We start from the raw sequence: 144179 nt of genomic DNA, 5'->3' as shown, positions 1-144179 counted from the left end.
TAATTAGCAATTACGTGGAATTTTAGCGTAAAAAATTAATTACAAAAATAAAAAAAGAAATTTAAAATTTAAAATAAAAAACTTCAGGTGCAAATCCGCAGAGCCCGAAGTAATGTTGTACAAAACTTGAAGACTGTAGGCAGAGCCCGATTAAGATATCAAATACTTTTTTGGGGCCCCCCTGTATTCAAACTTTATAACTTTAGCCGTTGGCTGAAACAATTTCAGCCATACACTAAAGTAATTTCAGCCATTTGGGGGCCCCTAGTATCGGAGGCCCTAGACCAGGGCCTATTTGGCCTATTCAGTAATCAGGCTCCAAAGGGTCTCTTGGACGCTAGTCCGCCACAAACAGAATTTCACTGTACCTGCTGGAAAATATTCCTTGCAGAGTCGGCAATCATGTGAAACAGGAACTGAAATTCTACTTGAATAATCACAAATACTTCTCAAAATAACTTTGATAAAAATTTATTCAACTATAATCATAAAACACTATTGCACCTTTATATAAACTTAAAAAACATGCCATCTCGGTACTTCCTTACAATTTTCTTTTATGTGCACCTACCCGCGAGTAGCATGAAAAGATCGAAGAGCAGAATAATCACTTCATCGAAGTTTTATACCTGAATCGCTACTGCGACTGCTCAATTACATGCAAATCAAAATGTTTTTCTTCTTCGATTCAGAAGTGAATAAAACAGTTAGCATTTTAACGTAGATGCCAAACCAAAATTAGTTTAGAAAAATATTTACATGGAGGATAGGAGGCACATGACCAGGAATGTTACTTTATTTCCAACAATGCCTTTGATTTCAGTAAGTTACCGCCCTAGAGCCAGGCCTAAGGCAGAAATTCTTATGCTGGGCTGATGAGTGCTAATAAGCACGAAACGCAGTCCTCAGCTGGAATGACTTAGCTGGTGGTGTATTTCATGTATTTCTGCTTTGCCCTGGCTATAGGGCGGTTACTTAACGAAATTACCTGCCTTGCATTCAATCTTTGAGTTGAACCGAACCATTGTTTCGGTCCCTCGTCTGGTCAGTGCTAATTCCATATTAGCTACCAGTTTGTTTGGCACTCTTGGCTTCCTTAAGAGATTTTCCGTCTCCAGCTCAGTCACTTTCCTATGCCGGGCTGATGAGTGCTAATAAGCACGAAACTGCAGTCCTCGGCTGGAATGACTGAGCTGGCTGTGTATTTCATGAATGCTTTTGATGTTACTTTTTTTAAAAATACATATATAGAGAGAGATATCGAGCTGCCTGTAAAAATATGAGAATCCCCCTCCACGAAAAATTTCTCGCCACCCTCCAGTAATTTCTAAACGTCCCCCCGGAACTGCTTACCAAATAAGACATTTAACAAAAGCCTAAACTGTCACACATTCATCAGCGCATCGTTACTAAAAAAAAGTAACAGCTTCGGTTTCGTCATTCCATCTTCGAGAGTTTTCTTCCGAGAAACAATAAATAAACAACAATAATGCCCACAATAAACTTCTCATGATAGATAAATGGAAGTGTTAAGTGGGGCGTCGCCTGCCGGGGAATTTTATCAAAGCGGGCGACGGACACAATCAAATGGAATGAGTGGGTTATGGGGAGGAAACGCCATTCACGTGCAAGAGAGAGAGAGAAGGAAAAAAACCAATGGGCATGTTTTTTCTCTTCCTCTTCGTGATGTCAGATAGTGTTGAGTCCGCTGCGATGACATGGGCAAAGCTATTATGTCATCTCACCGTTATATGGACTTTTATGGACGATGCATGTCATTTTCTACGGTATAAGTAGCGACAAGTAGTGCTTTTTTTAAATCTTGTGTATGTAAGAATTTTGTGTGAGGGATGGGAAAATTCGGAGAAAGTGTATGTTTGTAAACAATGCATTACATAAGAATACATAAGGAGAGGTATCAGGAAAACTGCTTATTCAAAAGAACAAGGAAGAAATTTGACGGCGGGAGAAAGAAAGAAAGAAAGAGACATAACTGAGGAAGAAAAAAGCAGAAGTCACATTTATCAGCTACCTAAACTATGAAACATTTTCTTTTTTTTTTTTTTTTTCAAAACAAAAGATCATTCATCGAAAAACACGTTTTATATCCAGAACATGATACCAAAACTTCATTGAAAAAGAAAGTAATTTAAATAAAAGAATAAACAAAAATTATACTTGATCAAATAAAAAAATTAATAAATAAATAAAATAATAATTACACTTAGTGCAACCACCTAACATTCAAACTATTACGAAAAATAAATGATAGTTCAATGTGATTAGTTTTACTTTGAATGTCATTATTTTTTTAAAATATTAAATAACTTTAAAAACGAAAATATTTTTCGGATTACCACCATACACCATTTGTTATCTTTGTTAATAAAACAAATATCACATGTGGTACACGTGGTTTTTCCTTTTTTTTTTTTATTTCATAGAGTGACTCAATAGAACAGAATGGCGTCATATTGACAGTTTACTTTTTTTTTTTTAGTATAATGTTAAACAGAATGGATCTGTAGAGTAATTGGAAACATTGGAAAATGAAAACTAATAAGGACAAAACCTTATTATTATTACTATGATTTTTAATAGACTGATTGAATTTCTTTTCATAAATGAACCATAATCAGAAGAATATTTTAACATATCACTAAAAAAGGGGTCTTCTGTGAAAGGTTTTAAAAATGCCATCCATTGTTGCAAACTACATGTATTTAATCCAATGGTTGATGTTGCTATAGAAACCTTTTAAAAAGTCCTAATATTCAAACTATTACGAAAAATAAATGATAGTTTAATTAATTAGTTTTAATTTGAATGTCCTTACTTTTTGAAAACAGAAAATCAGAATTTCCTTTTCAAAAACATTGCTTATAAAAATAACTTGTTTTTTAAAAAAAAATCTGAATGATCTTAAGCAAATATTGTAAAAGTTAAATTTCATCTAACTGAATTGCTAGTTTCGCCAGCAGAAAAATCTTAAAAACAGTCCTTTACAAACTTAGAAAATTTAAATTGCACAGTATTCAATAATGAAAAATTAAATAAAAACTAATGTATGAAATGTTATTTATAGCATTAAATTTTTTTGCTGTGAAGTTCCTCATTCATATGTTGATGAAGAAATATTGTGATTTTTATCGTAATTAAATTTTTGCGAATACTTTCGAATATTCTCCTTCGATGAGAATATTTTTGAAAATATTCTCCAGACGATTATAGCCAAGAACTTTACATCGCTAGATTGCGCTCCCCCCCCCCCCCCCACCTTTTTTAGAATATTAATTACAATTCAACGTAACAAAAAATTTAAGCTTAAAAAGAAGACGAAAAGTTTTTTTTACCTCTTTTAAAATTCTGACAGTAATTATCATCAACCGAATTACATTCACTTTTCGTAATTGTTACTGTCGCTTCTCTAACTTTTGCCATTAATATTCGTATATACATATCATGAAATTATGTAATGAATTTAAAACTTTGAATTCCAAACTGCATAAAAATTCACTATTTCTACAGAAGTCTATCAAACATTTTGAATATTGCTAATTGCTTTTAATCACTATCGTCTGTCGCTCACTTCATTTCAGATCATTTAAAATTTGTTTTCTTTGTTAAATGCTACGAAATAATATTTATTCAGCGCCTAAATTTCGTGGATAGCTGCGTTCCAAACTACTGATAACAGCGTTTTAAATTTCCTTCAATGAGTCATAACTTTATCTAAACAAACTCTTAACGAATTTATTTCTGCCATCTTATATGCATAATATTTACCAAAACTCTGTCAAGTTTCATCAAATATTAGTGATTCATTGAGTTCGGTAACTGGGGATCATTTAAACCAGGAACTTGCTGATTTTGCTGTTAAAGATAACTTTAAATATTTGAAAGTTATTTTAATGAACTTAAGGAAAGAGAACGTGTTTTCAATAAGAAAAATGAAAATTATTTCATAAAATTAACAACGTTGTTTTGCAAAGTGTTGTTTAGTAGAGCATGGAAAGAAAAAAGAGTTACTCAAATTATTTTTATTTATTTTTTTTTTAAACCAAAATATCCTCAACAACGAGCAGATGTAAATGTAAATATTTTAGTTTCCTAAAATAAATGAACTCATATAAATTCATTTGCTTTTTTTCTTTTTTTTATAAACGGACAATGATAATTTCTAAATTTATTTCAACATTACACAACTTTGGGTTTGTGTTTACAGTTTTAAGTCAAACATTATAATAATGAGGAGAAAAAAAAAGAGAAGAAAGGAAGAATTTACGAGTAATTGTATTTTCTCCAATCAACTTTTTGTAAATGCAAAAAAAAAAAAAAAATACTGCAACGAAATGCAACTTTTAAGTTATCCGTCTAGTTGAATAAAGCGTCAAAGTAGGGGAATATGGGGCGAAGTGAAATACTGCCATGCTAAGCACAAAACAAGCGAGTTCAAATTGAGATATCGCCGTTTAAAGTTTTGCGCCACCAATTTGATTGAGAAGCAACTTTTTCAGAACTTTTTAAAAAATATTTCCCATAAACAAATGATCATAAAACATTGTGTTTAGGTGAAATATGTGATAAAGAACCACCTGGTGACCGTAACTCAATTTTGATAAAAAGTACAGATACCGCTTTTGTGCTTAGCAAGGCAGAATAGCTAAAATAACTTACCTTTGTCAAAAAGATCAAATTCTAATTCTGTTTTCAAAATTTCAGTACATAAAGAAAGGACAATAAATTTTATTAAAAAAACTTGCATTGAAATATTTTTTTTTATTTTTGGCAGGCATTTTGTAACTTTAAAAAAAGGGTAGAAATTTTCACTCTTATTTTTATGAGTCAAAGTGAAAGTGAAATATATTTCTAATGCAGAATTGTTTTATTTATTTATTTTATTTTATTATTTTTTTTTCAAAAAAAAAAAAAAGATAGCATGCAGCCACTGCGATCAGTGCAAGTTTCTTCTCTGCAAAAACATTCTCGTGAATAATGATTCAAATGCAATTATTTCATTATGTGAATAATGCTTAACCCCTTAATAATCTCTATCTGTAAAAATAACATCTTCGAAGTGTAAAAATAAAAAAAAAACTTTTTGTGTGATTCCTGCCGTGGCGCGAAGAAAGGCAGAAAAGACAGTTTTACAGAGATTGTCAAGATGCAATACGCTAAAATCTTATAGATTAACCTTTCAAAATCAAAATTATTTTATAAATTATAAACTGCAAACAACTTATAATTTTTTTTTTTGTTACAGAAACACAAAAATCTTAATACGTGTAAGCAAAAAAATCTCAAAAAATATACTGTTTAATTATTTATTGAAAATATCTCAAATTTCTATTCTCTACCGCAAAGCTTATAGTAGTAAGTTTTAACATTAAATTCTGTGAGAACTCAGGATTTGAGATGTTGTACTTAACTAATTTTGGGAGTTCTCTACCAGACTTTTTCAGGGATTATTCCCGATTAGGGAAGAACGTTATAGAAATAATTTTCAATATTTGTTTTCATTAAGTATCCTTTTATTTAAAAACACTGAACTCTGAGTAATATTACAGCAAGAAAAACATCATAAATGCAAAATTTGCTGCGAAAATGAATTGTTTGTGATGCATTTTTGTGCGGTAGGACACTTTCAATGTTTCGCAAGGATTTTTTTTAAAGTTAAGTATTTTTTTAATGAAAATTAAAATGTTTTCGGATATTGACGTCTTTCTATCGTCATTTTAACGTTTTGAAAATTTTCAAAGTGCTTAGTTTTAAGAATGAAGAATTCAACCATATGAAATCAAAATTTTTGATGGTGAAATCAGTTTATGCGTTTACTATCTTTATTAACAAATTTTAACTATTCGCAAAATATTTAACTTCTGTTACTGTTTTAAAAACTCCGGTTAAAATCATAGCATCATTTGATACAATATTTTATTAGAGTTTGAGTTATATCTTCGTCGATAGATAAACTGGCTCAAGCAAATATTTCGAACTTCAGTACAGATGTTAAATTAAACTATTTTTTCAAGAATATTTGTGACATTTCGTGTTTAATGTTTGAATAAATCTTATCGTAAATAATTATAAAACGATGTAGCTCCTTTTCCTGACAAGGAGAAAAAGAAAAGTTTATTTTTATTTTTGTTTTTATTTTTATTTTATTTTATTTATTTATTTATATTTATTTTTATTTTTATTAATTTTTTTTTGTTCAGGTTCCAAGAATTGTTGAATTCTCCTGCTTAGAAGGCGAGTAAAGATTAGTTTGTATTACAAATGCCAGTAATTGGTAACATTTCACTCATAGACCCTTTCAATTTATATGTAGGGGAAAGAGGGGCAAAGTAAAGTGGTTGAGATGAATGAGTTTTTTCAAATTTAAAAAAACGGAAATTTATTTAGAAAATTACAGTACATAACGAAAGAACATTGTATTTTATAATAAAATTTGCGTTGAAACAGTATTTTCAATTTTGGGCAAAAAAGTGGAAATTTTTCACTTTTTTTCCTTCATGGGGCAAAATGAAAAATGAAATATTTTTCAAAGGAAATATTTTCTATTTGATTATAAAACATATTTTTATCAAAAGAATCAGTAAATAGAATGTTGAATGAATAAATGAAAAGATAATGACAATAAACGAATAATTAAATGAATAAATCAATTAATATATGAAGAAAAATAATTGAGCGAGTAAAAGAATGAATAAATAAATAAATTACTAAAAGAAGGAATGTAAATTAATTCATTAATAAATGAAAACGTAAGTGATTCATATTAAATGATTGAATGAGTAAATGAAACAAACTATTTCGCTTTGCCGCATCCACTTTGCCCCGTATGCACTCGCCTAATTGTACAATTTATTTAAAATTCAAAAAAGTTTAATATTAACTAAATTAAATGCTGCATTGAATATTTGGAGGTCTCACTTAATATTTAAAATGTTATTAACAATAACTTTATAATTTTATGGTTAGGAAAATAATTTTTGACTTACAACAAAATATTACAATATAAGTATCAATTTTTAAAAATTGCCTGTATTACCAAACGCTTTAATTTTCGGCGGTATTTATTTCCTGACTGGAATAGACTACATATGGTGCTATATAGTTAAGAGCCATTGTCTGTAAGGATCAGGCAGGTTGTGATTGTTGACATTTTTAATTTTTCTTATTTTCACATATGTTGTTCCTTTCATGAATGTAATGTTTGTGCAAAATATGAGCTTTGTCTACCTTACCGTTTTTGAGAAATTAATTTTTAAATTTAGGGGGCGTGGCACATTTTTGCGTGTTTTTCAAATTTTCAGACTTTTAAGTTCTTGTTGCTTTAAGCGCCCCTATAATGACATGGATTTTTAAATTCTATACTATTATATGATCTTCTTAGATACTATTACAGCTGTCAAATCGGTGTCACTACGAGGGCGACGGCCACAAACTCCGTTTAAAAATGACCGAAAATGATTTTTTTTACTACATTCAATGCCGATTTTCTCAAAGCGCCTTCATGATGACACCAACGTTTTTACATAAATTCCTAGCTACACTTACATACATCAAAAATATGTAACAAAATTGGTGTCATTATAAGGGCGCCAGAAGATATTGGAACTTTTATGTGATAAATTTCACAAAAATGCAAATGTTTAAAATTTAACTACCACTCTCGCCCTCATAGCAGAGATCTGAAACTAATAAAGTTTGGTAACCAACATGTTCGTCTAACATATGAACTAAAAAAAACGGTGTCACTCCTATTACTTTAGGAAATATAATCATTCGAAATTTGTATGTTATGGAGTTATTTAAAAAAACACTTTTCTAATTGGAATGGCTTTTTGCACGGTTTGTTTTAAACTTTAATATAAAGTTACAGCATTGACACCTAAAATAATATGTTTCTAATGCTTTTTATAAAAAAAGCTTTATAAAAAGCATTAGAAACACAGTAAATCGATATAGGTACAGATGGACGTATTGTGCAATGTGCATTGTAGGCTAAAACAGACGTACTAATATTCATATTTTTTCAACCATACTAATTTTTTATCTGTTATTTATATTAAAAATGCAACTATTTATAACATAATGTCTTAAATAGTTATGAACATAGTGTATTATATAGCGAGCATTCAGAATCTGAAACATGATTTGAGGATGACATAGGCTCAAACAAAGAAAACATAAAAAATCAATTCAACCCAGTTTAAGAAAGACGGTCATCTCTTGTTGATACCTGGTAATTTTGTAGCACTAAAGCTTGGGAAAACATGGTATCCCGGAGAAGTAGTAGAAGTTGACCATTTGCTAATCTGAATACAACTAGCCCCCTCTTAGCAGAGATCTGAAACTAATTAAGCTTGATGACCAACATGTTTGTCTAACATTTGCACTAATAAAATTAGTGTCAATCTTACTACTTTTGGAAATATAATTATTCGAAGTTAGTATGTTGTGATGTATTTTTTTCATTTATTATTATTTTTTTTAAATTTATTCTGTTTGTTTATTTATGTATTTTGTTAATTTAATCTTATCACATCCAGATAGTGTTTTTGACCATATTTATTTTTAATTTTTTACAAAGAAGTAACGTTTAACGCAAACAGCTTTGGGTAGTAAGAGCGTCTTTATCTTGAATAGAAAATGCTCGTTTTGATGTAGGTACAGGTGGATCTATTGTGCATAATATGTTTAGATAATACTCGCCTTTTTTTCCGTCCAATAAATTTATTTATTCTATTCCTTCTTGCCATGCATTTGACCTTTACTTACAAATGGTCAACTTCTACTATTTCTTCGGGATACCATGTTTTCCCGTGCTTTTATGCTACAAAATTACAAGATTTCAACAAGAGTTGACCGTCTTTCTGTAACTGGTTGATTTGATGTTTTCTGTTTTCTTTGTTTTATTCTACATCATCCTCAAATTATGTTTCAGATTCGGAATGCTCGCTATATAAGACACTATGTTCATAACTATTTAAGACATTGTTATAAATAGTTGCATTTTTAATATAAATAACAGATAAAAAATTAGTATGATTGAAAAAATATGAATATTAGTACGCCTACTTTATTTTATAATGCACAGTACACAATACGTCCATCTGAACCTATATCGATTTACTGTGTTTCTAATGCTTTTTATAAAGCTTTTTTTATATAAAAAGCATTAGAAACATATTATTTTAGGTGTCAACGCTGTAATTTTACATTAAAGTTTAAAACAAACCGTGCAAAAAGCCATTCCAATTAGAAAAGTGTTTTTTTAAATAACTCCATAACATACTAATTTCGAATGATTATATTTCCAAAAGTAATAGGAGTGACACCGATTTTTTTAGTTCATATGTTAGACGAACATGTTGGTTATCAAACTTCATTAGTTTCAGATCTCTGCTATGACGGCGAGAGTGGTAGTTAGATTTTAAACATTTGCATTTTCGTGAAATTTATCACATAAAAGTTCCAATATCTTCTGGCGCCCTTATAGTGGCACAAATTTTATTACATACTAGCCGCCTGCGGCGACCAGCTGCTCCGCCTTTTTACGCCAGGGGAGCCGCCTTCGGCGGCTGCTTAAACAATTTAGCGACGACATTAATCAATGTTTTTCTCTATAAATCAGTATTATCATTCGTTTTTTTACGCCAATGTTGCCGCCATCGGCGGCTGCTTAAATTAATTTCGTGGCGGTGTCAATCAATCTATATCTATCTATATCATTAATAATTTGAATAAAATATTTTCTAGATCTGTCTCCAGTTTCGTCGTTTGGAATATTTTTAAAGGAGGGGGAGGGGAGACACAAACGACGTACTCTTCATGCAAATTTTGTCGAATAATAACAAAAAAGCACTTCCACTTTTATGTGAAAGCATTGTTTTTTCAAAGTCATGGTGTATGTGGGGGAGGGAGGGGGGCATTGACACCCAATGTGCAAGCAGGCACCTACGGCGGCTGTTTGGCTAACTTGTCATTTACCTTTTTACTTCAAGTTTGCCGCCTTCGGCGGTTGTTTAAATAAATTTGGCAGCAGTATTAATCAATCCATCTCTATCTTTTTTTTTTTGTGCCATTCACATTTTTACGCCAAGATTGCCGCCTTCGGCGGCTATCTACCTTTACAATCTATCTCTACATTTTCTTATCCATCTCTATTTATTTTGACCTTCTCACCCATTTCCTAATAAAAACAAAGAACACTCAAAAAACCGCTTTTTTTCATTTAAGTAGAGCAAAAAAAAAAAAAAAAACTCAAATTCCCCGTAGTGTGCAAAAAGTAGCGTTTGACAAAGATAAAAAAAATCTCGCTGTTTTTATTGAATTAATGCGCACAACTATGAAATGTAACGTAATATAGATACAGCGAAAGGTCCAGCCTGGGGGGGGGGGGGGGTAGAAAAAGAAATAAATGCAATCCCTAAATAAAACAAAAAAAAAAAAGGAAAGAAAAAAAGCAAGCGCTGCCGAAAAAACACGTGGTCATCACGTCAGAAAATGAAGTAAGCTGTATAGTAAAAAAAAAGATTAACATTGCTTGCGATTAAGATTCCATCGTAAATATCGAATCGAAACCCAAGTAGTGACGTCACAAGCATAAAAGATTGAAGAACGCTTTTTTCGACTGATGCGTTAAAGGACATGATGTGTTCAGCATTAAAAATATTGTAAAAAAAAACTATTGCGTATTTTTAAGAACTTTTTTCTTCTGAAGAGGGTGAAATGGTTTTACTATTACCAACTTAAATTTCAGAAATGAGGCTTTGATACTTCTCGCAGGATGATATTAGAAAAAAATAAAACCCAGGAAAACATGCAAATTAAAGGTTTTTTCAAAAATTCATAAAAAATACAAAAATTGCTCTATCTTTAAAATTGTTTTGTTCATCATATTTGAAATTAAATTTCCGACACTATAGTATCAAAAATATTTGTCTGGCGCGATTGTTTCGGGGTCTGTGAGGTTAAAAGTACTAAAAAGTGCTGAAAATCACATAAAACATTAAATAACTTTTTTTCTAATTAAAATATCAAAAATCGAAGCCTGAGGTGCACAACTTCAGCAAAAACTACACCTGTATACCAAATTTCATCTTTATAGGCCTTACCGTTTTCCCGGGATGCGCGCCACACACACACACAAACATCTTATTTTATTATATGTATAGATTTTTGATGTATGCAAGTGTAGCTAGGAATTTATATAAGAACGTTGGTGTCATCATGAAGGCGCTTTGAGAAAATTGGCATTGAATGTAGTAAAAAATTCATTTTCGGTCACTTTTTAAACGGAGTTTGTGGCCGTCGCCCTCGTAGTGACACCGATTTGACAGCTGTAATAGTATCTAAGAAGGCCATATAATAGTATAGAATTTAAAAATTCATGTCATTATAGGGGTGCTTAAAGCAACAATAACTTTAAAATCTGCAAATTTGAAAAACACGCAAAAATGTGCTACGCCCTCTAAATTTAAAAATTTAATTTCCCAAAAATGGTAAGGCAGACAAAGCTCATATTTTGCACAAACATTACATTCATGATAAGGAACAACATATGTGAAAATAAGAAAAATTAAAAATGTCAACAATCACAAATGCCGTAAACTGCCTGATTCTTACAGACAATGGCTCTTAAAACAATACCAGATAGGTTGAGCTAAAAGCAGAGAAAATATTCCACCATTTCACTTTGCCCCGCTATTTCACTTTGCCCCATGTTCCCTTATTATTTTTCACTTTTTTACGAACCTAAGTATTCTAACTCATTGAAAATATTCTACTGCAAGAAATAAACATGCGCACAAAACTACATTTTTTAAACATTTTCTTTTCGGAGAAATTTTCTATTAATTGTTAAATTATACAGCATTTTTTTAAACAAATTTTTATTTATTTATTTTACTATTCATTTTTTTCCCCACTCTCGTTGACGCATCTTCAGATACAGCGTACCATTTGAACACACTGCGTATGAAATGACCCCTCAATAACCTTAGAATTAAAATCCAATATTTTGATGAATAACAGCGTGTTGATTGTTTCGATTAAATTAAAATTTTTTTGAAAGGAAAGTTATCGCATCTGAATTTATTTACTTTACTTAAACTCTAACCCCTGTCCCACTTTTGAAGCGGAACCAGACACGCAGTTTAGTTTTGAAAATAAACAAACGGTAGAATAGTCAAAAGCGATCGTCGCCCTAAATCTTTCTTTTTCGTTTCATCGACAAACTAATACAACTTTCACTTAACTTTGAGAGACGAATGCCATATATCATTCCGAAACCCTTCAAATTCATAAAGCTGCAGTGGACGACATATTACCTATAAAAACTGCACGTCTGAAAAGTTAAGAGAGAATAACTTCAGAAAATAAAAAATAAATCAAAAAATGGAATTTGTCCTTGGTGGAGTTTTAATATCTTGCCGTAGGAAACTACAGGAACTTTTTTTAAAAAATAAATTGCATGACTGCCAAAGATGGTAGCTTTTAGATGTCAATGAGTCATGTGCCTAATAATGCTCCAGTTGACGTGTCCGTTTAGTAATATATCCTATCATTCACTTCAGTTTTTTTCATACATACTTATCAGGCAGGGAGGAGAGGGGAAGTAAAGCTTTATTTGATTTTTTTTATAAGCGTCCCAAATTGGAAGACCCTTCCGTTTTGGCGGTTTATAAATTTTATTTTTTCGTTATGAATTTCGGCGAGACATTTTTTCTTTTATCTCTTCTTGCTTCCGTTATTAAAAGTGTGCTTTCAATTTCCGACTGATGAGTTAATAGCTGGCTAGCCGCAAGATGTCTCATTTGAAGAGCGTATTTGCGAAAACATTCGGGAATATTGAATAAAGGTGAAAAAGGAAGGGGGTGGGGTCAAGTATTCCCGCGAAACATTTGCCCCTCATGCTAGTACAACTCCTCTACGATCTTTTTTTTTTTTTTTCATTTTTCCAGCTTTGTGAAATGAAACACGTAGTAATTTATTTTATTAAAAGACTGAGTTGTTTTGACAAAAACAAATTTCTTTCAATGTTTTGCATGGAAGTTAACCATTCAAGAATTTTGACAGATATGTCCCCGAAGTTCAGGTTTACTTTATAAATTATTAAATGCAAATTATTCGATTTTTTTCATGTTACTGACACATTAAAGACTTAATTGTGCTAATTAGCAACAGGCTTTGCTCATTAGCAAAAAGAGCAACAACAACAACAGCAATAATAATAATAATTATATGTAATATAATAAATAGTTAAACATTATACTGATTTTTTTTCCCTTTTTTTCTTTTGAAAACATAGTAAAATGCAATATCCTACCCCCGAGACAATGGACCTGTGAGGGAGTTAGACAAGTGCTGTAGTTGAGGGAAGGGGACTAAGCCATTCCACAAAAAATTTAGTAAAGTGCTGTAAAAATAATGTAAATTTAATGTTCAAGGTTTCAAAGCAAATTTTTTAAATATTTTTTTATAAGAAAACCTGGTATAAGTAATCTAAAATGAAAAATATGCGTGTGTGTAAAATTTTTTTTGCAACTATAGTAGGGGAATGTGGGGAAAAGTGAAATAGCTAAGATTATTTACCTTTTTCAAAATGAACAAATGGGCAACTTATTTTGAACTTGCATGGAAACATTTTTTGGTTTTGTCAGTAAATTTTCACATTCAAAAAGAGGTGGACATTTTTCCCATTTTTTTCATAAGGCACAGTGAAAAAAAAAAATTCTTTTTTTTTTTTTTTTTTTTTTTTTTTTTGTGTGTGTGTAAAATATTTTTCAACTGATTATTAAAGTATTTTTGATCAAATAAATGACTAACTAAAATAATGAATAAATCAATGAATAGATAGGGAAACAATAAAAAACGAATAAATAAGCAAATTAAATGAGAGTTAACAAATGAGTGAAAAAATAGTAAATGAAAATAGGTGAATGCAGGGGTGCCCACCTGAGGGGGGAGGGAGTCATGACGCAAACTGCGCTATTGCAATTTTTAGGGGGGGGGGGGCGTTTTTTGGGATTTTTTTTTCTCTTTTTTGGACTACTCTTTGCCGTATTTAGGGGGAGGTGCGGGCTTGCACTAAGGGGGGGGGCACCCCTGGTGAATGAATGATTTTAAGATGATAGAATGCAAATTAACTAATAGAAAGTGAATACATAAGTGATTTAATAAGTAATTGATTTAGTAACTGAAATGAACGATTTTACTTTGCTCCACATGCACTTGAATAATTATACAAAACATTTAAAATAAAAATAAGCTTAATATGAAAAAAAAAATACTACACTGAATATTACTATGTTTCAATAAATATTTAAAATACGTATTAATAATAAAATCCTTATGAATTTATAACAAACATAATTTTTGACTTAGAACAAAATAATATAATATGAGCATAAATGTTTGAAAACTGTCTATATTATAATATGCTTTGATTATCAAAAATACCTTTTTCCTGACTGGAGTAGCTTACATGTGTTACTACATTGTTTAAATATTATCAGATAAGTGGTGCTAAAAACAAGGTAAATATTTCACCTTTTCACTTTACCCCACATTCCCCTACTTAACATTGGTTATGACAAATACATTTCTTTATACATTAAGATAGAAAACTTTCAACTATAAAAGTTTTCTTTCGTGAGGCAATATTTCCTTTCTCATTCATTCAACACCGTTTGTAGGGGAATGTGGGGTGAAGTGAAATATTTAAGATGACTGAGCTTTTTCAAACGGAAGAAACTGGAAATTTGTTTTGAAAAGTACAGTACAAAAAAAAAAAAAAAAAAATTGTATAAAAAAAAACATTGTATTTTATAATAAAACTTGCATTGAAACATTGAAACATTATATTTTAGTTTTGGCACTAAATTTTCGCCATAAAAAAAGTCGAAAATTTCTTTCTTTTAGGGGCAAAGTGAAAAATAAAAAAAATTTTCTCTTGAAATATTTTCTGTTCGATTTAAAAAAAAATAGTTTGGATCAAATGAATGAGTAAATAAAAGATTGAATGAACAAATGAAAGGATAAGGAAACATTAAAGGAAAATTAAATAAATTAATAAATTATCATACAAAGAAAAATAAATGAGTGAATAAAATTGTGAATGAATAAGAAAAAAAGTGAAGGAATGAATAAATAAGTGAATTGCTAAATGAAGCAATGCAACTGGATTAATTAAATGAATACGTAAGTGTTTCAGTAAAAGATTGTATGAATGAACGAAGTCAACTATTTCAGTTTGCCCCATCCACTTTGCCCGGCACATTCTTAACTGATTGTGCAAAATATTTAAAGTACAAATTAGCTAAATATTTACTTTAAAATATAGTATCTAATACTAGAAAGTTTCAATTAATATTCAAAATATTAAGAACAAAAACTTATCATTTTATAATATCAAAAATAATTTTTGACTTACAACTCAATATTACAAGATAAGTATCAATTTTGAAAATTGCCTGTATCATAATACGCCTTAATTCTTAGAGGTATTTTTTCCTGGCTACATATGCTACTACATAGTTAAAATATTACCAGATAGGTGGCACTAAAAGTCGAGTAAATATTTCACCAATTCATTTTGCCCCAGTGCCAGATTAGGCCAGCGCGGGGCCCGTAGCAAATGTTTCCAAGGGGCCCTTGTTTTTACATGATATAATAAACAATAGTACACTTTTTCGTGGAGATGGGAGGTGCACTTATAACACGCATCATAAATATAGATATGATTTTAGAGCTTTATGAGGATTATAACCCCCTTAAAGTCATATATTGCCCCTCGTCTTCTCGTCACTACACGTTTTTAGCTTTTAATTCCAAAAACGCAATTTTTGGACGATCTAAAAGGGGGGGGGGGGTTACCCCCTGAAAATTTTCGATATTTCAATTCTAAAAACTCATTTCTAACGACCCCTGATGACATTAGGAAGACAGAAGGTTCGGAGTTCCTTATTCGGGGGTTTTTTGAAACTGAAGTCAAAAAGCGCGATTGCCCCTCATCAGGTAAAGTTAAAGGGGAAAATTTGACTTACAGCGACTCTCTCCAGGCAATTTTTCAAAATTGAAGTCTTAAATAAAACTGTAGATTATCTTTAATGATGTTGTTGAGAGAAGGGAGAGGGTTGTTCAAGGAAGCCCCATTGGGAAAATTTTCGAGTTTTTTTTTATCGATTATTAATCTAAAAACACAATTTTAAGCAGAACATTTTTAGACCAGAAAATGGTAATATTATGAGATCTTTGCTGATTTTGCAAAATTTTCAAAGGGGAAACCAAATTCACGGAAGCCATCCCCTGGAGATTTCCCGAAATTGAAGAGTTGAAAACGTGAGAGAGAGACCATCGCATATTACGTTTAGTATGGAATGGAGTTCAGGCACTTTCCAAGGCAACCCGGAAAATTTTCGAAATTGAAGTCTTAAAAGTACATTTTAGTCCATCGTCAACAATGTTGGAGGGGGAGAGGTACACCTCGATAGAAATTTTTTGAAATTATAGTTCAAAATACGCACTTGTATGCCACTTTAGATGACGTTATAGGAAGGGATTGGGTTTGGGATTTCACCCATGGACATTTTACGAAACAAATTCCAGAAAGCAGTTTTAGCGGTTTTTCAATTATGTTAAACAATTTTCTCCCTGAATTTTTTTGAATTTGAAGTTTGAATAAAAAAGTTTTCAGCTACCTTTGATGATGCAAAAGAAATGGGTTAGGTTCAGGGCATTGGCGACAGCTTTTTAGTTCCCTCCCACTCAGAGGGAAAAAAAATCAAGAACGATATTTAAAGTCTTTCTTCTACTCATAATTATTTTAGTTCTTCAACAAATAATACTCTAGGTACTAGCTGCGTCGCCCGGTTTTGCACGGTGCACCTCGAAAATAATACTTATGTCTAGTGATGCGTTTCAACAATCAGGTTTGAAGAAAAAAAAATCTGTAAAATTTTGCGCCAGATTGCGGGAAAATAATCAAAAAGTAAACATTTTAAAACCCTCGATTGCAGGAAAAGCCTCAAAACAAAAACCAAAAAAATTTTTTTTGTTTATATTCGAGAAAAAAAAAAATGACAACAAATCTTTCATTTAACGATTTTCTTCATGCTACAACTACAAATTTTAATAAAAACATTGTTACGGAAAGTTGAGATGAAGCACTGAATAATAATTTGAATGGGGGGAAAGCCTTCGAAAAATAGGGATTTTATTTTGAAATCTAAGAGTCATAATTAATAGTTTTTAATTGATATCTCCGCTAATTATTATCGGAGGATTATGTTAAATAGCCAAACATGAAGATGGGAAGATTACGAATCCATCGATACCTGGTTAAATGGTCAGTCCATTGGCGTACGGGAGAAGTTACTTGGGCATACATTTTAATTATATAAGATTAAAAATTTATTTATTTTACTCAGCATACGTGTGAAGAGATTAAGAATTTTTTTCTCCTCTTATGTCATGATCTCTTAATTTTGCTCATTGTTGTTTACAGTATCGCGGGCGGCAAATTTTGAGGGTGACAAATTGACATGAAGTTAAAGTGACAGAAGAGAGTTTAGGATGACTAATAATAACCTTTTCAGGACTCCAATTTCAAAAGCTTTAAGACGAAAGTCGCTTTCAAACAATTTCTGGATGATAACCTTTTTCCTCTTTCTTGTCTAATATCGCCAAGGAGAGCTTTAAACTATGTTTTTAGGATTTGTGCTTTAAGAGTTTCAAAAAACCCTCCTTCTCCTGCTTTCCCCAAAAATTGCTTAAAATTGTGTTTTTAGACCCTAAATTCCGAAGAAAGTCATTGAAACGTCTCGATTTCAAAAAATTTATGCCCACCAATTTCCATACCTTATCAACAAACATTCGGGGGAAAAGGATCCAAACCACCACTATTTACCTAAAGTTCGAACTAAAGATAGCCTGCGTTTGAAGATTTCAGTTTCTAACATTTTGCGAAGCAAATCCGTACCCCCCCCCCCCCCCCCCCTTTCCGACATAACGTCTCCAGTGGTAATCCAAAATCGCGATTTCAAACTTCAAGTCAGAAATTTTTTTTGAGGGAGTTCAGTTCCTTATCCCTTTCTCTAAACCTCCCGCATAGCTTGAAATTTTGTTTTCATGTATATATTATAGTTCGATCCCTCAAACTCTTTCTTTCCAAAGATAGCCTGAAATTGATTTCAGTTTTGAACACAATTGCAGGAAAGAAACCCAAGCCCTTTTCTCTGTTGTAATCAAACAGCCTAAATTTGCTTTTTTTTTACGCTTGAAGAGCTGAAAGTTTTAGGAAGGATACCTAAAATGTAATAAAATACCTTTTTGAAAGAAAAAAAATCTAAGAGAAAACCCTATCATCCGTTTTCCTAACACTACCAAACATTTCCTAAAATTATAATTTTTAGGTCAGTTTTGAAAATTTTCTGACCAAACTGAGCTTTTTCTCCTAGCTCTAAGAAAGATTAACTAAAATTGCCTTTTTAAGACTTCAATTAAGAGAAATTTCTGGAAAGCATCCAGCGATCCCCCACATCCCCTTCGTGCTTCCTCTGACGTGACTAAAGATATTGTTACTTCAAAGCTTCTTATACCTAGATGGGCTAACGGGCACACAAGTGACATGTGGAGTTATGAAGTAGTGAGTGTTCTGAATCTTTGTCAATTTAAAGGCTCCTACGGTCTCCAAATGACGCAAGAAGCCCTCCTCCCCCCTCTGCACCGATCATACTGGTCAGCATGGTATTATCACAGACTTATTCCGTAACGAGTCTGCGCTTTAATGAAATATGATTTTTAATTTACCTGAAAGATTTTTAATTTACCTAAACATTTAAAAAGCTGGATCTAAATAGAGAAATTTAAACAGGTAAAAATACGGGAAAGTAGTTTTCTTCTGGAATTTTTTTCTTATGGCGCGGGGCTCCCAGAAACGCGAGGCCCGTAGCATTTGCTACTTCTGCTCTATGGCTAATCCGGCCCTGCTTTGCCCCGCTATTTCACTTTGCCCCACATTCTCCCGCTTACTTATCTTGAAAATAGTCAGTTTAGGTGGCAAAGTCGAAACCGTCAAAAAAGAGAAAAGAAAAAAGCCAGTTTAGGGGGTTGAGAAATTCTCAAGAGTTATACTGGTACCAAGAATTTAATAATTTCGACGCATTTTTGAGACAAGGTGGAGAATGCTATCTCAAAAACGCACTAGTTTGGTGGTTTTGCAATCAAAACGCTGCACTCTCTCTGTGACGGTAACCCGACTTAACTCCAATAACTCTCTTTTTTCAATGAGCTTCCAAAGAACACACATTTTCCAAATCATGCACCAAGTTTCCAGAGCCGAATAAGATTACACATTCAAGGAAGTGTCAATCAATCTTTTTCTTTAAATTCAGGATATTTTTTTTTTTTTTTTTTGGTCTTATTTGATATATTTTACATTTCGAAAGGGACATTTGCCCTCTCTGTCCCCCCTCCAGCTCTCCTATAGATACGCCCATGTCAAATGACAGGGACGCCCCCTCACTAAATATCACAACCCCCCTAAGGCAAGAGCCCCCCAAAAAAGTAAAAAATGCCCCTCAAAACCCCCTCTCTCTTAAAAATTTCAAGGGCACAAATGCTGCACTTTTAAAATGACATTATGAATGTCTGAAAACAAAACCGAACTTAAGTGTTCATTTAATGGTCACACCACTTTGCCAAGCAGATATCTATTCCATTCATAAATAACAACAAAAGTTCAGGAACTATTCCGTAGTTAGGGATCTCTAGCGATTAAACAAGTATCGATCCGCACATAGAAGCCTCTTCCCATGATTAGTTAATGAACTTAACTAATCATAATTTCTATATTAATGACGAGTGAGTTCACCCGATAAAGGTATTTGAAACGAAACGAGGCTATAAACGCCATGATTATAATTTATGTATTCGAAAATGGAGCATAAATCAACTTAGCAAACCGCTGTTTCCGAATACCCCAGTGCACGTTTGAGATAGCATTTTATCGAATTTATTAGCAGAGTTTACCAGTGTGTTTCAACAGGAGTAATTGCTATTATACGTTAGTACAGTTATTATATAGTTAGCAAACCCTAGATAACTTGTTTCTAATAGTTGTGATTGTAAAATACTTTTCAATTCTTTCGAAAGATGTTATTACATGAAACAGTTATATACGCTTCCACTAGAATTTCCGTGATTTAAAGCGGGAGACCTACTGAGTATCCCCCCCCCCCCCAACTCCATTAGATTTTCTTTTACTACTTTCGACTAAATTCTTTCACTTCAGCTCACTTCAAAAAAAAAAAAAAAACATGTAACAACCAATACTCGGGATTACCCATGGGATAACTAAATCCAGAGCAAAAATAATAAGATGCATGCCAAGTTTAATACAAAATTAATTATAGAAAAACAAAAATTCATTATTTATTTTTTTAATAAATATGTAAGGGTAATATTTTAGTTTGATATACTCATGGGTAATAAAAATATTTACTTTATTCGTATTTGCTTCAAATGGAGGATATGTGTTTATGGAATATTACAAGATCAAGATAGCACAATAAATTTGTGCAGTAAGAAATAGTACAATTTATTTTTTTAATTTATTTATACTAACTATTTTATGTTGCTAACAATTTTATTTTTTATATTAAAAATACAACTCAACCAGATGAAAACTACTGAATCGTGTGCAGTATTATTTAAGAAAATTGAGAACTGAGTCTTTTAAACTGTAAAGCTCGTGAAAAGTCAAAACATTTAAAAATGTACAAGTTTGTTAATTCTGGAATTTCGTGAAGAAATCTATCTCTATAAAAGGCTTTTTTTAGACTAGTTCATCAAAAAAAAAAAAAAAAAAAACTATTTATCTCTTGCTCAGGAACAGTAAGAAATATCAGCCTCTTTTGAGATTTTATTTTCACTTTGGAAAGTTTAAACTGATCTTATTCCAAAAACTGTTAGAAGTACTCTTTTAATGAATGATGGATAAGCTGATACATTAATTTAAAGGAAAAAACATGGCCCGGGTATGTAAATCGAAATTTCGGCAGAAACTCCCTCAGCGCCACGGAGAAGACTTGTATTGATCTCATTGACGACGTAACGCCCATTTAGGGAGAAAAAGGTTTCTTATCTGCTAATCCCTTCAAGTACAAAGAAGCGTGAAAACTTAGCTCTTATTGTAAAAGTATAACATGTCTCGTTTAAGATCAATACATGTTTAACCCTGCTCACAAGTTCCAGCAAGTTCTTACGAAGATGGGAACATGTTGAAATTGAAAACATTCTAATGAGAAACTAAAGTAGATAGAGAAAAAGGATAGAAAAATTGGATTTCTGCTTGAGGTTTTTTTTTTCTTTTTTTTTCCCTTCATTCTTTTACCACCAAAATAAATTTAGCTGCAAACTGTGTAAATAGGTATTTTTAGTGAAATTGTGGAATAATTTATACACAGGGTCCGACAAATCCTGGGCAACAGAGCACCCGGACAACTAAAAAAAAAAAAATGGCGTCTAGTTTTTTCAAAACAAAGATCTTAACAGAAGCCATTCACACTGAATTTTCCTACAGACTCTCAGAAATAATTTGCGTGGAGCTTAAAGTTTTTCTCGGAGTTTAAGATTTTAGTGCTTGTCGGTCTCTATTTATAAATAAAAAAAAAAAAAAAGATTTTTGGATTTTTAATATAAAAATTACGTTAGTGTGACCACAGAATGAACTCATCCAAATGAATGAACAATGAAGTGTGATAGGAGAATCTCTTCTCTGTTTTAGGACAAGTGAGCACTGGTGGATGCTGTTATCTATACATATAATAAAATAAGATGTTTGTGTGTGTGTGTGTGGCGCGCATCCCGGGAAAACGGTAAGGCCTAGAAAGATGAAATTTGGTATACAGGTGTAGTTTTTGGCTGAAGTTGTGCACCTCGGGCTTCGATTTTTGATATTTTAATTAGAAAAAAAGTTATTTAATGTTTTATGTGATTTTTAGCACTTTTTAGTACTTTCATCCCTCACAGACCCCGAACCAATCGCGCCAGACAAATATTTTTGGTACTATAGTGTCGGAAATTTAATTTTAAATATGATGAACAAAAAAATTTTGAAGATACAGCAATTTTTGTATTTTTCATGATTTTTTGAAAAAACCTTTAATTTGCATGTTTCCCTGGGTTTTACTTTTTTCTAATATCATCCTGCGAGAAGTATCAAAGCCTCATTTCTGAAATTTAAGTTGGTAATAGTAAGAACATTTCGCCCTCTTCAGAAGAAAAAAGTTCTTAAAAATACGCAATAGTTTTTTTTTTACAATTTTTTTAATGCTGAACACATTATGTCCTTTCACGCATCAGTCGAAAAAAGCGTTCTTCAATCTTTTATGCCTGTGACGTCACTACTTGGGTTTCGATTCGATATTTACGATGGAATTTTAATCGCAAGCAATGTTAATCTTTTTTTTTTTTTACTATATAGCTTACTTCTACATTTTCTGACGTGATGACCACGTGTTTTTTCGGCAGCGCTTGCTTTTTTTCTTTCCTTTTTTTTTGTTTTATTTAGGGATTGCATTTATTTATTTTTCCATCCCCCCCCCCCAAGCTGGACCTTTCGCTGTATCTATATTACGTTACATTTCATAGTTGTGCGCATTAATTCAATAAAAACAGCGAGATTTTTTTTATCTTTGTCAAACGCTACTTTTTGCACACTACGGGGAATTTGAGCTTTTTTTTTTTGCTCTACTTAAATAAAAAAAGCGATTTTTTGAGTGTTTTTTGTTTTTATTAGGAAATGGGCGAGGAGGTCAAAATAAATAGAGATGGATAAGAAACTGTAGAGATAGATTGTAAAGGTAGATAGCCGCCGAAGGCTGCACTCTTGGCGTAAAAATGTGAATGGCACAAAAAAAAAAAGATAGAGATGGATTGATTAATACTGCTGCCAAATTTATTTAAACAACCGCCGAAGGCGGCAAGCTTGAAGTAAAAAGGTTAATGACAAGTTAGCCAAACAGCCGCCGTAGGTGGGTGCTTGCACATTGGGTGTCAATGTCCCCCTCCCTCCCCCACATACACCATGACTTTGAAAAAACAATGCTTTCACATAAAGTGGAAGTGCTTTTTGTTATTTTTCGACAAAATTTGCATGAAGAGTACGTCGTTTGTGTCTTCCCTCCCCTCCTTTAAGAATATTCCAAACGACGAATCTGGAGAACGATCTAGAAAATATTTTATTCAAATTATTAATGATATAGATAGATATAGATTGATTGACACCGCTACGAAATTTATTTAAGCAGCCGCCGAAGGCGGCAACATTGGCATAAAAAAACGGATGATAATACTGATTTATAGAGAAAAACATTGATTAATGTCGTCGCTAAATTGTTTAAGCAGCCGCCGAAGGCGACACCCCTGGCGTAAAAAGGCGGACCAGCTGGTCGCCGCAGGCGGCTAGTACAGAATGATTTAGAAAAAAAAATCTATGAAAACCTACCTAGGATCAGATCTGCAAACGCATTTACTTGAACCTTTAAAAAGTTCACTTACATCCCTTTGCTTCTCACTGCCTCAATTTACAAATACATTTTTTTCAGTAAGGTTTCAAAAGTCTAAAGGTAATCTAAACTCGTTGAACAAACCACGGTTGAGTTGTTGCATTAAAATCAGAAAAAGAGTTTTATTTAAACACGGTTAACTGCAGTATTATATTATTTTTCAAAGGCGTTTTCTTCTCTTTTTATTTGGGGGAGGGGGAGGAGAGGAGGAGGGGGAGCCAAAACATCCTTAATAGTTCATCAAACTTTATAAATATGGCATCAGTTCAAAGATTTGTTTCACCGCTATCGGCAAAATATAAACAAGCAATTCAAAGTTGACTGTTTTTTGAAAAAATATTTAAATAAACGAGATTTTTGAATCCTCGCTGGCGAGCGCGAATACTTCGCACGGATCAGCTATTTTTTTATTATTACTGTACAGGTGTGAAACTCACAAACATGGAGTTGCAAAGGAGAGTAAAATTAGTAATGATTTTTCGTACAGTGATAGATACTCATTTATTCATTTTAAACTCATTTTAATTCACCCCCCCCCCCCCCCACTCTCCTTCCTATCCATCACGAAATTTATAAACTATTTTTTGCATATAAACTTAACCCTCAATAATCTTTCAAAATAAAAATGTTCTAAAAAATGAAAAAGACACCGCTCTCCATCCCTGTTCACTAGAATTCAAGCAATAGGAAAAAGCAAGCACTGTTTTTTTTTCTCTTTTTTCTTTTTCTTTTTTACAATAATAACAACAATGTGTGTCAATTTTTTTTTTTATGTGTGCATTTAGATGAGGGATCTAGTGTCTATATAAAATAATATTCCACAAAATTTTATTTTATTAATCTTATTTTATTTATTTAAGGTTTTTTTAAATACAATTCCAATTTTATTTTATTAATTTATTTAACGCGGACAGTTAAAAATTTTCAAGGATCAGTAACGTTTTTCCGGGGACAGCGTTGAAATGTTTTAATGGAATATGAACGTTATTCATCTTACTCATTGTTGCAGAACTAATTTTATGCAAAATTATAAAATAAAATAGCTTTTTTTTTACTTAAAAATTGAAAAAATTGTAGATTTGGGTTTCATTAATGAAAGGAAAGAACAAATTTGCGTTTAAAAATCCAAAGTGGAGGAGAAGAAACAAAATATAACATAAGTTGACCATACGTCCCGAATTTCCTGCCCTTGTCTATCCCAATATTTTACCACTTATATTTTGGTCCCAAATTTCTGGAATTGTCTTGAGAAATAGTACTGCTCCTGGTTAGTAATATTACACTGCTATTGATTAATATGAACAATTTTAGACTAATATTAAGACACAGCTTAATGTGGGCACTTTGAAGGGTATGTTAATCAAAACAAATTTTAATGAAAACTACTCAGGATTTTTTAAAAGGATTAAATGTGTTATTCGAAGAAATATTCACGTTTCAGAGAAATACAAGATCAAAATAATTTAGAAGAGTTACAATTTTATTGTTTTGTTTAAAAATAAATACTTCATTTTGAAGATATGTCACTATTGAACATCTAACACAAATTATTTATTTACCTCGTCCTTCAACCACAATAATAATAATTCAATAATTTTATTAGTAAAAAAGAATTATACAGAGCGTCTGTAAACAAGGGTGGAGGGCGGTCTGCCCCGGGTGACACTCTTCTGGGGGAGGCGGCATTAAAAGTGGATTTAAGTACACTCAAGTCGCTATTTTAAATTTTCAATTCTTTACATCTTTTAAAAATATATCTTACATTTTATTTAAGCTACCAAATTTCATCGCCAATGGAGCACAGTATTGCGGGAAAAGGGCGCGTACGTTTTTATTTAGGACAAACTTTACATAAAATGCGTTCATAATTTTCGCATTTTAATGTAAACTTTCGTAACACCACATTAATAAAACTTTGTTTCTGAAAATCGTGTGAACTTTATGTGGAATTAAACATTATTTATTTATTTATTTTTTGAGGGGGAAGGGAGTGGCACTACAAATTACCGCCCTGAGTGACACCCGTACTGAGAACGCTACTGTGTGTATATGTATATAGCGTCCCGAATTTAAAAATCTGATGACATTTAAAAAAGTCAACATTTTTTGCGATTTTTTCTTATGCAAATTACCTGTCGTGCAACTAAAAAGAAAAAACTTTTAACTTTTAATCTCAGCGCTCAGTTTCATGCTTTTTCCGCTCTCACTTCTCGCTAACTAGACGAGTAGCGCAGCGAGGAAAACAGAACACCCAGCGCCAATACTCATTCTCTCACTCCTATTGGCAATCAGTGAAAGATCACGTGACCCTCGCCGAATAAAAACAAGCGCTGTCAGCAGAGCCGAGTGATAACTACAGGCACGGACAGTGAGCAGAAAAGTCTCGGTTCACTTCATCTTCGAGACCGCTCGAGAGCAGACGATGCCGCGGAATTTCGAGAAGAGAGAAATCAGACGACTAATTTAAAACTTTTTTAAGTGCTGACAAATTAATTTTAATTGATTCATTTTCGAACCCAATGGCCGGCCAAGGATTTTTTTATGTTTGTTACGCCTCAGTGGAATGGAACTTTTTATAAATGTGTTATTTATTTCAAAATAAGTGTTCAGAATTCCATTTGTTGCACAGTGCGTGGATTTTGATGCTTTTTATTCCAGCGAGTTGGATTGTTTAAGCTGAATCGACTTTTAAATTTTCGATGCGTGCCAGCGGATGCGTAAGGAGACATTTGTCTCCATGGTTACTTGTTGATGCCACATGTTAATATTCAGGTAAGTGACACTTTAATAATTTTTTTGAATTGTGATAACTTTAGTTCAAATATTATTTTGCATCACAAAATTTTGGAATTCTTTTTAGCCTAAAATAAGCCAAGAACTGATGGAAAAATTGTTTGCGTTCATGAATATTACAATTAATATGAAAATATAAATAAATATTGAATTAAATTTTTCTAACAATGATCAGCAATTAGTTAATTTATTTTTATTGTGCTATTGTTAGTGAAAATATTACTTTGCTTCACTAAGCTTTGGAATTCCTTTCAGCGAAAAACAAACTAAGAAAATGGGGAAAATTCGTTTTCATGAATATTGCAATAAATATAAAAAATAAATTTTTAATATATAACTATATGCAATTCATAAGAATTATTCAAATAATAGTTTTTGCTAGAATAATTGGTACATTATTAATTAATTTCTCTTTACTCAATATTCACTTAAAAGGGAAGTTTCCAACTGGAAAATAATTATTTCTACGTAGAGAAAAATATTTCAACTATAGAAAATTTTCCCAAAATTTCTTTTAGAAAGTTTGCGCGTTTAAAAGTTATCACAACTCATAACTTGTGAGTTATTTTTTATTTATTAAATTTTAAATTTATTGTACATTGTTCAAAAATTTCACATAAATTCTCATCATTATTAGAGCCAAAAGTATGGAAAAAATAATAATAATAGCATTATATGAGAGAAGATTATGATATTGAAAGTGGTGTCCAGCGATTTAAGTCCTCTGTTTATTTGTGTGTTATATGTATTAAGATTGAAAAGCTATGGGTGTATTTTTTTACTTTTCTCTCTGAGTATTTTTATTACTTAATTTATTTATCGTAAAAACTAACGTCCACACCGGTAAAAGGGTCATGAGTAAGAAAAACTGCAGAATTTTAATGTCTAACGACTAAGAAGGAATAAACCAAAAATTAATAATTACATGAATTAAATATCATTCAATATCTACGTGACATAAAAAATGTGCTTGAAAATTGTTGAAAATATCACATGCTAATAATCGTTAGTTTCGATGAAAACGAAAATGCTTCTCAACGCTTGAACGTTTTCCATATTTTTTCCCCAGATTACAAAAAAAAAAGAAAAAGAAAGAAAGAAAGAAAAGAAAGAAATTGAGCAGAAAAAGAACTTAAAAAGAATTTATTACATCAATTAATTCTTATATTAATGTTAAATATTCCTTCATTAACTTAATATCCTAGTAAACGTGAAAATTAGAGAAAATTTTATTAATTTCTATCCCATCTGCCCGTAAAAAAATAAATAAATAAATAAAATAAAAAAAACATGTGACAGTTAATACTTAATTGATTAGAAGGAGAAGGTTGTTTTTTTCCAAAGTGAAAAATAAAGCGCACTTCATTTTAGAGAAAAACAAGATTGAAAATATTTGTTGAGAATGTTGATGACACGCAAACTACGAGTATCCCATGTGGAATCCTACTTCCGAGAACGGATCAGTTCATTTTCCACATTTTTGTTGGAAAATTATTAAATTCATCTTGTGTAATAATTGCGGATCGTTCCGTGTTTTCTACGCATTACTATTTGATTTCGTTGGCTGTTTTATGAAACAGCTGCAACATCAATTCGAATTAAAACGATAATTAGATGCATATTTATCTTATTTATGTTGTTTTTTACACTTAGTTTATTTCTAATAAGCATCAATATTTACAATTGCGAGTAAAACATCGTGTGTGTCTCGCATTCGTTACCAGGGGAGAAGTTGCGAACAAATAATGTTTTTAAAATCTTTTCTAAACTTTCATGCCAATTATTACACAAATATTTTGTAGCAGATCAGTGGTCTGCCTAGGGAGTTCAGCTGTTTTTACATCGAGCTTTTTCTTTTATGAGAAAATAATAGCAAAATATTTTTATTGGCTATGATTTAACAAAATGATTCCATACAAAAGGAAATATTTTTTTATTAATTTTTATTCTATGTTCAGAAAGTTAAATTTTTTATGCGTTAATTTTCTTTATCGAAATGGTTTTTGAAACATAATTTTTTTTTCTCTAATTTTTGGGTCGCATTTGATTTTCTAATGTGAATTCGAACATAGAATAAAGAGTTTAATGTGTGTCTTATAATAAGGAACTTAGTTTATGTCATAAAAAATAATGTAAATGTTATAGAAATAATATAACGTGTTTTTTTTTCGAAGAATTGCTGAAGAAAAAGAATATTCGGGGTACAATACAAATAATGTTTAATCTCTATTTTGTACGTTTGGGTTGAATTCCAATTCCCAACTCCAATAAACTATAGGGGGCGCGGCAGCCACAGTCTAATGGCGGATGAAAAAGGTAAAACAAACAAATGCCGCAACTTATTACTTGCTTTGACGCTTAATGAATGACAGTAACTTTTCGCCGTGTTTATGGGAAGCTTTCTTGTCTATTCTTCTGAAATTACATTACACCGCAAACTGTCTGAAGTCTGTAATTTAACAAAAAGAAAACACGTGGAATGGAATGTTTTACCTTTTTCTTCAGTATTGTTAATCACCGCAAGGTAGCGTATTCGAGCTCTGGAGTTGCTAATTGGTAGCCCAGCAGTAACTTATTCGACTAGAAACTATAAGATTCCGGGTTCGAGCGTTGCTTTAGGAAATGAGGAGTTGAAGTGCAAGTGGTTGTTGTACCACATTGCCTAACCGTCATCGAATCTTATGCAAACTTTCCTAATTTTCTTTTGTTTAGCACACTAATGCGGGGTAGCCCCCTCTACAAGTCCTCCCCTCCACAAAGGTAGAGTCAACCTAAGGTGCTGTTATGGAAATCTTTAAATAAGAAACTTTACGTTTGACGCAGAATGGATTATGAGCCATTGATCAAGCCAATACAAGACTAGTCATTCACTATTTATTTCTATACCATCAAGTCCATTATTTCGGTTCTTCTGTCTGCGGAGGGGAAGGGGGCGGTAAAGGGTTGCATACTGAATACATATCATAGCAAAAAACAAGAAAAACCAAACTCACATATTATATGTAAAGTCAGTATTTTTTTATAGTCAGGAAGTACGCAATTGCCCCTCTTGACCACCCCCTCCCAAATAACAGGCCTGAATGCAATTAATAAATAATAAGTACTTTACTGTCCTTTTCCTTTTCCAATTAAATGGCGATTCTATAACAGCGGATCATAGTAGATTCTATAACAGCTTTTTTGTCTTTTGCAATTTACGAATTAACGCCTAAAATGCTGGCACTATTTTACGCCATGTAATCAGGATCGATTTTGTTCTTTTGCATTACTCCTCCTATTCTTAGAATAGGAAACGCTACCCATTCATATTGTGTAATTAATTTTAATAGTTGTTCGCTCCACGCACTGACAAAAAGAATACTATAACACGGAAACACGTGCTTTCAAGTTGTATTGCAAATTAGGTCATCAAATGCGTTGAGGAAATTCGAATCCGATAGATATTAAATGCATTAAAAAGCTGCGGAAATATCCTCCATCGATTACTGTGAATTGTTATTTTGCATGATTCTCGTTAAATTTAAAAATCGCTTTGAAAAAGTTATTTATATTTCTAGAAAGCACTGCATGTCGAGACGCTGAGTGAGGTAGGACGTACGTCAAAATTTGACGCATTAAAAATAACGTCATATGTTTTTTCCATAGGAGTACATAAAATTAGTCTATTCCACTATATGTCTTTTTGGGGAATCAAGGTGACGATGGTTTACTTTATTACACATTTTAGACAAAATTTGAAGTGTACCGAATGAATGGTAATTCTAAGTTTGGATAGTAAAATTTTAAACTATGCAAATCCGGAAAATGATCATATGACTTCAACGATGAATTCCGTTACAACGAATGTCAAGGGGCCGAAATCTTTCCTTTGTCACGGAAATATCGTTGTTCTGAAATTCAAGCAATGAAATGGCAATTAAATCGGGAGTATACAATTTAGTTTGCTGCGAAATATATTACTTTGTATTGGTATTCGCTGTTAACGGGATTTCACTGAATACAAAAACTGTTGATTCTTTTTTTCTAAATGAAAACGTAACATTACATAGGTATACCCCCCCCCCCCCCCCCCCCCGATCTGACTTGCAAATAAAATGTTGCACAAAACTCCGGATATACAAAAATTAGCCATTTTCTTTCCATTAACAAAAATCAATGCATTTGCCGTTCATCAAATTATTTCAGAGAAAATGTATGTACTAAGTTGATATTGTTAATCAGAGTTTTGCTATATGTTGATACACTTAAAATGGCATCAACAGGTTTATTGTGAACACTAGCCAAACCATATTTACCAATTGAAGCTGTTCAAACAGTAGATCAAATGTCCATCTTGTACCACGGATCCAACTTTTCGAAATTGTGCTTGTAAGGACAAGTTCATTTAAATTGACAAAGAACAGATAAGAACACAGGTGTTTTACGCCCCAGGGACTATCATAAAGGTCGGTAGTGTCCACACCTTCAGGGGTGAGGGGACTGAATCCATTGTTCCTTTTAGGCATACCTGGCAATGTCCTGCTGGAAGTCTTCTTTTGTGTTTGGGGAAACAAGTTTCAATGAATGAGCTGTCGTTTAGGTTTTATGTCTTTGTTTATTTATCTCTTCTTCACATTACTGTAAATAGGCTTTTACGGCAGGTAAATAGAAAGGAATTTAAATAGAAGAATATGTGTCAGCCGTTGCTGCACTTTTGGTGGCAAAGAAATCGCTTGACATTAGACTTTAACTTCCTGAAAGTTTGCTTGTTTAAAGTATGAAAATTGCCAAATATGTGTTTAATGTGTTTAAAAAAAAATCCGAAAAATAATTGAGAAATTTACATTATCTTGATAACCTTACGCTTATATTGATGTTCTAAATAATTGCTAACTTTTGTTATCTTTCAATTCGTGCGTGTTACTATATTACATGTGATAAAACGATTTTTTTTTTTTTTAAATCACGAGTGGGCCTCAGAGAAAGTATTCTCGTAAATTGTTAATCTCTTTTGGAATAGAGGGAGGTGCTTCACGAAGACCTGTTGCTTTCTTGATTGAAATTTGAAAGGTCTTCGCATTATCCTTGGTGTTTAATGTCATAATATCTTTCATTTGCGTAATAACTAACGTATGTGTTGCTGTTCAAAATAATTGCTAACGTTTGTGTACTTTCAAGTACTGCTTGTGTATTTGAGTACTATTACATGCTCCGTTAATCCGTTTTGGAATAGCGAGAAATGCTCCGAAGACCTGTAGCTTTCTTGATTTCCACATGGCATGTCTCCGCAAGCAAAACCATTGGAGCTATATTACATTTGTTATAATTGGTTTTATTGCATTGACAAAACATGTCTTGTCAAAAAAGTGATTAATAGCATTCTAATTCCGCTGATATTCGGCAGCGTGGCGGAATGTCACATTAGATTAAAATAAAATCCCTTTTCATGTTGACGACTAGAAAGTAACCCTGAGCTAACTCTATTAGATGCCTTGTTTTAAGGGATGGACACGTAGGACGTCAAAAACGAACCACATCCTGAATCTTCATACTGTATCAAGAGGTAAAGAGCCATAATAAACTTAATTATATTTTCAGGCATAAAATCGCATATTGTTTATTTAAAATGGGAAATCTTATTATTGATATGCGAGCCTTAACTTAGTACGAAGTAGGTGCTGCGTTCTATTTACAAAATCTGATTCGCTTTTATTTCTGTCAGTTACAGTTCCTGAGTAGCGTTTTCTTTTCTTTTTTTTCGTAAATTGATGATTTATCTTCTATAAATTCATAAATAGATGCATAGTATGTGGTTTTGTGTGTGTGGGGGGGGGGGGGGGGTCGATTCGATTGTTAATCGCAACTAAGGAGGAAAACGAGAATGCAACTTCGGATTACTTTTTGTTTTTCTAACACAGGGTTCAATTTCCCGCCAAAAGAAGTGTGGGAAGCACTATAGTGATCAGAACATTTCATATCTTACACCATTAAAATCCAGGGGTTTTTTTTTTCAGAATTTAATCTGCAATTGATAATTAACGCTTTCGAGTGGGTTTGGTACAAGAATCTCCCATATCGTTAAACAATCTTGTACAGTAAAAAATAAAGAAATACCTTTATGCAGAAAAGTGGAGGAAAAATAACGAAGTTCAATCCACAAAAATTTGCCGAGAACTGCATTCACGTTCTTCCGGGTTTCAAGAAACCCCCTTTTCAATGCAAAAAAAAAAAAAGAGAGAGAGCTTTTGGATCTCAAGACATCCGATAAAAACAAAAAATCTCGTACAATACCCGGTTCAAATAGGGCCCTATTAAGATATCAGGGAGCGATAGGTCAAACGCATTTTCTAAGCCCCTTTGTAGTCAAACCTCACAATTTTAACCATAGGCTAAAACAATTTTAGCAACTTTGGGGCCCCTATTGGGTAATTAATAATCAAGCCCTGGCTCAGACGAAAATAATTGTTCCTATTCCTACCGCTGTTTCCTCCAAATTTCTGAAAAATGCTGGCATAAATAATATAGCACGTAATTATTACCCATTCATTAAGTTTCATTGACGAAATAGAACTAGCACTTTTTCGTGATTTTATCGACGCCAAATACTATTCCCACCAACCTACGCAGAAAAATTAATAGGTCTGTTAACTCGGAGCATGGTGTTAACCGGGTCGAACCTTGGACCGATGTCTGGTCAAGCGTTTTTTTTCTTCCACCGTCTCTAATTTCTTGCATAGTTAATTATTCATTTTGGCTGATGCGACGGCATTTGCTTTTCATTTTGTCTACCAGCTTCTGGTGCTTGTCGAAGGGAATATGAGCGGCGGCCGCCTTTTATGGTGTTTGTAAACTTTAGTCTACTGCAGGCAAGGCGTGTCATTCGGCGCCATTTTTATTGATTTTTTTTCCTGTTGATTTTTTAATGTGTTTTTTTGTTAGAGTAGAAATTAGCCAATGAATTTCTTTTGCATCAATTGTTTCAATTTTCACACGATTGTAGAGCCCGTATTATATGCAAATGGATATGGGTATACGCAATTGCATATTTTATCTTCTGATGTTACTGCATATAGATGCCTGAAAACAGCATTTTTTTTGAAAGCAATGCATATTACTGTGGTTTACACTTACTTTTAAGGTTTTTTTTTAAACTTTACTTTAAAGAGATTTTGTAGAAGTTGAAAAGATATTTGATTTTTTAGAAATGATATGAAATGAAAAGACAATTTCTAGCTAAAAAAAAATTAATTAAAAAAAACTTCCAGAACATATTTTAATTATTGCAGTAAAAACGTTTAATGAGCACTTTCAGATTCAATAACTGCTTTAATATGTACTTGTCGCCTTCCTAACAAAATGAAAATATAGAGCAACTATTTTTTCACTCAGATGTTTAAACTTTCTTGGCATGAGTAGAAAAATATTAGCGTATATTTTTTAACTCTCTCAGACATAGTTTTTAGTTTTAGTGCATATATCAGGTATTTCAGCGCTTATTTGCATGCATACTTTCGTGATTTTTCGTGCATATAATCCGGATTCTAGCAATGATTTTTTTAATGCAAAATTTATGAGCATAAAAGAAATGAAAGTGTCTGATTTTGACGCGTTATGCAACGATACGATTGCAATACAAGCTGATTAAAAATGTTAAAAAAAAAGAATAAATGTTCTAAAAATAAAGAAAGAAATTTAAGACCTGGTGCAACAAGGGGACAACTCCAAAAAAAATAACTTTCAGAAATAATAAAACACGAAAACGCTTCAAAAATTACTTGAAAAGGTTTTGTCCTTATATTCAACATTATGCTGGCATTTGTTTCTATAATCTCAATTCCAATGATATTTTAGTAAATTGTGTTACCTATGTATAATAACCTCGATATGTATTGGAGCTTTCTCCCTCGTGAGGCCTTCAAACTTCAGTTGTAACTATCTCACAAAATGAGAGCTAATAAGTCCCACGTTATTTAGTGATTACCGCCTGTTTTTTACGTAGATGCTCTCAATCCCGGATATGGAAGAACCTTGTTAGAAAAAAGTATGGTTCCAAAAAAGAGAACACAAAACTACTCGACGAAAAAGTTGACTGTTCCTTTCAAGAAAATATATTTGCGCTCGATTTTACGAATTTATTCACCGTTTTACGAACAGCTGACCAGTCCCAAAAAATCTCTTATTGAAACGATGTTGATCGATTTAACGAAGTGTAGATTTTGTAACCTTTTTCTGGTTTTAAAGAGTTTGTAAAATCAAGCGTCAACAATAAGATCGTAAAAATTTCGGTAGAAATTGGGAACGAGTTAATAAACTTCGTTTCAGAAATTTGGCTGGTATCAATCGGGAATCAAAAGTCTTTATAGATCGGATCATTTAAGAAAAATTCCTTTTTTTTTTATTTAACAACCGATTGATAATGAAAGGATATATTGATATGCGTGTGTATGGTAGAGGGCCGAGGAGTCGGAGTCGGGCTGATCTTGGAGTAAAGGCAAAGGCGCCTCGATGGAAGGTCACGGGAGATCACTGTGATCTCCCAAAAATTCCCTTATTCAGCAAAGTTTATTAGCCAAGTCGGCAAAATAATCAACATTTGGCAAAATTTTTAGCTCTATTCGGCAAAATTATCATTATTCGGCGAAATTTGGAGCTCCATTCGGCAAAATTTGGAGCTCCATTCGGCAAAATTTGGAGCTCCATTCGGCAAAATGTGGAGTTCCATTCGGAAATTGAGAAAGTCGGAGTTTTAAAATTCCAAGAGTCGGAGTAGGGCAGTGGTAGCGGAGTCAGAGCCAGACTGATTTTGGGGTAAAGGAGTTGGAGTCAAAGGCTCTAAAATTCCCGGAGTCGATCATTTTCCCTCTGATTGCGCAGCCCTTGCATGATAGGGGAGAGTAAGTGCTGTTTCTCCCTGGCGATCATTAAATTGTTCGAAAAATTGGTGAAACTGTGAAATGCAAAATTGGTAGCGATATCTAGAGATTAAAATCAAATGTCACTAACACTAAATCACACATTTTGTCGTCTCAAATATCGATAACAAAAAGAAGTTTTTTGCCTATTTCGGCCGAAAAGCAACAGAACTAACTCCTCAACTCTACTCCAACAGCATCCATTTATTTCCCGCGGACGGGAAACCGCCCGCAAGAGCGGAATCGTTTATGGATTAAAAGTAACTTTCCCCCATAATTAAGTAAGCGTTAAATGCCATGCTCCTTTAATCATTATTACTGCAAGCATATAACCAGTGCAATGTTACGTAACGACCCCACTTTATCAGTTTGGCTCTTTACGTGGAGCATTAAAAGCTTTTATGTTCAACATTTATCAGTTCACGGGAGAACATGTTGTCAATTTGGAAACTGCAAGTCAAATTCTTCCGGATACTCTGGTACCCACAGTTACTTTTTTTTTGCTCCGGGATAGAGTGCTTTATGACGTATTTATGGCTGTTCTGGAATTTTGTTGACGTCATTGTAGACTTTTAAAGATGAAAATGTGTCCAAAAAAATTTTTTTTTCTTCCACGAAGCAATTGCCTCCCTTTATCTGATTGAGTGGCGATTTTATTGGCTTCAAATTGCGTTTTGTCGACTGCAGTTGGAATGATGGGAGAGAAATAGCGATTTTTAGTTCATTTCTGAACTTTAACCACGTTTTGGGGGGTTTTCTTTTAGGACGACTACTTAAAAAACCCTCTTAGGACGTTTTTTTTTTGTGAAATCTTATCCAAAAATTCAGCATAATTGTTTTTGTTATGAAGTAGATTTTTCTATTAGTTGTCACGTGTGACCGCGAAACAATTTGTTCTTTCAAAGGAATGTCTCTGTTTGGATTACCATTGCTAACTCCTTAGAGAGAACCGTGGCAATCCTTTTGGCTCGTTTTGAACGGGACAATTCCATTTCTATGTAGCCTGCACGGTTCTTTTTCATAACTTTATTTGTGCAATTAGTATCCTTTTTATGTTGCTTCTTCATACAGTGGCACTCCCACTAAAATTATACGGAGCACCCTCCTCAAAGTAACAACCCCCCCCCCCCCAAATGTTATCAAAGCCCTTTAAAAATTATCCACCAAAATTTCTATGGCGCAGTCTGCGCCATGGTCCTTTCCCCTTTTTGCGGACACTCCAGTTCCTTTGTCTTAAATATTATGTCTTAATTCATGAATTACATGTAATTTGAGAAACGCAATTCTCAGAAACTTCGAATTGGCAACTAAACTCAATGGAGAGATATTATAGACAACACTTTTCTTCGAACTAAGAATCGGGAAAACCGAACACTCATCCAATCAGACAGAAAAAAATAATTAGGACAAACAAGGAAATATTTGGACAAGATTATCTCAATCCATCTTCATCAGAACTTACTACATAAAAAATACCAGCTAAGAAAAGACTTCACGATATTTGTATTCAAAGAGCTCCAATTAAAAACAAAATCGTCGCTTTGCACGCATCGATATATTTTGCAAGGATGGACATGTCCCAAGGCTTGTAAAAAATGAACCAACTACCGTATATTTATCAGTGTCGACTAAGTTCTTGAACACTTTTTGAGAGACCAATCTTCATATCAATGGTAATTGTCCATTGATCTCTTTGGCAGTGCAGAATCATTCTCATTTGATTCTATAAAAGTCATGTTACCGTAATTTTTCTTTTAAACCTCATTAAATGACTTTTGAAACGTTATACTATCTAGTATCATTATTAGGTACTGTAGATACTAAAAAGTAAAACGTTTGCAATCATTGAAAACGTTTCATAAATAGTAGGGACAGTGTAGTCACGTGTTTTGAAGGTAATTGGAAGTCTTCAAAACTAACTAATGCAATGAGTTGTGAATTTCGGAGCATAAAATCTGAAAAGGATTTCTTATATTCGTGGGAATTCCTTCTGTTACATTAATGATTGGTTCAATGTATTAGATAATAGGAAAAATGAAACATGAAAAAAACTAATTTTCCCTGTAGAGAATAAGTATCGGCATGAAACAAGGTTATAAGGGAGAAAAAGCATTGTTTTGAATCTTTTTTTTTTCTTTTTTAATATTACTGTAGCAAAGGAAAAAGGTATCTGTTATATAAAGGAAAAAATCTGGTTTCGGTTGAAAAAATGATTTTAAAAAACATTATTTTTCTTACTTTTTCTTTTTCTTTTTTTTTTTTTTTTTTGCTATTTATCATTTTATTTATTTAATTAAAACTTTGTATTTATTTAATTTTATTTATTTAATTACTTTTTGTATTTGTTTTATTTTATTTATTTATTTTTGTCTGACGTTAATTTTCTTCGCCTTTCAGTTAAAAACTGATTTATATTTCTATTTTTTAGCAGTTGAGACAGTAGTTTAAATCTCGATGAAGTTGAAAACACTTCAATAATTTGCGAAAATGAATATAAGCTATTCTTTCAAAGTGCTTTTAAAGCCAAAAGCTTTCGTTTTCTTTCTTTTTTTAATGGATTTTTATAAACATTACGATCCTTCATTCCAATTTCATACCTTAATTTATTTCTCCCTGAACTTCGAAATCGGATTATGCAGGTTGCATTTATGCTTTCAATAAGCGAAAGAAAAAAAAGATAATGGAGTTACAAAAACTGCATCATATTTGCAAATATTATTACCGTCTCTTTGAGCAATAAAATGTATGATGAAAATCGAAAATTCGCCTCAAAAATATACCCAAGCGTGTTTTCAAACTTTGCACTTGAAATAAAAACTCAGCATTAGAAAAAAAAAATGGAGTTTTAAAAATATTAGATTTAGGTGTTCTGTTATTTTTTCAGTACAAAATTTCAAGCAATGTAAACGTTAAAAAATAAACAAAAACACACATTTCTTTTTTCCCTGCCGTCTTCCCTGCCATTTCATCTTCAGAAAGTGCATTTTTATAGAATTTGTCACTATGATGCCCCGTGCCCCACTTCACAGTTTTCGTATATTTCACTCCTCCACAATGAATTCCATTCCTCTAAAAATGTTAAGGAGCATTTTCACTCCTTAAAAAAATTCTAATTAAGTCTCTGACTCTGAATATATCTTTGTTTACGATAGCTGCGCATGAATTCTGCAATGCATGGATTCAAACCCCGAAGTTGTTAGGAAACAGAAAACAGACTTCTAAACTGATAACCACTTAAAAATAAATAACTGAAGACTGACGAGTCATATAACAGTTCTCCGAAAAACTATTTTCTGAATACCTTTCTGCCCACCATCCCATCCCATCCCATATTCCTCAGTTCAAACCACAAGACAATTGGCTGGAAGATTGCTTTTTGAAAGAGGCTAAGCTGCACCAGTAGCTATTTTTCCTGACATGTCAAACCATCATTATAACATCACTTTTTCCCTCGATTCGAAAGAAAAGAAGCTGAGCAAAAAGAATCGTGGGGAGAGAAAAATAACAAGGCGAAAACAATGCTAAGTATGTTCCGCTACTTTTTCTTCGATTTCAGTAGTCACAGGTTCAACCGCGACGTAAGGGACCGCACACACATGAAGCATTCGCTATTCGGGAGCTGTTCTCTGCGAAAACAGGATGGTTAAATGGAATCATAGCTGCTTTATGTTGAGCCTTGAGTACAAATATGCTACTAGACAAACTTGCAATGAAAATTTATTAACGATATTCGTTAATCATTACAAGTTTGAGAAAATTATATTTTGTTTTCTCATTTGCATAAAAGCTTTTGAACTACAATTGTTCACTGAAGAATTTAATGTTACGATAAACGACGTACGCTTCCCCCCCCCCTTTTTTTCCCCTTTCTGCTGCGACTTCTAACTCATTCAAACGTAGTAGGTCACAAATGACCTACTTGGCATTTACAGCAATACCGAATATAACAGATGGCCATTATTGTGCTTATCCACAACAGCACCGAACTTACCGTTGGCACAAAGATGCTCATTTACAACATCTCCAAATTTACCGTTGGCCACAGAGATGCTCATTTGCAACAATACCAAATCTACTTTTGGCCACAAATGTACTCATTTACTGTAGACTGTAGTATCGAATATACTGATGTTCAATATTGTACTCACTTACAACAGCACCAAACTTACCGTTTGCCTCAAAGATGCTCATTTACAACATCACAAAATTTACCATTGGACACAAAGATGCCCATTTGTAACAATACCAAATCTACTATTGGCCACAAAGGTACTCATTTACTGCAGTACTTAGTATACAGATGACTAATATTGTACTCATTTACAACAGCACCAAATTCACCGTTGGCCACAAAGATGCTCTTTTGCAGCAATACCAAATTTACTGTTGGTCACAGAGGTACTCATTTACTGCAGTACCGAATATACAAATGGGCTAATATTGTACTCATTTGCAGCCGCACCAAATTAACCGTCGACTACAAAGGTGCTCATTTACAACAAAACCATTGTTACTCTTAACGTAGTCCAACGTTACTGCGCTTCAAAAATAATTTTTACTTGTGGTCGACTGCTATTACAATGATTCTCATCAGAATTCTTAAGAATCCAAAAAAACAAAACCGAAAAGGAGGAAAACAAAAAAATTTAACAAATGGCAAATAACTAAAAAAAAAGCAGAAAAAATGATACATCAATTTATGCACAAAAGGAAAATTCAAGATACAGGTAATCAGTTAGCGAAGAAGAAAATAACATAACTTGAACAGACAAACAACACTTGTTTTATTTTGTTCAGCCCTTGTTTTACTCGTCATTTCATTCACGTGAATGTTAAATTGTTTATCTTTCAACCTTCTTTGTTATGATGATTGATGATATTTTTTAAAATACTATGTAGTAGTAACTTATGCTATTATTTATTTTTATTCAACTTACAACACAAGTTGAGGTTTTTAGTTGAAAAAGCAGTTCTAAATTAATGGTCAAAGAAAGCCCAACGAAAGCTTACCTTTTTCACTGTTTATGAGTAATAATGTTAAATAATTGTTCGTATGAGTGAAGATAAAAGAAAAAGTAAACTATTCTGAAAAAGTAAGCTGTATTTAAAACAGCCCCTTAAAAATTCCAAAACCCCGTAGTCTGCGCCATTACCCCCCCCCCCCCCCCCCCTCCCCAAGTGAGCACTCCTGTCACTAGATATACATTGCTAACTGTTATAGACAAATAAAAAAAAAATCGGCTTTGAAGATTCTATTAAAGTTTAAATTCTTTTGTCTGTATTTTCAGATCATGCATCACATTGATGATTTTGTGAATGATCCCCCATAGAATCACTCACTCCCACAGCGCTTGCCGCTAAAGGCTAAAAGATTGATGTTCGCATTGTGCCGTACTTGATTTCTCTTACCCATAAGAGAGTAAACACAGCCATTTCTTTTTCTTCTCTCTCTTTTACCTTCCAGACTGCGGAAATCCAGGTTTATTTTACTCAGACAGTTTCTAGTATTTTTGTTGCTTCCCCCCTTCTCTCTTCCACCATTGTAGCACTGCGTTTGAATTCTTTTACTTTCGGTACAGGTAAAATGCTATGTGTGCTATGAGGTAGTTTGTTGAACGGCTCTTATTTGGTTTAAGTTATTTATTTATTTTTCTCTCCCCTTCCAAAGTACGCGAGCTTTTTGTTCGAAAATTCTTCTCAAATATTTCTTTCAAAGAGGTGGAATAACCGAAGATTTCAGGGTAGGCTAAAAATTAATGAAGGAATAAATGGCAAAGAGTTTTGCTCAAAGTAAATTAGCCACTACAGTAGATTTTGGGGAATGTTAGCTATTTACTTATAACCTATTATTTAGTCGACATGATATAATAGTTTCTCCCCTTTCATATTTTCAAATTCCTCACTAATAAGAATGAACGCATAACGGATTGATGATAATCATAGAAAAGCTCCGTCAAAACGTCATTTTAAACCGACCATGTCCTGTGTTATGAATTGCGCAGTAATCCTTTCACAGTTTCATAAAGGCATCCTTTAACGTCATTGGTGGAGCTTCATTTGGTTAGATTTAGGAAAGCAGGTGCTTAAAATGAGAGGTTAGATTAGAGCATTTTGGATGAATCAATGTTTTTATCTTTGATTTATTTATGCATTATTATTATTGTTTTATTAACTCACTTTTTGTTTAGAAATTACAACTGTATATATTAACAATATTAAGTATAATTTAGGTCTAAAAATAATCGGGAAAACTTTTCTTTTCGTTCTTGTAATAAATACTTCAAACAAATATTACATTTCTTTACACACAATGTTGAAGTCTAACTAATGACTAACTTGATATTTGTTAGCCTATAAACACTCTTCAACAAAGCTGGATATATATAATTATTTGTTTTTTTTTTTTTTTTTTTTGATTTGCATTTTGAGTCGCGGAACCCTCAGATATAATGTGGAAGTGGAACCAGAGGTTCATGAGCACTAATTAAAGAACACGATTACAATTATACATTTTTTTCTGTTGATTTCATAATCAATCCTCTCTTGATCCTATAGAATATGATTGTATAGCACAAATTTACATAGTGTTTACAAGACATTCTCAACGTAGAATACGTTTGATGAGTACATACATTTTTTAAATAAACTTTTTAACCAATTAAAACGTTTAGATTTATTTTGATGCTGAAAAGTTACGTTTTCAAAAATTAAAAATATTTTTACATCTAACAATGTAAATTAAATTTTTAAAAAAATCTGTTTTTTTTTTTTTTTTACCAGATGAAATTGTTTAGGTTTATATTTGGCAGGTAAAGTTACTCACCAGAAAATATCTGTTAGTCATAAAAGATATTTCGCAGGGTAAAAACGAATTATCTGTTCTGTACAATGTTTCCATAGTCTAAACATTTCTCCGTTGATTTTTTAATCAAACTACTATTGACTCAATTTAAAATTTATTAATGACTCTAAAAAATATTTTTTTCAATTTTTTTTTTTTTTTTTGGAACTCAGTATTCTTTGAACAAAAATATTCATCATGTGAAAAAAATTTCAGTTTACATCAACGTTAAGTGAAAATATTTTTGCATAGACATTATGAAAAACATCGTTTTGACTCTGTAGAATTTATTGCATTGACTATAAAAAAAAATGTATTAGCTACAGAAAATATTTATTTTCTTGACTCTGCAGAACGCGGTTGTCCTTTTCACTTTCCAGAAAATACTTATCCATCCAACCCTTCAGAGGTACTTGGTTCTTTTTACCCTATTATTGCTCTAAAGATCATGTATTTCTCAATCGATATGAATATTCAACCGAACAAATTTTTACGAAAGCGAAAGTAGAAAACAATATTCACACTCTCATCTCCGTATTTATTATCTTCAAGTGACAGAATGATTTTGCCGTATATAAAGTATAATAATAACGACTATTTTGATAAAGAGATCTTCATTCACCAGGTAACGAGATACCATTGAAAAAAGTTGACGCTTTATGGTCTAAGTGACCCGCGGCCGCAAGGGCTATAATATACGTTCGAGCCGCGCTACTCCACCCTTTCAAAACTCCAGAACGGCGCTACAAGGTCAGTTGAGACCCGAATTGAAAAGCAGTTTACCTATCCCCTCTCTTTTGCCCGATTTCCCGCGCTTTCGCGGAAAGAGTAATGAGCTGTATCGTGGATGGAAAAGAAAAGATCTCGTGTTGGAAGGGGGAGGCATTGGTTTCGGATGACAGGTTGCCTGATTCCCTCGTTCCTATGAAGTGAACCGTTCTTTTTTTTTACACTTTCTTGGTAGGCAGAAGAAATGAGAACCTGCGAGTTGATTAAGGAGCGGTATTTCTCCTGTTGATAATGCCAATTCTGTTGCCTTGAATATTCAATGCATTTTTAATGAGTGGACGAAGCCGATTGGGTTGGTCGCTTTGAGGTTGGCGTTAACATTTGTCATGATGACTAAAATGACTTGATATAATGACGAAAATTTTAGTTTCTTACCCTAAGACCTAACAATCAGTGTTTACAGAGGTAAAATGATACGATTTCTTACAACACCCAATCATCAGCAAGCTGGTCATTCTTTTCTCTTAAGTATTCAATGAAATTTCAATGAGTGGACGACGCCGGATGGGTTGGTCGCTTTGAGGTTGGCGTTGACATTTGTCATGATGTCTAAAATTGAACTGGTCTAATGACGAAAATGCTAGTTTCTTACACAAAGATCTAACAATCAGTGTTTACAGATGCAAAATGGTATGATTTCTTACAACACCAAATCATCAAGCTGGCCATTTTGTTGTCTTGAGTATCCAATGAAGTTTTAAGGAGTGGATGACGCCGATTGGGTTGGTAGCTTTTAGGTTGATGTTGAAAAATCATGATTCGTCGATGACTAAAATTGGCCTTTGTCTAGTGGTGGAAAAGCTAGTTATTGCACGAGGATGATCTGACCTTGCACAAAGAGCTAGCAATCAGTGTTTATAGAAGCAAAATTATGTTCAATAATTAGTATACGAGGGCTGTACTACTTTGATAGCATTCGCTTTCTCGCGAGCTACATCTATCAATGAAGGTTGATTAGTTTTATATCAATATTTTTACATCTTACCATCTCTATTTTAGGGAATGTTTTCAATTCACTCTAAGATAGAGTGAAAAATATATTCATATTCTGTACCAAAATTAGCTCATTTTCAGCTAATATTGATTTCAAACGCGTGCTGATGATAACTATAACTGACTTAGTACAGCAACTTAACGTTCAATGTCAAGTTTCAACAAAATGATGGGTGATTCAAAAAGGAAAAAAAAAAAGCTTCTCCGATGTGAGCACAACTTTTTCTTTTTCTTTCTTTCTTTCTTTCCTTTTTTTTCAAATATTTTAAACATTTTTTTTTCTTTTTTTGAAAAAAAATAAATAAATAAATCAATTTATTTACCTAATTTCTTGCGCCCGCTAGTTTTTCTAACCGCGCAGCTTGGCGCCTAGCAGTGAAACTACATTTACGGTTTAGCTTCCTTGATTCGCTAATCGTTTTTCCAACCGCATCTCGTAATGTCTGTGGATCTCGTGGCCTTCCTCTGAAGAAAGGAAAAGGCACATCAAATTCCGCTAATCTTCCTCAGTAATGGAAAGGAAGTGAGAAGAAAATGTTTTGAAGTTTAACTCCCAAGCTATAAAGCCTTAAAATAATTGTAGAATTAATTAAGGATAAGAAGTCAACGCGATTCATCATAAAATTCTGGCATTTAAATAAACTGAGTTATAAACCATTATTCAATGCCGTGAAAATTGCAAGTGATGTTACTTCACAAAAGCCATTAAAATTGATAGCATTTAATTACATGTGAAAATATTTCTATATAAAACCTTCAGTGAATTCAGTGATCCTTAGCTACACGAGTGTTACATAACAAAGAGCTAGTACATTCAATATACTGATATTGTAAATTAAAAGGGTTGGGCTTCACAAACTTTACTAAATTCAGTGATCCATAGCTGTAAGCGTCTCTGAATCCATAATAAACATCGGGAACGTAAATATACGGCGTTATAAAATGTATTTCTCACATTATAAAATATCAACATGTAAAACATTCCAGATTGTAAGTCGAATGTTTGGCCTTAATGAGCTTTAGTAACCCACGGCTACAGCAGCGTGCTGCATGTAAACGAGTGATAATAAATATACAAAGTTTAAAAATATATTTCTATAACATTAAAGTGTAAAATGTTCCAGATTGTAAGTTAAAAGGTTTGAATTCAGTGATCCATAGCTGCACTAGCAGGCTATATAGTAAACAGTTGGCACATAAATATACTGAGTTGTGAAATATATTTCTCATGGTTAAAATATTAACATGTAAAATATATTAACATTGTAAGTTAAAAGAAGGTTGAGCTTCATAAACTTCAGTGAATTCAGTAATCCATAGCCGCACAAGTGTAGCGTGCTTGCTATATAATAAACAAGAAGTACATAAATATACAAAGTTGTAACGTATATTTCTCATGATTGTAAGTTAAAAAGATAAGCTTCATAAACCTCAGTGAATTCAATGATCCATAGCTGCACGAGAGTGCTACATAATGAACAGGCCAGCACCTAAATAAACTGAGTTGTAAAACATACTGCACCACTTTGTCCTTCGAGAGGGACGGGGAAAAAAAGGGTAGACCGAAGGTAAACCTACCATTTAAAAATGCTGTCCTTCCATCTTTAACTCCACATCACAATGGACTCCACTCGAGATGGTGACAAGCGAACGAAAGGGGATGGACTCCACCCCAAAAGAGACTCGAGTGATAGATTGAGAGGGGGCATTGCCAGAACACCGTAAATTTCGCGGTTACCATTCCCTTCGACAAAGAGCTACATCTCACGGAGTGGCAAAGGTGGATCTTTCATGTTTCCGTCTTCAAGAGAGGGGGAGGGGGTGGGGGAAGGTCCTCTGGAACGTCTGCATTCGAATGTTGGGGCGCTTTGGGGAATGGAATTTTGAGGATTTATGCGATTGTCAAAGTGCAGTAAAAAGTTCGCTTTAACGAGTTGACAATGGGGTGGAAGAAATCATCGCATTAAATGAATCGTCAGAAACCAGTAACAACGAAATGCCATTAGTATGAGCGCGTGAGCTAGCACGTTTGATCATTTGCAATCTTGGGTGTTGTAATCTGTGCGTAATTTTCGTGCCATATTATTTTTAATTTTGGTTCCAGAAGTAATCATACAAATATCATGCCTCATTAAATTACTTCGTAACTTTCCTTTGTACGTATTTCCTTAGAATTCTACCATAACACACTTATGTGTATTTATTTATTTCTTCATTAATATGAAATAATTTTCATCCTGACTTTAAAAAGGCATCTCTGTTTTTTTTTTAATTTAATGTTTTTTTTTTTTTTTTAATAATAATACGACCCCTACATTATTTTTAATTATACAGATCCCGACTAAGAGCACTTCCAATGTTTAATTGTTTTTCCTCCGTGTTTTATTTTCTATTTATTTTCTGTGGCCATTGAGCCCAAGTATAAGTTAGCATCATCATCTTAACAGAACAGCTGCTGATACCCTCTACTGTTTGAAGCGATACTATCATAATATTGACGATGTACATTGTACTATGTAATATAAATCGCAATATATTGTCATGGTGCAAGGAGAGGCGCAGAGAAGGGGCTTGCCTTAGAGTCCTTGGTTTTAACATTTTTGCCAATCTGAATCGAGATCGGGCACCCATTCGGATAATCAAAAATTCGGATAATTGGATTTTGATTAATAAATCTATTTTAATTAATGACTGTATGTGTGCTGAAAGTTGGTGAACAAAACTGTTTTTAAAGAAAAATAGCTTTTAATTAAATGAAAAGTCAACATCTTTACATGCTAAATGTAATTAGTTACAAGTGCAAGTAAATTAGAACTCTATAATAAAGCTGCACTATGAGACTTCCAACAATGTTCCCGCTGTGCCTACACTAGCTCGTAATCAAATCTTTTTTTAAAAATCTGTCTTAATTTTTCTTTCTGAAATTCTCAAAGCAATTTGGATTAGTCGGAGTATGGGATAATTGGAGTCCTACTCAACTGTAAAACACCAGCAAATGGAATATAAATAAAATTCTCGCTCAGTTTGAAATAAATATTCACACTTAAAATTGTGTACTCATAATTCCGTCCTAATCATTTTATTTTTGACCTGCTTTGCATATTTTTAATGAAGTTAAAATGGGAAACATATCTCAATAAAATGAAGTGGAGAAACGTGTGCAAACATTACCACTTAAAGAGTACTCGCATTGAATGCCATCTGTGTTCAAACATACACCTATGCAAATACAGCTGCTCCACTTGTGAAGTTACAAGTGTTACACTCTTTCAAGTTAAAACAAAGAGAAAATATATTTTCGGACCTTAATTTCTAAAACGTAAGGACCTTACTTTCTAAAACGTAATAGGGAAAAATAAATAATGAAATATACTGACTTAGTACCAGTTGGTTCTCAACATTGCGTATTGTAGACTAATTGACTCGAAATTAAATCCTGTTCGACTCAAAAATATGAAAATCGTCCTGATGAGTTGAATCAACGTCTTAGCTGATTCAACTCATTGGCACTTTGGACAACCGAGTCAACTAGGTTCAGTTTTAATAGCATTGTGGAGCAGCTGCTCGAATAAAAGTCGGTTTATGAGATGAAAAGTTGATTCAACTGAGTTGCCTCGTGTGAAGACAATGAAAAACGCCAGTCAACTAGTTGACGGGCAACTTTTCAAAAAAGTTGATTCAATCAACCGCCTTAATCTATATTGCATTTTTTGCCACTTTTGTTTTTATAGCAAACTTTCATTCACAACTTCCAAATTAATTATTATATTGTGAAAATTATTTTATTTAACAATATTTCGCACGACATGTTGGTTTTATAGCAACATTCGTTTTTAAAAACTACCCTTCCGGCATAAAAATTAATATAAAAAAGTTTTTTTAAGCAAATAGCAAACAAAAAAGCAAAGATGTTGAAAAAATATATTGCTTACTCCAAAGATACAGCTTTTGTGAACTTTTGAATAAACATCGCTCATATGTAAAAACATTGAAAAAAGTATTGAATAGTTATGTCTTGTTGATGAAAATCGGATAGGTTTTTGTAAGCAGCAGTGGTGTGGCGATGTTTTGTTATGTTTATCGCAAATGTTGGCATAGAAATTATTGTAATAACATAATAGTTCTTGGAACCTTAAAGAAGAGTTAATTTGTCTTGAATGCTCGAAATAATACTAAATTTTTATTTATCCTTGAGGATCAATTTTTGAAAAGTTTTCTTCCCCCCCTACCACCCATTGCCAAAAACACGATGTAGGTAAACAAATTTCTCCATCGCTACTTGATAAAGTATGTTTACATCTATGAAAAAGAATACTGAACTAAGGAATCGAGTGCAAAGAAAGGTTCTAAGTTTTTCTATCATTCCTTGAACTGATAGTGTTTTTTTTTTCCTTTATTCATTTTATTTTTTTAACGAATTTACGTACTGCGTTGTTATTTCAGTTTTTAATAATGAACTTCATAAGTACCATTATGGTTAAGTGTTAGGAAAATAGCTTGGTATATTCTGAATTTTATTTTCAACTAATTGCGGAAAATAACCCAGGGGGAGTTTTATAGGAGGAATTTTTATTGCCTGTTGCCGTTCCGGGCTGTTGATTTTCCTTTGAAGACATGGAAAACTTAATCCCTACATGTGAAAGGCGTAGAATAGTATAATATTTTTTCTTAACTTTAAAATATCTCTTCTAAACATTACTGTTTTGAAAAATATAATGAGAAAACATTTGTTTAAAAAAAATCTAGTTTTTAAACGTTCAAGTTGTTTTAATGTTGATATCTTAAAACCTCAGGTCTGTAGCACGGTGGAGGTGATGCTCGTAACCAAACAAACACGTTTATCGTGCGAGTTAATATCGCAGAAGGTATTCAAGGAATGTAGCCTCCTCCTCCTCGGCATTACAATTCAGAAAAATACAGTATAACTTCGATTAAACGCTACCCGATTTAACGGATTCCTCAATTTAATGATGCGTTGCACTGGTCCGGATTTGACTGCATTGAATGTCGATGCTTCTCGACTTAACGATATCCTTGATTTAAAGATAAAATTTTTAAAGTTCCTTGACAATCCTTAAATCGAGGTTACACTGTAGCTCCAAATGTCGGTATTGAAGGTAAAGTACAACCTCGTTCATCCGGATTAATTAAATCAAAGGCATTCCGGATAAGTGAAACCCCGGGTAATCCGGGTAAAGGGCTGTTCACTTATCGGCCGTCCGTCTCGTCCATCCCGATTTTTCCACCCGAAACAGGTTTTCTTTGCTGGTTGCCATGACAGCAAGCCATCATGGACGGGACCGGTTTCGATCAGAAGAACCTTGATATCTGACGCTCGTCAAAAGTAAGACTGCATTTCATTGGTTTCCGCCAAGCAGTGCGCTCTTCTCTCTGGGGGTTGAATTCAGCCACGTGATTGATGTACGGCGACCGTATGTGAATGCTACTGTGTTTCGTCGGCAGTCCATCACGTCAAAAAAACGGGACAGACGGTCGATAAGTGAACAATCCTTAAGTGATAATAAGCAAAACAAGTTCTTCAACAAGCAGACTTATCTTTTATTGCAGCAAAAAAACGATGCTTTGTAACAAAATTACATATCATCACATCTCGTAAACACTTTATCATTTACAATTCAGCTGCAGTTGTGTCGAACTGACGCTCCAAGTAAACTCTAGAAATTTGATCCGAATAAACCAGAGATCTGGAAAAACGGGGTCCGGATAAATGAGGTTCTACTGTATTGCTAATCTAAAAGCAATCTTCAGATCTTGCAATCTTTCTGATCACTTTCACACTGTCCGGATAATTTTGACGATTTTGAAAATGCTTCAAATTCTGACAATAACTTACATTTTACTATTCGATATTGCATCAGAAGTTTTTAATGTAACTTCTAGTTTCATTATTGTTTTCAGCATCCTCCTCCAAACTCCTGTTATTTTTTTTTCTATGTTTAATTTATTCTACTTTTATACACGGATTTTTGATGCTTACCGAATTTCAGCAATATCAACATCCTTCACATTTCACCAATAAATTACAACTTAAAGCGCATTTTGTACACAAAATTTCACCAAAACCTTTCGTCATTCTCCGAAAAACTCCATTAATATTCCTATACATTATTTAATCTCCACTAATTACACTACTTCCAACTTTCATTAATACATTTTCAACGAATAGTTGATTTCACAAACATAATTTCACGTTCACTATTCCACGAACATTTTCCAAGTAACCCAAATTCCATCAACAACTTTCAATGCATTCCAGATTGTAGCTCTAACTAGGGATTCTACAAAGGTAGGTCACGGGAAGTCACTCTGACCTCCCAAAAAATTCATTATTCACCAAATTTTGTCTGACGATTCAGCAAACTTGGAGACAAGGTCACAAAAATGCAATTTACCCAAAACGTTACAAAATTAAATCATAATTATTCTATGCTCTATAATATGGTAAATTAAAAATTTCCTCCCTCACAAAAGTTTTAATTTGGTGTGACCTTGGCTGTAACGAGACTAATAGAGCGCCCCAATCCTACATTCACATTATTACCAAAAACAACAACTGGTGTGGGAGGGGTATTTTTATTTATGTAGTGTATTTTATGCTGCAAATAAAAAAAGTAATTAAATCGACATAAAATACTGCGTTTGATGTGTAAATGTGTAGTTTCCGTCCTTCAAACCAGAAAAAGAAAACAGGATACTTACTGTAACCCCCCCTTCCCCATAAAGAGCACCCAGACGTATTATTTCCTGCTCCGGGGCATCGACGAACGAATAAATACTTCGTGTTTGAAAAATCCAATGACAGATTGCAGTACCTGTTTAAGGTTTTATGATGCGGGCTCGTGGATGCAATATGAGCTGGGCTGAACTATAATTACTGCGCATGCTTGGTAGAAAGTTCTTTGTGTTGAACCGACGGAAGCGGTATTCGTTTTCTTCCCCATGGAAATATAGGGTTTGTTAATTGCTAGGGCAGCTTCAAGGAATTCCATAGTAATGCAGAGGATGCTCTGTTCATATTGTAATGCTTTCATTATTCTTGCTCTATATTGGGTGAGTTGGTAGTTGGTTGGTGGGACAAGCTTTTCAGTCGATACCGAAAACGAAAAGGAATAAAAGCAATGTAAAGTTAATTGTTGATAACTAACTAATTTCAAGGCTTAGTAAGAAGAGAATTTTGGATCATAGACTTCTGAAACTTCTACAATTAATCATCCTGATTTTCGAGGTTTTCTCGATTCAAGTCATTAATTTCAAAGCATTTTTAAAATATTTTTTCTTTTCTTCTTCTACTTCCTTTTTTTTTTTTTTTTTTTTAACATCCACTAGTAAAACTTACTCTGTCTTAGATGAATTGGTAGATAGTTGGGACAAGATTTTTAAACGACGCCGGAAACAAAAGCTTGTAATGGCATTCATAAAGTTCATCTTTGATAAAGTTAACAAATAAATACATGGCTGAATTTAAGAGAACATAAAACTGCGGATTACGGACTTTGGAACCTTTTCGAACTTTGAAAATAATCCTGGTTTTTCTCGCAATTTAAATTATTCATTTAAAAGGATTTTTTGAGAAATTGTTTCACCATATAGTGCTTGTTATTTTAGTTTTGTTCCTCCTCCTGATTTTGTAGGTAAAGGGACAGTATCTACATCCATTCATGTATCGCGTCAATTAGATGTCAAGGGAAAAAAAGATATTTTCCCAATAAAGTACTTTTAATACTATTTAACGTTAGGTAATTGAGTTGAGCTGCTTGCCAATTAAACCACATAAACATTTACCCATTCCTTCTAGAGGCATCAACAAAGTGAGTCTATTAAAAATAATCCTGTACTACTGTTGATTTTGTAGATGCGATGGCTGACATGAAAGTGAAGGTTTTTGTGTTCACTCATGTACAAATAAAAAAAAAAGTAAAGGTGTCAAGCCATTATCAACCAGGTCAGACAAGCTATTTATTTACATATGACACAAATAATTTATACTCATAGTGACAAGCGACGAATGATTGCAGCAATACGCAGGGCAATATTTATACGAGAAGCTGTAAAATTATCGCTTTTTTTCCAGCATAATAATTTGCTTTTGAAGTTCTTTTGTTGCGGCGCATTCATTGAGATATATAATGTCTTCTTGCTTCCATCTTGTCTGGCGTTGTAATGTATTGCATTTTATTCACTATGAGCATTGCGTTAAGCGGCTTTCTCCAACATTTGCAATTGTTAAATTGCCAGCAGATCTATCAGTTGAAAAGAATTATTAATGACTAGCTGCGTTGCCCGGCTTTGCCCGGTCTTTTTTTTTCAAAACAAAAATTGTGTCAAGTGACGTATATTCAACAATCAGGCATAAATAAAAGAAAAAAAAATCATCATGCAAAATTTCAACTCCAAACAATGACGACTGATATTAAAATACTTTCGGACATTTCCTTCACTTTTTATTGATGGATTTAATGAAGAAAGTATTACCTAAATTTCAGCTAAGCCTAAACAAATTCGAGCTAAAAACGTAAATAACTCCCGTCGCAATTAAGTTAGAGCGTTGGAACAAATTGCGTAGAACGCAGGAAATTCTACCCTTTCCAACGATATGTAATATTACTAATTGCGAGTAATTTTTTACCCCCATATTCGGGAATTTATGTGAAAATTGGGCCTAAATTGGAATAAAAAAAGAACTATTCATCGAATTTTTTTCGAACTGGTCTGCAAACCTTCTCAGGACTTAAAGGAACAAATTGTGAAAATTTCAGCGAAATCGGCCGGGTAGTTCTCGAGTTTTGCGAGTTCAAACAAACAGTCGCTTTTTGGACACTTCATTTTATACTATGTAGAGATATGATTACTTGAAGCTGAATGAAATTGATTTTCTGGAATGCCAACGCTTAGTTACAATACAAGAAATAAATAAATATTGCAAATCACGATTGCTTATTGAGCGGTCGAAAAACTGAGCTTCTATCTCCTACGAAAAAAAGTTACAAGCTGTTAAAAATCAAATTCGAATAATCCTCTATTAAATTTATTGATGTTTTATTTGTCGTTGTCACAGTTACGTCTTCTCGATTCACATGTTTATTATTTCTTACTCACAAACTTTAAGGGTTTCGATTTTAACGGAAAATCTTAGGCTCAACTCAATTCAAGCCCCGAGCTAAAAAGCATGATATATTACTGAGACCATGAATATACAAAACTGCAGTTTTGCAATGCTCAGGAGCCCCCCTTAGCCCTTACGGCTCTGGAAGTTGGTATATTTTGAAACTCGGGGAGGAGATGCTTTTTGATCCAAAGGGAGCTAGCTCATAATGCGTTTTTAATCTGTTTCTTTCCAACTGACGATTTAAATCTTTGCGAAGCAATCTTCGGGGGTTGGTGAGCGTTAGCGAGCAGGGGGCAGAGCCCTCTAGTTTATTAAATTTTTATAACTTTTGTTTGTTTAACTTGATGAAGAAGGGAAACATTTCAACTCTCACATACATTAGTTATGCAGTCACAAAATAGTTTTGCCTTTAGGAAGACGTTTCAAAACGTTTCTCGTCGAATAACGTAAATCAACAGCACCGAACAATTGGATATCCCGAAACAATGAGACAGGTACGGTTCGAAACTAAATTCATCTCCAAAAATGAAAAAGCAAGCGCCCTTAAAATTTGCATTACACGTCTTCTGCCATTTTACAATCGTTATCCCGACGTCTGGTGATGATACGTCGTGTTGAGATAGGTTATTGTTTAGAAATCTCCACAAAGAATTCGTGATACCTTTTGTCGAAGTTAAATGTGATATTCGAAAAATGCGTGGCATTTTATATTCAAACGTTTTGTTGCTCGCATTTTCATTCATTTCTGAAAGATATATTGTAAATATTTACGTAAAGGATAAGATGCTGTGCCTAATGTTTTTTATCACTGAGAATATTATTGATAACAATGTGTATGGACTAAAATTTAAGTTTTATTTGGAGGTGAAACTTCCATTCAAGTTAAATGCTCTGATAAAATCATAAAAGTTTTAGGAGGAAAAAAAGTCGCAATTCTCGTTTCATGGTTTCAACCTCTAGCACGGGGGTTTGCAAGTAACTTTAGTTGGGGTTCAGATACCTTTGAAAAATTTTATTTAGGTTCAGAAAAAAAAAAAAAACTCTCATAATCTACCCTTATTATTAAAAACTTTAATGAGTTTAGAAATAATTTCCAAAATACAAGAAAAGTGAGCCTATAGATATTATTGCCTAAATAAAATTATTTTCAAGTTCAGTATTGTATAAAACTGATTCAGCGATTGCCAAGAGGCTAGAAAGAGTTGTCCTTAAATCAAGGACATCGTTAAATTGAGAAACATAAACGATCAATGCAATCAAATCTGAACTAGTGAAATGTGTCATTAAATTGAGGGAATCGTTAAATCGGGTATCGTTAAATCGAAGTTGTACTGTAATTTATTTGTGTAATTTAGACTTTCAAAATATTTTTGGCCTTCGACGGGACGAACCTGGACCGCGGTCCCCCAGTTGCTGACTGCTGTTCTAGTATATTCTTGCGTTCTAAAAAACTGAGCTCGACGCCCCCCCCTCCCTCCCCTCAAACAAGCTTTATCCTAATTCTTTAAATTTCGCTTGTTTTTATTCCACTAACAGTACAAATATTACTAAATTTAACAAATTTAGCAGGGATAGATCTTACTTGTTTTGCGGAATTAATGACAGTAAGCCCATGATATACTATAAGTAACATTATCGACAGAAGCAAGATTACAAAAACCACGATATTTCTTAGTCTTTTTATTTGTTGAAAATTTTAAATATCCTAGAAGGTCCCCCCCCCCCCCTTTTTCCTTTTAGTTTGCTCAACATCGAATTTGGCTGATTCAACTCCGATCGTTCGATTTTCCCAAAATTTGAAATCAAAGAAATACATTGACTTGCTTCTTCCACCTAGCAATTTTTCGAATTTCTAATTTTTAATTTTAGCTTACCTAAAAGGCATTTTCTTATTAAATTGGATACATTTTTAAGTGCAATTAAATCTTTACTTCGTCTTTTATTTCTGAGAGATAGTATATACATTAAAAACTAGGTCTCAAATTCCTTCGAATTATCAAAACATAACCTACTTCAGAATGGTCATATCTAAAGAAGAAAAAAATACTCAAATCAAGCAGCTGCCATTATTTACGAATGCATTCCTTTGGAAATATCTTCTATGTGGGAACTGGAGATTATTTAGAACACAGCTGTTTGATGAAAAATTGCCGGAAAAACAACACATCAATTCCATGTACTCATAAAAAAATGAAACTAAGTTGAAAATTTAATCTCTAGCGAGGTCAGAGTAAAGAGCAAAAAACTTTTTTAAAAAATAAACAAGCTCTCAGATGATAAATATACTAATATCAACACTTCAGTTGTTCCTTCAACGAGATGATTTTCTGCCTTGTCAAACGATAGTGCCGTCTGTTTAAACGATTACGATGAAAAGTACCTGGAAATCTGATATTGATCTTTATTGCCGATGTTGCTCAACAAAGTCTGTCAACGAAACTGGAAACGGTGGCAGAACTACGAATTCTGTGTTTTTGTGATCAAATCAGTTTTTTTTTTTTTTTTCGTTCCGTTTGCGGTTTAATTTTTATATTGATATAATATAATATTCTTCCATCAGAGAACGGTTCCCACGGTATGTTGAAGTTTTTAATCTTTATGAATGTTTAAATGAGTTTTTTTTAAGAGATAAAAGGATTTGTTTATGTTATATGCATTTGTAACTGATATGAGGATATCACTTCGATAAGTGCATCATTATACACGATCGAACAGAGGATTCGTAAAAGTTAAGTAAGTTGTTTGCACGCATAAGTTGCGGGCATAGAAACTAAGTGCATGGGAAAATCAATTTCAGTCTCTATCGTTACGAAAAATTTCTAAAGAAATGAGGGGTTTTCGAGTTTGAAACTATGAGCTCAATCTTAAACACGTATTTGTAATAAATGGCCTGATAGTGCAGAATTTTATTTATTTTTTTATTGCTAAAAAACTAGGTTTGGTAGAGAACACAAATTGTAATGAAATTTCGGGTCTGTTCGAGAATAAAATGTCAACGAAATTAGGGACCTGTTCGAGATAACGAAATTCTATTGAAATTTCAGGCGTTAATCGTGCAAAAGAAAATTTTAAAGAAAACAGTCGAGAAGAACGAAATTCTTTTGAAATTTGAGGCCTTAATCATGCAGAATGAAATTCTGATGAAATTCTAGATACACTCGGGAAGAACAAAGTTCTGAAATTTTAGACTCTAATCGTGCAGAATTAAACGCTAAGGAAATTACTGACTTCATCAGAAGTTTAAAAAGAAAATGTATAGTTATTGGTCCGAGAAACTGCTAATTAAACTACCAGCTTTATAATGAGAAACGAAATTCAAATTTAAGTACGCACTGAAACATTTCTTTTTCCCGGCCTACTGTTCCATCTGCTCTAGTTCAGAGCGTCGAGACGCTTAATCTTTTAAAAAGTTTTATTGATTCCATTGTTTGACTTTGTTTGTGTGGTTCCTCCCCCCCCCCCCCCAGATTTTTTTTATTGTCTTTTAATAGTTATTATGTTTTTTGTACTGTTGTGCTTTTTACCTTTCGGCCCCATGTGATACTCTGTGGTCCATATTAAGTTATGTGTTTGATGGAAAATTTTAAATTAAATAAATAAATCTCAAACATTGGTGTAATTTGGGGCCTAATCATTAACAATAAATTGTCAATGAAATTACGGGCCCTATCACAAAAAGGAAGTCATAATGACATTACTGACTCGATCTTTGACGGATAAAACAGCTTTTACATTTGCTTTTAGTGAAGTAATTAATGAACAAATAATGGTTGCTTGGGAAAATTGCCGAAAGAGTCAAGAGAACAATTTTTATAAACAGAGATGTTTTGAAGCATCATTTTTTTTTTTTGTTGTTAATTTATTTATTTTCTCCAGGTGAATCAAATCATCATATAAACCAATTATTAGTGTATCTTGGTTTTTTCTAAATTACTTCAAGTCTGTCAAATTTGAGTTCATGGACGACATGTTTGTTCATGAAAAACATAACTGATTACTCCAAGTTTATAATTGCTCCATTCAACTTTCTTATTTTTTATTTGACCGAATATCTCAAATGCCTTCACGTCTAAGACAAACTCTCTCTCTGCAGCAGCTTCATAGTTTATATCTTCAACTATCAAAAATTCTACAGAATAAGGACGCTGTTGCATTCCTTTCCTCTCCGTTCTCCTTTAAAAGTGTGGTCGGTTTTGCTAAGGATAGAGCTCTGAATATAAATGACGGAAAATGGAATGTGCTAGAAGTATAACATTGAAGTTAAAACCACCACAATTCATACGTAGTTTGTAAAATAGCAATTATTATAAATTAAATAATGAGTTGAGAAAATATCCAATTCGAAATGAATTTCCAGATAAATAAAATAAGGAAATAAAAACATCGCATTTTACATACAAAGAAAAAAAGCAGACGATTTACAGCCAAAGATCTGATTTTTTCACCAATTCTGTTTTTTCGTGTATATTTGTCAATAGTCGACTAGGAAACTACTGCCGGCGACAGATTTATTTACTCATTTGGGGACCCGTCGCAATGCATTTTTTGAGGATCTTTTCGTCTAACATAAACATTGAAACTCGCCAAATACGATCCGGATAAAAGAAGTTCTTTTGTATTTTCTAAAAAACCACTGTTAATTGTGTCAACTATGGTTAGAACATAAACCACAGTAAATTACTCTCTCTGTTTTTAAATGTCGGCATTTTACTGGTTTTGCTTTGCTTAAATCAAAGCGTAACTGCTTCAAACATTTTCAACTATAGTAAAAGTCAAAAACTCTGAAATAGTAAAATTCGTTAAAGCACAAGCAACAAGAACTGTGCTCTTAGAGTTAGATACATTGATTGTTCATTTATTCAGGGTTTGCATACAATCAAGGTTTAATCAATGTTACTTTAATTAAGATACATATAAGGCTCAGAAATTAGATAAAATATATGGTTAAAGTTATGAAGCAGCTATTTCCATTAACATTTGATATAATGGTGTGTTATTGATATGAGGCTTTGCGTAATCTGATAAATTAGAATTGATTTTATGCCTCCCATTTCCAGGATCGCTTGATCTATTTACTTAACTTTTAATCTCATGATAAAATCTCGTTCAATGCTTTAAAACTTATATTCATATGCAAATACTAGTCGGAATTTCATGTATTGTATTGTCATGTAGTCAAAATTGTTGTAAAATGAAGAAACGCACAGAACCTAAGCTCCCATCAGGGGCGGCAAATAGGGGGGTCAAGAGGGGGCGGTTGCACCCCCAAATCTTTTGAGAAGAATGATAGAAAATATGTGAATTTAATTTATTTAAGTCGGAAATCCATGTTCATTAAAAAAAAGTCTCGCTGGTTCTCAGTAGCTATTTGATAAAACTCGACACATTCCTTGACTAGAAAAAGTATTTTTCGTTATTGGGATGATGACTTAGAAATTCATGAAATATTTTCCGGCCTTTTCTGAACATAAAAAATTGATAGAGAATCATTGTTAATTTTAACTAAAGAAGACATTTCTTCAAAATAGGCTAAATATTTCATACTTGTGTGCCCAGTGTAACGATGGTATGTCCAATATGAGAGACTCGTGCAAAGTGGTGTTGCTGCATGATTTTCAGAAGAAAATTCTTTGATATTTTACAATCACTTTTACGCTCATTTTTTAAGTGTATATTTATTTAATGAGTGTTCATCGCTTTCTTCTGCTAGAAACACGTTTCAGCTGCTCAATGCATTATATGTTTTCATAGAACCTTATTAAAAATGCATGTGATTATTGAATTAAAAAAAAACATATCAACAAATACCTTTTTTGGGGCTCTATAATTATGCAATCTCGGAGTGACACAAGTTGGTCTTCAAAAGTTAAAACCATAAATACATTTCTCTATAACTTCAAAGCAGCGATTTGACGACTGGAAGAATTATTGCAAAACAATTATTTCATTGGTGAAAAAGCTCATGCCCTTTAGTATGTTTGACTTCGTTTGAATTTTTATTCAATTTTTACTTTCTTCTATATCTAATATATAGAAGAAAGTATTGGATTCGTGCAAATTTTCGAATTTCGAATTTTGACGGATTCGAACATTTTAAGGTGTGCTGAGTCCATTTCGACTATTTTTGGAAAATGTCTGTCTGTGTGTGTGTGTGTGTGTGTGTGTGTGTGTGTGTGTGTGTGTATGTGTGTCACATCTGTGTGTGACCAGTTTTTTGTGGCCGCTCTACAGCAAAAACTACCGCATGAAATCGAACGAAATTTGGTACACATATGTGCCCCTATGTAAACTTGTGCCCATTGGTTTTTGGCGTGAATTCCTCCAAGGGGGGTGGAGCAATGGGACGTTTTTTGAGTTTTGCGTGACTGCTTTTCAACAGGAAGGAACTCGCGGAATTAGACAAAATTTGGTCCATATGTTGTCCCTAACAGGTACAGATCCTGATTCAATTTTGGTGTAAATGGCTCAAACGGGGGTTGAGCTATAGAACGTTTTTTGCTGTCAATTGTGACTGCTGTATCTCAATAAATAATGAACGTAATCAAACAAAAATTTATCGACAAGTAGCCCTTAGGGGGTATAAGAAATGATTCTATTTTGGTGTCAACAGCTAAAAAGGGGGTGGCGCAATCGAACGTTCTTTTTTTCCATTGTGAGTGCCATATCTCAAGAAGTAATGCTACGTTGTGGATGAAATTTGGAATAAATATGAATCCATATGTGAACAGGCGTTGGTTTAATTTTGGCGCCAATTGCTCCATGGGGGCTGATTTTTTTTTATTTGTGTGAATAAAAATAGCTTTTTAATTACAACAATAAGAAAGATAAATCGTTAGACTGTCGTCTGCATTCAGCTCGTGCTTTTAATTGCATGGAAATGATCCGAAATATTTTTTATTTCCAATGGCTGGCAGGAAGAAAAGGTTACAAAGAACAAAATAGCAAAACAAACACAATACACAGAACAAGGAAAAATACAGAAACAATAGGGTGAAATATTTAGCTGCCGATACGCTCTCTTGCTTCCCAATAACGGTCACACAGGCTACGTCTGGAAAGCTGGGTGCAAGTGTGCAGGTGACGAATGTCCATTTCTTCGTTTGAATTGCAAAGGGGACAATTGGGACTCTTCACAATCCTTAAGCGGTAAAGATGTTTTGGTAAACAGTCATGGCCAGTTAAAAGTCGAAACAAAGCCACTGACTCTGCTCTTGGTGCTGAAGGGACAAAATCACGGTTTATAAACCAAGCTTTGTGGTTGCTTCTAGCTTTTAGGTCTTGCCAAAAAAAAACTCTTGATTTTTTCCTCATATATAACTTTATTGCATTGAATGAGACTGGCTCATTTGGTAGTTGAATAATAGCAGACCCCCTCTTGGCCAGAGCATCAGCAAGCTCATTTCCTCTAATCCCACAGTGTGCAGGGATCCACTGCAACACCACTTTTATATTCTGCTGCACCAGATCGTTAATGAAACTGCGACATTCAGAAATTTCCTGCGATTTGCAGCTCTTTATCGATGCTATCGCCTCAATAGCCGCTTGAGAATCCGATAGGACAACGCATCCCTTAAGTTTAAAATCACGGTATTTCAACTGATCTAAAGCCAGGTGTATAGCTTTTACCTCTCCATCGAATGCAGAGGCATATTTTCCAACAGGAATAGAAAAAGAAAAGTGCTCACTGTAGACGCCTGCACCTGCATTTATATGGTCTGCTACTCTTGACCCATCGGTATATATATGTATCCATTCATTTTCGGGGTATTTGGTGTAAATCGTCTCCAGAGCAATGGCCCTAAGAACTACTTGGTCAGTCTCACTCTTTAAAACAGGCTGTATCAAATTTAAATCATAATTCACTGGTTCGTATTCGCATGGGTTTGTTGGTAAAGGGAGCGACTGTAGGTTAGAATTGATGTCATACATTCGTTTTGTATCAAGCGCAAACTGCACAAACCCCTTTTGCGTTTTGAGAGATCTCGGGTGCAACTCCGGTTTCCATTCGTTTCTAAATGGTATTCTTTGCATTTTTTCAAATAAAAGTAGAGTTTTCTCCTCTATGTATGATTTCATTGATCTGAAGTTAGTAAATAAAAACAATGCATCCAGTGGTGTTGATTTCACGGCTCCTGTTATTAGGCGGAGTGCTTGGTTATGTATAGTTTCAACTCTGTTCAGGACATGTTTTGATGCAGTGCTCAGTACCTCACAGCAATAGCTCATTAATGGGAGAACAAACGTCCTATAGGTAATTTCAAGCGTATTACGACTACAGCCCCATTTGCAGCCCGCTAGGCGTTTCAATACGTTTAAACGTCTGCATACCTTTTCAACAGTCTTCTCAACGTGGGATTTCCAATTAAGCTTGCTGTCAAAAGTTACTCCCAAATAATCATATTCATCAGTATGGGATAGAATATCCTGTTTAAATTTTATTTCAGGTTGATCCGAAATATTATCTCAATGATTTAAAATTTTTAACTGTTGCCATCTTGATTTTTTTAACAAATAAATGTTTGTAATTATTTTAAGCAAGGCTTTTAAAATAATTTTCAATTTTAATTCTTTGCTTTGCTTTTGAGATAAATCAGGAATTGGGATGGTCGTCAAGTTTTTGCAAGTGTAATTTTGTTTTCGTTGGGAATATTGCTTCCTCGTTAAGCATGGGGAGGAATCAGAATTAGGAAGATATAGAAGAAAGTTTCGTGATGGCCACAACATACTAGTTTTGTACTGAGGAAAGTTTTTGAAAAATACTTTACTCTATTAAAACATCTTCAATCCGTTACCCTTAATTTTCGGACTATTCAAGTCACAGTTCAATCTAACAATTAATCTGTGCACCAAACTACCATACTTCAATCGACAATTGAAACTGAAAATAAGATTTTACATATAGATATATATTTCAACCAAGCGTGAAACTTTTCAAAAAAATTCTTCCTCCGAGCCAATTTTAAAAAGGTGAAAAAAAAAAAATCCATATGATGATGTCAAGTCAAACATTGATTTTTTAATATTTTGTATGAAGTAATAGATTCAGTTTCGAATGAAATTAACACAAGATTTGATGATAATTATTTTTCTGTATGGTTGGCTCCATATTATCTGGATTGGATTTTGAAGACGAAAAAAAAAATGTTTCAATCATGAGTATTCAATTTTTAGCATAAGGCAAGAAAAATTACAAGCACTATATCGACAGACCGGTTATCACATCCAGAGACTGCAGTTTGGTCCTTGTTATGGACTCATCATTCTGGAATAGTTAATAACAGAGCTGGAGGCAGCTGACAGCTCCTTGAAGCTGAGAGCGCCAATGAGACTAGATTATTCAATGATGAAAAATTAAGCCCCTTACAATTTTTGAAATTGCCTGGGTGGTTTTGAAGAGCTAGATGTAAAAAATGTTTTCATAAATAACTTTGTTACTTCAATTATTGTTTAACTATTCCTATCAGCTCAGCCAGTGGAGAAAGATTTTTTTTAATCTCTCAGGAGGTTAGAGAATTATTTTCGAAGCATAATGGGCAAAAAATTCAAGCGAAGTCATATATGCTAAAAGGCATGAGCTTTTTCACCATCTTTTCTATTTAGCTGTACTGGCAAAACAGCACGACACTGGGCACTGATTAGTAACACGATTCCTTGTTCTTCCGAATTTCAAAAATCATACATTAAAACTTTTCCAAAAGGTATAAAAACTTTAGTATCGAGATGTTTTGTATGATAACTTATTAGAAAGTTAATCAAAATTTTTAATAGTTTCTAAACACTAATTTTTATTCATATTAAACCGATTTTATGACCACTTCCTGTTAGCTAATTTTGCGTTTGGGACCGCACTATGGTAATACCTATTTAAGAAACTCGACCCCTCAAATGAAATGCTGAAATGCCGCCCCTGGCTCCCATGAGCTAAGCAGCCACTGTTTAGACATAACAACTATAGTAGAAGTATTACATAAATTTGATTAATTAATATATTAGATTAAACAATATGATGTTGCATGGTAAATTTAGTCTACCTCCATGTTCCAAGACCGCCTTCATGTACTTGGCATTTTCAGCATCTCTCTTTGTATTGCTCCCAAGTTCCTGATTAGTTCGATGACATTTTTTTTTCTTTGTTAAATGAAAAGATTTTTATCAGAATTCTGTAGAAAGAAAGAAAATTATAATTGGTAAACATCTGTGAAAATGGGAAGTATTGAAAAACTAGCTAAAACTGTACCTTATATCACAATCTGATGCTGAGCATTTTCAATATAATGCACCTTGGCTCTGTTCACGTCTCAACCATGCTTAAAATTCACGTTTAAAAAAATTCTTTTGACATAACATTATAAATAACGTTATGTTGAAATGCACAAGCCAGTTTGAGCACATAAAAAAAGAACAGATGCCATATTTTAGTAATTAAAAAAATTGTATGGTCTTTGGTATACTTATATATATATATATATATATATATATATATATATATATATATATATATATATATATATATATATATATATATATATATATATATATATATATATGAGGATATTAGGGCACACACATGTTAATATTATACGTTTCTGTGAAAAGTAGAAGCTTGATAAATATCAACATTCACATTGAAAAAACCTCTGCAAAAGACAATGGGACACTGGTGAATGCAGACATTCTCAAACGATCTTTCATGGTAACCTATATATATATTATGAAGACATGCATGTGGGGCATCTACACAACTAGAGAATCTAGAGATCCTATATACACAACGGGGCACACATGTGGTAATATATACTGCCGTGTGCAGGTAAAGGGCAGTAACTGCAAATTTTTCATTTTTATTTGTATTTATTTATTTATTTATTTATTTTATTGCATTTTTGCCATCTATTGTACGTTAGCTTTACTGTACAAACTTGCATATTTGATTTCCCCTAAAAATAAAAAGGACGAAAAAACCGTCTAATTCCAGCAGTTCTCTATCGTTAGTATTGAATCCAAAATGCATTTCTTTAAATATCTCGAAAGTTCATTTCTGCAGATACTGCCGTTTACCTTCCCACGGCAGCATACACCTATGATAAATTTCATAAACCGACTTCCCCCTCCTTCCAGAATGAAAAAACTCGCTAAACCACTATTATATACACTGTAATAAACTGCGTGGTATGTTTCATGAACAGATCCTGCTAATTTACTGGGTGAAGATGATGGTGCATAATTTTGCGTATTTTGGTGCAACAAGCGCACTGCGCCAAAACATGCATGGTAAAATTATTGCACTATCTATTAGAGCCAGTAAATTGGCACCATGTTTTGGTGCAACGTATCACATTTTTTTACAGTATGAATAAATAGATAATTAAATGCATCCAATGTATCCTTGAACAAAAATTCATGAAAAAATCGAACAACTTCCCTTAACAACACATGATGCAACAATTATTAAAGTATGAAGGGCAAACAATGGTGAAGAAATCCTCTCTGCAGGAGGTAAAAGCTCTTATCCCGTAACAAACGGAGAGTGATGATTTGACTTTTCCGATCGGCATTTTTGTTTGTTATTTTGCTGTTCTTCCAGCTGTAGGTCTCTCCTTGAGATAGTGCCGGCATGTATCACTCCTTTTGTTGTGAACCAACTGATTAAATAATCATCGATGAGAAAGAAAGAAAAATACTGGATTTGTATTTGTTGTTGAATATTTTATCATCTCTCGCCCGTTGAAGGGTTCATTATCAAACTCTAAACAAGGAATTGTTGTAGTTCCGTCCATTGCGCAAGTTACTGGGAATTAGAATGTTATTTTATGTTGTCGCACACGGAACTCTTTCCCTGACTAGGAATTAGAATGTTATTTTATGTTTTCTTATGCAGAACTCTCTTTCCCCTGACTGGAAATTAGAATGTCATTTTATATTGTCGCGCACTGAACTCTTTCCCTGACTAGGAATTAGAATGTAATTTTATGTTGTCGTACGCGGAACTGTTTCCCTAATCCTCAAAGTTGTACAGATTGTGGCTCACTCTGCAAAGAGAAATTCATTTTGGCACTTTAGGTAATTTTTGTAAGGAATCCAAAGCCTTGGAAGTTTTTTTGTTCGAAATAATGTACACTGTGAAATCAGAAATATTTTCATGGAAACCACCCTAACCATCTCATTTAATCTTTATTGTCAGAATTATTTTAATATGAGATGTGGTTCTCCGGTAGAAAAAGGTTAGGCACCACTGGTCTAAAAGTTCAACCGATTCCCCAATGTTCTTACCTGTCTGCGGTAGAAGCATTCTCTTACTTCAAAACAAATAAATGAATAAAAAGTGAATAAATAAACAAAAATATTTTATGCGGTTTGGTGTACACTATTTTTTGATTACTTTTTGTGATTTTTCTCAAAGGTTTCCTTTCTTATGTGCAGATGTACAGCAAAACAACTGATTTAAATTTTATTGTTGGTAAAACATAACAAAAATCGTACAAATAGCTTAGGTAATTGTTCTTTAACACCTAATTTAAAAGAAAGCAAAATCGCACGAATTCGCGAGGGGGGAAAGTTAGAGAAACGTTGTAACTTCTTTTAAACAATTGCAGGCTTGGATCCAGAAATTATTAGAGGGGAGGGCGACTGATTTTAAGTACTTATTACCATTACAAAGAAAAAAAAAAGCTCCAAAGCCCATTCCTTCCTCTAACGCAAAAAAAAAAAAAGGTCTGCAATTTTTAGGACTTTCATTCCGAAACTCTTTTAGGGGGAGAGCACCAAGCCTTCCTATATGTAACATAATCGAAGACAATGTGAAATTGCGTTTTCGATAGTTCAATAGCTAAAATCTGCCAGTGGAAAATTCCCTTTTAGCCTCAAGAATCCGCCCCCGCCGCCCCTCCCTTTTATCCATCCTTGAACAATTGGCATACGATGGTAGAAATATATGGCAAAAGAACATTATGACTTTTCTGCGAACGATCCAAACATTAGAGTCATTGTTTATTATTTTCAACTGGTGGGAACTAAAATGGGAAAGTATGCTATCAAAGCGGCATCAAAAAGCGAGAATTTTATCATCATTACTCAAAGTTGTAATCTAGTAAAATTTCTTCCAGAGATATTTTCATCGAATCGTTTAAGTTTGCAGAAGAAGATAACAAAACCAGGTTCGTTTATAACACTTGAGCCAATTTTCTTTATTTAGAAGAAACGAGTGGCAACATTCCCCCCCCCCCCCCCTTCAAATGTCATCTGGTACTTATTTTTCCCTCCATATTTACAGATCCTTTTTTTTTTAACCCAGAAGTAAATTTTCGCAGTTTGGCTGTGGGAAAACGTTGTTTGTTTATTTTGAACCTTCGTCGAATTCGGTAGCTTTCTCTGAAAACCTAGATTTTGCGTCAGAGGCCATAGTCTACTGAGGTCGTTGACAATTCGTGCAAATAGTTTTGAAGGCGCGATAATCACCGGTTTTGCAGGTAGTTAGTAGACTCATGCGAAGATGATTTTCACTTTTTGCTATCACGTGAGTGGTTTGCATTTCTCACATAATTGAAAGTTCAAAATTGTTTATTTCTTAGTAAAATATAATAGTGCGAATCACCTATTCCAGCGATTTTCTAAATTTTCTTCAGGAAAAAAAAATAAATAAAAGCACCCAGAATTATATATGAGAGCAGGACCAGTCGACACTGCTTCGTCGACTGCTCCCGCACCTCCGTCGACGAAGCAGTGCCCACCCAGTTAATTTTTGCTGCTTATATGTAGTTGTGTTTAAATTTGTCGGTTTTGCATTTGTACTACTTCTTCAAGTTCTTGAATATCTTGTTCAAATTTTTTCAATTTGTTGTAATTTCGTTATTTTACACTTACTTCGTGCACGCATGGAGGTGGAACACATGCATAACACCAAATATTTAAAATACATTTAATAATTTAGCCGCAATTATGCGCTGGTTGAGTGTAGAATATATCATTTTTCACATTCCCTCTCTCTCTCTCTCTCTCTATATATATATATATATATATATATATATATATATATATATATAGAGAGAGAGAGAGAGAGAGAGAGAGAGAGATATTATACCAAGAAAAAGTAGATAAGTAAAACACATTTTCCGTACTGAAGTGAAGCACAACGAAATGAATTGAATATTTTGTTAATTTGTTTCGAGTAAGCTTGGAAAAAAGCCTTGAACGTCCTCGAACTTTTGTATAAAAACTACATATATGTCCATAAATGAAATTAAAAAAAATGATACATTGGACCGACACAGGAGTAAAAAATATCATCAGGTTTGTTGCATCTGTAATTACTACTTTCCAAAAAATAAAAATAGGGAAAAAAGAAAGAAGAGATAAAAGGCATTTTGCCAGACTCACTTTAATGAGCTTGTCAATATTGACTAACATGATTAAACGTTAGTGTCAAGATTACTCAATACGAATATTAATAGCCAAGGTCGAATGTCTTTCGACGACCTCCAGCGGATATCAAATTTATAATTTCGTACATGTCGCAAGATTTAAAAAACATAAGTTCATTTGAGTTGGATATAGAAACATTGAAATTTGTCTGCTCAGCAAAATGGCTACAGGTCAAGTTTTACATTTGAGGGGGCACATAATTAATCGACTCAGTCATGTTTTTAGTGCAGACATGTCTAATACTAAGATAGATTAAATTTGAACTTAAAACTCTGGTTGAATTTGAGTTCATTCATCTTTGATGAAGATAAAGTGCCGTATTTTCCTGAAAAATAATGTAAGAATACATTTCGAAATTTCACCTTCGTCGGTATTAAGTTTCACTTGGAGGATTTTCAGTAATTATTTAAAATAGTTCATTCCTCTTATTAGAAAAATAATTGACCAGTTGTGGAACATGATCTGCTTTTTTTTGAAATTCTTTCGATCACCAGATTAGGGGCGACCCGATGGGGGGTCATCGGAAATCACCGTGACCTCCCAAAATTTTTCTTATTCGGCAAATTTTGTCTGATTCGGCAAAATTTCGAGTTTAAGTCGGTGAAATTATCGTCATTCGGCGAAGTTTGGAGTTCATTCGGCTGAATTGGGAGTGATATTCGGCAGGGTAATCGTCATTCGCGAAATTTGGAGCTCGTTTGGCAAAATTTGGAGCTATGTTTGGCAAAGTTATCATCATTCAGCTAAATTTGGAGTTAATTTTTCAAAATTTGGAGTTCCCATTCGGCAGAGTTATCGTCATTTAGTGAAAGTTGGGGCTCCATTCGGTAAAATTATCATCACTCGGCGAAACTTGAAATTCCATTCGGCAAAATTATCGTCATTCGGCGAAGTTTGGAACTCATTCGGAACCAATTTGGAGTTATAGTCGGCAAGGTTATCATCATTTGGAGAAATTTGGAGCTCATTCGGCAAAATTTGGAGTTAATTTTGGAAAATTTAGAGCTCTATTCGAAAAAAATTATCATCATTTAATAGAATTTGGAGTTCCATTTGGCAAAATTCTCATCATTTGGCGACATTTGGAGTTCTATTCTGTAAAATTTGGAGATCCATTCGGCAAATTAAAAATTTTCGTCCTCAGAAAAATTTGAGTTCGGGACGCCTCTGAATCGGATAATGCAGAAAGACATCGCCACATCTAAACTTAACAAACTAAATGAAAATCAAAACATTTCCATGCCCCACATAATTAAATAACATGGTTATTTTCCTCTTTCTTTTTGTCAGTCTTGAGTCTAAATCGAGCGAATGTCCATTTCATAAATACGCGGCTGCAAGTCGGCGCCAAAGCGAATTATGACGTCAGAAACCCTTTGCCCCGATAAGACCCGATAAACTATGGAGACAAAAAGGAGAGGAAAAGAACAATTCATGACGTCCTCATCTGTAGTACTTTTTATACTCACTAACAGTTTTATTGTACGAAGTCAGTTTATTTATATACGCATAAGATGTTACCATCATAAACATTAAACATATAAATCATATTTGATTTTTTCAAAATTATTGTTCCATTCTTTGTTTTGCAGCGATTTGCACAGTGCTATGAACATGACTATTGTATGTGTGCTTTATTACACTTAGGTGAGCTTGCGAGATTTCTGAAATCTTCAACCGGGACACCGGAATGCCCCCCTCCTCCATAGCTTGCATTCAAAAGGGTACTACGCACCTGTGGCTGATTTTTACAGTATAGAGCAGTTTATTCTCAATGCTTTAAATAAATGGTTACTAACCATGAACATATAACAGGAGAAGCGGATAAAATTTGAACATTACAATTCTTAGATGTATATATTCACAATTTATTTGGGGAAGAAAAAACACTTTAAATAAGGCATCATAAAAAATTAAGCACCCTTTAGCTATACTTTTCATTTTATAGGAATTTTTTAGAGTCTTTTTTGGTTTAAGTCTTGTCGTAAAAATCCTGACAAACTAATCCGGTATTAATTTCATAAGTCTATGTTACAAATGATAAAAGTAGTTATTCAAAATAATCCTTCACAATTAATTTTTTTTGATGGTTTTGGTTATTTGTAATCAAATTAATGTTTTTTTTTCCCCCGGACGTGAAGTAAGCCGGGATTTTGTCTGAATACCGGGACGTCTGGCAAGCCTACACTTAGGGGTTGCCCATAAATGGTGTCTCATTTTTTTTTTCAACATTTTGCCCCTTCCCCTCCTCCCCCTTTGTCACACGTCATGCTATTTTTCATACACATGTCCCTGTAAAAAATACGAGACGTCAGACTTCTTGTTACCCCCCTCCTTCCCCCATGTCACAAATTGTTACAATTTCTCGAACCCATCTTACATCACTTGTGTGGTTGTCCATAAATGACGTCACGCTTTGAGGCGGGAGGGAACTCGTGAAATTAAGACAGTTTGTGACAAAGGGGGGGAGGTAACAAGAAGTGTGACATCACGCATGTTTTATAGGAATATGTATGAAAAATAGCGCAACATGTGACAAAGAGGGGGAAAGGAGTTAAGTGAAGTGTGATACGTAGTGACAAAGGTGGGAGAAGTGTCAAAAATGCTTTTCAAAAAATGTGTGACATCATTTATGGACAGCCCCTTAGGTCTATTTTTTGTCACTGTTTTAATGATATAGTGTCAATTAATGTTCGTTTTGCTGTGTAAATCCTCTAATCATTAAATATTGTATGTCTCTCAACGTTTAATTGTCGTTTGTACATTAATATGACCTTTCGGCCAGACTTGAATTAAACTAACTATGAGTTTGGGGTTTGACTTGAGCAGCCAGAATTTGTGCCTGTGGGGAGGGAGGGAGATAACAAGCCTTTTCTTTCCTAGGGGGAGGGGTGATGTTAATAGTTTTAACGTGAATGTATATTAAAGTTCCAGAATCGGCTTTATGACATAAAACCACGCGTGGTGAAGGGTTACCCCCAACGTTGTCCAGCGCTACGAGCTCGTGTGGCTTTGATAGCATAAAAACAAACACTCACATCTTGTGAAGGGGGTTAAAAGCTGAAGAAAAAGCTTCGAAATTGAGATAGGATTTAGCATTACAGAACGATGATGAGGGGAAGCATATTTTTTGACTTGATTGACAAAGAGGCTCTTCTGGAGTGATGTCATTTTGCAGTAATCCGCTATATTCAGGGTTGGAACAATGGGAAGCTACTTCTGGAGTGACGTCATTATTGAAATCAGAAGCCTTATTTGAGATTGACATCATTATGACGTCTCGGCCTCCACCAATCCGAAGCATTAGCAACAAGAAGTCATTTTTCTGATGAGTTTGTACCACTAACAATCTTTTCGTTTCTCTTCACCGGAGTAATTCGAAATTCTCTCTTTCGTAGAAAAGAATGTTTAGAGAATAGCACCATGATTATATCACCAGCACCAGCAGTTTTGTTTTGGACTTAGATGACAAAGAAGACACTTCTAGAATGATTATTGTATTCCTGACTGTTGTATTCCAATGAAAGAACTCGAAATTTTGTAATATTTGGGCTTATTTTGTCATCTACCCCCAATTTATATTGCAAAAATAAATAAATAAATTTTGAGTATCATGTTAAAGTCATCTTTCAACAAAATGAAATAAATTACTACATAAAGCACAGAATACCTGAGATAAAAGAAAATTCTCAACTAATAACCATAAAAACTACAAAGAATTACAAATTTCGCCGATTTCGCAAGTTTAAAATATTAAATTCGAAAGAGCTATAAAAAGACAATATTTTTGAAATTTGTTTCCAGCACATTACACAATTCCCAATTTTTTTTTCAATATCAAATGGGGGGGGGGGATACCGAAAAATGATAAAATCAATATCGCAAATATTTCAAACTTTTGACCTCTTAAAAAGGCTAAAAATCCAAATAAATAAATAAATTTCAAAAATATTCATAGCGCTAAGTCACATTTTCGATGGATACTCGTTTTCGTCTCGTAACACGGGTTTCAGTTTTTCCGTTCAACTTCTAGGTCGCGATCGAATAGCCTTGGAGGAGTTTTTCCCGCAAGTCTCCTCGTTTACTTTCCTGCAATATTCCTGTTTTCCGATAAAAGCTGTAAATGTTTCATTCGTTTATCGGCTTATGAAAGTCTGAAGCTAGAGCTATCATTTGTGAACATTTTTGAAAGCATAAAATCAATAACAAATTATGCTTTTTTAATGCATTTTAAAATAAGGGAATACTAAACCTTTTGAATACTAAAACCTCTTTATTTTAAAAGCCTGGGAAACGTCAAAATTCCAGCTGGGATACCGTCAATACTAATATAATAACTCGTGCTTTCTACAGCTCATCCCAATACAACGAATTATTCGTTTTTGTGAAATAAATGTTCAGTCCTATTTGCATTGTTCGAATACCATTCTAACGAAATTCCCGTAACAACGAACAAAATTTACGGTCCCTTGAAGTTCTTTATGAAGGGACTTAACTATATAATTATATATAGTATATCTATTTATGTTTCTATCGATTCCTATTTATAACTATTTATCTATTAATATCTATTATTTTATCTATCTATATTTCTATCTATACCTATTTATATCTTTTTGTCTATTTGTTTCTATCCATCTCTCTCTTTTCTTTTCTTTTTTTTCTGCCGCTAAAAGTCTTATGGCTTTTAGCTGTCGGTTTTTTTTTTTGCCCCCCCCCCCTTTTCAGTCTCATTCGCCGCCTCTGCTATTAATATATATCTATCTATTTTATACTATGTTTTTATCCATTTCTATTTATATAGAAATTAATTATCTATATATTTAACTATTTGTATCTATCTCTTTTTATTTATTTGTATCTATTTTTATCTATCCTTTTTTCTTTTTCTATTTGCGTACCTATATATCATATACTTATTTACATCAATGTCTTAATATTTATTTGTCTATATATGTATGTGTCTATCTGTCTGTTTATCTGCGCGGATTTAAAAAAAAAAAAGAGAACGCCCTCCATTGAAAATTTCTCACGAAGCCCCCACTAATTTTAATTTTCAAAAATCCTCAATGAGGAAATGTTTACTACGAATGCTACTATCAGTCCCATCTATGACACACATCCATACATCTCCGGCGGCTTCATATTTAGTGAAATCCCTCTGACCAATCTATAAATATGTATCCATAAAAAGCAAAGAGAGATAACTCTGGACAGAGAAAAGCAACAATCTGCGGAAGGTTTTCAGTCGTCTGCAAGGGGCACCCTATCGGCGCCACCAACGAAGAAGAAAAGATTCTTCTGCTTTCGGCTTTGTTTTGTTTCCCAATCCGAGCTCTCCCACGCTTTTTTTTATTTATAGCTTTTTGTTATAACGTCTTTGTCAGTCTCTCTCTCTCTCTCTCTTTTTTATTTTTTGTCACTGTCGTTTTTATTAAAACATTTTTTATAGGGTAAGGTATACAAGCGCGTATGTGTATGTGCGTGGATAGGTTTTTTTTATTGTTATTTTTCCGGAATGTTGGTTGATCGTGCGTGCGTAATTCGCTGCGAAACGTATTTAGAGTGGGCTCATTGTGCAAATGGCTTGAATTTCATGAATGAAAACTCGTAGAAAACGCCGGTATAGTAGCACGAATCTCATTCCCACCCCCCTCTCTTTTTCTGAACGGAGAGTTTTGATTTCAAATGGGAAAGCTTATTTTCTGAGAGAAACAACACATTTCATTCACATGTTCCTAGAAAGCCGTTGTTACTTAGAGTGAAAATAAAACAAAAGAAACTATTGTATTCTTTTCTTCCATTTGTATGCGAAGAATAGTTCAAAGCAAGTTAGAAGATATACAAAACTTCAAAGAGTTTTTCTTTTTCCTTTACAATATTACTACTTTTGCGCAATTAATGAAAATTTTCAACATAAAATGAGAGTAATGAAAAGGAAGTGACGTCATAAATTGGCGACCAATAAGCTCTAGCTTCGCAATCATAAAATTTAACGCCAAAAGTAAGTTTGGTCATTGTCGATAATGGTCCTTTGAATTCAACGTAAAGAAACCACGGTCGAAAATTCTTCTGGCAATCTCTGTAAAACTACTTTTTCTGCATTGGTTCGCAGCACTGCAGGCAGCAGGTGGTTTTTTTACTCCTCACAAGAGTCATTTCTGCTCAAAATAAAGGAGGATAGGTCGTAATTAAATCATTCTCGTTGTTTGCATTATTATTCTCAACAATGTTTTTAACTTTGTTATTCCTTCAAGGTTTTAAATAATTCGTTGAAGTATAATGCATAATGGATTATTGGAAACACTTTTAAGTGTTTCAGTCCTTGTTAAAACAAGGACTGAAAAAAAAATCTACTTTATTAAATGCATTTTAAAAAATAAGTGACTGAATTGGCACCAAATTTGATGAAGCATTTATTGCAACGCGAAATCTAAGAAACAAAACCCGAAATGAACCAAATTGGATTGTTGAGACTTATACTGCTGAGGGCAAGTAAACGGTAGTATCTGCAGATTTCGAGACATTGAAAGAAACGCGTTTTGGATTCAATACTTACAACTGGAAAATGTTGGAATTAAATGTTTTTCCTTTCCCCCCCCCCTTGCACGCTTTTTTTTTTTTTAATTTTTTTAGCGGAAACCAAATGAGCAAATTTGTATGTACAGCAAAGCTAATTTTGTGCAACATTAAACATCATAGTCATTTAAAGTAATGTTGAGTCCCCCTCTATTTGAAAACTGTCAGGACATAAAACAGGAGAAACATTCCCAAACTATTGTATAGTGAATCCAAAGTTAAGAAGTGATAATTAATAAATCCATTTGAAATTATTAGCCTGATTTTTAGCTATCTTGCCATTTAGAGTCACTTTGAGCCAACCGATGTTCTTCATTCAGTAGTAAAAATGACTGCTGCAAATTTGGGGCCAAAAGTTCAGAATTGGTTTCTAAACGTCAAATGGAATTTGGTATAGATAAAATATGTTAGCTAGGAAAACAACTGAAGCATATTTAAATTTTATATGCGTTCTTGCCCACGAGAGTCATCACATATGAGTCTCGACCCTCGGGTGAAAAGAAGATTGCGCATCGTTCAATTATTTACTAAAAATTTTGAAGCAGAGGAGATGATGAGAAGTCATGGAGATCACAGTGACCTCCGAAAAATTTCCTTATTCGGCAAGTTTTAGAGTTCCATTCAGCAAAATTATCATCATTCGGCAAAATTTGGAGTTATATTCGGCAAGGTTATCATCATTCGGCGAAATTTGGACCTCATTTGCAAAATTTTGAGTTATATTTGGCAATATTATCATCATTCAGCTAAATTTGGAGTTTCATTCGGGAGAATAATCGTCATTTGGCGAAATTTGGGGTTCATTCGGTAAAATTATCTTCATCCGGCGAAATTTGCAACTCCAATCGGCAAAATTTGGAGATCCATTCGGAAAAAGTATCGTCATTTGACGAAGTTCGGAGTTCATTCGGCACAATTTGGAAATTATGTTCGGCAAGGTTATCATCATCCAGCTAAATTTGGAGTTAATTTTTCAAAATTGGAGTTCCATTCGGCAAAATTATCATCATTCGGCAGAATTTGGAGTTATATTCGGCAAGGTTATCATCATTCGGCGAAATTTGGAGCTCATTTGCAAAATTTGGAGTTATATTCGGCAAATTGAAAATTTCTGCCGTCCCAAGAACTTGAGCATGGGGCGCTTCTGATTTGAAGTGGCGCAAAGTTGAACAGCGTGGCTCAAAGTAACCCAGTATCCTGCGGAAATATTTTTTCAAGTCGGAAAAACAGAAGTTCGACACACTCCCCTCTATCATCATTCACGATGTTCGACGCTTAGCGGGGAAGCGAACCACATAATTCATTCTCGCTAATAAACTCCATTCATTTTGTTCCGTACGCTGTCTCGTCGGAGCTGTTGGGCCAGACAGGTGCAAGTGCTTAATGTTTACACTTGTGACGGATCAAGGCTATCCTTCTCCGATCTTGTTAATAAGCGAATAAAAATGATTCGCTGTGCATTGCCAAACACCGACTTCTAGAGTTCTTGTTTAAAGAAGAAAAGCTTTTCCTGGTTGATGTAAATTGTTGTGTGCAGTAGAGGCGTTTCGCGGCTAAAGTAAATAGAAATTAGCATTTTCTCCTTCTCTCTCTCTGAGAGAAAAAAAAACATAATATTGAATTGTGATGCAATGAAATTTCATGCGAAGAGTATGAAATTTACTTTTCTGGAAAACATTTGAAGTACATTCAGATGCTTCGAATCAGGTTCAATTTTACTAGAAATCGAATTGAGATTTAACCTGAAATGTTATTGTGGAATCAAAAAAAAAAAAAAAATTTTTTTAATGAAATTAATGAAGGAAAGATGCATAAATATTTTTGTGCTGTGCGTTGATAAGCAAATCCAATTTATTTGTCAAAGTATTTTTATTTTATTATACTTTTTAACAAAGCACGTGTTGTGGAAAATGGAATTCCGCGTTTTCCCAAAAGATTCTTACAAATCACTTCATCTGGTATCAGGATAATAGTTTTGTTAATTTTCCGTTGGGAAAATCTAATCTGGCAGCCTCGTAATGCTGTGATTACGATCTGCGTAGCCTTCACAATGCTGGCAGGTTAGGTTTGCCCAAACTATAATACCGCTGCTTTTCCTTCCACTGAAAATTGGTCCCGTTGTTTCTCCGGAATATGTGTACTAAATTTTTGTCGTGATTTTGTGGCAAAAACCCATGGACTATTTTTGTGTAACTAAACTAACACTTAGCTGTGAAATATGAAATCAGTCTAAAAACTTGTATTTGTAGAAAAGGGAAACATCTCTTTTGACCATGTTTTAGATATTTTATGTTCGTTTTTAAAAAGCCATGTTCTTACGAGAGTTCTCTTCAGTAAGAAACGGAAATGGTGTTTGTTCTCGACATAAATTAACATAGTTAAGCTCATAGCTCGCTACTCAAGCACTAAAGGGCAAAATTCACGGTCGCCACTCGCCACGACCGTGAATCTTGCCCTTTAGTGCGACCTAGTTTGAAAAAGTGGCGATCTAAAAAAAAACGTCCTCAGTCGCCATTTTCCCCCCTGTTGTTATTCCTATCAAAAAAAAAAAAAAATCTTGGGATGAGCAGGAATTATGCAAGAGAAATTCAAAAATCTATTATCTTAAACTTTTCGCGTAGTCGCTATGTTTGGTCATTCGCAAGATGGAAGTAGACAAGAATATTAGTTGCCTAAGTTTCCGAAAACAGAATTAGATGCTTATCTCAATGCAAACTACTAAAAAGTACATAAAAAGTTCCTGAAATAATGTTTTTTTTTAATTAGTTATTTCCTGGAAAAGTGAAATTTTATTAGCAAAATTCTATTTGATCATCACTGCTTCAGTGACTTTGCAATAAACTAAAACTATTTCATCTAAAATGCAGTTCTTGTCATGGATTTGTTTATCTATTGATTTTGAAAAAAAAGAAAAATAAATAAAATAAAACCTTTCTTAACTTAAATTTTCCAAAATGCATGTTGATAGCTTTTAAAATGCACTCTGTAAGGTTCTATATATTTGTCTTATTTTTTATAACAGTAGCAAAAATCCCTCCCCCACCCCATTTTATACTTCAGTGGTGGCCACTAAGTTTTTTGGGTCTAGTGACCATTGGCCTCTTAGAAATTTTCTGAATCTTGACCTTTATGCACAGCCAGTAAATTCCATGAAAAAATTTGTTATTATATACGTTGTCACAGCACATTCATTTAACCAACGATTTCGTCGTTAAAATGTTCTTAGTCGTTTTCTTTTCCTTCAGTTTCATAACGGAGAGTATCCATTATTCCAACCAGATCCCAATCTTGCTTACATTAGTAACGTCATAAAAAATAAAAAAAATTCAAAACAAATTCGGAAAACGGATATACTTTGACTATTTTATATGATACTAAAATAGTGTGGCATTACAGCCTACTTTTATAATTAAATGTCTTAATTTTTATGTGAAAGCTTTTAATGCTGAAAGACGGTCAAAAAGATTCGCTTCTGCTAGCTCTAGCCAAACTGTCGTCGACGTCTAAATTTGATGGCCGCAGAGGTCGGCAAAAGTTTAGGTTTCTCAAAGACTATTTGATTGATTGCTTTTGCTTTGCATTTCGTTGCAATGCATCTTCGTCATCCGATTTTTTAGACTATTATTTGGGGGCGAAATTTGAAGGCAGGCAGTCATATTATATATATTTTTTGTGTTAGTGGGTGGATTTATGTTTGTGTATTTAGATTCAACTTCAACTTTAACTTTAATGTTTTTTAAACTTTTTTGAACGGAATGCGCAAATCTAATTTTATTAACAGATTCGAAAGTTACAAAGTGTTAAAGAGTGAAAATGAATTCTTGCTTTACATTTTATTATAATTTGGCTATGTTCTAACCTTCTTGTCAGTCTGAACCTCAAACGAGGTTTGTACTTCATGTAGCGATATTTTAAGTTTTAAATATCCGCGAAATTACTTATTATTTTACGTTGCGTCTCCATTTATTCGTATTAAACACAAATAAGGCCTTAAATTAGTACGAGAATAATCCTAAAATGACTCCACGGATGGCAAAATCTTATTGACGGTCAATTTGGGCAATTTATCTGAAAAGGAAAACTAACTCATTACTTAAATTTTTTTTTTTTTTTTTTTGAGGCAAAATAATATTTCTATTATTTTATCTTCACATATTATATGCATTATGTTTAAATTAGATTCAAACGAAATCAATTTCCCAAAACACTTTTTAAATAATATATTTATGAGTCGTTAAAGTGTAGAAAATATAACTTTAAACAAAGTAAAATAATAATAATAATGATAAAATGCATATGACTAATTGCAGTATTTTACTTCCTTTAAATTAATAGGCTCAAAGATTTGTTTTTCTTATTTTTCCTAATTCAGTTGCGAAAGGGATTGAATGTTCAGAAAGTAAAACATTTTTTTGAAAGTAATTTTTTTTTCACAGCACTATTTTAAAATTTGTGACGCGTTTTTGATTAGATATATATTCTGAGTGAGTTGCATTTATTTCGTAGGTTGTAGTTGACTCACCATGGATTAAAGAAAAAAAGAAAAAAATAATAAAGAAAAAAGTAATTCGCAAGCAGAGGCGCCCCGAACTAAAATTTTTGTTAGGGCTAAAATTCTCAATTTGCAGATTGAAATTCCAATTTTGACGATAAATGAAAAAAGTTATCATACACGCACACAATAAGGAGAGACATTAAGCATCATTAAAAACAATTTTTAAACTTATACAAAATAATTAAAAAAAAAATGTATTGTCTCAAAATTTGCCGATTAGTCATCAAAATTTGCCGAATCAGGATTTTTGAAAAGTCACAGTAACCTCGCATTGGGGCACCCTTTTCCGCAAGTTTTAGTTTAAAAATATAATATTTAATTCCATGAAGGAATATTTTTATATAGTAAAGAAAACCGAAATTTTCTGTCTCGGGTCTTTTTAAAGGCTTAAAAATGCTGCGAAATCCATTTGAAAATTACAGCAATTTCACTATTCTAGAAAACGAAATTTCTTTCCTTATCTTACTCACCCAATTGGAGTAATTAGTTCGTCTCAAAAGCGTCGTCGCCTAAGCGAAAAATTTTCACGCGGTAGAAGAAAAAAGAGGAAACGATTTCGAAAATGAAGAGAAAAAAACCGAAGTTGATAGCCACCTGTAAGAAATAATTGCGCGTTTCTAAATCGTCGGGCGGTATATGGCAACCAATTAAAGGACGGATGAACTTGCCTATTAAACATAGGAGCTACTGATAAGGATTTCTCGCTTTGATAAATTATGCCACAGAGTATGTCAACATGGTATTCCATGTTTACAATCTGTCGTACGATAAAATGTCAACAAGTTTGGAAGATAAAAGCAAATACTTTGGAGAAATTTTAATTCTATATATTTATTATGCATGGGAACAAGGATAAACGAATAAAATATGCGTGAATCACATATTAATGTTATTATTCGTGAGTTAAAAGTTAAATAACAAAATAGTTAAAACTTTCTTTCTTATCGGAAGATTTTTTTAACTGAAAACTGTGGTGGTAAATATCATAAATTTTACTATGATATTAATAAAATTTTATTATTCTATACTAGTGGTACCCGCACGGCTTTGCTTTTAATAGAAAAATTAAAAGGTCTTTTGATTCGCCTATATATTTACAAATAATGTATGGTGAATTTTCTCGCCAATTGGCTTATACCCATGTTACGGTTCCACGTTATGATAATTTTGTATTTCGCCAATTGGCTTGTGTCCATGTTACGGTTCCATGTTATGATAATTTCGTAATTTATTCGTCCATCTTATGATATTTTTGTTCTTAAAATTGGAATAAAAAAAGAACCACATCGAATTTTCAGAAAATCGCTTTGAGGTGCACACCCCCATGCTACAAACTAACTTTGTGCCAAATTTCATGAAAATCGGCCGAACGGTCTAGGCGCTATGCGCGTCACAGAGATCCAGACAGAGATACAGAGATCCTGACAGTCAGAGCATGGGCGCCCATATGCAAAGTTGCAAGGGGGGGGCTCAAATATTTTCCCCGTGGAAACCGATTTCAGGACAGATTAGAGTCATTAAAATGTGACATTTTTAATAATTTATTCATTTATGGTTGGAAAAGAAATGTTTTTACATTTTCCAAAGAGAAAAGTATTAAAAGCAAGGAAGTTCTAATTTCAAAGGGGGGGGGGGCTCTAGCCCGCCCCCCCTTGCCCCATTATATGGGCGCCCTTGAGTCAGAGAGACTTTCAGCTTTATTATTAGTAAAGATAAAGAAGAAAACGCAAAATTGTGCTACATAAAATATACTTCATGTTTTTGACTTTTATGTATCAGATTAGTGATTGCAATACCGGTATACCGAATACCGGTATTTCGAGCTTTTTTGCAATTTCGTAATACCGGTATTTGCTGAGGTAAAATACCGGTATTTTCGGTATTAGCTGAAAATAATAAATATATACAGTTTCAATTAAAGAACTTTCAATTTATCTTATTAAATATCTACTTATAGTATTTTAAATGTACATTTTTTTTCCATGATACAGAACCGAAGTCAATCTATTGATGTAAAAATTTGGCTTCAAAAGCACGAACTAATAAAATATCATTAAACAAAAGTAGCGGAAAGATTTCAAAATGATGTTTTCATTATTAGATGGTGCGATGAATCGCATTTTCATGCGCTTTTGTGTACCATGTTTTTTATTTTCTTCATTTCCCTGATCACTCACTTTCCCGTTTGTGAAGTTAATTTCGAATGTAATTTTGAATGCATTTGTCCTATGAAAAATTTATTCCAACCATCAATTACAGTAATATTCAATGACTTCTTTTTTAATTATTTGTCTCAACTGTACTAAATTTTTACAAAAGATTTTTCTTGAGCATAAGAAATACCCACCACCAGTTGTCACCAGTATTGGTTTGTCATCCTGTCCCACTATTTGACTTTCTGCTTGGCAAGATAATATTTAGACATTATATAGTGCGTTGAAATTTTGCATAGAGGTAAAGATAATCAATTGAAACATATTTTTAGATATTTACATAATTATAATTGTGAAGAATTTTGAAAAGAAAACGAAAACAAAGAAGAGAAACTAACAAGATCAAATTTAGTCAATTTTATCGTAAACTTAAACCAAAGGGCTAATAAAAAGCAAACATAAACCTCCCCTGCTTAAGAGAAAATGATGTTAATATTGGAAAAGTATCGTCTCTTGGAAAGAAATTACAACTAGCTATACATTTTTAGAAAATAATAAAAACAAAATGAACACAATACAAAAGAAACACACACAAAAGGATTTTTCCAAAAATCTACGCAAGAGACCGAATTATTTGAAGATGAAGAACTTCTAGACAGTTAGAGGAGTTGTATCGCGCATTTTTAACAGTACTACTGACTTGCATGAATTCAGAAAGAGTATTTTCAACTGTAGGAAAGTTGATCATTGAGTTCCAGGCTTAGAGACAATTCAATAGATGCATTATGTTTTTTACTAATGATTTTTTACCGTGACATTTGTTCCTTCATTTTATATTTGTTCACAATACATTTTCATGAATGATACAATTTTTGCACAGCATTATTAGATGTGGCAACGAAACAATATGTTTTGAAACATTTTTTTGAGAAATTTCAAATACCGGTGTTAATACCGGTATTCTGGTATCCCATTTAAAAAAATGCTTAATACTGGTATTGAATTTTTGGTCCGGTATTGCAATCCCTATATTAAGATGTTGTTATTTTTGATTGTAAATGTTGCTCAAAAGTTTAGTGTAAAGCAATGGTACATATTTTCAAAAAAAAAAAAAAAAAAAAACAATAATAATAAAATAGCCATCTAGTTTAGAGCATAATTTCTATCATACATGAATGTATGTATAGTTATTATAGTTATTTATTATTTACATTTCGTGTCTCTTCTTTATAGGTTTCTTCAAATTACTTCCCTAGCGCACCTGTGTAGTATATTCTTCGAAATGGTAAGTTAGTTGCTCTTTGCTTTTCAAAAATGCATTTAGAAACAACTGTATGAAATCACCGAAAGTATTAGTTAAAATTTACAGTTAAAATATCTTTTACAGAGAGGGTATAGCCTTTTACGTCATTTAGAACTTACTACATTACCATACCAGATTAAATAATAATTATTTAATGTTTCATGTCGAAAACCATTCAAAGAAAAAAATAAATACATAATAACTTGTAGAAGAATAATGCAACACTGCGTAAGAGATAAACAGAATGAATAGAACAGTGACAAACACAAGATTAAAAAGAACCAATCTTTATTTTCAAGCACGGAAACTTAACTGATTTAGTGTTGGCGTTGCCAATCAAGAAGTTTAAACTAAACATCACAAATACTGAGACGATATAATATCGATATATTACAAAATAAAACCTAAGCCGTAAAATCATATGATGCATATGATGTTTTGTGCGAAATAAAGTTATGACTCGAGTCCTTTTCCGAAAGATTCGAGTTTTTTTTTGTTTGTTTTTTTGAAGTTTTATTTTAGTTTCCTGTTGTGTTCTTCAATTATGAATTTAATTCATATTATTGAGTCACATTTTCCTTACTACATGTGTCCGTTTTACAAATCAAAGCAATCATTTTCAAATTCTGTTCTTTCAACAACGTAAAAATTTCCATCATCGTACTTATGTATTTAATATGATCATTGTATTTAAATCCAGATCTCTCTGGGGAAATCTATTATCTTTCAATCTAGTTAAGAGCAGGACTAGTATAACCACAAATCAGTATTCAAATTTGAGTTTGGTGGCTAACGAATTTTATACTACTATAGAAATCTTTTGAGGTCTATTACAAGGATTTGTGAAGCATATTATCCTGAAATGCAAGAATATTAAAATTTGCCATGTTAATTGCGAAAAATAAACTGCTCATCTGATGATGATCAACGCTTTTCATTAGTAGGACACATTCCTTAACTTTTAATTTTGATACTTATTTTTGTTTTATTAAAATTGTTATTTTAGAGAAAAAAATATCAAACGTTACAGCATTTGCACCTTACTCTGTAGAAATAACAAAGAGTTGATTTGAAATTTTTAAATAATGTCACATTTCAAACAATTAAAAGCGAGAAGTTAATAAAACATTATTCCACACAATTCGAACGCTTGCATTAAAAAGAGTAATTTATTCTATTTTATAGAACAGCTGTTTTTAGCTAGTTATTTTTTTTCTTTTCCATGTTTTGTTCCATTTTTCATATTCTATATTTTTATCCCATTAAGAAATTAATTCTATTATGAAATTTACCTATTCATCACTTCTTATTTTATGGCATAATCCATTTTGCACCTTATAAACAGATTTTTCATACTTTTTTAACTGCGTATTGACTTTCTGATGCTTTACTTTAAAATTATGTATTACTGTATATACATAATAAATATGGTCTCAGTTTTTTATTCTAAAAATATTAGGGAAAGCTAAACTGAATTAAAGGTAGTTAAGGTTATTATTATCGCCGTAGAGAAGACGACAAGGCATAAATTACCAGTTACTTCCTGTTATTGTTCGTGATTCTACGGTTGCCACTGAATTGAAATTCCAATTGAATTTTTTCGCTTCGCGCTCCAGACCACGCTGCGCTTACTCGCAGCTTTAACCAAATGCCTTAATAGAAAATAATCTTCACAATGGCAAATAATTTACACCCTAACAAAAAAGAAACGTAACTGTCTATCTCACAGCAATAAAAACGTAATTGCAAGGACAATGAAAAAAAGTAAGTTTTTGTTTAATTTCATAAGCTAGCTTTCGACACACTTTTTAACGTTTACAAAGCAGACAAAAAAATGTCTCTTATCCCAAACGTAATTATTATAGGATTTGTTCATGGATGAATGAAAATCCCTACACTGGTAGTTATGTCTTTGAAAGTGTTATAGGAAGGCGGTTCTATGCCGAAAAAAATAATTAGTGAGTGACGCTGCTTTTAAAATTTTTAAATTGCTTTTGTTAAGAAGTGCCGCCTATGTTTTTGTTAGGTCAAAAATCGTTTTTGTTTTTTTCTCCAGAGGGTAGAAAAAAACGTAGTGTGATTATGTGTCGTAATGGCAAATTGTGTCCTTTTGTTAATGGATTAAATGCTGCGGCTAGTTAGGATAAATATGCTGCAAATCATTCTAACGTAGTTTCTAGCAAATGAAGGTTTTGTAAAAACGTCTGAAAAGAATCGGAACTGCGTAGTTTTTAACTTCAAGAGCAGAGTTTGTATTTTAAGATAGTTACTTTTTTTATGAATCAGTTTTTATGAGAATACTTGTAACTTGTTTTAGAGCAACTTTAAATAACTTACATACACCACTGTCATGTCCAGGGGCGCCGCGAACAAAAAAAATTTAGGAGGGTAGAAATTCTCAATTTGCCAAATTTTTCCAAATTTTTCCGAATGATGATAATTTTGCCGAATGGAACACCCAAGTTTCGCCGAAATCGATTACCAGAAATCTTTATGGAAGTACGGTTTCCTAAATATTTTCTAGTAGTACTGTAGTTTTTTTTTTTTTTTTTTCCAGTGTAAGAAACAACGCACTGAAATATTTTCAGAGAATATTTGATTGGATATTGTAAATATTATATTGCTTCGCATCTACATTCCCTCACATAAATAGTGATATTTTGGGAGTTTTTTTTTTTTAAATTATTATTATTATTATTATGAATTTTGCTGCTCAAGCGTTATTGCTACACTGAAACATGAACTGCAGCTCTACTAGAAAACATCTAGGAAAAAATAATTCTAAAAATTTCTCTTGTAACAGTACAACTTCATCTTCAATGAAATTGGCAGCGTTACTTAAGTAACTGTATCGGTACCCGAAACTTTTATAGAAATACTTTCCATGACATTTTCTAGCAGTGCTGCAGAACAGTGAAGAGACGGCAAATTTTGTGATGAATACTTTTCCTTAAACAACTTAATTACTAATAATCTGATCCATAGCAAGTAATGTAGCAATAATTTAGAAAGATAATTTAAAATTCCCGTGCTAAAAACCAAGATTCAGAGCAGGGAGGGAAAGTAATTTTGATCAAATAAAGGTTGAAACTATTTCCCGAGATAAGTAAAAGCTTCAGATAATCGGGAGTAACAATTCTAAAATTCCTGAAATCGCAAGGAACGCAAAAACGTAAAAGCAAATAAGCGAACGTCCTTGGAATGACAGGCAGCCCGACTTCGAAGACGTTTTTTTTGAGTTTTTATCGGAAATTTTCCTCTACTTGCTCGTGACTGATATCTTTGTAGCTTTTGTTCCGTAGCTTCTTTTTCCTTTTTTTAATAAATTATATATACATCCACTTCTATCTGTTATTTTTTTATTAACATAAAGAAGAAAAACTTTCGTTTGATACATAGTACTTGTGGATTTGTCTACTCACCGTGAAGGGTTCTTTATTATTGAAACAGAAATATTTAGGTTACTTTGTATTTGGTCTCTTCTTTGAATAGAACTTATTTTTGTCTTCGTTCTTTTCCATGACTAAAGGCTGTGGCGCTCCTAAAACGGGTGTCACCCGAGTGGTAATTTGTGTTCCCCCCTCCCCCCAAAAAAAAAATATTTTTTGTAAACATTAAAGTTAAACAATTTTCAGAAATAATTTTTATTTATGTGGTAAAACGAAAGTTTACTTCAAAATACAAGCATTACGATCACATTTTATGTAAAACTGCCCTTGATGCATATGTAACCACCCCCTCCTTGCAATATTGTGCTTCATTTTCGATGAATTTGATAGCTTCAAATAGAACTTCAGATATATTATTCAGAAATTTTAAGACTTTCATTTTTTGAATATATTTTTAATGAACTTCCGGAATCCAGAAGCTTTCACTCGGGGCAGATCGTTCCCTCCGCCCCCCGATTGTGACGCTATTGCTAAAGCATATTATTATCAGTTAAAAATTAATACCTTGAGTCGACTATATTCTTGAACTGTTTATCTACTTTATTCCTGACTCAAAAATTTCCAAATTACTGATTTAATGAATTTGTTCAATTTTACTAAAACTTATTGCTGATTTTCAATTTTACCTTTTTTTTTTTTTTTTAATTCCCTTTTTGACCAAGAAACTCGTTGTAGTTGTTTTTATTTATCAGTTTTATCGTCTCTTCAGATGAAGTCTATTGATATAGTTTGATTTTTTAGTCGTTAACTTTGTCCTAGGTCTGTTCTTTGATTACAGCTTATTCTAATGTTTTGATTTTGAATTTCACTTTTTGTATATTGGAATGTTATATTGACGAACACTAACTATACTTTATCTCACGATAATAAAAATCCGTTACAAGAGTAGAAAGAGGGTGCTCACTCGCCGTGTTATAATATATCAATAGTTGGGGTAAATAAAATCAATCTCACCATGTTCCCATTCAACAGAAATGAGATAAGACATTTCAGAATTTTTGATGAAAATCATCTTCAGAAAAAAATTCCTTTCAATTCTCCTCATTTCCTTCTCGGTCTGCGTTTTGAAGGGAAACGTCCCTGGGGTACAACCAAAGATATTCTTTGGCACAACGTCTTCACTAACCATAGACTTTTCCCAAATCGTCAGTTGAATCGTTTCCATGACAACCGCCTAAACCATTCTGCTCTCGCGACAAGCAATTAATTTTGCCACAGTCACACAGATTTGCGTTCTTTTTCCACATCTTTCCAGGCGTTGACCTTCAAATAAAACGTGTTCTTTCTAATGGTGCTTTTGTTTTAATTATTTAAGGCTACCGAACGGAAATTCCCGTCTTCCAAGATTTCGTTTTTCTTGAAGCAAATATAAGAGATGAAATACCTGCAATTGTTATTCAGAACTTCAAGCGTAGCAGTATGTATTTTACACTCGTTGTATGAAAAATATTCTTATGCTTTCTTTTCATTTTTCTTCTATTATCAAAAACTTTGTATTGGAGAGTAAGATTTTAACTGCTTGTAGGACAAAAAGTTAAATCTCGTGGACGCAAGCATACCCAACTTTTCCTATCCGCGACTACCTTTGAAGAATTAAAAATTCCTCGCGGCACCCCAGTCTATCTCTATTATGTATAGGTACGTGATATATTTTAATACACTGGCCACTTCGCGGCACCCCTCGACTCTTCTTGCGGCACCCACTTTAGGAACCCCTGTCTAAGAATATTTTGTGTCATCTAACAAAAAAAGTACTCAAAAAGAGGAAGAAACTCTGCTGTTATAAAATCTTCGCACTAAATTCGTAAGCTTTGTTTTTGATTTCTTAATATTTCTACTTGTAAAGATAGAAATTTTCAGAAGATAGAAATTTTAAAAGTTAAAATTTCTTGAACGTAGAGTTTCTTGAAGGTTTAAATTCTTATAATTACATAACGAATCTGGGATGCAGAAGTTCTTGAAAGTAGAAATTCTTAATGACTAAATTAATTAGTGGTTTCGATCCACTCGTGTCCAACAAAAATATCACTAAAACCACAACTTCACTTTCTAGTGTATCTACATTTTTTTTTAAATACTTCAATGAATATTAAAATCTAAAATGATGTTTGGAAAATTATTGAAGTACAGTAGACGCCGGTTAATTGAATCAGTGGTTAATTGAATCAACTGCTTTAATGAATCAAATTGTCAAAAACGGAACAAAATTCAGCTTTATTGAAGAAGCCTCTTTATTGAATCAGCCGCTTTGTGGAATAAAAACTGTTTAGAACAAGCGTGATTCATATAAGCGGCGGCCACTGTAGCATCAAACGGTAAATGTACCCTATTTTATTCACTCTATTGTGAATTTCAATAGTTATTAACTAATTTTATTTATTTATCTCGAAATATTTTACGTAAGGAAAAGGGTTTTAAAAAGGCTGTCCTGGAAAAATCAAATTCTTAACATTGGTCTCTACCCTTTAAAAGGATTGAAAGCTGGTTTTAAAAAGTTCCTGACTCATTAATGAATAATTTCAAAGCATTTCAGTGATAAGATTACTTTACCTCACATTTTTCCACCCAAAGGTTGTTTCTCTTCCACTTTCTGACTGTGCACTTCTCAGAGATTTTTCAGTTAAGCAGCGGTGCACGTGAAATTTATGTCCATCCTCTACGAGATATTAACCAAGAACAAAGGAATGATAATGACGCCATTTCGTTCCCATTTTGTGAATTGTTGCTTTCTCAAAAATTCAGGCCCTTGGCACTCGTGCGTAGAAACTATTGATGGGTTGGCCCTAACTGAAATTAAAGAATTTTTTCGAAAAACAGAAACCGCCGAACTCTTCAAACCGTGACATCGTTATGTGACGTCTATCGATAATGAAATGTCATCGAAATAATTGATATTGCTGGAACGATAGTTTTATAAAGCACCAAATGCGTTTAAATTATTTTATGCTGTTCCGTGTAATGTTAAATATGAAATTGAGAGGATCCAACTTGTGAAAGTGATTTGTTACTAATTTTAAATGAAGGTCATTGGCTATATTAATTTTTCTGCGGTAGAGTCCCTATGTAGAAGCTCTGCAAAACTGTTTGTAAAAGGTGCTAGTCCATTTCAACTGACGCATGATTTATTGCAAAAACAAACTACAAACACTACAAGTAGTTCTATGCTCTGAGTATGGGTTTTTTTTAAATTAATTTATATATTTTTATTTATTTATTTAATGGAGCAAATCAGTTTTTAATGACACTTTAACAGTTCTATGAGAAAACAAATCTCGCAATGAAACTAATTTTATTGTATGATAACAAAATTTGATTGACATGAAAAATGCGTTTGAAAAACGGGAAAATTGTCAAACATGACATCTTAAAAATATTAAAACTCACAAAAATGAATTTGAAGCTAATTGCAAGAGGGAAAGGATAGAAGCTGAAACATGTCTTAAACAAGATAGATTCTTCAAAATGTATAATTTTAAACTTTAACACAACTTACAATCAGCTCTTAAGGGAAGGTTAATTTGCAGATGTGAGACAGCTCGCGTAGTTCTTCCAGAAGTAGTGTTTTCTCTTTAGGTCAAGAGCGAAGTCAAATTCAAACCCTGATTGCACTCGAATTCGAATATCTTTATCGATTAGACATGATTACAATTCGACCATAAATTACAACAACTATTTATTCAGTTAAAGGGGCCCGGGACACATTTTGAGAGAAATTTTATTAAACAGTTTAGAGTTTTGAAATTTTTCCCTCTGAGTCACCATCTATTAAATAAGCAAAATCACAACAAAGATTTTTTTATTTAAATTTAATCAAGTTAATTTTAAAAAATTGGGTCGTTTTAAATCACTAAAACTGAAAACGTTCTTGGTCAATTTTGAAAATTTTTCATAAATCTAAACACGAATACCTAAGCTTAATTTTTATTCGGCAATTAAAAAAATATTAATTCAATAAAAAATATTTGAATAAAAATTTTGAAAACTACCAAGATACGTTTTTTATATAAAAAAAATCACATCTTTTGAAGTAAATTTTTTTTTTCAAATTTGTCGAATGAAAATTCAAGTAAAGTTGAATAACATTTGCTCTAAATTTCAATACTTTATCTTTATCAGTTCTTGCCTTATAAGAGTTTGTATTCAAAGAATCGGGAAAAATTACATCATGGAGAAAAGGCGTTTAAAGCTGTAAAGTTAAGAATAATATTAATTAAATGCAAGCAACAAAAATAATTATATCTTTGTGCTATTTAAGATATAAACAAGATTCAACCGGCATTTTAAGCAGAAAGAAACGGAAATTTATTTTTTAAATAATAAAAACAAATTGCATAATTTGATGATTTTTGTGTCCCAGACCCTTAATTTTTTTTTAAATCGATCACAAGAAAGAGCTTCGTCAGGGGCGTCCCGATGGGAGGTCATGGGTGTCACTGTGACCATCCAAACATTTCCTTAATCGGCACATTTTTGTCTGATGATTCGGCAAAAATTGAAGTACCATTCGGCAACTTTTATCACCATTCGGCGAAATTTGGAGTTAAATTCGTCAAAATTTGGAGGTCCATTCGGCAAAATTGTAATCATTCAGTGAAATTTGGAGTTCCATTCGACAAATTGAAATTAAGCATCCTCCCAAACATTTTAAGTACGTCCCTGCTCTTGGTGTCAGTTTAGTGAAAATTTATTTCTTCTTATTATGTGAGAACTAGTCGACCCGTGCGGAACTCCGCACTGTACTTCGAAAAGTTTCATAAGGCATTTCGTTCTTTAAAAATTTCAAAGAAAGAATATTATGAAGAAAAACCGAAAATAGTAAACGGAAAAAAGTAAGCGCACAAGAAAAGGCATGCAATTTGAAGACATCAATAACAAAACCTCGTTAAATACAACGTTGTGATAATTTGATCATCGCTCCCCTTTTGGTTGTACGTATTTTCAATGCAAATATAACTATCATTAAAAGTGTGGCTGAGTGACACATGAAAAATCAGTATTTTTTCATGTGAAAAAACAGGTTTTGGCAAATACAGTCCTGCCCATTAGGGTGTCCCGAAAAAATTTTTTTTCGTTTTTCTTAATGCAAGACCTCTCAAAATTTGCGAAATCGATCGTAAATTACAAAAATAATTTAAAAAATAGAATAAAACTATATCTTTAGGGCTCTACCGATCGTCAAAGTTTTGAAAAATTGTCATTTTTATGGCAACTGAAAAAGAAGTACTGTGAATAAAGTTATAAATTTACTGTGAAATAAAAGCTCGACAGCTGAAATAAAAAGATCGTGATTCGTAATATCAACACGAACAGAAAAAAAAAAAAAAAAACATATGGTGATTACTACTGTAAATGCCTATATGGGAATAACCCCCATTTCCGCAGTAGAATCGTCCACGAAGCTTGGCGCCACGTCTCGATTTGCATGCAACAATATGTTACTGACGACTTCGTTTGGTTTCAACTTGCTAATTCCTTTTACTTGTTTCGAGGACTTTCTTGGCTTGACTCACGGGTGTTTTCTTCGTAGCCAAAGTAATTTTAATGCTATAAAAGTACAGTTGCAATTGTTAGTGTTATATGCCGATTCTGTTAGTTTTAAGTAATGAGTTCGAGACGTAGTGAGACTACTTGTGCTATACTCGGACCCTACAAGGAACTTGATGATCGGCAGCTACCTACTGTAAAGGACGTCATAAAATTTATTTTATTTGTCAGGAGCGAACAGAAATGTATGCATAATGGAAAGGACCCTTCCAGTTCAGATATATATACAATTGTTTCTGAAAAAATCAACAGTATTTGGACAAAAGCTTCAATTCCAATCGTAACTAAGGAACGAGTAATTCAATTATTAAAATTCTATTTCGAAAAGTACGTCAATTTGAAACGATACCCCAGAAACAAACGAAGTGATAGTTTTGAAAATAAACTGAAGTGCTTTTTAGAGTCATCTGAGAAGTTCTTCGACGTTGCGGCTTGTAAGTGCCCTGTATTTGAGTCTTGTTCGTGTTTCAAACCTAAAAAAGTTCCCATCAATGAGAGAAGTTTCTTGTTGGATCAAAGAAGTGACAGGAAAATGGTGATAAGAGGTGTCGATAAGAAAGAAACAGCTAGATTAATGAAACAACAGCAGAGAAAACTTGAAAAGGCAGCAAAAAAGTCTTCTACTGAAAATAACGATTCTGTCTCAGCAAATTTTGATGACGATTCGATGCGTGAATTTTCTCCAGAAACGTATCCCATAACAGAGACGAATACGGCCTCTACAGGGACACCATCAACTTCAACGACAAATAGGAATACACTGATCTTGCCAACAGTTGCTAAGGTCTGTGATAGATACAGTTTGTCGACGCGATCTGCTGCTGCTGTTGCTTCTGCAGTTTTAGCTGATGTCGGCTTGGTTTCAAAAGAAGATTTAACTCTAGTTGTTGATAAAAGCAAAATCCACAGAGCTGTAGCTAAAGCTCGGAAAGAAGCTTCCAAAGATATTGGAAGTATTGTTATAAAAAGCATTTACTTTGATGGACGTAAAGACAAGACTCTGATAAATGAGAAAATAGGAGCTCGTTACCATCGCAAAGAAATTTTAGAAGAGCACATCTCAATTTTAGCAGAACCCGGATCAATTTATTTGGGACACACAACGCCAAGTCGTGGCACTGCAAAGGCAATTCTAACTTCGATTACAGCTCTATTAGAAGGTCAATGTTTGAATTTAGAAGACGTGATTTGCGTTGGATGTGACGGAACTGCAATAAACACCGGTTGGAAGGGTGGCGTGATTCAATATTTAGAGGATTATTTGGAAAGACCATTGCAATGGTGTGTGTGTATGCTTCATGCCAACGAATTACCCCTTCGTCATTTATTCTTGACCTTAGATGGTTGCACTTTGGGTCCTAAAGAATATTCCGGACCTGTTGGAAAACAGTTAGCTGGTTGTGAAAATAAAATGACATTGTTTTTTTGCGCGGTGGATGATAATTTGCCTAATTTGCCGAAAAATGTGGTTGATGAACTAAGCACGGATCAAAAATATCTTTATGAGATTTGTCAAGCTGTATCAACTGGTTTCTGTAGTCCTGAGCTGGCAAATCGCCAACCTGGAAAAATGGCGCACTCGAGATGGCTTACTTCTGCTAATCGTATACTCGGACTTTATGTAAGTACTCTTAATCCAACAGAAAATTTGCGATTACTTGTTAACTACGTGGTTAAAGTGTACGCTCCAGTTTGGTAAGCAAAAGTCATCTTTTAAGGAAGCAGTCAAACATCTTTTTCAAATGATTGTGTACTCTCGATTTTTACCCGAAAACTTGAAATCTGTTGTATATTCTGTTATCGAAAGAAATGCTTTTTTTTGCGCACCCAGAAAACCTGCTGGTCAGTATGTTGTTTGATGATAGGGAGCACATTCGGGAGTTAGCATTACGAAGAATAAAAAAAGCTAGAGAGGCTGAAAGTAGCACTAAACGCAGAATATTTAAAACACCAAAAACTAACTTCTCTGCTAAAGATTATACGGAAATAATTGTCTGGCAAGAGTGTCAGGTTACAGCACCACCGGTTCTTCGACATATTTCTAACGAGAACCTTCAAATTATGGCAAAAGATAATAGCTTGGAAATCGTTGACTTTCCTTGCCACTCACAATCTGTGGAAAGATGTGTTAAACTAATAACACAGGCTTCACAAAGTGTTACTAACGCTACTTCTAGAGATGACTTCGTTAGAACCAGGTTGCAATCTCGCGCAGAAATGCCAAATTTTGGACACAAAAATAAGTTTAAATTCTAAACTTTTGTCATTATTTATAAACTGTAGTTTGTTTATTTTGTTTTCTTGTGCTTTGTTTCATTAGTTTCTTAAATAAAATGCTTTCTAAACTTTATTTTTGTATTTTTTAAATCATATCGTTTAAGTCTGTCAAAAATGTGAAATATGCAAAACTTCAAAGAGCGGTAGAGCCCTCAAGATGACACGCAATTCCATTTTTTTTACCTTTTTCGTGATCTGTGAAAAATTTCGCAAATTTTGACACCTCTTGTGATAGTGTAGCTCAAATTTATTTTTTTCTCATATATGGACGGGACACCCTACTGCCCATGTGAGCATCTGACAGAAAAAAAAGAAACATTAAAGAGATATTTAGTGGCACGGATTCGAACTGGCGCCATTCTGATTAACAGTACGACGCTCCAACAAACCTAGCAACTGTGCCTTCCTTTTCGAATGCTATTCATTGAAGGAAAGCGTAATAAAACACAGTAAAAAAGTTTTTCACCGAAAAAAATATAATAAGATCATGCGTCTATGTTTTGTCATTAGCCAGCACGATACGATTTAAAATTATTCGTAAAACATGCAATTCGATTAAAGAATGAGGAAGATCTCACGTAGCGATTGAAACAAACATTCTAGAGAAGTAATAAATTCGGTTGAAAAAATAAGTGTTTTTATTTTTGAATATTCAACAATTTCCCATAGCAGGCTTCTTTAACCTGTACGGCTTAAAAGCCTGCACTTGTTTTTCTTTTAATCGAACACTTAAAATTCAAAACCAAAACCTGTTGAACTGAGTCCGTTTTTTAAGTGTAATTTTTCGAACGTAGACAAAATGTTTTTTTTTTTTTTTTTCCAGCCGAAAGCAGAGGAATAGAAAATGATTTCTTACTAATGAAGTTGATAATAATTTTAATGTTTTATATCGTATTCGAATAAATAATTAAAGATTTACTGGTTGAAACTCGTAGTTTTAATTTGGCTTAGTAGTTTTTCATTTGTACAAAAGTTCGAACACTGCTATTAGAAAAATCTACATTTCAGCATACAATGAAAATGTGTTTCTGCACAAAAAGGATTCCCTTGAATGTGATACGCTATTTGTTTTTTTGCAAAAAGAAGAAAAATATATATATTACCCTTTAAATTGAGGTAGTATTTTTTTTATTTGTACAAAGAGTCAAAAACTCATTAGAAGAGTCTATATTTCAATATACGATTTATTATATTTTACTGAACAAAAAACAATTCCAATGTAGTCTGAAATGTTAAACCTGATACTTATATTTTCGCTTACATTATGCTTTAATTTTCTTCCCGGAGCCAAAGCTTAAAAAAAAAAAAAAAAAAAAAAAAAAAAAAACACCTTACAATTGAGGATCAATTTAGCTCCGTGTTGCATCAAGTTTTCATAACAGCTAGGAGCGTTTCTACCTCATGTATTCCCTCATATGTGTTATTCATTGTTCAGGGAATGAGCGATATTTTTCTAATTTATGATGCAGATTGTCCGGACGTGGGCCCGAACACGCATTCTCCTGGTTACGAGGAGAACACTCTGCCGATCAAGCTACTCAGCTCTGTTGGTATCTGTGCAAGTTAAAGTTATTAATTTAACCGAAAACCTCATTCTGGTTCTTCAAAACAGGTTTTTTTTGCCCGAAAAAACAATTTTTAGACCGTGGGTCTATTTTTCGTCAGTAGCCTGCACGATAAGCGTTAAAATAAGGTGTAAATCATAAAAAATCGATCAAGAATTGAGGAAAATCTCGCGTAGAATCCAAAAACAGGCTACAGAAATAATATATAAGGATAAGTCTCTCTATAGCTAGAAATTTTCTTTTTATTATTTGTTTTACCAACAGTCACTATGCATTCAGCCAGAAAAATGTATTCTTTTGTTTGACAATTCTTGGAAGAAATGTAAATTTCAAATCACTAACTTATTATTTTCTCCACAGCATTTTTTACACGCATGATACCTATCATAAAACTCTTCATTAAATATTAATAAGTCTAAAAGCATTTCCTTTGACTTGGAGGAGGACAAAACCCTCAACTAATGCATAACACTTCTCTGTTTATTCACATCAAAATATAAACCAAAACATACATCAATCACTTAAATAAAAGATAAAAAAAATACATAATAAACTGCCTACATAAAAACTCGCGAACTTTGACCTTAATAACTGTCACCCTTTTATGTCTCAATGAACGCGGGCCGACTGCATTGTTATATAAATCTGTCTATCGAAAGACACATGAATTATTTTTCCTGTCGAATTGGCTGATGTCCAAAAAGGAGACGCCCACTAAGTGCGAATGCCAACTTCTCTTTTAAAATAAAAATACAAAAAAGTTGACGAACAAATGATGTTAAGATATTCTTTGACAGTCAGGCCGCATTCATCGAACTTCTGTTAATCAGAAATTTATATTTATTGAATTTTGAAAAATTCTCATTATTGTCAAGGTTTGCCCTTAATAAAAGTATGAAATTTTAAACTCTAAATCGGGCGAAAATATTTTATTTACTGTAAAAGCACTCATTTTCGCAAAGCTTTCATTTTCGCAAGCCCGTCGAAATCACGAAAATTTACGCCTATTGAAATATTTTTTTTTTTTTTAAATCGAAAATTGCTTTGCTCATATAAAATTAGCGAAATTTTCAGCTCGCGAAATACCGATATCTTCCTTTTCACGAAAATTACGGCTGATGAAAATGTTTTTGCAGTATTACGGCATTCATTTTGATTAATTTCCTGGTATAATTGAACTGAGCATGTTGGAATTATTTTTGCATCAATCGACCCCACCGCTCCCCACCTAAATTTTGTGCGCAAATCTTTGCTCTTTAATCCAGAAGGTTTTTTTTTACTTAAGCGAAAATGTGTTTTTCAGTGTAAGTAATTATTATGTTTCATAATTGAAAAAAAAAAGTATTAACTTTCTGAAAAAAAATCTTTGCATTTAAAAAATAACCTTTTGTATACGCGTTACTGGTATGACGTAGAAAGTCACACGTGCAACATCTACAAATTAGTAATTTTTAAAAAAAATGAAAATCTGATACTTCGTATTAAGGTACATAATAGCCACTTATACTCAAACATATAAAGATTAAGAGCCTAAGATTAAAACTCCTGAATTGAAGTGCAAATATGTTCAAAAACAAAATGACATACCCGTAACAACGAGTTGAGCAAACTACTAAATTTCCTAAAACATAGTTGCACCCCCCCCCCCCCACACGCACACACACACATTTGCATTATTTTTAGTTTACTTTATTTATTTATTTATTTATTTTCAAACTATAGGAATTGTTTAATTTTTCAAATTTTTCTAGATCATCGGATTTCTCCCTTTTGTGATACATATAATTCATATTCCTGAAAACAAGAATGCTTTTTCACTCGGCGTAACCCTAATAAAGATCGTTAAGAGCTGTTAAACGACATAACTAGAATTTTAAAAAGGTTGTTAATGTAAAGAAGGAAATAGTCAAAGCAATTAATAAGTCGTTCTCTTATTCCCTCTGTAAAACAATGAAAATGCTCCTCCTCGGGCGTGTGCCCTGAGGAAAAGACTATTAGGAGTCATCCACAAAGGATGTCATGCTTTAAGGGAGTCTCACGAAAGGGTTCACGAAATTGTGACAAGGGGGGAGAAAGGGGTTAATAAGTAGTGCAACATTGCATATTTATTTACTATATGTTTATGAAAAAAAAAGCGTTACACTACGTAATTACCATTACTTTCTCCTTCGCTTTACACAATCATTTACATTCATAAAGTATTTAAACTCAAGGTGTGGATGGATAATGTCGACAGTTTAGGGGAGGTGGCCATAACCCTCCCCTTGTGTCCACACCTTGGTGCAAAAACACTGTGATTAAAAGGGAACTGGATCAAAAGTGTAGAAAGAAAAGTGACATCTTTCATGGACAGTCCTATATATTATTTTACAGATCCATGTACGAGTATATAAGCACTTTTGGGTTTGTTTCAGGATCTAAGCACTATTGATTTTTAAAAAATCCTATTGTGAGGTTTACAATTATTCGAATTGGTTATTTTTCGTACTTATCCTTTTTTTATTATTTCAACTTCTCCATGTTAGCCCAGATCTGGCGCGTATACGAAGGGAATCATGAATGACCCCTATTAAAAGACCAAATTTTGTGTAAAGCTGTATTTTGAGAAATTAATATTTCGCCCTAGACCGCGAAAATTGCATTTGTCCCCCCCCCTCTCCCTCAATGACACCCCTTCAAAGCCAGAGGCGCCCTTGCCTCAAGTGCTAACATCGTTGCCAATCGATTTGTGAAAAAGTCTCAATGAATAAATAGCGTTGTTAAGAACTGCGTGGGAAGAGTTGACTGCCATGGAAATGAAGCGAGAGAAAAATTTTATGAATGAACATCATCTGTGCCCTTTTGTAACACGCCATTGGCGATGGAGGTTTCAGTATTTTCAGTTGGATGGAAAGTTTCCAGAAGTCGTTTTTCGAATGAAATTACTTGACTGAAATTCAAGCAGTCTGAGAATCGTTCGAACGTAAATGGCCCATTGTGGAATAGTAATTTAAAATGGTGTTTGCTAGTATTTTCCATTTGTAGTTCAGATATGCTTCCTCATTTTATTTGAAAATGTCACGATCAAAAAATTTAAATGCATATTATTGCACCAACCGGTTAGAGAATATCAGGATAATATCAACAATGACGTTTCAGCACCGTCACGCGACTGGGACCCATGTGACCTTCACGCAACTTTTTCGTACAGTCTCAAGAAAGTCATTTCACTGCTATTAGGGTAAGCAAAAGTGGTGGTGTTATTCGAGCTCCCCGTTAATGATAGTTAACACCAGCAGGGCCGACCAGCAGCCATATCATCCTAGTCGGAAACTAGGAGCCCGTCTCTTGAGAGGGCCCGGCTCGGAATCGGAGTAGTATTAATTTTGCACGTTTTAGGAGTAGAGAGGGGCCCGGTGACCAAACTGACCAGGGGTCCGCCTTGGCTCTCTGCGGCCTCGAACATCAGGGTCAGCAGCTTTTGGAAAGAGAGTGCCTGTTCACATATCTCACATCAGCAAAAGTGATAGTGTTATTTGAGTTCCCGTTTTGACAGTTGACACCATGGTCAATAATTATTTGAACCGAAGAAAGGGCGCATATTCACGTCTCAGTAGCCAGTCCATTCCGGCAGAATCTGGGCATCAAGTGTCATTAGCTCACAATGCTCAGTGAGCAAAAGTGATGACGTTATTCATGCTCCCGTTATGTCAGTTGACATCAGAGTCTACAACTATTCCGAGAAACGTATTCTGATCGCACTTCTCACTATCCAGTCCGTTTCGTCAGAATCGAGGCATCTCGTGTCCAAAACTTCATATAGCTTAGAGAGCAAAAGTGGTGGTGTTATTCGGGATCCTTAAATGACAGTTGACACCAAGATCAACAACTATTTGAACGGGAGAGAGAGAGAGAGTGCCTAATCACATGTCTCACTATCCAGTCCGTTCCATCATAATCGGAGCATCTAGTGCCATTAGATCACGAAGCTCAGTGAGCAAAAGTGATGGTGTTATTCGGGCTCCCGTTAGGACAGTTGACACCAGGGTCAACAACTATTTGAAGGAGAGTGCCTGGCCAGTCCGTTCCGTTAGAATCGGGGCATCTAGTGTCGGTAGGCAGAGCAACCACACCACAGCCCACACTCTCCTCCATCCGCGCGTATATCCATCATTTATTTTCGAGCTTATCATTCAACTCTGCATGCCGAAAGTGCGCGCACATATTCCCCTCATCATTCATCAAACCGCGTGAGCTGAATCCTCAACAAAGCAGCCCTCGCCCTGCCAATACCAACCATCGATGACAAGCGAAATAGATTTTTTTTTCCCTCCTCTCCGTATCTTTGCTGTGGAAAAAAACATTCTTTTTTTCTTCTGGTAATTTAATGCCCTTCCGATGTGACAGTCGTCTGTGACATTGTTATTCACCGATGAACACGATGTTGTAACAAGAGGTAACTTTTTATTTATTTTGATCGGGCTATGGTTAAGAGAGGCGTAGGTTTCGATGTTACGTCTGTCTTGACATTCCACATGCCGCAACCATTTGATTTGTACCTGCAGCGATTTGTGTTTGTGATTCTAAGCTTTGGTGTATTGGCGCCAGAATGACTGTTGCCGAATGCTTTTTGCGGTCTGCGAGTCTGAGGTAACATTAATTAAACAGTCAATTTAAAGTAGGATCGTGTTGCATAAACCATGCAGTTCACCTTCATCGGTGATTGGCGAAAGCACTTTCGAATCCTAGCTCCTGGCAAAAAGCTATTTCCAAATGGAAATCCTCAGTTTTTCCGAATCTAGGTATTTAAATTGCTGAAGTGGAACTGTTCCCACATTTTTAATGTCGAATAATCTTTTAAATTAAAATTCTAACGTTAAAATTTGCGCGAAATTAGCTTTTACTTTTCCGCTTTCAAGTGAAACTACTGTTGGGAAACGTACTTTCTTTTGATGTGAAAAAAAAGGGGGGAGACGGAATAATGGTATAAAAAGAACGAGTAATAGAAAAAAATGTGCCCAACTGTGTGAAAATAACTACAGTGTGACCGACTGTAGAATTGGACGATATTGATCTTTTGCACCTTTTTTATTCAACCTCTTTCATGGAAACATTTTAATGCGCATAAAAAGAACTAGTTTGGAAAATAATCAAGTACTCATTCCAGTTACCCTTTGCGTCGAAAGTTGAGGAACGTTTCTTAAATTATACTGCTCTAAGAGCGAAAACGGGGAGGGGAGAGAAAAGAGAGAAAGAGAAGCGTAATTGAAAAATTCAAACTAAAACTATTGCACCAAATTGAAGGTTTTCTTTTTAGATCAAAGACGATCAAGTGAGGATAAAGAGCAGTTCGTCATTGCTCAAAAAGGGGGGGGGGTTTCCCTTTGCTCTTCAACGCAACATCTAATTATCATCTTCATTCCCGCCAGAATGATTTCCAAGTATCCACAGATTATGTAGATTGGTGTTTAACCTTCAAACCGATGTTATGTGTTTGTTTTATGTGCCTTCGGTCTTTCTAATGTGCGATTCCCTGGCTCCTTTCCAAACAATAAATGTCAATATTGCACAACAGCTCTGTTTATCCAACCTCTTATTTCTGTCCTCAGGTATCGTGTCACAGTCTGCCTATCGATTTGGAGAGGGATGGCCGGACGATACTAGAGGACTCGAAACACATTCGAAGGACCTATAAACTGTATAACCAATGCAGCGGTAACCACATACAGATCTTCGGCACCACGGTGGACGCCAAGGGTCATTCCAATAGTTCTAATGGTGAGTACTTTGTTTTGTTTCATAAGCAACATTTTTATTATTTTTATTTTTCTCTCAAGTCAGGCAACATACACGCGACAACTATTCCATTAGACCGAAACACACATGCCAAGCAGGGCCGTCCGATCAAAGGACGCTGTGTCCTTCAAAAATTTTCCTTATTCGGCAAAATTATATCATCATTTGGCGAGATTTGGAGTGCTATTCGGCAAATTATGAATTTCCGCCCTCCCTAAAATTTAAGTTCGGGACGTCCCTGATGCCAACTCTCCTGCTTTAGTCAGGAGTCTTCTGCTTTAGTATTCCATCTCCAGCATCCTGCCATCAGAGAAATTTCTCCTGATTTTTAAGCAATAAAACATATTGCCAAGCTTAGTTACTGCCAAATCTTTTTAGTTTTGATTTCATCTTAGCATCGAAAATTTAGAAAACCTACTAACTTATTAAATCAAAGAAACTGGATGCTTTGTTGCATCACAGAGTTGGACAATTTGATTTTGGGGAAAAGGAATCGAAAACTCCTTTTTCTGCCGACCCCGAAGCACTGGTTTCGATAGTATAAATCAGTGTTGTCCAAACTACAGTCAGCGAAGATGGCTCGTGTAGCCCGTTGCTCTGTTCAATGTTACCAATCGAAAACCATGACTAGTGAAAATTTCACAAATTTGGAGCCAAATGTTGAAAAATTGGTTTCTAGAAATCAGATGCAATTAGTAAAACCAACTTTAAATTAATTACAACAATTATAGGTTTGTATTTTTCAAATATTTTGAAATTTTATATATGCCCTGCTCCACTAGAATCATTTTGGTATGGAGTTGCGACCCTTGGACGAAAAAAGGTTGGACTTCACCGGTTTAAATGAGCCAGACGTACAAATGTATGAATTAAGTACTAAATATTGAAACCTAGTCAAGATCACACCATTTTTGCACAAATTATAGTTACACTATAAACTTTAATTTGTACAAATTATCTGAAAAAAGTGATAGGGTGCATTTAACGTTTTTTGATTATCTTATTTATTTATAACTTAGAAAAGACACGTAGTTTCAGAGAATAAATCAAGAGATGACTATCCATTCATCGTTGTTCAAAACGATCACAATGTCAAACATGATTCAATGGCGTTGTGTCAAGCGGAAAGTATTCTAACTCTTTAGTATCGTTATCCCACGAAAAACCGTTAATCACTGTTCGCCGTAATACGAGTGTTTAAGAATTAAATTGTACGCCAATGATGCGGAAATACAGAGAGGAATTTTCGCTATTTCTGATGTCGCTTGTGGAATTCACGTGATAAGCAGAGAATAGTTATTCTATCGAAATGGTTTTTCGTTATCTCTCTCTCTCTCTCTCTGACGCGGAACGTGGTGAACATCCTCATTTAACTGTTAGCGCGTATAACTTAAAAATACAGCAATGGACCGAGTCCACACTGTTGTCTAAAAAATATTTTATTAAAAAGTTAAATTGCTTTTTAGAAGCCTTTTTTCTATCCATTGTTGTGGGTCTGAGAGGAGAAACAGAGTGACTCTTCTACACCCTCCGCAGATTCTTGATGAAGTCTGCAGACTGTTGTTGAATTTAAATTCAACAGATTGACGCAGATTACGATTAAAAAATACATTTCAAGTATAAAAATACAGTTCAGAATGAAACAGAAAATAAAAATAAATAAGTAAAAGGAACAGAGGCAAGGTTCGCAGTTCTCTATAGGATTTGTCTAGCAAGATAGCTTCTTGTACAGAATCGAGTATGGAAGTTTCATGCACATGTGCAGTAAAACATTAAAGTTTACCATTTGATTTCCATGCATTCTTTGGTGAAAATTAATGACAGGTGTTATAATTGATTCTAAACTTTGACTCGTGTATTTAAATATTTCTAGATAATAAACTAACTATAACATATCTTTAAAAAGGACTACTAAAAAATAATAGTAATACGTAGTAATAATAATTTGGGCAAAATGTAGGTGTGAAGTAAAAAGCTACACACGCCACATATGTTAGTTTTTTACGTACTCAGATTTTTTTTTTTTTTTTTAGTCATTTATATTCAAATAAAAAGTCGAAGTTTAAAATTCCGAGATTAAAGTGAAAAAAAAAGAATACTCTCAACAGCAACTACAAAAAATATACTCACTAGATTGAGTATATTTCAAAACTGGTAAAACATTTCACGGTGGAGAAGTGAAAAATAAAAAAGTAGTTGGAAGCAAGATCGATTTGTAATTGTATATAAATATCGTTTATCCATTAAATTACTTCTACTAATTGCAGGGGGAAAAAAACATTATTTCACTTCGTGAAATATGATTAAAAAAGCGATCCACATTTTCCTTACTAATTATAATTATTTAAAACTTTTATAAATATAACCTCACAGAAAAAGAAAATTCAATTATACCTACATAAATATTATAATATTAACCTTTAAAACTTCAATTAAATTCGCGCCATCTGAACCGCGCCATATTACGCGGCTTTCACTTTCTCTTTAATTTCACTTTAAAATTGAAGAAGAAAAATCGAAAGCGGTTGTGAACGTGTGAATGTATTTTTGGGAAATTATCTTTCGGCCGCAATCTCTCCAAAGGTATTATTTACGATGCGTTATCTATTGTTTATGAAGCAATCCACAGATGTTTACAACTTCTGCATCTACCTTATATTCGAAGTGCATTGTTCCCTCACCAAAGCTAAAGATTTTATTAAGACTGGGATCCCCCAAACTGCCATTATGAGGGCATGTACACTGAAATAGCGAGCATTCCACGATTTCTGTCATTAAACGTGACGTCATGACAGTTTGTGTTGTGGGGCCGGCGACGACGCCATATTTGATCGTATTTTTTTTTTTATCCTGAAATGTTTAATTTTAATTCATTTTGAAATACTGTAAAAGCACTTTGTACTCGCAAAAATTTAAGCCTCGCGAAATATTTTCCTGCGACGGATTTTTCAACTTTCGGTTCTGTTCATAGAAAATTAGAGAAATTTTCAGCCCGCGAAATCGAATATAATCATTTCAGCGAAAGTTTGTTTTTTCTGTATTCAAGAAATAGTGTTAACATATGAACAACGCTGATAATTTTCGCCATTATATGCCGTTTGATATAATAATATATTTAAGTAGTATGCGTTTAAGAAAATAATAAGTATACTTAAATATGTATGTATTTAACGTGTACTTGTTGTATATTTAGATAAATATTTGTTTAAGTACATAATAAGAATAAGTACACAATTAGTATGTATTTAAGTACCTAATATATTAAATAGTTATAGAAAATACTCAAAAACTTAAAGTTCAAAGCTGAATTAAATAGCAATAAAATAAAAATGACTTGGAAAAAATATTCAACCCCATTGTTTATGATTTCACATTTAGTTGACACCAATTATTATTAAAGAAGTCTATTTTGATCTGTTAGTTAATTTTTGACTTCGTGAAATAAATTGTAATGTTTCTACAAATTTTACTAATGATGAGATTTAAAAAAAATGGTCAAAAAAGAAGATGAGTACGTATTTATTTCATATTGTCGTGTCTCGTGTCCATTAATATTTGGAACTGGAGGTAAAATTGCTTTGAGGGGATCTTAACCATCGAGAGATGGCATCACCAACGTCTCCACTTCCACTATTTACGCACAAACTGACAAGGAAAGAAATTTCTCTAGCTTTTTGTACCTTGATAATTGCTCCAACAACCAACACACAGGACTTTCGATCCCACAGAGGGTCGGGATTAGAAACAGGTATCCTCCGCTCCCGTTGGTTCTTTCCCGTGCGCTCCCGATCAATGCAAACGATGTTAAATTTAATTTTTTAAAACTATCTTATTAAAGCAGAAAAAAAAAATCCAGAAATTGGTGGTAATAAAAAACTAATATAGTGGAAAAATTGGTTCTCATGTAAAAGAAATTAGTGCACTATTTTGAAGGAAAATATTCATTTTATTTTTTATTACCAACTTGACGAATTCGTTTGCTCACGATATTTTTTGTGCTATACTGTTTTGTTTAGTACGAATAGGAATTTTTATATTTCTCTAAATAATTGACGGGTTGAGAATGTAGTAGCATTAATTATGTTTGTATTTTTTTAATCAATTGCACATTTTGTAACATATTTTGAAAACGAAATGAAAGTGAAATAATTTTTAGCTTTCGCGACTTTTAACAGGTAAAAATTGATGTTTATTCACTTAATTTCAAGGTAATTTTATTCATTTATTAACTATTATTTTCTGCTTAGACCTCATTGTTATTATTATGACCATTTTTTTTTAATTAATTTATATTTTCATGTCCAGAATGGTGGAGAAAATCTACTACACTCCTTTCCCTCCCATTTTTCCGTCTTTTAATTCACTCCTTAAATTTACGGCTACTGTCACTTCTTTCCCGGAAAGGAAGGTCTCCAAAATGGCCGACCCGAGGTCTCCCGGGCCGACCGCGCATTGTGGAGGTATTTAGGCGATAACGCTCTCTGGCGCGCGCAATCAGCTCCGCGGGAGGCAGAGGCGGACTTGGTACCTGGCTCTCGATAACGCGGCCGGGGCGCTCTCTCAGACCGCGTGGGGTCTCACCTTCCCTGTCACAATGGCAGCGAGACCTTGCGACAGCACACCTTTGACCCGATGTATCTCTCGTAATGACTCGTCACTTTTACCACGCTCGCTTTTCTGGGAAGGTCCGTTTTCCTCTTAGCTGCAGGAAGGCATTGAACTAACTAGAGAAATTACGTATGCATATCTTAAGCTCTGATGTTCCAATCAATTTTTCTGAGGGTATCCCTCCTAGCAGGGCTCGAAAATTATATTGTCCAACATGCCCGGGGCATGTAAAAATTCGATCGGGCATGAATCTTTTACCCTTACATGCCCAGCTGGGCATGTAATTATTACAATTTTTAAATTAAGTATTTTTAATTTTAATGACTCATTATGTACTATTTATTTAAACTTTTTTTATGTTGTATGTTGAAATAATTCTTAATTCATATATAAGGCTGTATTTTTTTTTTTTTTTTTTTTTTTTTTTTTTTGTGTGTGTGTGTGTGTGTGTGTGTGTGATTAATGCTAGACAACAAACTCAAATATTTTTATTATTATGACATTTAAAAAAAAAAAGACATGTAAAAGTTTATTCGGACATGTACCTTTTAGATAAACATGCCCGGTAGAACATGTAAAGTTTTTAAGATTTTTCTAGTCCTGCCTCCTAGTAATCAGTTATGCACAATATGTGTATGCGATGATATACATAATATGTCACAATATGAAAATTTTTGAATCTTGAGGGTATACGCTACATGTCTAAAATATGTTTGGGGACTATACGGCGTACATGGGGTCAGTGGCGTAGCCATGGGGGAGGGGAGATAGGGGGGTTAACCCCCCCCCATGAGCTCCAAAATATTATATATATATATATATATATATATATATATATATATATATATATATATATATATATATATATATATATATATATATATATATATATATATATATATATACAGTGAAGCACCGTTTATACGTTTCTCTTTTGTACGTTTTTATCAATTATATGTTTTTCAAATCGGTTCCTGCATAGTCTAATACTCAGTAACCTATACCTATTATAAGTTTTTTCACACAGTCCCTTCAAAAACGTGTGTATATATATATATATATATATATATATATATATATATATATATATATATATATATACTAGTCGACCCGTGCGGAACTCCGCACTGTGCTTCTAATCGTTTCATAAGGCATTTCGCTCTTTAAGAATTTCAAAGGAAGAACATTATGAAGAAGAACCGAAAAAAAAGTAAGCGCAGAAGAGAAGGCATGTAATTTAAAGACATCAGTAACAAAACCTCGTTAAATACAACGTTGTGATAATTTGATCATAGATCCCCTTTTAATCGTACATATTTTCAATGCAAACATAAATGTCATTAAAAGTGTGGCTGAGTGGTGACTCGTGAAAAAGCAATAATTGTGCATGTGAAAAAACAGGTTGTGGCAAATACAGTCCTGCTTATGTCAGCATCTGACGGGAAAAAAAGAAACATTAAAGAGATATTTATAGGCACGTATTCGAATTGACGCCATTCTGACTAACATCCCGACACCCCAACAAACCTAGCAATTGCGCCTTCCTTTTCGAAAGCTATTCATTGAAGGAATGCGTAGTAAAAAACAGCAAAAAAGCTTTTTGCCAAAAAAAAAAAAAAATAATAATAATAATAAGATCATGCATCTGTGTTTTATCATTAAGCAGCATGATACGATTTAAAATTATTCGCAAAGCATGGAATTTGATTAAAGAATGACGAAGATCTCACGTAGCGATTGAAACAAACATTCTAGAGAAGTAATAAATTTGATTGAAAATAAGTGTTTTTATCTTTGAATATTGAACTATTTCACATAGAAGGTTGCTTTAACCCTTACGGCTTAAATGCCCTCACATGTTTCTCTTTTAATCGAACACTTAAAATCCAAAACCAGTTGAACTGAGTCCGTTCTTAAGTGTAATTTTTCGAACGTAGACAAAATGTATTTTTTTTTTCAGCAGAAAGCAGAGAAGTAGAAAATAATTTCTTGCTAATGAAGTTGATAATACTTTTAATGCTTTATATCGTATTCGCGCGAATAAAAAATTAAAGGTTTACTGCGTGAAACTCGTAGTTTTAATTTGGCGTAGTATTTTTTCATTTGTACAAAAGGTCGAACACTGCTATTAGAAACATCTACATTTTAGCATACAATAAAAATGTTTTTCTGCACAAAAAGGATTTCTTTAGGTAAATCTAATACTTTTTTATGCTTACATTATGTTGAGTGGTCTGGATGTAGTCAAAGAACACAGTTCGATTAACAATCAACTTATCCGAATGATAACTGTAGCGTGCATAAAGGAGTCGAAACACCAAGTAGCATTCCCACTGCATTTATTTTATTAGGTGTGTATGTTATGAGCACATGTAATGCGTAATACTTATATAAATTTGATATTATGTCGGACAGCCCAAGCTTGCCCGAAGTTCAGATAGTTTATAGCCGAACGCTCTACCGAAAAAAACTTATCAATTAAACCGAACAACTAAGTCCAGTGCTGTTAAGCTTTATTAAAATATAAACACACACACAGGCTATTTTTTTTTTTTTTTTTTTGCCGAAAGCGACGTAAAAAATTTAAAACTGCATTAGAACTTTGCTTTAAAAAATGCATAAGAACTACAGGCAGCATCAAGGTTTTGAAACAGCAAGAGGCGATTTCGAAAACTTGAATTTTCGACCGTAAGTCTTTTTTTCGTCATTGGCCAGCCTGATAAGTTTTAAAATGAGAGGGGACTAATATATAAGATAAGATATTGAAGAAAAATGTTTTTATTTCTGAAAATTTTAACAATTTTGTTATCGCAGGCTGCTTAAACCGTTATAACTTAGATGGCAGCACGTGTTCATCATTTAACAGCACGGTTAAAATACAAAATAAATTGAACTATGCTTTCGAATGTAGTAAAAATGTGATAAGCTATTTGTTTTTTTTGCAAAAAGAAGAAAAAATATATATTTTACCCTTCAAATTGAGGTAGTATTTTATTTATTTGCACAAAGAGTCAAAAACTCATTAGAAGAATATATATTTCAATATACGATTTATTATTTTTTTAATGAACAAAAAACAATTCTATTGTAGTCTGAAATCTTAAACCTGTTACTTATATTTTCGCTTACATTATGCTTTAATTTTCTTTCCAGAGCCAAAGCTTCAAAAAAAAAAAAAAACACGTGCAATTTCGAAGTAATTTAGCACAAAATCACTGAAAGTTTTCATATCAGCAAGGAGCATTTCCTTCTCATTTATTCTATTCCCTCACAGTTGTTATTCATTTAATTCAGTGTTCATGTAATGCGCGATATTTCTCTAATTTTTTTGTTGCAGATTGTTCGGACGTGGGCCCGAACATGTAATCTCCTGGTTACGAAGAGAACGCTCTGCCGATCAAGCTACTCAGCTCTGTCGGTCATAGCGCAAATTAAAGTTATAAGTTTGACCGAAAACCTCATTCTGGTTCTTTAAAACAGGTTTTTCGGCTAAAAGAAACAATTTTCAGACCTTGGGTCTATTTTTCGTCAGTAGCCAGCACCATAAGCTATAAAATAAGCCGTAAATCAAAGAAATCGATCAAGAATTGAGGGAAATTTGGCGTAGAAACCAAAAACAGGCTACAGAAATAATATATAAGGATGTATATATATATATATATATATATATATATATATATATATATATATATATATATATATATATATATATATATATATACATATATATATGTGTGTGTGTGTGTGTGTGCGTAAACTTGAGGGCATAGCTTTACTTTAAACTTCAGAAAAAATTAACCCCCTCCAAGGATTTTTTCTCGCTACGCCACTGCATGGAGTATATATACCCTATGAGAGCATCACTGAAGGGGAATATCGTCCGAGATTCTGCATTTGCAAAGACTTTAAAACAGCGGTGCCGAAGCCCAACTACCTTTTTATTCCCGAGGGCTGCACCTCATGCTGAAAAAATCCTCGCGTACCTATGCAAAAGGTTTCTAAATAGCACGAGAACACATAATCAATGAATGAAAATTGTTAACCAAGATTTGTTACTATCATGACTTGATACATTTTTGTTTTCCTTTCACCAATTTATAAATAATTGCCTCCAAATTTGTGGCCTTGTGACTAATCGAGTTTTCCAATTTGTAACAATAAGCAAAGCAACGGGCCACGTGAATCACGTGGCACCCACGTGCCGTATGTTGGGCCCCACTGGTCTAAAAGCATCCTCCTAGAAATACTGGGATCGTGAAAGCATCATACATTTCCCCGTACAGGAATCCACATATATTTAAATCTTTTAAATATAACAAAAACTTTTCTGGGGTTACATCGATACTTCAAGTTTCTCTTTTCCTTTTTTTACAATTTTCTTTCTTTCTTTTTTTTTTTTTAATTTATTTTTTGTCCCCCAGCTGACCCGGTATGCAAATTAAAATAATTTTCTCAAACAAGGGTAAAAAAACCCCGTCATTTAGGGGAGGCATTTGCCCCCCCCCCCCCCCCCCACCAGTTTTGAGAAATTATTGTATTTACTTATAAGTGGACTTGGTTTTGGCTGTTTTTTGGTATACTTTGCATTTAGTACACACCTTTTGACCCCCTAGAACAATTCGAAATGACGATCCTGGGTAAAACCACCAGTAGTTGACACTACAACTAGCAGTTGACAGTTACAAGGATTAAGCTGAAAGCATTGCACATTTAATTTCCCTTTCATAATTTTGATTGAAAAGGCTTTGTTTCAATCCTTTTCAGTCAGAATTGTAAAATGATAGGTAAATTTGCAATGCTTACCATTCAGTTAATTCGCTGTGTCAATGGTAGTTCCAACCAAGGCAGCGGGGTCGGAGGGATGCCAAACTCCAAATCAGGGAATTTTAGAACCTTCGATTCCGATTCCTTTACCCTAAAATCAGTCCAACTCCAACTCGGCAGTCCTTGTTTTAACTTAGTTAATGGTATTCAAAATGGTTATTATTAAAGACATAACTGCGAAACACGTAATGAGAGCAGTTAAATTTTGAACTAATTAACTGCTAATGGCGTGTTGCAGTTAACTAGCAATTGTAGTAGCGCCCTACGTCAATTGTCAGTAGTAAATGTTGAAAAAGAGCGTAGAAAAATTACTTTAAAAAATAAATATTGCTGTGTCTATTTTTAAAAATGTTTAATTATCTGGATTTTTCAATAACCGATCTCTACCTATCTATCCAACCTATCCGAATAATTGGCTATTTCATTGTATTTTGTGGATCAGACCTGTTGCAGGTCTGAAACTGCCGATTCCTTGTCCTTTTTTTTCAGTTAGTAAGTGGATTTTTTACTGATATTGGACACAAAATACTGTTCCGGAAATATCATAACATAGATAAGATATGAGCAAAACTGACCCATAATTGAAAACAATTAATACCAATCGCAACAGTAGCAACGAACTTGCTGTATTTTTTGTTACCAGTATTTGTGCTATCACAATCAAAAAACACTTCACGACCCCTACATGCCATCTGCGAATCTTTTTTATGATGACAATTAGTAGTAATGGTCGCTTATACTCGTAAAATCATAACACAAGTTCATAAAATGTTGGGAACAGCGCGAAGAGTCGTATAGGTAGCCAGTTGACACTTTTGACAGATCTCGAAAAGCGGGGAGAGAGAAAATATGATCTTATTTGTCAGACGAGGTTTTTCGAACGGCAAAAATTCAAAAACCCTACCACACTCAATAAACCCCCTAGGTTATGTGACATCTTCCACAAACATTGTTTAAAGACGGAACAAAAAATCAATATGGGGTTACTATCATAAATCTTAAGACCTAATCTTGAGGAACTTTTTTTTTCACTTTTCTCTATTTTCCCCCCTCTTCTTTTATCTGAACTTCCTTATCTATTCCAAAGCATCTTCTTGTTTTTGCTTCCATAAATTTATGGTCTTTTCTTTCTTTCCCCATCTCTGAGAGGCTCTCTGCCTCTTTGCTTTGTTCTCCTATTGACATAACTTCATAGTTACGAAGACAGCGATTTTAGCGGAGGAGGTCTGAGCCCAGAAAGATCCTCTCGCCCTCAACCGCAGTCCTTCAAGTAGGCCAGCAGTTATCGCGAGCCTTGTTCGCTCGATTTTAATCTGAGGAAGAAGTTTTTCATAATGTTCCTCATGAAAGGAAGTGAAACAGAATAATTACTTACTTTTTTCAAAAAGAAAAATAAGTAAGACGAATGCTGGTTCACACACGTTGGGTTAATGTTACTTTTTGAATTTCATGAAAATGTATAAATTAAATTTCTTTTTCTCTCGTAGTTGCCCTAATTAATGTAACTTTTGATATACCTTCCAAATAAAAAAATAACTAAATTTGTAAGTAAGATCACATTTAAGTCTTCGAGTTTCGGCACTATATGGTAATGTTAGTACAATATAGTCGAGTCCTGTGGTTCCCAAACTTTTCCAATTCACGGCACCCTTTGATGAATTAAGCATTTTTTTCACGGCATCCTAGTCTTATCTCTATTTTGTGTTCAAATTGAAACCATGGACATTTTGCGGCACCCACTTTGAGAACCTCTGGTCGATTAATGTGTATTCTAGGATTCACGAATACATAATAATAACAATAATGACGTAAATTTTAGTAACACAGCAAAACAAAAGTAACTTCTCTACATCAATAAACTTAGAACAAAGCACTGACAGATAGACTGATACAATTAAATCCAAACTTTTACAAGCTTTGTAATACTTAGACATTTGTTACTTAAAAAAATATTTTTTGTTTCTCAAAATGCTACATTACTTCTCAGCATTCTAAGCCACGTTTCATAGGGCACGGCAGAGTTTAACTGCAGAAAGAAAGTCCAAAAAAACTTTAAAATTTTCTATATTCAATGGCGTAAGATTTATACTAAAACTATAGAGTATTTTTTATTTCTTCCTGTATTTGCACGGGAATGTATTCAACCACTTTTAGTGCAAGAATTATTTACTTAAACACTGTTAACATTTTCTATTTCTTTCTCTTTTTCTTTTCTCTGTTATTCATACCTGTGTGAAGGACGCAACCTACTTTCGAATCTTCAAACACTTTCCATTCACATCAAAGCCCAAAAAAACCGCTTCCATTTCTACGGTCCGCTGATATTCGAGGAGACCGAAAATAGCGATACAAAAACTTTCCAACAACGCCTGACGTGCTGGCATGCCCTTAAGAATCCCCAACAAAATCAACAAGAGTCGGTAACTGGAAAAGTAGGTAAATACTTCAGTCGTAACCATGCTCTTCGATTCCAGTTACGTTCCATTGATGAAAGCAAGCTTGTGCCCGCATGAGGACCTCTAGAAATGCATAACAGACCATTGATGTTTAAATGGATTTACTAATGCAGAAAGATGCTTTGTGGACACATTTTCCCAAGGTCGAGTGATATTCCCACATATCGAAAATCAAATATACATATTAAATTGAGGATTCAGTCAATGGCTGATGTTATGCTTAATAGTGAATGTTAGTTCCGTCTTTCCAATGCTTTTTGAATATCGCTGGGTGAAAATATTGTATTACATATGTTTAAACATTTTACGTGCAACCACGCCCGTAGCGAAAATTTTAATGGAAAGGAGGAAGGAGGGGTCATATGAAAGTTTTCGAAATTATAGGCCGAAAAGCGCAATTTTAGGCCTTTGCGCATGTATTCATGCATATAATCTTGAGCTTCCCAGGGGAGTGGGGAACTCCCCCCCCCCTGACTACGCCACTGCATACAGTCATCAAATAATTTCTCATTACTCCCTTTGACTAACAACAGTTTCTTTCCTGCAAACTAAAATCAGGTAAATAGGTTAAAGATAATTTTTCATCTTCCTAATACTGAAACTCATTTTGTAGGTGCATATCAAAGTCAAGAGTTTTTTGTTTTTTTTTTTTTTTTAATTAAAAGAAAAAGACAGCACGAAATGCGCAAGTTATTATTAACAACAGTTCTAATCAATTTAGATGCTACGAATAAATTCCATCTTACGCAGAAAAATTTGCTCATTCGAGCGGTATCAACCCTTTTAGAATACAAGTATGTTTTTACCACCAAGTGTGCGAAAGTATTAATCGCCTATTGACTTTGATTTAATATTTCGGTTAGTTACATTCCGGTAAAGATGAGACAGGAACACTGGCACATCAATTAATTCCTAGTCGTTCTTACGAAATAGCAAACAAACAGTCAAACATTATCTTATTTCACGTGACTCGCTATATACTAATCAAATAGACAATACATTGAGAAACGTAATGCCACGGCAAAGTGAAATCAACAAGAAATCTTGATTGCTCAAGAAATAGCCATGAAAAACCAGAGTAATAAATCTGTAGTTACCTCTCAGTGCGTTACAGATCATTTTATACATTTTTCCCCAAATTTTAAATTTCCTGCAAACTTATAAAAGCAAATCGACCTGAACGTAAGTGTTTTGACTCTGTGAGAATTCGCGAGTTATTGCATACAACAAGCGTTTTCTTTAGGCTTAACATTCCAGCGTCACTACGCTTTTCTATGATTTTACTTCGCATTTGCCAACATTGGCTGATAAGATCTAAGTGGGCTTTTATTTATTTAATTTGTTGAGAGGAATTATGGTCGCGGAAAAACCTCTATACTAAACTGATGTGCGCTGCTGTTGTAAAATAAGTTGACGAAACCCACGACAAATCGATGGACGAATTGCTTTAAGCTATGTGTGAAGGAAGAGGAAAAATCTCAGTCAACAATTGGACGGCTGTCTTCACCCAGAAGGAGGATAACTTGATAAATGTCTCAAGCAAGGATTTTTATTGGTTGTGATAAAAAGTCATTTTAATGATTCCCTTTGACTAAAAGAAAAAAAATATTAATTCAGGAAATGTTTTACATGTGCCATTGAAGTTGAACTAACTCCCATTATAAAAATTTTTCAAACATTGTACTTTTTTTTTTTTTTTTTGAGATACTCCCCTACTTTTAAAAGTGAATCACTCTTTCAATTTTTTAACTTTTTGGATGAAATGTAATAATTAAAGTATTTTCAAACTATATTTTACTGTCGAAGTACAATAATTAAAGAAATTGTTCTTTGGGAAAATTTATTAGCTTTTAAGATTGAAATGGACGTACCAGATATTTATTCACTTGAAAAACTTTCTCTTACAATTGTTGGTGTAATTCGTTCATGCTTTTTTGACTAAATGGGGCCCGAATATTGATGACGATCGAATGAAAACGCAGAAACAATTTTTTTAATGAGAGTACTTTTTTATTTTTCTTCGTAAAACATGTTTCTTTTTTTTTATGGTTTCTTATCGCAAAATTTAGAGAGTAAACTTTTCAGTTCATTAGGATATAAGAGTGTTTAAAAAGTTTGATATCAACGTACAAAATGGAGTATTATTCAAACTGGTCTAACTTTAATAGCAATGGCAAACATATTTGCCTTTTTTGGTGACAAAAAATGTTAATATTACTTCTGCTTCTGCACCTGATAAAATCAGACTTACAATACCCGTCAAAGAAAAAAAAAATGACTTTCAAATTCTTTGGATCTTTACTGGTTGTGTATATGGCCTCGCGAGGATGAGATGATATGTATGTAAACATAAAATCAAGTTCACACACATGAATTATTTTTATGAGTTGACTTTCTTTTTTGACGCCTCAGAGCAACAGTAGGATATATGGATTAAATGTCTTACTATTGCTCTGAGGCGACGATATACAGATTTAATTTTTATCCCAAAAAATTTTATTAGAGGGAAAGGAGAACGAAATAAGTTTTTTCTATGTATTTCTTATCTACACCATAGGACATATGTATATGTATTTTGGCATCAAATGTTTCTTTTCTTTTTAAAATAATAACGTTTTCGAAATTTTGTTCTTACAGCCAAGTTGAGCTTCATCCTCGCAAAAGTCAGGCATGCACCAGATGCCATGAACATAATGGGGGAAAAATCGGGCCGTTATCTATGTTTCAACAAAAGAGGAAAATTAATAACTAGGGTAAGTAACTTTACACTTACAAGTACAGTGACGCACCGTTTATACGTTTTTGATGGGTCCGTATGAAAAAGTGTACAAATGAAAAAAACGCACAATAGGTATAGACGTAGAATATGTATCAGACTTAGCAGATACCAATTTAAGAAACACATAAAAGAGAAACTTATAAACGGTGCTTCACTGTACTACACGTACTTGTTCATATTCTGCAAGCCATTAAAATTTGTGCCACATATTTAGTTACTTCTCTGAAATTAGAACCTTTGTCTAAAGTATTAAGTCCTGATTTTAAGTCTTTTCTTGGATTCTCTAGACTATGAACTCTGTTGCTATGACAGATACATATTAGTCTCGATTTTTTTATTTATGTATTTATTTATTTTTATTAAGTGAAGTGATTATTATTTAAGAAAAAAAAAGTACGTTGTACAGGATGCTCGTATGAGTAGAATACATTTCAGATTTGTAAAAAAGCACTATATTACGGAAAAAAAAGGGCCTTGCATCACTACAACGTCAATCAAGTTTTTCGATTCAGGAATTCCTTTGGTATACGCAAAATATATTCTGTGTTAGTTGGCAACATTTGCTCCTCTGTCGCCGAGGGGACTAGAGACCTGACGAGATAGCCCGCGTACGTGTGACTTTCTTTGAGGGTTTTCTTTGAGGTGTGACTTTCTTTGAAATCAAAAGTCTATGCTGGTGGGCCTCGATAATGTGAAAGTCATGTTGGAAATTGTACATGTTATTGACCATTATTGTGCAAATGGCCTAGAAAGGTGTTTGAAAATTTCTAAAAGAGTCCCGGGGGGGGGGGGCGAACACGGTCAGAGTACGAGGGGTTTGGGGGTTAACTTACTCAGCAGTATTAGTTTCAAGCCATACTGTGAATCCTAGCATAGTAATATATACAAGTTGAAGCCTTACTATGGACAATTAATGTCTTATTATGATCAAACATTAATCTCAAGAGCATCAACAACATCCTCAGGAGGAAATTTTAGCTGTGTTAGTTACAAGGTGGGCAACGATATGGGATTTCGGGGAATACCCATCAAGACCCTTAGTTAAATAACATAATGCCAATACAAATGCCAATGTATAGGCATGTTACTCCAAAATATCCCCACCACTAGGGTAAGATTCTAGCTGTGCTTAGAATGCTGACAGCTTTATATTTAAATTGGAACATTGACCCGTTTAAACAGGTGGTCACGGGGTGTCACTGACCTTAAAAAAATGTCTTTATTCGACAATTTTGTCTGACGGCGACGATGTTACGATTCGATCAAATTATCATCATTAAGCAAAATTATCATGACTCGGCGAAATTTGGAGTTCCGTTAAGCAGAATTATCATCAAACGGCAAAATTTGGAATTCCATTCTGCAACTTGAGAATTTTCTCCTGCCCAAAAATTTAAGTTTCAGGATCTGCCAGTACTTAATGTATAAAAATATTTGACATTTTATAATTTAGTTTTCAAGAACGATAGTGCCCCTGCCCCTGTCCCGCAACTTAGGAACAGCAAATCCTCCTCTTGGTTGGAGAATACCTGCGCGCCCAATAACCATCCGTATTGTGGCGTAGGTATCCAGCGTGTCAGCAGGAAACGCCATCACTCACCCTTCCTTCAATTGAACAAACAGGTCCTCATTTACCTGAGAGCTACCACGTCTCCCGGGGTACTGCTTGTTTTCTTTTTGTGTTGTCCTTCTCCCTTCTGGGGGACTGACTCTGGACAGCCTTTGAGTTTCGCGCCGCCGGACCACGCTCTGTCACGGCTTGATGTCTTATTTTTGCAGATTTCTTTTGCTCTTTCTCTCTTTTTTGGCGACCACACCGAGATTTATAGGACTACATTCGCGCTGCAGGTTCAGCTTAGGAGTGTTTCTGAGAAAACACAACAGGCGTTGCCTCCGAGGGCAAGGCCTAAGTAAGCATCTTGTTTGCAAGAGAAAGCATTTTATCACGCTGCAAACCATGTATTTTGTACGAACTCTGAAGTAATCGTAAAAGCCCAGAAGCATAGTGCTAAAAGACTCACTCCACACAATTGTATACATTTCACTTTGTTCTCTATCGACCAAAAATATTTGAACCACGACCTTTGAATTTTCTTTTCAAATCTCCGAGTACTTTACCGATCTTATTAGCGGTGATTGAGACCCTCGATGAAGGCATATTATGAGATATTTGATTCAGTTAAATTTATGGCTTTAAGTATTTATCTATTTCAGACATTTCTGTATTTTTATTCATTAGGCGGGACACAAAATATTTACACAGTAACATAGGAGAAGTTAAGTCCTTATTCAGCCGTAGATTCAGTACATGATAACCAACGTGAAAAAAGCTTTCAAAATTTTCTTTAAAAGAACGAATTTGTCCAAGAGCTCATTTTACATAAAAATAAAATAGTTCTAAAAATTTTATATTAAATAACCATGTTAAATAACTTAAAAAAAAAAAAAAAAAAAACCGTTAGTGTAAGCAGAGGGCAGAAGATTTTAATCATCAGCCATGAAATCATTTTTTCCCCATCAGAGAAGGGGATTTTTAATTAAAAATAAGGAGTAAAAAATCAAAGAAAAAGCAGTCAATTTTACTATTGAAAATAATCAATAATAATTTGAAATATAATTTTGTGTAATCGTTTTACCACAACCACCAATCCCAACGCTGTTTTTTCTTTTCGAAAGATGAATTTCACTTCTAGAGATCGAAAAAAATAATGTACTGCAAAAATAACTGATTATATTTTGTCCCAGATTGGGGGAAATAACATATTAACGACTGAAATTATTTTAATCTTAATTATGTTATAGTATTTTATTTGTTTATTTATTTATACTTATTATCACATAAACTGCTTTTTTGCGCTCCAAAAAGGCATAGCTGTTACCGAAACAAGTGTGTGCAACTTTTATTCAAAGTATGTCTTATCATATTGTCGCTTCTAAGTCATTCAGTCAAAAACCCTATTCACAAGACTTGGAGCAACGTACATTTCAAGCTAAAATAGCTCTCATTATGGCATATTCCTACTGGGTAAAATGGAGCTTTAGCGCAAAAATGACTTCACTATCGTGTCGGCCACTTTCCAGTCAATTTGTTTGCTACAGCAGTTTCCAATACTTTCTTTTATTGCTCCAAGTTATTCATTAAATGACGATGGAAATATCTCCCCCTCCCCTGAAAGACACCTAAAAACTGAAATCTTGCAAACTTTTCCAATTACTACATTTTACTTGTTCATTTCTGCACCTGCTGAGCACCAACACTCATTCGCGAGAGTTACCGGTTTTAAAATAATGCACATACAGACCAGCTAGACCATGACTTGCCAGGCTCCAAAACGAAACAAAAAAAGAAAGTCTCCCCAGTTTTGCATCTTTTCTTAAATTAAACCCTTCTCCCAGTCGTGTGGCATGTGTTACACCTACTGAATAGAAAAGGATGAAGCAAAAGGAGAAAAGAAAAAGAAAACACCTTCATCTGCATTCCATCCACACAAAACACTCGAGTTCTTCTGGCACCTCCAGCGTAAAAGCCCCAGGGGAGGATGTACTCGAAATGTCAACATCAGTCACTCCCTTTGAGGCCTCTATCTCCTCAGAAAGACCGCTCCAAATTGAAAATGTCCCCCGAACAACGGTCATCCTGACATCTCACTCTTTGCAGGCCCATTTGAGAACAGCAAACAACGAAACGGACCATTCACCATAACTCACCTGGGCTACTGGCCATTGCCAAAGATTCAGGTCCTGTTATTTACTGCTATAAGCTCGCTTTTGTTACCTCGAATAAGATGTGTGTTGTCTTTTCCGCGAATTCTGGACCTTCGACCCTTGAGCTGCGGTGGTCTTTTCGGAAAGTGCGTATTGCACCGAATACTCGTTCACCTAAGCACCAATTTATAACTGTGGTAGACATGGAATACCTTGAAGCAAAATGATCTTTTGTAGAGAAGTTTAGAACTAACATGGAATTACCGCAATGTTCAAAGTTAGATGGAAACAGGACTGCGGGGTGTAGTTTCTAACAAAAGTGCGGGTGGCAAAGTCTTTTGTATTTGTTTGCTTGTGTAAATAGCCAAAATTCTGACTAATTTTACAAAAAATCGCCCAAGGTTTGAAAGAAGTGAGGAAGCTGAACTTTCGAGAGTTTCTATGCAAATTAAGCCCTGGATGAGACTCAGAGTTTATAATTCTAACCTGAACTCATCTATCCTGTATCAAAATTCTAAGGGATTGAGTATCGCACAAAGAAAATGTCTTTTGCTGAGTATTTTAAATGATGTAGCGGTAGTATTGCATGCAGAGTATCTTGGTGCAGGTTGAATTCTAACTGAGGAGTATGTTAGGGTTAATACCAGTAATTAAATGCAGCAGGTTGTCATGTCATGAACAGGGGAAACCCGATGGGAGGTCACTGTGACCTTCCAAAAATTTCCTCATTCGGCAAATTTTGTCTGACGATTCGGAACGATTTTCTGCCGAACAGAATTTGGAATTCTATTCGGCAAAAGTATCATCATTCGGGGAAATTTGGAATTCCATTCGGTAAATTGAGAATTTCCAACCTCCCAAAAGTTTTCTGTTCGGAGCGTTCCAGGCCACGAAACAAAACAAACGCATTCACCTATAGCTGATCTTAATTTGCATGGGAGCTCAGCTTCAGCATGAATCTCTGAAGATTATAGGGCTTCCGTTTTTCTACAGATGAACGGGACAGCTTTACAGAGCTCTTACTCTACCCCACAGAGATAATTTTGTAAGTGAGGAAAAAGAAGGGATTAGATTGAATGTAATGTAATGTAGAATAGCTAACTCAAAATTGACTTCATGTGTGCGCAAACTATCACTTTAGACAGAATTTAATGAAAAGTATCTTGTGTCTCCTGTAGTAGAGTGATGTAGGAGTATATTAAGCTGAATATTTTAGGTTAGATGTTAGCTGATCTTTTATATGTAGCTGATGACTTGCCAGCTTGCCACTAGTAATAGAATTCAACCTTTTGTCAACATGTCACAAGAGTAATTCAATACGTTGTGTATGCTAAAATCTTAGATTAAAAGAAATGTTTGATAGCAGTTTGCATTTATATGTAATTTTCAATAGTTTAACTATGTTAGGATCATTTGGTAGAGGCGAATTGATAATGTTTTCATAACAGCTGACCATAATGCTTTCACCAACTACTTGCCTGATATTCAAAAAAATAAAAAAAAAAGAAAAGAAAATACTTAAAACCCCTCCACAACCTTCTATGTGATCCTGCCCTCACTTCAGTATTTTATGTAAAACCTTAAACCAGAGTTCCCCCTTCTAAGAGAAGGGGCGCAGCCCCCCAAAAGCAGGAGACCCCCCCTCCAAAAATGTGAAAAATACCTCTTAAAACAACTCTCCTAAAAAGTTCAATGAAGCAGTCTAAGCTATTACCCCCCCCCCCCCAGGTAGGCGCCCCTGACTAAAAGATCATTCCTCTGTCCCATGCAATACCTTCTGTAGGGCTTTCTTGTCATTTTCGGTTTTCTGCTTCTGTGGTTGCATTTTATTGATTCATCTCATTGATTCCATTTTTTCTTTCTTCCTTTCTTTTTTTTTTTTTTTTTTGTATTTAAACGTAATTGTAACAGCAAATAGAAAAAATATAGTGTTTATCGTTTAAAAACGAAGTAAGGGTGAGCGAATACAAACCGAAGTTTTAAAAATTCCATATTTCCAAAGATATTTTGATTTTTTAAATTCAAAGTACTCATTGTTCATCTATTCATTCAATATTGAATACCGATACATTCACTCCTCAAATATCCCCCTAATTCATCTAATTTAAGTTTTGCCAGTCATTCAATAACCTGCAGAATTTCTGCGCTTCCTCGAAGAGAACTAGCTCTCTTTTCCAATTTCTTCCTCTTCTAATTGGTACAGAATCGCAAATCATCCTCTGGGTTGCAGACGCCACACTAATGGTCAATTACGCATCCTGCTATCATATGTGTGTGTGCGATTGTGACCACCCAGGATACCAATACAGACATCAAAAGCAATCCAAGATTATTACCCCCCTCTGCCTCGGGGAGATCGCCAGTTATTGCTGTCTTATTAGATCTCAATTCCGGGCAATTTTCTTTTCAACTCCTAACCGAGCTCGAATGATTGACAGTGCTGCCATCTTCCGTCAAAGTAAACATTTATTACTCCGAGCGAGGTACTCGGGCCAAGTGGGTAAAATTGGATTGATTATTTTGGTCTCTTACTTCGTTTCAATTATCAGAAACAATTTTACGTATTCGTTAGAAAATTACTGTCTGTTTAACGCTTCTTACATTTTTCATGCAACCGCTGTCAATGTCGGGAACATTTCCGCCTGCAATTTCGTGGAATTAGTTATTTGGATTTGCGCGGCCTGTGTGTGTCAAAAAATTTAGTATTATGACAGTTCGATAAAGATGCAGCTATTAAAGCTAGACCCTGACTAAATCTGTCTCTTGCATTAAAACGTATGCGTCTGTAAGCATAGAAATAAATTAAACTAAGGCTGGACAGACTTCGGTAGGAATTTTTGTAACTTTTTCACACCACCAAATTGTGCGAAAGCAGTATAGGTAATTTTCAAAAGCTGACAATTCTTCGAGAAACATCATTGGTTCATCTGAAGCCATTTAAGACGCTCTCATACTGTCATTCGCTTCCTAATTGGCTGTCATTCATTCTATCCTTAAAAATTACGTTCACGTAAAAGTTTCCCAGAAGGCCCTGATTTTTTTAAAATTATTATTTGACTGCAGAATGCGGTAATATATCCCAGAGCACCATGGTTTTTTTAAAACTAACTGTAGAATTATTGCATACGGAAAATTGAACGGAACGATTAGTTCACCGTTGTTAGTGTGAAAACCAAAAAAAAAAGCATTAGACAAGAGGAAAAGCAAGAAAGAATTAGTAACAACAATAAGAGCGTGATGTGCTTCAACGTAAGAGTCCCTGGTACACTCAAAGTAGCTATGAAATAAACAATATTGAGTCCACGCCTAGTGATGGGGGGGGGGGGGGTGGTTCTAAGGCAAGTACAGAATGGAGGAGGAAAAAAAAGACCGCATAACAGTTGCGGAATGTACTTTCCCTTTTCTCTCTCTCTCTCTTTTTTTTCTGGGGAAAAAAACGTTTTTGAACAAATTTAGAAATACTTTTGCACAAAATATATACTAGGGACTGGGGGAAAAGCAAAGAAAAAAGAAAAGGAAAACTTCAAACCTACACCATCGCCATTTTGTCTACAACGCAATAGACTGAAACGGTTACATTTTTGGGGGAGGAAAATGTTCGTAACATTTATCGAATAAATTCTGAAGATGGTGCTTGACCCACTTAACCTCGAACCTCGATGGGACCTCCCACAGAACATTCCCATTTCACTCAGAGTATGAAAAAAAAAAACCTTCCCGATCTTTATAGGAGAAAGTATTTCTGAATACATCATCCATTTATATTTTGAAAAAAAAAAATTGAATATGCAATATGTGTTAATAGTTGATTTTTACATAGATACGAAAACTTCATGTATGTAAAACTATGTTCACGGTTAAACTCGTGTTGATTATCTCTCGCTGGCAAGTTCCTTTTTCCCAGATCTAATCTATCCTCCCGCAAGATGGATATTTGTGAGCAAATTTCTATTTTAAATGTACTCCGACATACATACCCAGACACCTCCCTTCCTATACAGGATGACAAGAAATAACTTGAACAGTCATAATCCATCATAATTTTAATGCTAATGAAAATTTTACGATCAAACTTCAAAATTAATTTGAATACATTATTTCGCCTAACATATATTTACAAATTTTCTAAGTGGTTACCTTTAGCCTTAACACTGAGCTTTAATTGTGTCACAAAATTGTGCTATGGGCCGCAACTCACTAACTGATATTTTCCCCCATGCCTTGCATAAAGATTTTTTCAGGGATACTAAAGTTTTATTAGGTTTAACACACCCGCTTGTCTCCCCGATAGACCAAATAGAATAATTCATTGGGTTCAAATCTGGGAAAAGCGGTGGCCATTCTAGAGTTCCAATGAAGTTCAGAAAATGCGTCTTGCACCAATCTTGAGTGCCTTTAGTTCTGTGTACAGATGTGGGATCTTTTTGGAATGTCCATCTTTTGTTTCCAATGGACTTTTGCGACAAAGACAACACCTTCTAAGATACGGTTGCAGTATGTTTCTTGATTAATCTTCATCCCTTGATCAACAACAACAAGTGATATTTTCCCACTAGCACATATCCCACCTCAAACCATTAGATTGGGGTCGTTGACGCCGTTCAACAGTGCCAGAAGATCTTGGAGACAAGCAGGGCCCGATTAAGATATCAGGGGGCCCTAGGCCATATACTTTTTTGGAACCCCTGTGCAGTTATCCCTTGCAATTTTAGCCATTGCTGAAAGCTAGCTATTGATTAAAAAATATTAGCCATTTAGGGGCCCCTAAAAAGTGGGGGCCCTAGGTCACGGACTAGTTGGTCTATTCAGTAATCAGGCCCGGGAGACAAGGATGTGTGCTAAACCTCATAAAATTTTAGCATCCCTAAAGAAATCCTCATGCAAGGAATGGGATAAAGTATCAGTAAGTGAGCTGTGGCCCATAAAATTTTGTGACACGTTTAATGCTCTGTATTAAGACTGAAGATAGCCACTCAGAAAATTTGCAAATATATTAGTCGAAATAATGTGTTCATATTTATTTTGAAGTTTGATCTTAATATTTTCACTGGCATTAAAATTATAATGTATTATGTATGTCCAAGTTATTTCTTGTAACCCCGTACAGTCTTACTGGAGTAAAAGTTCATAGAGAGAGCATGCCTTAAAGGGCAAGTCGTCACAAAAAAAAAAAAAAAAACGATAAAAAACAAAATTACATGAAGCTGTTAACACAAAATAGTGTCTGTTACATGGAGAAGAAATAAAAGGTGGGGAGAGTGAAAACTTTTATTCCCGAAGCAAGCATCCTAAGTCACATGATAGTATTTGAAATAAAGTGTTGGATGAAATCAAGTTTCTTTTATTAGTTTTACGCGAAATGCCTCACCCATTCGTCACGTGAATGAATCACATGACTTAGGATCTTTGTCTCTCTTCTTAAGCTAATGATTTCACCCACTCCCCCTAGTTATTAATTCCTGCTCTAAGGTCTTTTATGACAAAAATAAGATAAAAGTTCCAACACATATTACCCCTGTGCTGGCTAGATCAGTTGCCAAAGTTCACGGATCTATTTGACTTCTTGCTAGACACGAAGTCAACCAACCAAAATAAAATTTAAAAATAACAATAATAATCGTAAGAAGAAAAACTTGCTTCTCATACTCATAATTTCAAGATATATACATCGAACTAAAAATGTAATTCATTATATCAGTAATTCCCAAACTGCACGCCACCCACCCGCTCTGGTTTCGTGTAATCTGCACAAGACGCAGTAAAATTTTGCAATTCGCGAAATTTCACAAATGATTAGAAACATCAAATTATGAAACTTTTTTACATTTTGTTCTCCTGCAGTAAAAATAAGGTCTATGCAATGCATCGATGGAATTACTAAGATCAATCATGGGATTTTTTTTTTTTTTTTGGTTCGTTTCTTGAAAAATGTCTAATACTGTTGTACCGCCGGTATCACATTTTTGAAAACACTGAATTTGGGAATTATATTTTTGGTGAGGTATTGCAATCACTAGTTGGGCCATACTTACATTGTGTAACGAAATAGCTTTTTTAAATGTTCCAAATCTCAACGAACTCAAAAGTAAAAGAAATCAAAACTGGAAGAATAAAAATCAATGAAGTCATCATAGCATAGCATCATCAGATCAGCAGTAGAAGCTCATGCATAGCTTCTGCTACTTCAAACCTTCCTCGCTTTCCCTCTTTCTCAGAAGCAGCAGACTCACTCTGTCGCTAACAGCATATTTTATATTCCTTCCGATTTTCCTCCGAATGCTGTTTATTGCCCCACTCCCCCTGCCTCGCGTCATCCAGATAAACATTTGTATCTACAAAAGAAAAGGCACTTTTCTGCCGAAACTGCGTGGGTGTCCAGGTGAAAAAGTCACCCTGTAACAAGCAATTGTAGGAGTCTTTCTGAAGATGATGTCGCCAATTTGTCATAAAATAATGGCTCAGATCTTTTTTTTTTTTTTTTTTTTTTTTTTTGCATTGCTTACACTAGGAAAGAAAGAAAATGCTTCAAGGGCCGACGAGAGACCATGCAGCCTAAACGGAAAGTAGGGTCCGGCTGGGGGGGGGGGACACGTAATCGGAGTATCAATAAGTTCTATAAGTTTTATGGGGGAGGGGGGCCAAACTGACATGGGTTCCGCCTTGGCTTTCCGCGCGCCTGCATGTGACTTTTATAGGTGGACTTAGGATGATTGGATTGGATTTACGAAACTAATACAAATGCGAAGATAGAAGATATCGTGGCAACAAAGAGGGCGCTACAGGGAGCCCCTGTTTTTTTATGGCGTTGCCATTGATTGATTGATGCAGGGGTTCCGTTCAGCGCCTCTTGCGGTCAAAATGGGCGACGTCCAATCAAAAATAAACAAACTTTGAAACGTTGACATTGATTGGTGGATGCAGGAGCATGAACGGATTATAATTGCATTGGTTTAACACAGAAACGTCATAAATTGTCAAGGCCCGTTAAGCGTCAGCGCCGTCCAGTGGTGCAATGCTCAGTGTTAAGTCCTGAATTTTAGAATAAGTAGCGACGCGTCCGCCATCTTTAGGGCTAAATGCCGCTTTTTTCCTTTGTCTGCTATGGTGAAGTAGGTTGTTTTGTTTCTTGATTGTGATTTCTCATTAACTCTATAGCCGCGTTCACAAGTACTTTTTGTACCTCGCAAATCCCCACTCCATCTCCGAAAAAAAACGGTTAGAAAATTCCCCGCTTACGTATAAAAAGAGGTTGTCCATTGTACCCGAGAAAGAGTTTTAACGCAGTATCCTTAGCAGCTATACCCAGCAATTAGACGAACTTGTTTCGCGTGATGCATTCCGTGTAAAAACTCCGTATTTACTCCAGATGGAAGCAGGAGGAAGAAAAATCCACATTTACCCGGTAAATAACCGGAATGCGGTTAAAAACAGGTTATTTGCAGGGTCGAATGTGTCCATGTTTGCGCGGCTAATGTTAATCCACCATCAAGAAGCAAAACACGCTAATTCATTATAGCAGATATAGGAAGAAAACTGCATTTAGCCCCCAGATGGCGGACGTGCCGTAACTTCAGTTGCGATCTAGGGCTCAACTATAGCTATATCAGTTATAGCTGCATGTTTTTCATTCTAATTTGTAGAATATTTTCTACTTTTCTAAAATGCATCACAATATCATGATCTATGAATTTAAATCAAATATCATTTTTTTTCATTTCAGTTCAACGGCAGAAAAAAGCTGTGTCTCTTCAAAGAAGGCTTCGGCTTCGGGGAAGAGCACAACACAGTCCTACAATCCATCTACGACCCCACGTGGTACGTGGGCTTCAACAAGAAGGGCAGACCACTGAAAGGCAGCCTCCATTCCAAAGCGAAACTGCGAGATTGCTTCCTGTTCGTCAAGCGAGATCATTCCTACAGCTTGCTGGAAACCCAGCATCCTGGTCCCAAAATCAAAAACCCGTCAAAGACGCTGAAGGACTTGCTGACGGGGCGCAGAAGTATTCGGCCCAGAAGAGTGGTGCCCCGAACGCCGACTAGGTGAACTGATTGATAGCAAGTGCGTCCACTTGGCTATTTATTAGAGCTGCAGTTTTATTTGTGTATAGGACGTTTTCTGTCTTGGAATGCACCCAATGCTGTTTTTTCCACGTTTGTTTGAACTAACTGGTACATGCTGCACGTCATGGACAGGGGCGACCCAATGGGAGATCACTGTGACCTTCCAAAAACTTCCAAGTTTTGTCTGACGATTGGGCCAAAACTGGAGTTCTATTCGGCAACATTATCACCAGTCTTTGAAATTTGGAGTTTCATTCGGCAAAATTTTGATCATTCGGTGAAATTTAGAGTTCCTTCCGGCAAATTGAAAATTCCCGCACTCCGAAAAAAAATGTAAATTCGGGGCGCCCCTGGTCACGGATTGACTCCTGAGGTGTGATTCCTCAAAAATAACTATTTATTTCGAGAAATTTTTATTTTCATTCCCACCTCATAGTTTCAAAATGTGTCAAGAACTGCATACTTAGTTAATCCCGATTTTTTTCTACTAGTCAAAAACTCTACGAGTTAGGTAATTAAAAGGACATTTAAAAAAATAACTAAAAAAGGTTTCCTCAATGTTTTCTTAAAATGCACCTTTAAATCAAAATTTTACTGCAGACAGAAGTTCAATTTAAGAAAAAAGTTAGGAAAGTTTTGAAAAATGTAAAAGCAGTCCATTTGGCCCTTATCTTTTTAAGGACTGACTTCAACTATTGAACAAAATTTCCACTAATTAAGACGGTTATATAATGCTCGGTAAAAAGGGAATTATTTTCTTTTGTTTTCACAATGAAATAAATTTAATTTTTATCCTAAAAAAATATTTGCACACAGTAGTGTAAAGTAAAGTTGTAAATGATCGGTTTTATGTTTCGAAATATGAAATTTTACAAAACAGAAGTCGCTTAAAGCGAATTTAAAAGAAGAGTAAAAGAATTTGGTATAAATATCAAAATCAAGCGGAGATTTTTCTGAAGGAAATCGGAAAGTATTATTTCGACAAAAAAGCAACAATAAACGTGGAAGAAGCGGACTGGGTGCACATCGTGCGATTTCATCGCCAAGGCAGGACCTGGGTGACTTCTGTTACGATTTCGTCGATGTATTTCAATGTGGTGTTCTTCGTCTTTTGATCGAATTTTGCAACTTCAAACCGGACTAACGGACTTCTTTCGCTCAGAACCGGCTTTGCGTGTGTGCTGAAAAAAAAGGGAATCAACACTGAAAAATTATGAAGTGCCAATCTGTGTTCGTTAGAACAAAAAATTAGAGACCAATCGCTGCGGACTTTCCTCACTTTTCTTCCGCAATTAGTTGTTCCGAAACTATCGTAGATTAGAACAACGTATATACGTAGATTAAAAATTTAAGTGTTATTTATTCCACGGATACAAATTTATTTATTGCAATGGTTGTAGATTTTAGGCCTGTGTTAAAGAATTAAATTATATAACTTTGTTATTCACGCAAAGAAAGCTGGGACAACTGCTGATGGTACTGACTTTGGAAAGTAGTCAAGCATTTGAGCCAGTGGTAAAATTTAATCTGTTATGAGAAAACGCAGAAATAAAATTGTTTTTAAAAAAATATATGTAACAGAGCAATTGATGGGAAGTTGTGAAGTGTTCCCGAGTGCGGAGGAAAGCCTGCTGTGTTTTTGTTTCTCCTTTTCTGGGTTATTATGTCGTTGTAAAATGGCAACAACGCCGCTTCAGATGGCAAAAGTCAAATAGATGTCAACGTGTCCTTTGTCAATACTGTACAGAACAACTTTTTTGTGCTGTCTTCTTCATGTGCCATCACTAAAATAACTAAGGTGCTGACGGATTTTTGTTTTCATTCATTTAAAGCGTCATTATGTTGTGAATCATTCCAAAATGTGGCCAGTCATTGTTGTAATTCAAAGACCTTATATGCAAGAACAAAAATTATGTTTGTTGGCATCTTTTTCCATTTCATTGTAAGTTGTTCATACCCCATTTTTTACGATATTTCTCATGCTTCATCTTGCTTTTTAGTAATAGAGAATTCCATGTGTGTGTACGAGGAAGACATATTTAAATTATTCAAAGTTTCTTGGCAATATGAATTTCGTAAGAACAATATGTATTATTTCGGGAAAACAGATTAAATTTGAAAAGTCTATTCGAAAACGCCTGAAATGTTGTTTAAAACTGTTGTTGTTTAATGGAAAGAAGTAGTCGTTTTTAAGTGGTTGCTGAATGCAATAAATAATTTGTTTAAAGTTTTAAAAAGTTTTTTTTTATTTTTAATTCTCAACTTTTTTAAAACTGCTCCCAAAAAGCGTCCTATGTGTATTTCTATATGAGCTCCTGAACTTATGATGAACACTTTAAATTATGAACATCTTAACTTCCATCAATAATAAAATGCAGTTGAAGCTAATCAAGAGTTTTTTTTTTTTTTCTTTTTTTTAGATTTCTGATCTAATTTCACGTTTAATGAATGAACGTGTGGGGGGGGGGGGGGGGGGGAGAGTGAACACATCCATATTTTTAGTTCAAATAGAAGCAATAACAAATTTCTTGGTATTTTTTGCGCTAAAAAAATAATAACAATAAATTTGGCGCTAAAAAGTTTGCCAAGTCGTCACAATTAATTCAAATAATTTTGCATACATTCGACATAATTTGTATCACTTTGACAAACATTAAATTGTGTCCCAGAGGGCTGTGCTTGGCACAAACTAATAGAATCCGACTACATGTCAATCATTTGTCTAATTAATTACTTCACAGCTGAAATTCTAATTTATTTAGAAACGATAACAAAAGTTCTTTTTTTTTAATGCTGAGAAGTCTTCTGCTCTTACTAGAAATATGTTTTTGAGATTTTCATGAGAGAGAAGAATTAAAATAAAGGAGAATTTTAAGTGAGAGCTTAAAAGCATTTTTATTTATTTTTTACTACTTATTAAATTGGAAAACTTACGAGAAAAAGCTCAATGAGCAGTTTAAATTCTTATTCTTCTATTACGTATTTTAACAATTACGTCAATATAATTCTTCGCAACTGAATACGACGCTTCAGCAAAATATTTACATTAGTATTTCAATACTTAATATAACGAATTGCTCTAAAAAAATATATGTACAAAATTTGCTGGAAATGCAATTTTAAAAGGCTTCATGTTATCTGAACAAGTTTGTGTGATGTAAAGGTTCCTAAACACGCTCAAGCATACTTGCACAAGCGTGATTGTACTATCATGAAAACGAAACATTTTTAATTAGTCAGCCATGAGGTGCCCTAAGAATAATAAGATGTCAACCTTCATAGATTAAAAGCTTACTTAAAATTATTAATATACAATTTTGCTAAGGGGTATCGCATTCATATTAAAAGGAATAAAACTTCAAAATTCTGATTAGAAAGCTCAATTTTTTACAAAATTATTTCGGAGTGCTAAAATTAGCCTGAATGCCTAATTTGTGATATAGATGAAATTCTTAATTTTATCAAAAAGATCGAATTCATACATTTAGCAAGACAATCCCTGAAACGGTAGTAAACAATTTTTAAGCTGTGCAAAAAATATTTATTGAACATTTTTACTTATAATTTTACAAATGCATTTAAAAACTCCTTCAGATTTATTTTTAACCAAATATGAAAGGCTTTTTTAAAATATTAATTTCATTATTTGTAACAAAAATTAAATATTTATTTTCGACGATGTAAAACATGTTTTGATTGTTATGTTGATTCGTAGTTTTATATGAAACAACAACAACAAACAAATAGCGCAGTGTAGCCGTGGTTATTTGAATAGCATAATCAAAAAGAGCGGAACATATTTAAACAATACGAAGTTTTTTTTTTCAATTTATTCATAAAAAATCTCAACTAAATTACACGAAAATAGTATAAATAACATCTTACTGCTGATATAAAATCTGACTGTAAAAAGGGGTTGTCGTTTGACATTTTAAAGTTGAAGCTCATTTCAATATGAAAATAACTCTCAATAAAATTGTCTCATTAAAATTTTATCCTGCACAATATTCCTGATAAACTGACATATTTCATATGCTCTAGTAGAATCTACGAGGGCGAGTCAAATGAAAGTGAGCCAATGCGAATATATGACAAAAGGAGTACTTTATTTAAAAGTAATCACCATGGGCATTTAAACATTTGTCCCATTGACTAACGAGTCGCGTGATTCCATTCTCATAAAACTCCTTGGGTTGCTGCTTCAAAAATTCTGAAACTGACTCCTTCACGGCATCGTCCGACACGAATCTGGTTCCCTTTAGGTGTTTTTTCAATTGCCCGAAAATGTGAAAGTCGCAAGGCGACAGGTCGGGGCTGTAGGGCGGATGATGCAGCGTTTCCCACTTGAACTTCGCCAGTTTTGTCTTAACCACATCAGCGACGTGGGGACGGGCATTGTCATGCAGCAAGATGACCCCATTCGTCAATCTTCCGGGTCGTTTGTTCTTGATAGAGACACGCAGGCGATCCAGCGTTTCGCAATATCGGGCACTATTGATAGTCTCTCTAGGTTTAGCAAATTCGATCAGTAATGGCCCCTGACGATCGAAAAAAAAAGTCAACAGCACCTTACCTGCGGAGATGACGGCCTTTGCTTTCTTTGGGGGTGGCGAATTCAAATGTTTCCACTGTAAGCTCTGCCGGCGTGTTTCAGGCTCGTAGTGGTGGCACCATGATTCGTCCCCTGTCACAATTGCAGTCAAGAAGTCGTTACCCTCATTGTGATACCGGATCAGATGAGTCAAGGCAGCGCGAACCTCTCTGTCTTCTGGCGGTCGTTCAAAATCTTGGGCATCCATTCAGCACACAAGAGCCGATAACCGAGATGGTCATGAATTATGGTGTGAACCGAACCGTGACTGATGTTCACATGCTCTGCCAGTTCATCGATGCTTATCCTCCGTTCTTGTCTAATCAGCTCATCAACCTGTGCAATTGTGTTGGGGGTGATTGCACGGTGGCTTTGGCCCGGTCTTGGATCGTCTTTGCAACTTTCACGTCCTTCTTTGAACCGTTTGCACCAACGCTTCACAGTGGCCAATGAAATGCAATGTTCACCGTACACGGCAGCCATACGGCGACTAATTTCGTGTTGGGAAACACCTTCAGCAGTCAAAAACCTGACCACACCACGCTGTTCATCTCTTGGAGCGTCCATTATGTCACGAACCGATTTCAAACCGGTTTATAGGAACATTAAAGAACTATTATCCTCACACTTACGTATCACTTTTGTAAATGAGGGTTGCCTGTGTGCTGCGCGCATGCGTCGCGGTTGATGGACTGAGCCATTATTGCGCAGGGTAGGTTGGCTCACTTTCATTTGACTCGCCCTCGTACATAACATTCAGAGTGAAAGGAGAGTTTCTCTCCCCCCCCCCCCCAGAAAAAGAATAATTTTTGTTTGCAAAGCTGCTTACAATCGTGCTTGTGCAAAACTGTCAAACACACGCTCGCGTTTGTTTGTGCAACTGTGCTTACGCGTGTGTAGGCACCTTAAGACCTTAAGAGATTTGATAAAATAATGTTTATCTCAGTTAATCACAAGAAATGAGACAATCATTATTTCTTCAATTCAACAGCAAGTTAAGCTCCTATTCATATATTTTATTATATGACGTGGATGGAAGTTGAAGTGCTTATTTAAATGAATTGTTTCCTGATCGCTACAAAAGAGCATATTCTTATGATGTTTTTTAAAATGATTTTATTAGCCGAATTGTTAAAAAAGTTTTGTTTGTTTTGTGTTTTATGAATTTTATACTTTATTCACTGCCACCATTACTCATTATTGTACATGGTTCATTCCTGCTCGCTGAAACAAAAATGAAAAGTAAGATTGCAAAAAAGGAAAGTATGTTTTCTTCGCAAAATATAATGATCTGTTCAATTCAAAAAATAACTGCTTTAATGAACACCTAATAAACAGATGTTATTAAATCTAAATGTCTTGTGTTTCACTTGATGCATTTTTCCCAGTTAGCCAATTGAAGAAAATCATCACATAGTAACAGAAGAATTCTAGTCCCAAGGGCAGGTATATTCATTGCAAATTTTATCAGAAAAAAATAAAAAACGCCCACTTATGTGTAAAACATTACTTTTTCAAAACAGGAGGGAGGGCGAGTGATCCTCCTAAATGGTGGGCCTGCAGGGATATAAAACGTTTTTTTCAATTCACTTATTTTTTATATGACTAAAACTAATGAATGAATTTTCAATAACTGTTTGAATCTCATTTCGTTTTAATATTAAATAGTACTTAATTTTTCAAGTATATTTAAGAGGCATTATGTGAAGACTTGTATTTTTGCAGATATGTCATGTTCGACATTAAAGCGACAAATTGAAAGTTGAAAACATTAAAAAAACGTGATAAAATAAAATCAAGTTAGATATTAGAGAAGGTCTTTAAAAATAGAAAGAGATGAAATCATGAGTTTAGTTTCGAAAATTTCCTAAAATTACGGAAGAATTTTCAGTACTAGTTCTGAAAATTTATCCATTTATTTTCCAAAAAAAGGAAAGAGGGAAAACTTTTAAAAAGTTAAGACCTCAGAATACTTGTTTCTCTCCCTTTTTGCTACTTTTAGTATGAAGTTTTTTAGTTTTGTCTCTTGTTCTCCTTGTTTCCAGCACTCAGTTTACTACTCTTTTCAGTTATTTATTTTATTTGTATATTTTTTGTCTATTTCATTTACAGCACCGACATCGACATATGCTATCATTTTGCATCCTCAAAGGATATTTAAAAATTTGCCCCCAAAGCAGTTAGCTCTAAAATGCGTGTCAACATTTTTTAATATTGCCTATTTATATTTGGCTTTTGAAATCTTGCAGCTAAGTAGTAAATTTCAGAAGATTCACATAAACTTTTTTCTGGGTCTGTTTTTCCAAGATAAATTTGTTTCTTTGCTGTTTTGAAGCGCTCTGGAATTCTTTCTGTTCGTCTTACTGTCTTCATTACCAAAGTATAAATACTCACTCAAAATTTTATTTGCTAATAAAAACGAAGAAGCAAATTTTCAAAAAAAATAGTACACAACTTGCTATAACTGAGAATGTATTCAAAAAAGAAAGGTTACAGATTTCCTCGACAAGTCCATTGAGAAAGTCACTATCTAAAAAAAAAACCTTAGATTTTTAACCTCACCCCCGATCTTACGTTTACCCATCTGGTGCGCTTTTTATCACTAGTCTGACGGAATGCGTAAAATCGAGGTTTCACTGCAATGGTTTTCGCTGTCATGAAATTTTACTGTTCTGGCTAAAGCATTCCACAAGCCGTGGATCAAAATGTTAAATCGCTTTCCTTCTCATTCTATGTCCGCAGTGACGGCGACTCGGGGAGCAAGGGGGGGGGGGGAGACCGCCCCCGCACTTTTTTCATCATCAAAGATTGCCTGAACTTTCTTAAGATTTTATTTTGAAAAAAATTCTGGATAGATCACCCGAGCATCATCAACGATAGAGTAAACATGCAATTTTAGACTTCGGTTTCGAAAAATTTCAGGGAATACCCGCAAATATGCTCTCACCTTCTTGTAACTTCAAAGATGGCCTAAATTTGTGTTATTTAGATTCCAGATTTTTTTTCTAGGAAGAAAATCCACTTGCTTCACGCTTCTTACATCAGTAAAAATATGTAAAAATGTGTTTTTAAGACTCCAATTACGGAACAAATTAGGGATTAGACCTCCGAACTTTCCTTTGAAGTCACCAAAGGAAGTCTAAAATTGAGTTTTCAAGGCCTTATCAGTTCCAAAGGAGAACGCCCAAATTCTTTCCTTATTAAGTTTTTCAAAGATGTCCTGAAATAGTGGTTTTGAACGATTACAACTTTGCAAAATTTTCGGGAGAGAACCCCAGCACGACTTGCCCTCAGTTTTCTAAAAATATCCTAAATTTTCCTTTTAAGACACCGGTTTCGGGATTTTTTTGGGAAGTTACCTTATTTACATCACAAAAGACAGCCTAACGGTTTCTTTTAATATACTTCAGCTTTGAAAATTTTTCGGGGAAGAACTTTCGAAGCTTTAAGTCATACAAAGATAGAGTCGAAAGTAAAATCTTCAGCTTAAAAAAATTTTTTGCCCCCGCAAGCAACCTATTAATTGTTTATATTTTGGCTATTGGATATTGTTAATTGACCCTCAAAACTAAAAAATTCACCATCGCCAAATTTTAACACACCGTGGTTGATTTTTAATGAATTTTTAAAAATTCACGCGCAAAAGTGCGCGCTTCTGAAACGTCACGAGCCTACGTCACAGGGCACGAATGGGTAGCCTTCCGCCGAAGATCCGTTTTCGCTAGAAACATTTTGAGCGCGCTGATATTTTTATTTTTTAGAAATTCAAAAATCCTTTTGAACACACTATGGAGACCGGATTCGTTAAAGCACATAGACTAATAATAAGAGTAGACCGAGCTATGGCAACCCTTTTGCTGCTCATAAACCAAACCATGTGACTGGTGGATATCCTAGCAACAGCGGGCGTTGATCGTAGCAGACGATCCACGCCAGCGAGAAATAAAATAAATAGAATTGATGGAACACGGAAGAATGATCTTTTATGAAGTCCGATTTCTAAATTTGTTATTCTGAGTTGTAAATATTTTGTTAATATAGTGAGTTTTTCGTTTAGATAGTATTGTGCATTTTCTTTAGTCAATTTCAATAACTCTAAGCAATTAAAGATGCAAGCGCCTGAAAAGAATTGGCAAACGGTAAGATTTTTACCTACAATTTCAATTTAAGATACCGATTAGTACATTTTTGCGTTAACGCAAAACGTTTACGCCATTACGTTCACTCCAACGCTGACGTAGCAGTTCCAAATGAAATAAATGTTACTGAAAACTGTGATCAAAAACTAATTACTAATGTCAAAATAATGCATAACGTAAAGAAAAACAGTTCAATCTCTGAACCTGGAAAAAAAAATTATAATGAAAACATATTACGTCTTAAAATACATGTCGAGTGCCAAACTTTTGATAATGTTGCCATCTAGCAACCATGCTGTCAAAGTTTTCGCCAAGCCTTCCACCAGTCACATGATGTATCCATGAACCAATTTTTTCATCAGCAAGTCTACTCTTATTATTAGTCTATGTTAAAGCGCAATCTAAATAATCTTCTTCATGTAACATTAATGAAGATATTCGAATATTTCCGAGAGGGTGAGAGGTTTATGTTCCAGAAACGCGAGGAGTTAAATGCAGGAGATAAGCCTTTTACGTTTCGTCTTCGAAGTCGAATGCGTGACCTTCGGCTTCTCCCCTATCGGAAGAGGGCATGACGTCACTTCCTATGCCATTTGACTTCACAAGCGCTTGAATTTTAAAAATTAATTTAAAAAAACTACTTATCGTATCGCAAAATGTTTTTCACCTATGAAGTTCATACATGTTACTCTATCATATAAAAATAAAATTGAAAAATCGAAATCTTCCCTATTATGAATAAAATTTCGTAATGGTTTTTAATGGTATAGGTTATGAGATAACAGTAAACTAAATGCTTAGCGTAAATGGAAAAAACACGAAGTAAAAAATTATTTCGTTAGTTTAGTAACAGCAAATTTTAATGAAAAGTTTGGATAATTTTTTTATTCATTTAAAGATTATTGTATATTTAGTAACAATTACCAATTGTTATGTATGGAAATGTTTTTCCAACTATGTAGCTCAAGACTTTATAAAAACTTTATTTTGCATATTCCTTTCAAGCCACTATACAAGAAATAATTTATCTTATGAATCTGGCCTATAAATTTTGTTCTAACATTAGCAGTCATATCAACTGAAAAGTTCAAAAGGGACTATCGTTAAAATTCTTGACTATTAATCTAGATTGGAGGGCGTGACCATTATACCCTTAATGCTTGGATGTGTATAAATAAGAGATATCAACGCATAATTAAACGCTTTTGTCGGATGTCTATTCATCCATAAGCTCACTTGTTTTGTATTGAAAAAGGGGTACCTTGTAAACAGGGCTGCGGAGTCGGAGGAAAAATGGTCGACTCCGACACCTGGATTTTGAAACCTTCGACTCCGACTCCAACTCTGAATCCAGCCTTTATTTTTCTTCAATTTGTTTCCTCTCATGGGAAAAGGGAGATGAAAACTTCTTTTTCATTAAATTTTTTGCGTCCCATTTTACTGTAAACCTAAGATGCATACAACCTTAGAAATTCAATTTGAAAATTAAATTTTCCAACTGAACACATAGATGCTCATTAAATCGTGTGCTTTCAAGTTCTTAAAAATGTAACTTCAGAGAAAAAAGCTTTCTTGCTAAGTCAAAAAAAACCCTTCTTGAGGGGGCAGTCAGCACCGGGCGACATCCATCTGGGGAGGGGGGACAACCCTAGTTAATTTTAGAGTTCATAAATAATATAAGTACTTTAGTTTTGAATTTTTAATCCAAGAAATCTTAAATTTTATTTCATCTATAAAATTTCAACGAAACCAGAGCACTATATATGCGGCGGTATACAGCTTTGAAACTATAAAGATATTTTTTCTTCTCTCAATTTTCACTTTAAATTTTATTGGCTGCTTTAAAATTAATTTTGACGTAAAGATTTTAAAGATAAACTGCAATTATTGAGTGTTGTAATCAAGAAAACATATACTTATATTATTTCATACTTTTTAATGTGAGTCGAGCTTATAGAAATAGACTTTAAATACAAAAAAAATTATATTTTATTGGATTTTTTGGATTTGCGCTTTTGAGCCATAACTTCTTTGAATTTGCCGTCCCCTCAGAAGTTTCCACCCAGGCTGCGGGCCCTGACTTGCCCCATGAATACATTTCTTTTATTTTTATAACTGAGATCGAAGTATACAATACCTTATTATTTTCAGATTCAAAAACTATTTAGAAAATATTAGGCAACAAAACCGTTGCTGACAGTAACTACGAATTAGTTAAAGGGATCGGCGGAAATCTATTTTAAAAAGTTTGATGAATAATAATCACTCCAGCTGGCATTTATTTTCTTATTAGTAGACTTTTACACGTGTAATCGAACCAATTGACAGTCAGTCAGTAATTTTTTTTTTTCTTTCTTTTAGGCAAGGAGTGTCAGTGAAAATTAAAGAAAAAAAAAGAAGCCCGGAGTCGGCATGTTTTTTAACGACTCCGACACCCCAAAATCAGTCCGACTCCGACTCTATAGCACTGCTTGTAATCCCGAAACATGTGTCTGCAACTTTAGTCAATTTATACTTTGTTATTTCTTATTTTTGCTTTTCAAAGGCATTTCTTCAGCTCTGATGTGGTTTTTCCGTGAATTCATTTTTTTTTAAATTATTTTGGATGGGTTCACACACAGAAATCGACAAAAAAAAAAACATTGAATAAATTTTCTGGAGCAACTAAAAGGCACCAAATGTTTAATCACCTGAATCCTTTAAATATACAATTTTATTAATTGTTAATAAGTTAATATTTTTTACGCCTGGATTATTTTACGCGTGGGCTGTATTTTGGCACACACACACACACACACACACACACACATATATATATATATATATATATATATATATATATATATATATATATATATATATATATATATATATATATATATATATATATATATATATATATATACAGCTGACGTTTTTCTCTGAGGGGACAAAATGGCACCAATTTAATCGAAAAATGGCTGAAGTTCCCCCAGGTCCTTCAAATATGCAATTTTACATTGCTCGCATGGAAATTGAAAAACTTTTTTCTGCTGCTCTTCAGTTATCGTAAAAAAATTAAATTAAAATCAAGCTATATATATATATGAGTTATATATATGTATTTCTCACTCATATTAACTTAACTATGGCAATGTTTCTCTCCCTGTGAGGGAAAATCTATTTTCACTATGAATAAAGTGACATACCTCTTTAACAACATATGTATATCACACATATGTTGCGTTAATATGTATGCTGCTTCTTCACGCGTTTAATATTCATTCAAACCGCAAGCATTGTGTGCAAGTACAAAGCTAACGATGTTGGTGCAACAATGTAACTATTTAACAATACCCACCTCTCCCCCGGAGGGGGAGGGGTGCATATGTTTCGTTTTGAATGGCGAGGGGGGAATATTCAATAATGGTACCAGCATAAGTAACAATTTCGAGATTTCTTTTACTCTTTTATAAAAGGAGAGAATTTTTTCGACGAATAATGAATTTTGTAGTGTTTCTGTGTGTGTGTGTGTGTGTGTTTTTTTTTTTTTTTTTCGGACAAATGTACAGGGATTATCCTCAAAATTGTTGCAATTCTAACCTTCGATATTTAATAAAAACAGAGGTGTGAAAATTATTAGAATAATTGTGACATTCATAGCGAAATATCGTTACGTAAAAAAAAAAAAAAAAAAAAAAAAAAAAATTAAAAAAAATATTCCTAAATTTAATATTTAGGGTACAACCCCTTGTTTTTTACTAAATATTCAAAGCGTCTTGGCATACTTTTTTCAAGTTTTGGCACGTAATTTGTATTTTTTCGTCATACAGCCTAATTTGGGCGACTCCTTCTGTCAGACAATTCTTGTTTGTAGAGTTCTATTTCTTTATTTTTTTTTCTTCATAATGGGAAGAACATTCTGTATTGGGCTCATATCTGTTCAGTTTTCGTAACATAAAAGTGTTCATATTTTTTTTTTAATTAAAAACTTTGGTTACAGATAAAGCTTCAAGACACAGACAGTTCAATCACTCATGAATATGAAATCTCCATCTGGAAACCAATCTTTTAATTTTGGAACCTTGCTCAAGCTTTTTTTCATGCTGATGTTGGTTCTCATGCCTTCTACAATATATAAACATCCAGCATCCTAAGTTGAAACTGTGCTCCAATCTATAACTTGGGTAGGATGTTTATTTAGCCATTTGTGTTAAGCAATTTGAGGAAAATACTTAACTGGTACTGGTACTTCTCCTGACATAATGAATGTTTTTTTTTTTTTTTTTGATATTTCAAACATTGATTGATCAGAAAACTATATCTAAAAGGTAAAAAATGCCTTAACGCATTTAATTTATTAAGAAATAGTCTCATAAAGTTTTTTAAGTATTTTTTTTTTTTTTTTAAGTTCAGAATCTTTAGTCAGTATGCAATAAGTAGGACTCCAGGAAAAGGATTGAGCAACTTGAATTCAAGTGTATATTCAAAGGAAAAGTAATATTTCTCACCTTGCTCCAACTATACTTAAAAATTGTTCATGCACAATTTTTGCTCAAGCAAGTCACAAATGTGATTATAGTCCTTTTTTCGAGGACAACAAGAATCAAGTTCAAATGAGATGATCTTTTCACCGATAGAAAAATCATACATTTTCTCCAGACGTTTGTGATATCTTTAGGTTAAATCGGTTGTTTTTCTGTTAGCTTTAGCAATTTGAATTAATTTCCATTTATCCTTCCAGCAAATTTTCTTTTCCTACTGTATTTTCCTACTCTAGATTTTATATATTCACGTTTGAAGTCCAAAGATCTTTTTATTCTACACTGTAAAAAAAATTCGGAAACGTTTCTGAGTATATCGTGCAGCTGCGGTTCATGAAATTTTCAAAAAGTTTCTGAGTATTTCGGAATTCTCTTTCTGTAATGTCCGGAAACGTGTCTGAGTATTTCGGAATCCTCTTTCTGTAATGTCCAGAAACGTGTCTGAGTATTTCGGAATCCTCTTTCTATAATTTCCAGAAATGTTTCTGAGTATTTTGGAATCCTCTTTCTGTAATTTTCAGAAACGTTTCTGATTATTTCGGAATCCTCTTTCCGTAATTTCCAGAAATGTTTCTGAGTATTCTGTGCAGCTGTGGTTCATGAAAGTTTCGAAAACGTTTCCGAGTATTTCGGAATTCTCCAAACAATTTTCAAAAACGTTTCTGAGAATTTCGGAATCCTTTTTCCGTGATTTTTTCTAAAAAATAATTCTTTACTATAGTATTGCATGCCATATCAGTTTCAATTCTTTCATATCTAAGAGCAATGAAACAAGCAATTTTAGAATCATTCGTGGATTTTTTTTTTTTTTTTTCTGAATTTCTAATGACAAATAGCATGGTTAACAGCATAACATATGCACAGTTATAAATTTTTGAAAATTTATGAAACAATATAGTAGTTTCATTCATAATCACAAAATCGTCGGGGGAGGGAAGGGGAGTACTTTCTCAAAAGTGGGATTGTTTGTTAAACAATATTAAACTTCAGTTTTTCTCTCAATATTTTCAAGACAAAATTATCAACATATTGTATTTTCAATGCAGAACTTAAAAACATATCTTGTATCAAACTTGATAGCTTTTATTTTCGGATAAAATTTGACAGAACTTACCTACACTTTGCGTTCCGAAATTCGTTCACGTCAAGTCAATTTCTTTGACGAACAAAGTGTACCGAAAAGTACCAACAGAGAAATTGATGAATTTAAATATAACACCAAAGTCCCCCTGCTGGAACCATTCGGGTTTATTCTTCTGTTCTTGCCCTTTTCCAGTTTATCACAAATATAGATACTTAATCAAAATAGGTTACTGATTTAGAGTGTGCGCAAAATGCATTATATATTTTATTTATTAAAACATTGAACTCTATTACATGATTATTCCATTTCATATATACGAGAGTCCCCCCCCCCCACACCATAAGAGTGATGGTGCACCCATAAAATGATATAAAGCGCCCCCCACCTTAAAAAAAGCAACCCCTTGAAAATGTCAATGGCACAGTCTGCGTGGTGAACGCCCCTCGTCTTCTCACCATATGTGCATTGCATATTAATAACATAGTATTTAAAAACTGATCACTTTTAAAACGATGACATGAAATAATATTACTTTTTATTTCAGCATGTAAATGCAGCTGTTCCATTTTTGCCACCGACTCATTCCTCCTGAGTGTCCTACATTAAACTAGTATGTCCACGAAGGAAATGTTATTTTCGGAACTAATGTCAAGGAATTTTTTTATTGTTAACCACATTTAACAAAATGAATAAGCAGATGAATTAATTTCATAACTATGTTCTTACTAATAGATATCATGGTCATTTTCTAATGGTATAAATATTTTTAAATGAATGAATAAATTATAATAAAAAAAGATAAATTATACCGGCACATTTTTTGTGAAGCATATTACAATACTAGAAAATATTTGCATTACCATATTTCTAATGAATTAAACAATTGATTTTTTTTTCTTTTTGAACCAAAATGTATGTACATCCAAGTATTTCGAAATAACTTTTCTGTGATTGCTTCTCAAATATAAATCTTACTTCTTTTGCGTAATTAATCAGTTTCAGTTAGTTACAACAAATAGTACACCGCGCACATAGGTATGTAGGATAACTTTAAATTAATTCGATAAACCCAAAAACAGTTACAATTGGAGCCTCATCAAATGCAAATCAACAAAAATATAAATGTGTATAACAACATGTTTTAAAATATTCATTAATACTTACAAGTGAACATGAGCGGAAGAAAATCTAAGTACCCCCATTACAACTGAATAAGTAATCCAAAGGGTTTCGTTTCATTAAGTATAAACACGGGTGTTGAAACTATTCACGCTTGAACACACAATATATATCTAATTATGGTCGCATTGGAAATTGTAAAGAAGCAAATGGTTATTAACTAACTTAATAGCTGCGTACATCGTCTAAAAAATCAAGGGCAGTCCAAAATGCAAAGGCGTAAAATTAGTTTCGACACATTTTGCTACTCTCTAGATATGAAATAACAAGCATTCCAATGCTAAACAGTTGCTGACTGCAGCAACCATAGATAAGAAAAAAAGAAGTTCTCGTTATTTCCGACTCATTGGCGCCTGTGTTGGAATCATGAAATAGGTTTCGAAGCGTTGCGTCATCACTTCCGCTTCTAGATATCTTGAAATAACAAAAAGCTTTCTGAATATTGAGGAGTTCGCTATTGGATGAAGGATTCCTACTATTTCGGAAACGTTTCCGATATACCCAGAAACGTTTCCGAAATTTGTTACAGTGTACACACATCAGATGCTTACAAAATTTTTAGTTTTTTTAGTGATTTTTTGCTGTGTATAGTGATTTTCTTGGACGAGACACTTTATCACAGCTAATCTTTTAGGAAAAATATCACTTGCTTCACTCATGATCACGCAAATATCCTTTGAAAAAAGAAAAACGAGCTGATGTGTGCATCACATGACTTCCTTTTATTCCAATTTAATGTCATTTCCCCATTACTGGCAATTTTAATGTGATTCAATAGTCGACTCTCTAAATATTACCAACAGTGGCTAAATTGAAACAGATTTAAAAAAAAAAAAAAAAAATAATCGCCAAATTTGTCGCCAAGTTGGCTACAAAACTTGGCGACCAAAAGACTGGCGACATACCGCCAAGTGTCCACCAAATTATAACACCACTTGAGTTTACATCGAAATTAACAATGATTTCCCCCAAAAAGGGGCAAAAGACCCCTTTAGAAACACCCGAATCAACCAAAAGGGGAGGAGCACAACTAGACCCCACTAGGAGTCTACGTGTCGAATTTCAACTTTCTAGGACATTCCGTTTTTGAGTTATGCTACATACGCACATACATACGTTCATACAGACGTCACGAGAAAATTCGTTGTAATTAACTCGGGAATCGTCATTATGGATATTTCGCGTGTCTATACGTTCTCATACGTTCATTCAAGTGTAAGAAAAAATGGAAATTAAGGTCGATTTTTGAGTGAAATTTTTTTTGCGAATACAATACTTCCTTTCTTGTAAAAGGAAGTAAAAAAGCTACCGATTATAAACTAGTTAAAGCTGTGAAAAGAATTGCTTTAAGAATAAAATAAAACTGATGCTAAACCAAGGAAAGAAAATAAAATACTAGCACAGTAATCAGACAACTTTAAAATTTCATTTTAAATTCGATTGTTAACAAAACACATTCTTTATGCAATGCTAGCCATTTCATTATTTTAGGTCAAATGTTTTTCTTTTTTTAAAAATGTCAACATTTAACAAAATAATGTCCCCGGAACTGTTTTAAAGGAGTGAAAAATTGATTGGAATAACAATACAAATTAC

General features: G+C 33.8%; 1 protein-coding gene across 1 annotated transcript; it reads left to right on the top strand.

Moving 5' to 3' along the window:
• Positions 1 to 25986: 25986 nt before the first annotated feature.
• LOC129229513 (fibroblast growth factor 8b-like) lies at positions 25987 to 127196 on the top strand. Its single transcript, XM_054863831.1, has 5 exons — positions 25987 to 26354; positions 81955 to 82006; positions 100448 to 100616; positions 115160 to 115275; positions 126727 to 127196. The coding sequence occupies exons 1-5, from the start codon at positions 26341 to 26343 to the stop codon at positions 127048 to 127050; spliced, it is 675 nt and encodes a 224-aa protein (XP_054719806.1). The 5' UTR covers positions 25987 to 26340; the 3' UTR covers positions 127051 to 127196.
• Positions 127197 to 144179: the final 16983 nt, after the last annotated feature.

Source organism: Uloborus diversus, chromosome 9 (assembly GCF_026930045.1).
Source record: "Uloborus diversus isolate 005 chromosome 9, Udiv.v.3.1, whole genome shotgun sequence".
Lineage (NCBI taxonomy): Eukaryota > Metazoa > Arthropoda > Arachnida > Araneae > Uloboridae > Uloborus > Uloborus diversus.
Note: the sequence above shows the minus strand (reverse complement) of the source record. Positions and strands in the feature narration are given on the sequence as shown.

What these genes read in the sequence shown, in the direction of transcription:
- LOC129229513 (XM_054863831.1), top strand. An exon ending in TCATTCCAATAGTTCTAATG is followed by an intron (nt 100,617 to 115,159) that starts GTGAGTACTTTG and finishes TTGTTCTTACAG; the next exon opens with CCAAGTTGAGCTTCATCCTC. An exon ending in GAGGAAAATTAATAACTAGG is followed by an intron (nt 115,276 to 126,726) that starts GTAAGTAACTTT and finishes TTTTCATTTCAG; the next exon opens with TTCAACGGCAGAAAAAAGCT.